Raw genomic sequence first — 120,631 nt, 5'->3', positions numbered from 1 at the left:
ATTATACCTAATATGTTATGTAGGACTCTTACACCCCGCTTAATGCTGGTCGGAGGAAGTACTGTGGATTGATCGGCAGAGAGTGACTTTGTTAATGTTTGTGGATTTAAAAGGTAGCATGTGCTTACTGTAATGGCAGGGGTGGTGACAACAGTAAGTTATAGGATTCCCAGGGTTTTGTCAGGAGGCAATTACAGAATGTGTTTCAAATCAGTTTCTAATAGCCACTTAACAGCGTTCTCAACCCACTGCATATCTGTTTCAATATTAGACTACCTAACACTCAACTACTGTTGCTTTCTGTCTGCTATACATTTTTACACAGAAAAAAAGGAAATTAACACGAATTCTTCAAGACTGGCGTCCCACTGCCTTAACAATCCAATGCCAGCTAATTGCTCTGCAGCTTTCAGCCTGGGAAGACAATATATTTGATAAAACTGTTTGGCGAGTGTGTCCGGACCTCATTAACTTATTGGAATACAGACAATGGGAACTTGTTAACATTAAGCTGTAATTACAAGGCCTCCCATTTCTCTTTCTTTGTCATTTAATTAGATTTTCAAATGTTGCAACAAGTATAGGTATAAATAAATCATTATTTTTTTTTATAGCAAAATCACTAGAGAGCAATCAGTGGGCTCTGCATAATAGGAAATGTAAAAATGAAGAGTGTAGTACAGAACACAAATCATCAAGATGAATGTGGCGGAGTATATGCTGCTGATCATGGTTCTTAATATATCTGAATTATAGATTACTATAATTATCTTCTCTTGTATTGGGTTTTTTAAATATTTATTTATTTATTTGGTATTTGTAAAAACTTGTAATGCATTTAAAAAATAGGAATAATTTAATCTATTGACAGGCAGGGAACCAACTGTTCATATCTGTCTCTAAGCATGTTCATTCCGAATCCTGGAGTCCTGCCATGCTAGGCTGCTTAAGTCAGATGACCTATGTGGTTGTTCTGTAAACTTGTGGACATATATCTACTGGAGTGATGCCTTGACTCAGACAGGACTGCTGCATGGGCAAAGCCTTTCTTAAAAACAAAAAGCAACAATCACACAGCCTGTGCAGCGTATCATTGTCTGTATCATCCCATTTAATGATTACCAGCTCCCTGATCATGTTTCTTTCAGATACAAGGTTGTTTATAACAATACTGTCAAGGAGAGATCAGTGCATCCATTTCAAAACATGTTATACTCTTCTTTCTGATTTAACCTATAGTCTGGCTGTGTGTTTAGGGTCATTATCAGGTTGAATAACAATCCCGTAGTCAACAAGTTGCCCTCCTGGGAGTATTGCCTTCTGTATTAAATATGTCTCCTTTCTGTGGATTGAAAACGTGATGTTTCCAATCTGTGCCACACAGCATCGGTTTGAGAGCTATAAGCTTTGTTGACTTGCTTAGCACTCAATTTTCCAGTATGGAAAAAACAAAAACAAAAAAAACCTTTCTTGCCATTTTCTTTGCAGAATCCCGTTCCTTGTAAAGGGTAATTTGTGGATTAATGATCATTACTTTGGATTTGCCTTAATCGCCTCCGCTACTTTTGCAAGGTATTCCGGTTTAGTTGTCAAATACATTTTCATACCTCTCTTGAATCAAGTAGTTTAGCTTCCAAAATCAACATGACTCAGGGGGGAGTGGAATCTCTCTCATCGCCATGAGAGTTATAATGTTAATCTTTTCATAATCTTTACAGACGTTATGTTTTTGCATAAACTAATTGTTTCTATATTATTTTACATTCCTGAAAGGTTTTCAGCTAATCATTTTGACTGCCAATTCCTTGTTCCATCCTTCAGCATCGTGCTGTGTGAAGGATAGGCAAGTGTTGAGAATTTGGGTCAACATTATGTCACAGTAAGCCATGGACTGGACTGTTGACATACATAACATGCATTTATAAGACTTGTCTAAATTAAGCAGATTATTTCTGCTATATAGTCTGTTTTGACTAAATCAGTTCTCTTTGTGATTAGCTTTTTAATTTTATTGTATTAATTACGATTATAATTATTTTTAATAGAGAACTATTGGTGTATTTTGATGAGTCTATAATGTAAGTTAGTTGTGCATGTGCCTTTGCTTTTGAATTCCTATTTGAAGCAATATTGGGATCTGTAAAACCGTTTTATTTAAATTGCAATCTCATAATTTATTAAGCAATATGTCACCTCTAGCTGCTCTTTATTATTTTTAACCAGCATGTAAATCCCTGCGTATTTAGCATCTGAATGAATGTCCATGATAATCCTACTTTTCAACTGCTCAGTATTGCTGACATTCTGTTTACTACAGAAATACTGAGCCATCTGCCACTGAATCATTTTTTGTCCATCCTGCTTCCCAAACTAATTCATTTTCTGTCTTTCTGTTCTCACATTTGCATACAAGACAGTGAGCCATTGTTGTCATCCTAGTAGTAGTAGTAATATAATTAATAATAATTATTATTATTGGATTGCAGATAATACAATTATGGATATATTATCTGCAATCCAATTATTTCCTTAATGTTTTGATGTAAAGGTTTCTATTGGGTTAGAGTCTTCAAATCAACCTACTACTATAATTAAAAAGTAATAGTGTACATGTAAAACCTAAATTCCAGTAAACCTACATTAGCTGCTGTAAATCCGTTTCTATGTCCGCCACCTTATTAGATTCTTAGTTTTTCAGACCCCCCCCACCCCCGCCATTCGCCAGCCTCTTGTTTGTCTGCTTGTTTTTGATTTGTGTTTATTACCAGCAGACGACCGTGAGGCAACTGCTGCCTTGTTTGCTGTTTATTTTTTGGGCTTGTGTTATGTTTTCAGGCAATCGGTACAAATATGAAGAATGTTAGTGGTACTTGTGTACATTATGAAGCTGTTAAGGGTCAGGAGTAAAAAAAAATGTATATATATATATATATATATATATATATATATATATATAAAAAAATATATATATATATTCCTACTTCAAGAAAATGTGAGGAAAGAAATACTGACAAATCTCCAAACACAACAAAGCATATGAAACCCCAAACAAAAAGAAAATGAAAAGAAAAGAATGTGTTTGGGCCTAAGGCAACTGAAGAACTCAGAAGTGAAGTTATCTGTATCATTTAGCACAGTACAGATCTTGAAGTCAGATGGAGGAATTCAGTTTACCTGGGGATATAATTAGATATGTCTTAAATCTTGTAGGCAGTGACATGTTATACCCTAATAACCCTAATCTGATTACCCATAATTCACTGGCAATGCAGCATGTTGTCTCGATATATATATCATACCTTTATATTGTGTAATGCTTCTTATTGAGAGGTCTGGTGGATAATAACATTAGTATGGCTTCTCAGAATGTCATTTGCAGTTTTACAGTCTTATTTCAGCAGAGCGTTTGCTTAATTATCAAAGACGAGTCACTTTTCTGTTTTTTTACATGCATGTAATTTTGGCCTTTGGCACTAAAGAGTTTGATACAGGGTTTAACCACATGTGACGTTGTGCACACTACTGTACTGGCTGCTTCAGGTCTTTTGAGAGCATAGGTATTGTACTTGACAGAGCTTACGCATGGCAGGTCAGCAGAGGATATGCAGGGAACAAGCTGTGAAGAGCAGCATCAGTAGATCCTTCAACACTTAATTTCCTTAAATCCCACTCATTCCAGATTATTTAGGTTTCTAATACCCCCTCCATAGGAGCGTAAGCCGATTAAGCCAAGGCTAAAACTGGAATTAGTTCATTTGCTGTTTTCATTCGGTTTAATCTCCTCAACCCATTTTCAATCATCACATTTTGATATTTCACCTCCACTCAAAGGTTGCCACACAATGTCTCATGTATCACACACATTGTCCTTCCAGGAAATGCAAACCTTGTTTCATCTGGTTTTAGAAGTTTACTTACTGTGCTGATTTCTGTCACAACCGCCAGAGCTTCGCAAAAGCTAAATTTGATGATCTAGGCCAGATTACGTGCTGGAAAAGTGAATTGAAATTGTCAGTGCATATCTTATCTCTGTAGGAAAAGTTTACAAAGGCTAACCACAGTCTCAGTCCATGTGCTCTTTCACTGGAATAGTTTTTAAAAGATTTTATAATGATGAGTTGAAAATCCAGTGCACTCGTGCAGAGAGCTGCATCGGAGTGCACCAGGGCTGCATCCTTGAGACTGCAATCTGTGTGAGGTTACTTACAGTTCCTCTAGATAAGTACACAAGCCACTATAGATGATCCCATCACTGGAGCAGAGGTTGGTTCTATAGCAGCTGTGAAAAACATCAGAAAGACATACCCTTGCACAATGCTTGTTATGAAAATGATTGGCACTGACGACTTCTTCAGAAACTTGTAATTTAGGATTGGAACAATGAAAATAAACCTACTGATGCTTTATCTAATTGTGTGGGATTGTGGAGTTGTACACTCACCTAAAGGATTATTAGGAACACCATACTAATACTGTGTTTGACCCCCTTTCACCTTCAGAACTGCCTTAATTCTACGTGGCATTGATTCAACAAGGTGCTGAAAGCATTCTTTAGAAATGTTGGCCCATATTGATAGGATAGCATCTTGCAGTTGATGGAGATTTGTGGGATGCACATCCAGGGCACGAAGCTCCCGTTCCACCACATCCCAAAGATGCTCTATTGGGTTGAGATCTGGTGACTGTGGGGGCCAGTTTAGTACAGTGAACTCATTGTCATGTTCAAGAAACCAATTTGAAATGATTCGACCTTTGTGACATGGTGCATTATCCTGCTGGAAGTAGCCATCAGAGGATGGGTACATGGTGGTCATAAAGGGATGGACATGGTCAGAAACAATGCTCAGGTAGGCCGTGGCATTTAAATGATGCCCAATTGGCACTAAGGGGCCTAAAGTGTGCCAAGAAAACATCCCCCACACCATTACACCACCACCACCAGCCTGCACAGTGGTAACAAGGCATGATGGATCCATGTTCTCATTCTGTTTACGCCAAATTCTGACTCTACCATCTGAATGTCTCAACAGAAATCGAGACTCATCAGACCAGGCTACATTTTTCCAGTCTTCAACTGTCCAATTTTGGTGAGCTTGTGCAAATTGTAGCCTCTTTTTCCTATTTGTAGTGGAGATGAGTGGTACCCGGTGGGGTCTTCTGCTGTTGTAGCCCATCCGCCTCAAGGTTGTACGTGTTGTGGCTTCACAAATGCTTTGCTGCATACCTCGGTTGTAACGAGTGGTTATTTCAGTCAAAGTTGCTCTTCTATCAGCTTGAATCAGTCGGCCCATTCTCCTCTGACCTCTAGCATCAACAAGGCATTTTCGCCCACAGGACTGCCGCATACTGGATGTTTTTCCCTTTTCACACCATTCTTTGTAAACCCTAGAAATGGTTGTGCGTGAAAATCCCAGTAACTGAGCAGATTGTGAAATACTCAGACCGGCCCGTCTGGCACCAACAACCATGCCACGCTCAAAATTGCTTAAATCACCTTTCTTTCCCATTCAGACATTCAGTTTGGAGTTCAGGAGATTGTCTTGACCAGGACCACACCCCTAAATGCATTGAAGCAACTGCCATGTGATTGGTTGGTTAGATAATTGCATTAATGAGAAATTGAACAGGTGTTCCTAATAATCCTTTAGGTGAGTGTATAACTGCCCATTGTAGAACCTCACTGCTTCCGCTCTAAGGATTGTGGGATGTAATCACATCTCATCACTCACTCATTTCCTTCCTGCAAAATGAAATAATCCAACTCTTCCAAGCGCAAGCATTTTAAGTCAATAGAAGGATAGATTTATTAATTTTGATCTCATTTGCAAATGCAAGGGGCTACAAAGCACCACCTCATGAATGTATCACCGTGATTCCTCCCCAATAACTTATGAGAAAAGACATATCAGTTATGGGAACAATAATATCTTAAGACGACACCAGCCTTGCAACTGGAATTAAAGAAAGCCTGCCATCTGCCAAAGATGAAATCCAAGGAAGTCTGCATCTGTTCTGTTTGTGAGTTTGCATATTAAAGCAAGGTCGTGGGGAAGAGGTTTTGGTGAAATAAACAATCAACTTACGCCCTTCACTTGACATGACTAGTGGCTGGGTTATGGATGCTTATTTAAAAGGTGTAACCATTAGCACTTCCTTAGATATCACAAATAATAAGTTATACAAGAACTGTTCAAAGTATTTGCCTGATGATTTAAGTTTCATAATGTATCCCAGTAGTTGGAAAAGGAGTGTGTATGCAGTGCTAAATATGTGCTACCTTCATTTAGACTTCTCGTTGTAATGACAAGGCAATTTGGTCTCTGCAAAACCAACAAGTCTGCTAGGGGAGTGTAATTTGCACTTGTATCCGTACATAATTTATTGGAAGCCTATTAGTTACTCAGATAACTAGAGGGGAGTCAGAAAATATGTTCAAAAAAATGGAGGCCAGATCAAACGGTTCTGTTTGTTTTAAGTCTTGGCAACAATACACCCGCTGCAGGGTATTACTGTTACTGAGGTCTGATTTAGAACACAGTTCAATTAAAGGTCAATTAGTCTTAATTATAAAGAGCTCTGCTGGAACAAATTCCAGGACATTGATTTGGAAATGCTGCTCTATTTTCTCGATATGTACCAGAATAGCAGGAGCGTCCCGTGCACACAAATTGAGAGGTTTATTTAGTACGGATGTTAACAAGTGTCTACTTTTGCGATTCCCCTCCATCCTCACATTGTTTTGATCCATGCAGGCTGATACTGTCATCTGGAAAACTCGGGATGTGAGAGCCAGAGGATGGCATTCGTCTCATTTAATAAGCAGTACTTCTTATACTGTCTATTAATTGCAGTTTAATACTGGGGAAAAGGAGTACCAAGAATTTTAAAAGGCGGATAATGACAGCCATTCAGAAGCATATAACAAGCTGCTGCTTTTCTGGCAAAGGGCTTCTTGAATGACGAACTAGATGTGAGTAATGCATAGATGCTCCCATACCATGTTGCAATAAATCCCCCCCACCCCCCTTCATTGAGAGTCACATCTCTCTACTTACGCATTACATAAAGTAGGACTGACAGTATGTATCATAACCTCAAATAATGACCTGTGATGACACAACATGAATAGTGCCAGCCGCTCTCTCGTGCTGGTCAATCGTTAAAGTGTGTCATCCGTCTTTATTGGGAGTGAGATAAACCTTGTTCATCATTTCCCATTGACTGTTGCTCCTGTTCTTTAGTCCATAAGTACTGTGTGTGACTTAGATTGTTCCCCAGATTGAGCGCTGATAATCAACCTCGATCTCACACCAAGACTGTCAATAACAGGTTGTGTTACATGAACAGGCGGAAATCATCCTGGCAACGAAAGCCGCCAGGTCCCTTTGAAGCTGTGCGATGAGACCTCTGATTGTGTACGTCACTCAATCACAAAAGTAGCCCCCGAGTCAATATGGGGCCCTCTGTCAAGCTGTTCCCTGAGTTTTTAATTACCCTCAGTTTGGCTTGATGTTGGTGGGGTGCGGGGACGAGCACTCGACGAGAAAGGTCAGTAGCAACCCGGTGAATGTGTTAGAGAAGACTAATTAATATGAACAATTAGAGTCTGGGTCCCTACATTATTTATTTGAAAGAGAGGAAAAGAAAATCAATGGAAATGTAATGTGGAACTTAATTACCTAAAGAGCAACATCATCCGTTCCTAGGCCTGCCTAATTCACTGCTTTTATATAAAAGAGTGGATCTTTTCCCCCGTGATGATTTTATCACTTTTTGCTGAACAGTAATGGTTTAATAAGTAGCACTGATGTTTGAGACCTAGGTAAATAACAGTTTTAAACACTTTCATTTTACAGAGATCCACAAAGTTTGATTGAGTTTATTTCTAAAATATAAAGCACAGCACCTGATGAGAGAATGCAGGGAGCTGTTGACAAAATTGTAGCCTTAGCACTCACAGAGGATCATGGTTCAGCCTTTCCAATCAATAGACATCTTTCAAAAGTCTACATGCATTTGAAGAGGCGATAACAGCTAAAAGTTAACCAATTCTAGAACTTTGAGCTTCAAACACAAATCATAAATCTTTAAATTAAAAGGTGACAAAAAGGATAAATGTATAGATGTGAACTGAACAATTTATACTCACATGACTAGGACTAGGACAATGTTGAGTAGCCAATCAGCCTAATGTCCATGTCCGTAACACTTTACAATAAGTCTCCCAGTTACAGTGTAATTACATAGTAGGTTACCATTAGAACAATAGAATGATGCTTTATTACAATGTACTTAATGTGTAATAAATAATTAATGGTATATGTAAGTATACAATTGTAATTACAGTTTTATATGTAATCACATGTGCATTTAAAAAATACTTAGTTACAAACAGTTACAAATGTAGTTACAATTGCGTACTTACATATACTGTTAATAATGCATTATTACATTGTTTTTAACTACAGATGTAAATACTATGTAAATACAAAGTAACTGAGAGACTTATTGTAAAGTGTTACCCTGTTGGTTTAATTATGGACATTAATTTCTCAAGCTTCCATTTCTTCATCACGTTTCTAATAGAAAGAAAACTGAACATGAAAATAAATCGCAGTGTTGGTAGAGGGGTTTGTGTCAGTTTTACTACAGCAGTGTGTAAATTAATATTAGCAGACAAATTATTATTGTTACTGTTTATAGTTTAGTGATTCAGTTTGTGATTTACTCGGTACATCTGGAAAGCAAATTTGAACACTATGATTTATCTTCTATAAATTAATACAATCATAACAGAAAATCTATAGCATATTGTCTGTCTTGTTCTTTTTTAGATTATCACTCGTTTACAGCCAAATTATGCAATATGCCTGACAATAATTGTGTTTAAGCTTTGATTAAACACAGTAGCATTTCCTAAAAGGCCAAAATTATTTCCTTTTTCAGCCCAAATTAAATTATACTAACTTTTTGTGAGCAGTGCATCATTAATGACTCATTAGAAAACAGTTAACCCTCTTTTTCTCAGCTGAGAGTATAGTAATCAAGTAGTGTTGACCATATCTAATATATTTTTTTATGGTTTATGATCCAGATGAAAAGTAAAAGTTACACACTTATGTATGTCAGTATAATAATGATAAATATCATTCAACTTTTAGCCATATAAAAAAACAAAATAGAAATGGGGGATAAAGAACAAAAGGACAATTTTGGAGGACAACCCTTCATACGGAGATAATGACATCATTTGTAAGTATTCCCAATTGAGGAAAAGTAATAATTTAAAATATTTTAAATCGTATCCGCTAATTGTGCCCGTCAACGTTTTTTCCATTGCGAGAATTGAAATGCAGAAGATAAACTGGCAGTGCTTGGAAGGGTCAGACAAAATTGGATCCCTGGGTGTGGATTTTCACTAAAAGTAACTTTGATTTATAAAGGTGACCTGCACTCTTCTCATTATGCCTGGGAGGAATCAGGTCACCATCACACCTTTCAGGAAAGTGGGTCACTGACACTAATGGGGCATTACAATAGCGACACTGTAAAATAAATTGTTTTGTGTTGGCATTAGCAATCAGTCATGGAATTTATACCTCCACACACAAAAGAGATGAACCCTGCTGACTTCAAATTTAGTGCTTTAGCTTTCTGTAATAGTACAGTCCATAAGAGATGTCCTGATATAGTGTCCAGGCTGACCGCAATTAACTTAATAGAAGTAAAATAGGATTTATTGCCTTGCACTGCCCTCCCCTTCTTAACGACTCTTGCAGAAATTAGAAGAACGTGTTCACCTCAGGTTTTGAATTAATCTGGTCCTAAGTCTCCTTACTGTGGTATGATACTCTTGTTTGTGATTGAATCGGTTCTCTTTTGATTTCTTCTCTCCTCTTGTTTTTTCCCCAGCAAGCATTTCAAAGTGCTTGTTTGAGTCGTCTATAGGTTTCCTGTAACTGCTGTACTCAAGATTCAATTCGTACATTAAAACAGACAGCAAACATTTGTAGAAAAACTTTCTTGTTTAGGCACAGAAGCAGTTTCAGCATTCTAGCCTTTATGTTTATCTTCTTCTATCATTCATTGCAGCAAATTGACCCAACTACAAATAAAGTGTGGACCCCTTCAAAATTGATGCCATTTATATAATCTTGCTGCTTGGTATCAGCATCTTTTTTAAGAATTCATTTTCTTTCCTGCTCTGAAGCTAAATTTGTGCCATGCTTCATCTCATAATTGTAATTTCCTGGGTGCAAATAAAAATGCTTTTTTAAAGGTAAATGTTTTGATTCAGTAGTTCCTGCACCTTGGCTAAAATAAACAGAAACAATCCTAAGTATAAATTAATGTAATGTGTGTAATTATGTCTTACTTAAATGTCTGCTTTAATACAAACATGGTATGGCTGTTTAATTTAAGTAAAAATAACTCAAACCAATATCCAACAAGATCTGAGCAGGGATTTATCCAAACAAAGATCAGTATCGTAATCAGTGTTAAAAGAAGCTTGAGCTCCTTCTGCATTTTTTGTTTGTTTGTTTGTGTTTATTTTTATGTAATTACAGAAGCTTCCCAGTGGTAGCCGAGGTAATCAGACATGATGCTGCATAGAAGTCAGGAAATTTTCTTTTGCATTAAACGCCTTTGATCTTTGTCTTAGCTTCGTCTTTATATGCCTTCCACGTCAGTGTGCAGGATACCCCTGTGACAAGATCATGGAAACACGGTGAGGAAATGAAAGATTAGGGAGAGGATAAGCCAAACGTATAAAAATAGCTCCAATCTTTGTTATTCTGAGTTAACTCAAGCCTCCTATGAATTCATGCACCAAGGGTTTGTAATATAGATAATTTCTGCATTGGATTATTATTTATTTTCATGTATCGTTTTTAAAGCTGCAATTCTACCACAAATATGAAATATGTTCATTCGCACACACACACATTTATATATCTCAGCAGCAGCCTGTATTGATCCACTGCTGGATGAAGGCCTCCCCAAGATGTTTCCACTTTCTTCAATCTATTGCTTCCCTCTTCCAGGTCATGCCTGCAAAGTTTTTTTATTTCATCTTCCCATCTTTTATGTGGTCGTCTTCTAGGTCTTTCATCATCTTTTGAGATCCATTCATTAACTTTCTTTGTCCATCTTTGATCTTATAATTAGGTTATATTTATATATATATATATTATAAAATAAAAGAAGAATGCCAAACATTAGGCACTGGAAGTTATGCATCCCCTAGAACTGAATGCATTATACTGAAAGGCAGATCTGTGGTTATAAGATAAATAATATTCAATCAATATTTACAGGAGATGTATTAAAGTGTACATATCATACGGAACACCAGTCTTTTATTTTTTATTTTAATGCTTCGATGTATTTCTATTTTATAATGAATCTGTTACTTTCAAGTCTTGGGTTTCTTCCCTTTTACGAACACTTCTGCCCCTTTAAGAGGGCTGCAGTGTAAATCAGGGTAATGCAGAGGCTACCATTGCAAGGACAGTTATTCCAGGGACAGTTTTCTGGTGTTCCTGTTTCATTTTGGGATAATTTAAAAAAAAAGTACATTCTCCGTATGCAATTTCAGCCTTAATTATTTTATCACCTCAACAGAAACAGCTGTCGTCCCTCATCTCAGTCAGAGTTTGTTGTTCTGTAAAGTGCAATTTTCTCAGGATATAAGTAGAAGCAATTGAACATACGGGTCTAAGTATTAAGCAATCACTGTTCTTAAAATGCAGTTATCTCAGTTCTTAAAAAGCACGAATGGTAAGCATTTTCAGGGCAAGCTGCTTAAAATGCAGCAAAGAAAAAGTGTTTTGTTTAAAAACTGAATTAAAAGTACGGAACATATCAATTTTATATTCATTTTTTGTGTCTATTACTGCAAATCTTTAGTCTTGGCACCAGTGACGGAACTAGAGTTTTATACATGAGGTGGCCAAGGCTACTTCAGGGGTCCATAGACCATGACAGAAAATTAGTGTGTAAACCTAACCTGGCATCTAAGGAGCATGAATGAATGCTATGATTGCTGATTAGAGGTAGAAGTGATAATTCACTTAACCCGGAGTTCTTCAATGTGGCAGATAGTGTGGTCCAACAGGGTAACTTCACTATAACTCTTTAACATACTATGAATAGTCAGTGTCTCTACCTCAGAACTGCAGCTCAATTTCTCTCTCTCTCTCTGTCTCACACACACACACACACACACACACACACACACACATCAACTACCAGCCTAAGTTACTAGTTAGATCATGGCCAGCCCTACTCTGCAGTAAGTTACTTAGCTAGCTGTAATTTCTTACACCTTTACGATAGCAAACAGGCTATCTGTAAAGTGGTAATCTTTTGAGTTCAAGTATGAAAATCTAACTGAGTTAATGGATTTCAAATTGCTAAATGTTAACTAAATGTAGCCTACTGGTTACCCCACATTAGCTAAACATGCGTATACTGTAACTTACACACTGCACTGTACACTCACCTAAAGGATTATTAGGAACATCATACTAATACTGTGTTTGACCCCCTTTCGCCTTCAGAACTGCCTTTATTCTACGTGGCATTGATTCAACAAGGTGCTGAAAGCATTCTTTAGAAATGTTGGCCCATATTGATAGGATAGCATCTTGCATTTGATGGAGATTTGTGGGATGCACATCCAGGGCACGAAGCTCCCGTTCCACCACATCCCAAAGATGCTCTATTGGGTTGAGATCTGGTGACTGTGGGGGCCAGTTTAGTACAGTGAACTCATTGTCATGTTCAAGAAACCAAATTGAAATGATTCGACCTTTGTGACATGGTGCATTATCCTGCTGGAAGTAGCCATCAGAGGATGGGTACATGGTGGTCATAAAGGGATGGACATGGTCAGAAACAGTGCTCAGGTATGCCGTGGCATTTAAACGATGCCCAATTGGCACTAAGGGGCTTAAAGTGTGCCAAGAAAACATCCCCCACACCATTACACCACCACCACCAGCCTGCACAGTGGTAACAAGGCATGATGGATCCATGTTCTCATCCTGTTTACGCCAAATTCTGACTCTACCATCTGAATGTCTCAACAGAAATCGAGACTCATCAGACCAGGCAACATTTTTCCAGTCTTCAACTGTCCAATTTTGGTGAGCTTGTGCAAATTGTAGCCTCTTTTTCCTATTTGTAGTGGAGATGAGTGGTACCCGGTGGGGTCTTCTGCTGTTGTAGCCCATCCGCCTCAAGGTTGTACGTGTTGTAGCTTCACAAATGCTTTGCTGCATACCTCGGTTGTAACGAGTGGTTATTTCAGTCAAAGTTGCTCTTCTATCAGCTTGAATCAGTCGGCCCATTCTCCTCTGACCTCTAGCATCAACAAGGCATTTTCGCCCACAGGACTGCCGCATACTGGATGTTTTTCCCTTTTCACACCATTCTTTGTAAACCCTAGAAATGGTTGTGCGTGAAAATCCCAGTAACTGAGCAGATTGTGAAATACTCAGACCGGCCCGTCTGGCACCAACAACCATGCCACGCTCAAAATTGCTTAAATCACCTTTCTTTCGTATTCAGACATTCAGTTTGGAGTTCAGGAGATTGTCTAGACCAGGACCACACCCCTAAATGCATTGAAGCAACTGCCATGTGATTGGTTGGTTAGATAATTGCATTAATGAGAAATTGAACAGGTGTTCCTAATAATCCTTTAGGTGAGTGTATATGTGTGTATTACTAACACAGATGTAAACATAATGTTAGGCTAAATTGGGAACCGATTTCTCTAATCTGATTAACTGTCTGTTAATGGAGCCAAAGGTCTAACATTAACTTACATAGCGACTCAACTTTCATAAAAGTTGTTCAGGAAACCTAAACCCGATGCTAAACCTTAAAACTTTATATTTTCGCCAATCCTGAAAAGATTCTTCTTCTGTATGCTCTTCTTGTTCTTATTCTTCTGTATGCTCTTCTTATTCTTCTGTATGCTCTTCTTGTTCTTGTTCTTCTGTATCTCACAATCAACGTTAATATTCTCTCTTCCTCGTCCTCGATTTGAAAAATGCGCTGCCGAACGTTAGAATAAATGCTTCTTTCAACAAGAGGTGAAATGAGTTGCCAATCAGCATCAAACTGCCAGTAGTGAATGAAATTTTGGGGTGGCACCCGGGGTGGCCAATCAGATGTCAGGGATGTCCAGTACCACCCCGGACACCCCTCTGGCTCCGCCAGTGCTTGGCACATAACACTTCAGTGTTCAGAGCACTGTATCTCTTTAAATATTAGGAACAGCACAGAGTCTCTCATTTATATGCACGACAACAGTTCTGGGTTGTATTTAATAACATTTAATAAATAGTTATTTATTTTATTTGACTTTGAAGTCTTGCCTACTCATGCACTGGAAACCCCTTCAATCCCAGTGAACCGTGGAATGTCTGTATAAAAGCTGGTCAGGCATATTTAAGTAAAGCAATATTTGATTTTATTTTTCCTCCGTTTGAAGATCGAATCTAAAAGCAAACAGAATCGGCTGCTTACTTAATTCCATTAGTGGAAGACGTTGTGTGTTGAATCATTGATGATCACGTTTGGTGTTGATCCAGCTTTGTAATTCTAATTTCAGTATGTTTTGCAGTAGAAAAGCTTAGTAGGTATTTCAGGGGGAAAAAAAAAGAGGAAAAGGTTATACAAAGTTCAGACATTTCTTTTTCTAAGACCAAATTGACTCGTGGAAGCACACTTTACATTGTTCAAAGCATATAATGTCTTTACGGAAGATTAGTTTACTTTAGGCGAGTGTCTTGAAGTATGCCACTGGCTAACGTTTAAGACACTGCGGTCAATTTTGATATCACCGATTGCAAGGGCTGAGGTAATGCGATAAGTTATTGTCCCATTGCCAACAGAAGTGGCCTGCCCCCGGAGACCAATATCTATCAGCTATAGCGTATGGGTGCATGGCTGATGCAGCACTGAATCATACCAACCACGGACAAGTAGCTGATTTTCCCTTTCCAGTCATGAGAGGCCATTAATGCTGGCACCAGGGCACTCCATAAATAGAACAACAATCACAATAATCATAACAATAAAAAAATAGCGCTGGCTTCACTCCTGAATCCAGAGAGGAGGAGTTCAGCGGGAGTATTTGGGATGCACAACTTAAACTCACTTTATACAGGGCGCCACTGTCCCTATTCGCCAGCCACCCAGACTGACATCCTATTAGCAACTGTACATTTGTGAAATCGTGACATATCATTTCTTCCTGAACCTTTTTCCCACTCTCTTCAGATTTGGCAGATTTGAGTCTGCTTGTTCAGTCACAGGTGAAGTACTTATTCCTAGGTTTCATCAGCTTTTTCTGTTGTATATCTATCTCTCTATCTCTCTCTCCGTTTGTCTGTCCATATAATTATAATTTTACATGTTGTTGCTTGCCATTCATCTTCTCATAGCTGGCAGATCCGACTTGCAGCTTATTCTCTGTAACAGTTGAGCCAAAAAAGTAGAGCTGCGGCTGATTAATTTCCACAGTAGGCTAGTTATTAATGTAGCAAGACAATTTGCTGCAAGCATCTTATTTTACAAAAGGGCAAAAGGGAGTGTCAAAAGATGAACAGGGACTCGAAACAACACTCGATCCTCAGCTGGGAGATGAATTTTCGGACTGTACAATGCTAGACACTGGATGCTGTTATGCTTTATCTGAAGTCTCCCTTTTAAGCTATTTGAAGGAAATATTCTTGCTGCAGCTGCAGAGCATCGACATAACATGAAAGGAAAGCCTCACATATAACCCGAGGTGCTTCTTCATAGAGCAATGGAGCAGGGCTTTGAAGGTGCTCTGGTTTATCGATTAGGGGAGCAGTCGATATCCACATGCCCAATTAAGTAGGCATTTCTTGTGGTCGATGGTCTAATTGTCATGCCTTTCATGAGTCTTTTAATTTAATTAACCTCCCTCCCACATGCTGGCCCCTTCTCAAATTTTACTGTGTCAATATCAGCATTGCTTTTGCTCATTTAATACACAGCAGAAATAAAACAACCCCAAACAAGAATCAGTTGATTGTCCCTGCAAAGGAAGGTTTAATAACACTTTCAAAATTTCACCTTCAAAGAAGCAGTGTGACTTTCCAAAGATTTATTTCAGAGTAGAGGGAGGCGCAGAGAAGATTATGTGATGAGAGATGTTGGAACTTCACTGCATGTTGGAGAAACACAATTCAAAGGCTGCTCTATGTATTTTGAAATGAGAAGTAGGATGTTACTGTAGTTACCAGGGATATGTGTACACCTCATACACATTGACATGTCTGTAAACAACTTTGTGTAGCATGGTACTGTACGCTTCAGTTTTGTATTTATTTTTATATTGTAAATACTTGAAAATACTTTTCTATTACTTGGTGCCATTTACCCCTTAGAGAATGCTGGAATTGAAATGTAATATGCTCAAATATTATCAGTGTTACAGTATACAAAATCTATAATATCTATAATAAATATGATATATTCAGGTGTGCTTCATTGGAGTAAACAAGCTGTGTCCTTTGGTCTCAAAAGCCTTGGAGTACTTTGACTTAAATGTTACAATAAACACTTACTTTATTAGCATACTTCCTGTCTCTGGGATTGTGGTATAATACCAAATGGACCAAATAAAGCTTCAAGGTCTTCTCTGGAAGGAAATGTATCTGCTATTTATTTAATAAGTAATTAAATTCTCAGGTTTCTCTGTTGCAGGTTAAAAGTGTGCTAGAGGAATGCTACCTTTTGAAACGTCGGCAGGTTTGGGGTTTATTAATGACAGCTTGCCAGGTTTCTTAATGAAGTTTTTCTTTTTTTTTGTCATGCCGTCTCATCTCATTTATCTGTCTAGCTCACCGATGCTTACCTTGAAAAAGAAAAGGTCATTCCCCCTTTCAAAGAAACGTGCCACCATGTACAATAGAAATTGCAACCTCCTTCGCCGAATGTACTACAGCTGCTTTAGATGTAAGGATAAATATCTTGTAATTATATATATATATATATATATATATATATATATATATATATATATATATATATATATATATAGTGTGTGTGTGTGTGTATAGAAAGAGAGAGAGCTTCACACATCTATATATAGATACCAAAAGGTTCAGGACAACAGATACAAAAGACAGGTGTTCATGCTGTAGTTCGTATGGTTCAGACCCCTACTTGGCCCTAATGACTGCTGCAATCCTGTTGATAGATGATGATAGGACTGCCATACCATTTCTCCTGCCGTGCACATTGCAGTGCAGGTGTATGCGACCTCTTCCTGATTGAGCGTTCCAGTTCCTCCCAGAGGTGTTCCTCAGTGATTGAGTTCAGGACAGTTCCACACTCCCAGCTGTGTGACACGGCGCGTTTCCATGCCGATAGATGTACAGACCATTACCCAGCCCAGATGCTTGGCAGTAAACTGACGGCCAAACAAAATCACTCATGGGGGGAAAAATGAAAAGGAATTTCCTTTTGTAATCTACTGAGTGCATGTTTGTGTCTGCATGTGTGTGTGTGTGTGTGTGTGTGTGTGTGTGTGTGTGTGTATATATAACCGCACATGTACACAGTCTTAGAAAGGGAGGGAACAAGAGCATTCCCATTGTGTGCATGTAAATTGGGATGTGAAGGCAGAAAAGGTTTGAATTAATATGGGTTTAGCATATGTATAATCCCCTATTATCTTCAGAAGTACACAGAGGCTGACAGAAAAGCTATTTTTTTGCCACCGATTGCTGCTGAAGTTCAAGGAAGAGACTGGCACGCTTCTCACAGCTGGTGCCCGTCTCCACTCAGCCCTTTCCAGACATTATTAATGAACTGCTCTACCACTGAGAGATACGCCAGAGACCAGGCAAACACAAGGAAAATGTCCTTTTTTTCTTCTCAAAGCAGAAATGGATAGCTACTGAAGTCTCCAATCTCAGCGCTCAGCATTGACAGTTAACCTTGGGCTTTCCTACCTTTAAAAATAGATAGACAGACAGATAGACTGATAGATTGATAGATACAGACAGACAGATAGATAGACTGATAGATTAGTGTGAAAAAGACAATGTGATATCCATTGATTTAAATTAACCAATGTGAAGAATCGATTGCAGTTCATTTTATTTAGAAACATTCCACCACATATACAATAAAAGAGCAATGAAAATCTTGGACACCCCCCTGGGAAAACGTTTAATTTAGCAAAGGAAAGGTTTTATATTGAATGAAATTATATTGCAAAGCTCCAAATTATAACTATTTTATTTTACAATATTGTGACATTAATGTTTTATGCCTTTGAACAGTAGCAGAAGCACCAGAACATGATTTATGGTAGATGCAGTTTGTGGAGGGAAAAAAAATGTCAGTGCCATGACAGAATTATGGTTTATTGTTACATATCGAAACAATGTATTACAACACAGATCAGGTCTTCATTCAGGGCTGTTATTAAAACCATACCTGACTTAAAGAGAATTTCCCTCAGTAGAATTACTTTTTTCTTCGATTTCCGATGTTTTTTCTTCTGCATTTTATTGGTTCTTCTGCATGGGAATTTTAAGCCAGCTGTTTTGAAAATACAGTATTATTATGAGCTAAGCACGGTCTGACTTATCCCATAGTTATAGCATTGTTGGCTTTATAAATCAACTTAGTGTGCTAACCGTTGTGAAGTTGTCCTTCAGTTCGAATGGAAAGTCATATCTGCATTGTAGGCATTATCGAAGATCCCACAGCTTTTCTTCAAAGGAGGGTAGATATTAATTCAATGCTCTGGACGCACTCCAATGCAAGTCAAAATCTGGAGCATGGTGAATTCCCTGAGCTGGGGAACATTTAATTAACAAATTTGTTAATTCCCCTTATTCATTGCCATACCGCTAGTGTCACAATCCCTCTTCTGTTCCTGGCGCTCGGGGATGGTGTTCTTTGCAACCTGTGACTTTAATTACTTGGCAAGACCACTTATTTTCCTGTGGAACAAAAGGTAAAAGTTACAGATGTCAAGTTTCATGATATCAGCAGTAGAGGAATTAAAAAATAATGCACAGTACTCCTCTCAATCTCTACTCAATCTCTTTGGTTTTTGATGGCACATTTCTGATTTACCGGGAAGACTTTTCTCACTTATTTATTTAGGTACTTTCTTTAATTCCTATATACCTTATTCTTTATGTCGTTCATCTTTTCTTACACAATAATCAATTATAAATACAATATGAAAGGATTCAAATATGGGTAACACTTTGTGTACATTGTGTCCCTGTGTATTTACACTGTTATTACTTGTACACTTGTACTATATACAATGTAAATAGGCATAATTACAGTGGTAGTTTCCAAGTTAATACACAGTAATTAGTGACACTAAATGTAAAGTGTTACCCTAGCGCAGTAAAAGCATTGTAACCATGCACAATAACAGTGTAAATACAGTGTAAATAGGCATAATTACACTGATAGTTACCAAGTAATTACAGTGTACATACACAGTAGTTAGGGACACTTAATGTAAAGTTAACCAAATATGAAATCTATTTGTTTTCTGAATTGTCTTTCAAACTTAACTCCCTTGCTTTTGTTTTTCAATCTTTTGGCGGTCAAAGGCAGTTGGAAGTAATAGTTTAAATCCTTGAACTTAGGTGAAAACTGATCACATGGCAGTAAAATGTGAAAACACCTACTAAACATTATTTGTTTCAGCAGTAAATTGTCAGTTACGCTGTAGTTGTGGTAGGCCAGTTCAACCTTTCACAGATACAATTTTAAAAAGAAAGCACATTCAGACATTACATTTAGATTAGCCTGTATTGTGTCGTTCTGCAGTTTCTTGAATGTTTATGAGCTATGCTGTCCAAAAAGAAGAGTTATATTCTGTCGCTTTCAGTTATTTGTTGCCAGCAGTAATTATCTGAAAATTGTCATAATATTTCTTGTCACAAGATGTAAGCTGTGACTGTGCATTTCCAGCCTAGTTTTCTATCTTTCCTACCAGGCAATAATCTCAATGAGAAAAAAAGTTAGAATTGCCAGAGCTCAGAAAATAAATAAATAAATAAAATACCACTAGGGTCAGGTTTGTCACTTATTTTCCCAGTAGCTGTACATGAAGCAATTTTTAAGGACCTGTTGAAATTATTAAAAAGTTAAAGATTAATTAAAATCTATCCTAAAATATGCAGATTATAGATATATTTAATATCCTTGCAGTACAACACTAATCATTGTTTACTATAATGATATTGCTCAGATGGGGAGGATCAGATATGGGCTATACATTAAATATTATAATTCTGATCCCTTAATCTCTTAGGTATTTGATATTAATTTGAACATAAATGGACAAAATGAATCATGCCAACACATGGAGGAATGTTACTAATCTAAAATGTAGTATGTAGATCAAATATATGTATGTATTGTAGTATACCTGCTGTAGAATTACAGGTACTTCTTAAAGTCACGGTCAGTCTATATAGCATCAGTCACTAGTTTCTGTGCCATCCATCGTATTTTTGAAAACTGACCAGTTCTTCAGTGTCTGTTTGAACAGTGGTGTCAGGGCTATCATATTCGTCCTATTCTCTCCATCTCTGTTAACCCATTGTGTGAGGTAGCTATGAACTGGGCCCCTTCGACTTTGATCAAGAGAAAGCTTTATTACAAGAGAAAGGAAGTGAGGCAGAGAAGAAAGGGAGAGGATACAACTTTGCCTCCCTCCCTTCTCTGTAGGTAATCAATAGCTTTGACATCTATCAGCTTTCAGCAAAACTAGACCTCCAGTAGGGTTGGTGTCTGTGCTTTGATGAGAGTACTTCACATTGATGATTTGAAATGGAGCTGGCATCCAGTCGGTTCTTCCTAGCGCCTGGGGCGTCTTAAGTTCAGATTTACATGTAACATATGGGGCTGAGGTTGATTAAAATGTTTTGCTGTGTGTTTGGAAGATGAAGATGTCTCTGTTCTGATTTAAAAAAAGGAAACTGGCCCGAGCTACCTGATTCTGGACCACCAGGTGAGGACTGTGAAAATATGTTCTGAGCTTGTTTCATAAAGGAACGTAAGGAAGACAAAATGACAATTCGGTTCCCTAGGCTCATTTTGTAAAATACTGGGTTGTTTTTTTGAGTTTGGAGTTGTTTAAATGGCAGGGACGTATTTTCATTAAGTCAAAAGTGCATTATTCAGGCGAAAGGTCGTTTGGTTCCTCTTTGTCTACAGCTTGATTTGTGTTAATATCCGAAAGTGAGTGGATTTCCCTAAAGCTATCTGTCATGCAAGTTAGTGTCAATAAGCAGCCTGAAGCATGAAGCCTTACATTCATCCTTGTTTGTCTCATATCTAGACATACAAAAAAGAGAACCAACTGAAACATTAGCCCTCTGTCAAGCGGAATTCACCAATTTGTAGCTGCGTTGTCATCCTGTGCCTTTTCAGTTTCTCTACGGTATAGTGTAGCAGCCTCACTGCCCGTCAGCATTTGCAATGTTGCTAAAATTGTTTGTGAAATAATAATATTTTATCTAGACTATAAGCAGCTGTGTAATTGATATTCATTTAATCCTAGTTCCAATTCCAGTAGGTTAGAGATGCACAGTTCTGTGCAATCCCTTGTGTTGCTGTATTTAAGCTTCTGCCGCTTTTCAAATTGATGTGTGTCACACAAGGACTACATCCTCATTAATCTGTTTAATCCAAATGTAATTGCTTCTTCCTTCTTTCCCTTTAACCCCCTAAAGGGTTTATTATTTGTACGGTTTGGGGTTAAAGAGGATTCTCTCTCAGCCTTTTACCACAATTAACACAATCAGAATAGAAAAATTACCAATATAGAATAAAGACACTGGCTTGTTGTGACACTAAATATAGAATCCTCTGACCTGAGTTGTGTGGGCTATTCCTGAGCAGCAATAGAAAACAATACAAAATATCACACAGATGAACACGCAGTTATTTCAATTATTAAATTACAATTATTAAAATAAGTTCAATTGCATCAACAAACCGCAGCGAGAAGCTAACATGAATTAATATTGTAGTCCGTTGTAATTTGCTGATACCAGCAGAACAAAGCAAAAAGTACACCAAGTTTAATCTCCCAATCTCCCAAATTTGTGGAAACACATTTCCTTTTTCTTTTTATATATATATATATATATATATATATATATATATATATATATATATATATATATATATATATATTCTGTTAAAGAGAAAAGGTCTCTGGAAATCAATAGTAGGCCAGTCCATGATGGATGGTGCAATGTTTACTAATTTCAACTCAAGACAAATTATTCTGCACCAAATCTTTAAACCCAGAGAAGATAGTTTAAAGGCAAGACTGGAGCCAAGATGCAAGTATTACTATCTAGTGAGTTCTTTATTCTTTTTGTAATCATTTTCCATTACCTTTAATTTTCTGTGTCTATCCATTTCTCCAAAGTGCAACAGAATTCTAATGCACTTTCCCTGTTAGTTATAAAAAAATTCTATATCTATATTTGATATCTATATTTTAAATAATCAGGTAGTTATTTTCAAAAGCAAAATTCAAGGGTCGTTTTAGAGCTCTGAAACTGTCATTTTTCCACATCGAATTTCAGAGTCATTATCATGTGTATAGAACTTTGGGTATATGAAAAGCTTTCGCTTGAAAAAACTGAGCTATTTCTTTGGCTACACATTGTACTTTGTCCTGTCCCAGGTAATGTATATTTACAACAAAAATAAACTTCCCTGTAATTTGTGTCTGCTTTATCAATATTGCGATGCGAAGATAAGAAAACCCATTCCACCAAGAATAAATGTAGGCCTATAATATTACTGCACCAGACTAAAGGCAGAAATAAATCAATTCAATAACGAAGATCACTCTGGGGGTGAAACATCTTGCTTTGCTAATTGTTCTGGTGAGGGTTAATTAAAAAGTTCAAGCACACTTGCATGTATGCAAAACAATCAGTCACATTATAACAGCCTGACTTTGGAGAATTCACTATTGGGCAAATGTTAAGAAATTATCATTAGATTTCACTGATGTATCCTTTACTTGTAAATAAAGCATTAACCCATAGCAGATTATTAAATTGAATTAACAGGTAAATGTGATGATTACTTTAGACATTTTTTAATGATTGTATTCCAAACCATGTTTCTGTCCCCACCCCATGTCTGTAAATGTTTTTCTTTGCTGTTTGTGTCTTTAAATTGACTATAAACGAAGTATTAGCATTTTGAACATTTGTTGTGAAGAGTGATTCTATTTTTTTTATTCTGATTAAATAAAACAATTTCCTAAAAGAATAAGAACTTGAAATATACACAAATAGATACAGATACTGTCTGTACCGTAGGGCACAATTCTGTTGGCAGTTCAAACACCATCTGGCTCTGGAGTGACATCTTGGTATCTAGCAGTACGGTTGATGGGATGATGTTGGGATTCAAATTGGCATAAACACGAAAAGTTTTGGCTGCATGTATGTTTGATCTTTGACATGACGAGGAAACACACCCCACCTGGGATTTGCAGCGCAGTGCAAAATAGCAGCCTAAAACACATGAAGGTTAAAGTGCAGTTAAATTACTACAATTATATGAGGAGGGAACCAAATGCTGAATGAGGTGGGAATTTCAAGTTAAATCACTTAAATTAAATTAAATGTCTGGTTGCTGACCAGTAACCTTGGGAAATGACTGACTCTCGCTTTTTATTAGGACAAGGTTAAGGCTAAATATAATACAGTACTATTTGCCATCCCTGATATTCAATATTGATGCAAAGTATTTGTGTGTTATTTTTGCCTGGGATGTACAGAAGCAAACACATTTTAGGTAGCAAAAAAACAACTGCTTTGGCTGAAGAATGATGGATTCCTAGCACACAGGCTGTCACAGGGCTAGGTCTCTCTGGTGAACATGGGATGTCTCCAGCTTTCTGGCCCTTAATGCTCAAATGAGCTCATTAGAAGTTAATTAATCACTTCTATTGATCTGTTGTCACTTTGCTCTGCTGGGCTCAGTCAATTCAAGAGGTCAGGTTATACAGGGTTGGCTCTGTTATAAGATATTTCTTCCCTCTGGCTTCCTCGCTTGCCAGCGGTCTGTCCAATGGCGCCATGCTGCGCGTGAACCTAATTCATAGACTTAGAGAGTGACTAATCCAATGCCTGTTCCTGCACGAGTCCACACGTCATGGTCTGCACAAAAAAACCTGTCGGGTATCGTGTGACCACATACATCTGCCACTGTGCTCATTTGTTAATAGAAGCTGCAGCTAGATCAGCATCTGCACAACAACACCAAATGTTTGCTCCACCGAACCCAGGTTTGTGCCTAATGAATAGCTTTACACACTGCTTAGTATACGTCACACACCCTGCCTTCAAATGAAGAATTTGGAAAGAAAGTCATTTTTCTAATGAAGGATGTATTTCTTTCGAGAGACTATATTATGTCTGGCTGCTCACAGCTAATTGATCCATGAAGTTAATTTAAGACAGTTCTGCCACGCTATCTGGGTCCTGCATTGAATCTGTCTCCACTCATTTCGGAAAGATTTACTCTAGCACGGGCCTATTTGTAATTTAAGTGATGGGGCGGCAGAGGTTGGCTTTGTCGACCCCTGCAGGTTTTGATCAAGTTTAACCAAATCTCTCTGGAGTCCTCTTTGTTCTAGGCTGAGGAAATAACTGAACAATTCATAGGATGTGGTCAGGAAATCTGAAGAGCTGATAAAACACATTCAAATACCATAACTTACTGTGAGGCGCTCTGCTTTGAAATGATACTATTCATATTAACTTTAAATTTGACTTTAAATTTGATAGTGTGATGCTATCATTCAAAATAATACACTTTCAAAAGCAGGGATAACTATTTTGTTAATAGGTATCGGATATGTGTTGCAAGCTCATGATCATTTCAAGCGTTTTTAATGATAAAAAGTGTATATCTGCCCAAAAACATCACGCCAACAAGAAAAGGGCTTAACGTTCAAGAATTCTCAAAGCCCTTGGAAGAGTTATGGTGTGTTTTGAGTAGTGTGAGAGTAATCCAATACTTACTTGGTAGACGCGTGATTTTGATTCATGAACAATTCAATTATGTAATTATCAACGGAAGGATTGACAGATGTTCTCAAAGTCCCTGAATCGGTTCTTGAGTATTTAATGTACAATTTGTTACACTGGCGAACAATGTGTAACTTTTTCAGAATGCTGTTAAATGAATATGAAATAATATAATTTAAAAGTTAAAAGTTTCTCTAAAACTTTGTAGTAGAGAGAAGATTTCTAATGAGGTGCTTATGGTTTTCATAAGATAATGCAAAGAGCCCTAACGATTGCTTTTCAGTTCTTCTTTTTTAGGCCCAAGTGACTAGATTTTTGTAATCCTTCCCCTGGCTTTTTTTTTTTACCTGACTAAGCTGTTTAAACTGTGGTATGTATTAAAGAGCGTTTTTTAAAACCATAGTGCAGAATATCTCTTTCTGTCTTCGATGATTATCCACTAATCATACATTTTAAGTTGTTGTATTCTACAGGGAGTCCAGAAAGTTTGGATATTTTCATCTTGGAGAAAATTGTCAGTTTTAATACTTTAATGTGCGCTCTTAGATATTTATGCTGAGTCGGGCTCAGTTACCCTTAATGATTTGTCATCTCTTTGCTGATGGCAGATGATTTAAGCTTTGGTTAAACCCTTTGTACTCCACTTAATGAAGCCTTTCCCGTATACTTTGGAAAATAAAGTTGTTTCACAAGGAGATTAATGCGTTGGGCGTGAATAAACGTCCTCCGAGTCTAGCAGTCTGAATAGAAGTTATCACTCAGACCAGAAACACAAAACAACACAAGTACCATTTTTACAGTTCGTTCGTCTTTAGCCTTGGAGAAAGCAACATTAATATGCAGGAGGCTGTCTTATGCAACAGCACCATAAACCTACAGCTTTAGTCTGCATGTACAAGTAGCAATAACTGCATGCCATACTTTTCTGTCTTTTTCATAATGGATGTTACATATCTGAACGTTTCACCGTGATATCTTTACTTTTATGAGGGGTGCTACCCGAAGTGCCACTTATATTAAATAGATTCGTATCATACTTTAGATGTACTAAGACAAGCGAGTGAAATGGTCTGACGTCAGTAAAGTTTGGAATATTATTCAAGATAACGATGTACGGATGAAACTGGTGACTGGAATAAAAGTGTGTGATTGTGTACATGTAGGTGTGTATGATTCTCCAGTGATGCTTATAATGGTAGATGGCATACTATGCCGACACTGAGAAGGTCATTCATGCTTTTATTTCCTCTCGATTGGATTACTGTAACTCTCTCTTTACCTGCTTGAGACAGCAGCTATACTTTTAACAAAATCAGGCAAATTATGTCACATAACCCCAATCTTGGCCTCGCTGCACTGGTGGCCAATTACTTATCGTATCAATTTAAATATTTTATGAATTACTTCCAAAGAAAGACATGGATTGGCCGTGGATTATATTTTAGAACTTTTAAGACCTTACTCTCCAAATAGAGATATAAGATCTGCAAGTAAAGATCTCTTGACTGTTCCAGAGTCGAAACTTGGATCTAAAACAGAGTTTGTGTTTTCAGTTAAGGCCCCTAGACCCTGGAACAGTCTTCCAGATGAGATTAAGGTTGCTAAATCAGTGTCCTCTTTTAAAATCCTTTTGAAAACTTACTACTATATTATATATTATATTTTTTTAAACTTCATAATTTTACTGCCTTCTGAAGGTCTTAAATTTAGTTTTATTTGTGTTATGTTTTATGTATTCTTATGTATTCTATATCTGTTTTATCCTGTTAAGAACTTTTTGAATGAAGCATGCTATATAAATAAAGCAGTATTACTCGTTATGGTGAATTCCTGCTCTGTGGTAGTGCTTCTTATCGAATGCTCACATGGTGGTGAATAATCAGAAATGACAAAGAAAATACACTTTTTTGTCCCTTTTTTTAATTTAAAAGGCATTACAATAGAAATTCCAAACTGGCATACCAGTCTCATATTAATCAAGGGAGATCTTGTCTCAGATGTGCTATCGGGAGTACGCTGTGAACACTCACTTCTATAACAGCATGCAGACTAATTGTTGCACAGTTTAAGTGTTAGTCTTCATTTCACTCTACAGGTAGAATTGCTGCAATGCACAAGCATTTTAATTAGACTTTTCAAACCCCAGAAAGCTTCTTTAATGGACCAAGGCCCATATGCAGGTTATCAAGTCGTTCACAGAGGCTTCTGAAATGTCGTACCCAGTGTTTTTACAGGACCACAGGGCTGACTCTAATGGATCTTGAAGCAGATCGCCTATTCATTTGTCCAGGGTGAATAAACCCACTATCTGTTCTGATAATATAATTCTGAATTCAATTAGCTGAAGAACTGCAGCTTGGGGACTGATTATCTTTCACACCACAAATGCATAGCCCAGGTCTAATCATCTTATGAGTCACGTTTAGCCCATCTTCCTTATAATATGGTTGGAAGACTTATATGAACCACATGGCAAGGTGAAATATATGAAACAGTATTAAACAGTAACAGCTATAAGTATGGTAAAGTCATGGGAGGAGAATGTAAAATTACTAGGTGATTTGTAAGGAATATGTAAATATAGGGTGGTGAGTTTTTATGAAGGATTATCCTTTAGCAATTAAAGTTCTTTCTAGGACTGGAAAGGTCAGTTATATTCAATTCTGTCTTAAATCGACATAATTTGTTGCTGTGAAGACCACTGTTGTGCACCTGGCTTCACTTGTCTTTGAAGAGTTGGTCTTTTGAATTATTACTTGTAGTGTAGAGTGGGGACCGATTTCAGATTTGGGAGTTCATCTTTAATTCAGTGAAGACAAAAAAAAAGGTTATTTATTCATGAATGTTCTCTGGGAAAATACAGAACATTGAAATTGGACTTCTTGCTAGGACCTTGTCTATGTCTACCTTAGTAGTCAAACTAATCTGAACAACAGTAGCAGTTAAGAAACGTTTACAGTGAATTTTGACAGTTGTATAATCCTTAACCAAAGACATGGAATGAATCCTTCCAAAATATATATTATCAGTTGGTGTCATAGTCAGTGTACGCAGATATCATTTCGAATTAAGGTCTGTTGACAATTAACTGTGGTAATTATTTTATCTGTGACAATAGAGTAGCTGAATATAAGCTGCCCTGGGAATGTCTTATGAATGCCAATGAGCAGAAAAGGAAGTTCGACTTCAAATTGACTTAATACATTGAAGTCCAAAAGCAGTGTTTTATTTTTATCTTGGTAACAAGGATTATAAATATCCCTTCCCCTGTGCCCAAATTAAAAGACTTGCTATGCTGGTCGCATTTAAATATTAATTTCTCAGTATGGATGGATCAGTCAGTCACAAAATGCCCATGTTCTTAAATCGGGAAGACAAATAGAATACAAATTTGATACTGATCAGATTTTTATTTTTTTTGACACAGCAGTGGAATTATGTGTTACAAGTGCTTTGCATAAATCTGCATATCGGCATCTCTGTGTGTATTCATGTTATGACCATTGCTGGCATCCAACAAAACTCAAAATCAGCACACAACGTCACATACTGTGGTCTGAAATCGGCAAAACATTGCACGGAGAGGGGGAGTGAGGAAGAATCTGATCAAATACACAACTAATGTCATGTTTTCTCCTGGGCCCGGCCATTCGACCTCCCTGAGGCTGCAGAAACCAGTCTTGCAAAAACTTTTCAAGTCAGAGCTCAATCCAGTTAGAAAGGACCTGCCAACTTCACCTTGCTCTGGGAGCGCTCAAATCCTCCGACTGACCTCCGAGTATTAGATCTTGGAGACTATGGGTGATAGTTCTAGAGGGAATGTGATTTTGTGGTCCTTAAAACCAATTTAGAAGGATGAGGCCTGCCAGAAAGAGGTAGCTGTAGGATTAAAAATGTAGGCTTGAACATCCTTTAGTCCGGTGAGACCCTGAGCCTTAGTTCACTCACACAGTGGGATCAATTATTTAGATGAATGCTACCTTTGCTTTTGGGGGAGCCTGGGGAAAACAGAAGATTGTTCTGAAGCTACTACCACTGTAGTGTTCGTTGTTTAAAGTTAGAAACAGGCTTCGTTTAGTCTCTTATACATTGTTATGTTTCTATTATCTCTGCAGGAGTCACTGCTGAAGATGATGATGCTGACTTTTCTTGTTCTTTAATATATTCTAATTGATTTAATTACCTAAAGATTCGTTTTAAGTAATAGCTAAGAAAAGATTGCAACTCTCTTGGGGTGGAGTGTAACACATGTAACTCCTTTTTCACTACTGTGCTTGCATTGATTCAGCTTGGAGTAGTACTTTTATTTGATTTGTTTAAGGCTTCCCACACTGTGCACTTTAGTCTGGTTTTATTTACCAGTCATACATTTGTCAGTCGGTTTTGTAGTTGTAGTTGGTATTTAGTTCATTTTACCATTGCTGCATTTACCATTTACCAAAAACTAAGGAATGCCTTATATTCCTGTATAAGAAAAATGGTCTTATTATTAATAAAAGCTCATTTGACAGGCCTCAATATGAGCATCACTTTACTTATTATTTTAGATAGGCAGTTTTGATTAAATTGGAGTGAATTGCGATCTTTATTAAACTGGAGGGATCGCTTTTTCTGACAAAAACATGAATTTAATACTTCCTGCAATGAGATCATGCCAGGTTTTTCTTCGTTCAGAAACCAAACTTGACGTTTGCCACTTGTGAGAGGCTTCTCCTGCTGTGCAAGGCTTTTCTAAATGGCAGCCCCGGGCGTGGTGTTCTCCCATCGGACTTGATAGATGAAACAGTCTGTGCTAAGGAAGGGGAGGGGTGGGGGTGATAGTTTTTCCTATAGTTTGCCATTTCGTGTTTTCTCAACTTTTTCTTCTTTCCTGATTCTGTTTGCTGTGGGTTAGATAAGAAGTGTAAATTTACCCAGGATTCTATTGCATAGTGAAAAAAACATTTTGTTTTGTTTGGCTTTCCTTTTGAAACTTCAGTCAAGTCTGTGGGGATTTGGAGGCTGAGATGTGTTGAGGTTCCCAGTGTAAAAGTCAGCTTGCTGGTAGATTTCTTTCTCTTTCTTTTTCTTTCTTTTTTTCATTCTTTTGTTCTTTCCCTCAAAATCAGCAAACTGGAGCCTTGGCCTATAGACATGGTGCCCAGTAGAATGTTTATCATTCAGAATCAGGGTTTCATACTTAAACTCTCTTCACTTCTTAAAGCCATGACCTATGCTTTAATTGTAATTGGTAATCATTTACATTAGGCCTATGAAAGGGTAGATAACCTAATTAATGTCTGGCCAGAGTATTATATCATTCATTAGTGTATTGGTCATTAGGGTTTTAATCGTGTTATGGAATTAAAATTGAACACCGCCCAATTGAAGGCATGTTCTCTGGCGAAAAAGGATTATCTTAAACATATTAGTCCAGGAGCAGATTCCTACCAGCTTTTAAGACCATTAGTGAGATCAGAGGTAAGATCTTCACACTCTAGGTGCCATACAACTGCAGCTATGTGTTTGTGGTACTATATTAGGACAGGATCACTTTCAAGTCTTAATGGCCCACAATGCATTGCGCTACTGAACTACTTTTCCTCTGACCTTCTGTGTTTTGTTTAAACATGAGCCGACTATGACATACAGGTCCACCTTTGTATTTTATAGCTTTTATAGCGACTGTTTTCACATCCAGGACCACAGTATGTTCAATCACCCTTTCTGGACTATATTCCTTTTCCTTGTTAAAACAAACAAAAGCTCTTAGGTTGAGGTATATAGTTTATAATATTTTGTTTCCCATTTTCCAGAGGATAGACATTTTATTTATTTTTCATTTCTAATTGTTATGGAAATAGAACAGTAGCTCAATCTATGACTGTAAGGAAACCGAATCCTAATTTTAATATAGAAATATTTCACATACAGTGTATACTGATGTAATTATAATGCTTAACACTTGTATTCCCAAGATGCAGAGCACTAAATTCACAGTAGTTAGTGTGGGCTAATTTGTTTAGTGTCGAGCTACAGCATAGCAGTACATGCTGATTAATCTGGAAGAAAATAGTAGACATTTTGTAATAAACTTTGTAGCTGAAGACTGTAACTAAAGCATGTTATTTATTAATGTTACATTTATATTTATATCCAACTGATGCTCCAGGCTGGCACAACTATGGCATACATCTTTAAAGACTTTAATGTATTCATACCAGCACACTTGACACCAAAGTGCAAAGGAATCATAGTTCTAATCCTCCACCCAGTTCTGACACACCACGATGCTCGCACTTTATTTTCCTAAGCCCTATATCCACCCTACATCTCTGCCAGATAGAACTCATAACTTCAAATTACTCTCTGAGAAAATTAGCAATCAGGAGAGGGTCTGGAGTTTTATATCTCACATATAAAACATGACTGAAGCTGCTCAAAAACCCTAGGACCTCTGTTTTAATAGCCAAGCTGGGATTAGTCTGACAGCCCTGGAAAGTCACCGCGATATGCAGCTGTAAAATGCCATGCCTCCTATTGGATTCTCTGCCAACAGCTACAGCCTTGTCTAAGGTATCCGATCCACCTGATAAATTAAAGGGCTGACTGCAGAAGCCCTTTTGCACAAGGGCTAAATTACTGCCATTGATTGTGCAGCTGTGACACTCAGACAAAGGCTGAGATCCGTCATCTTGTTTAAAGGGGATTATTGGGTTGTTTGTAGCTTGAAATATTTTCTATCCTTCTAACTAACTTACCATGTTAACTCTTTTTCACCTAAATTGAATCCGACCTCAGAAGAAACATTTCATTAATATTCCAGGTAATAAATCAAAGGGGACAGGGATGTATTTTTGTTGTTGGTGGTGGTGGTTTTAGTTTTATTCTATCCACCTTGATAAGGATGCCAGCCAATCAACATGTCATGTGACGTTTAATTTTCTCCCCATTATCCGTCACCTGTATAAAATATAAAAGCTACTGAAATTACAAAACTGTAAGTACATACAACAAGATAGGCCTTTAGAGGTGTTTTTATTTTTCATTTTTTTTATAATAACAGGATTTTTTTTTATTCAAACACAGCAAATGTTCTTTTAATAAAACAATAATCTGAATTATGGTTCTTCCTTTGATTATTGTATTGTGTTTACAAATGATGACCACCCAATAACCTCCTTCCTCCAAATAAATACATAAATAAATGATAAGCAACAGACGATCTAAACTACTTCAACTGTAATATATACACATTTAACAACAACTACTGCTGCCGATTTTCAGACTATAGATCATCACGTAATTAAATATGATGTATTTTTGTTGTCATAGCTGATGAATAAAGAATGCCAATATCATTCTCGGATCCTCTTCAGCTGGTGCAAGAGACACATTTACAATAATGGATGTTAATGGCAAATCCAGTCTAAATCCTGATCAGCTTTGCTATGCACACTCAATTCCCAATGTGCTTTGTTCTTCACTTATAAAACATATACATTAAAAAGAAAAGCCTGCCACAAATCACAAACATATTATACTGGAGTGTGTGTGACTGTTCCATCTAATTATACTGAATGGAGGTTAATCTCTGCTTTTTGTACATGCAGCTGGCACCGTCTCACCTACCAGCGAATGCGTTCTGGAAGTGCCAAAATAGAGGATTTCCCTTCTACCTCATTTAAACCTCTTGTTCCATAAAATTGACAGGACATGAAATCTGCTTGCCGTAGTTTCTTGAATTATGATGAGAACCATTTTCACTGGCATTGCCTTTGACAGAATTCAGCTTTTGTGTGTGTGGTTTTTTAACTTGGCGAACTAAGGGATAGAAAAATCATCTATTTCTGTGTCATTTTCTTTCTTTTTTTTTTTTTTTTTTGGCGGTTGCATAACATTTACTGACGCTACCAGAGAAAAAATTGAGAAAGATTTTTCAGGTGCCTTTGTGTGTTACTTGATATATTGTCACACAAGAAATATTTTATAGGGGATAAAACACACCTAATTACAACTTATTATAACAGCAGTAACCATATAACATGAGACTTTAACAGTGGCGTATTGGAATAGAAACTAGCTCTAGAATGACTTCTTTCAATTTTCTTTGTGCTCAGAAGTGTTATTTGACCTCTTGCAGGACTCGGGGAAGGTGCGATTGTTTTGCTCCCATTCCAAATGAAATTTATAACAAGTGTATCAATAACATCAGAGCCTGCACTGCTTTGCTACAGATTTAATTTGTCGACAAGCAGGCGGGCACTGCAGTCCTCCTGTCTCCTCTGGGCAAATGAAAAATAGACACAGGGCATGACAAGTAAATATTGCTTTTTAAGTGAATAGAAATGCAAAAAAATAAAAGAGAAGAAAAAAAAGGAGGCTGTAGTAAGACCAGGAACAACTTTTCTTCGTTTTGGCTAAATTGGGTGCTCTATCATAACGAAAGCCTCACTGATTGTGGGTATAAGAGCAGCAGAACAAATATATACGTTGATACATTTTCAAATTGATGCCCTAGCTACTGTTTTAAAGCACACACTGCATTAAATATATATGTGATCATACAGAGAGAGGTTTTCTTTTCCCAGTCTTTAATGAATTCAAGATGAAAGTACTTTATAGCAAATTTGTGTTTATTCCTTGACAACAGTGTCAATTTAATCTTGATTGTCTGCTCTCTGTTATTGTTATGCCTCCTTGAAACTCCATTCTTTTGTAGTAATATGCTTTAGTCACGATTGTCCGTGTTTTCCAATATCTCCTTATTATCTTCAAATATCCAGTCCATCTTTCATATTAGAACTGTTATCATCATGATAGAGTGGCAATGGTTTAAAAATGTATGAAGTAATTAGAAATAAACTATTGGAATTATTGCTAAACTAACCATTTCCTTCCTGTCTGTATGAGATTTACAAAAAATAGTATACTATAGGTAATTTTCTAAAATAGCACCCACTACCACTTCTAAAAACCACTTGTAGACCTTACCCTCTAATTCTAACGGCAATCTATCTCTAAGCTCAAGGGTATATACGTTGAGGGCACAAGCGCAATTTAAAGGTTACATCTATACTCTTTTAGTATTTCCCAGGATATTTGTATCCAGGGCATTGTCCAGTTTTGTGGGAATGATAACTGTTGTAAGTGTTATATAGGTAATCCTACCGAGGCGAACATTCACACAGATACAGAGAAAGGGTTATGAGTGGTGTGAACGAGAGAACGGATGACTTCATTTCCAGAGGCCTGTTTACTGATAGTGAAGGGCTTGTTGATAACTCCAATTTCACACACACAACAGCTTCTTCTTATCCAGGGACCATATGTGCCACAGATTAAGGAACTGGGCTGAGATTAAAAGTCTTTACAGTTTTATCCCGCAGAGTTCTAATGAAGGAAGCAATGGAGCTTAGGTCTGTCAGCGGTGTAGGGCTCTGTTTCAACCGTCAGATATCAAATCTAAAAAGATGAATGCATTTGAATTAAGAAAAAGTGCTTCAGTGTACAATTCCATTATTTCCAAATCGCCGCCTTTGGGCCGAGAAGGAAATCAACCAACTGCTTTGATCACTACGGATCACCATGAAAGAAACAAACTATGATTTCATTTGAAATTGGAAACTAATATCTTAATATTGTTCTATGGTCTCACTAAAGCAACTAGTACATTGATTTGATGGTATTTATTTTGTGCTTTATTTCGCAAGCACTAATGATATAGGAATGTTTATTTTTTTATGTATTTTGTGCTCCACAGATAATCCTCACAAATTGGAAGTGATATGTAGGCTTCACTGACTATAACTTCCTGAATGAATATGTAGCTTTGTTTATCCCTTTAACCATGCACTGATTTCACATTGCCAACAGAAAGCTTCATTGGCATGAACTATATTAGTGTTTTGATAACCCTCAGATAACCCTTAATTAAAAATGAAATTACTAATATTCTAATACTCCATTAGCCAAGGAAAAAGGTGAACATGAAAACAACTTTATAATATTATTTCATAGCAGTAGAGAGAAATATTTAGCAAGGTTATTATGATGAATTTTTCAGATGTAATCAGCTGGGGATTTTAGCATTACCTTGGTATTGCCTAGCCAACTAGGTTTTGCAATATGTTTAAATAATATAATAAACACCAGTTTAAAGAAACAATTTCCTGTAAATCTGCATAAGACACTCACACAACAATCCAGTAATAATAAAGTTCAATCGGTAGCTCTTTTAATGGCTGCTATGTGGATAGCGTTTTAAGGTTTACCAAGAGCTCTGAAAGGATAGGAGTTGCTCTTGGTCAGAACAGATTTCTTCCCATGCTAGTTGAGTCTACTTAAAGTAACTATAGTCTCATCCAAATGTGAAATTCAGCATTCTGTACCCATCACTGCAGCACAAATGTAATGTCACTAACTCCAGGCATCAGTCTAACCTCCCCAAAAGTGCATCTGTGAGCCAAATACTGTATATAATTTTTCTTTGCTCAGCTGCCGTGTTGCTAATGTTTTTCTTGTATTTATTCCAGCGATCCCATGAAGGAAAACTTAATCCATTCCTAATCTAAATAGATTCAGCACATCGTTTAACTTCCCTTTCACTCGACTTTTTTTCCAATTAATATTCACTGCCTTTGCATTCAGCTTGGGGAGCCGTTGCCAAACCTACCGGTGTACTGCTTTTAATGCACGGAAAGTCTGAAATTAAAATTGCTTCCGAAATCTAATGCACAACTTCAAAAGCCCATACTGTTGTTGTTTTTTTTTTTTTGTGGGAGGGGTAGGGCACTGAAGTCACAACCTGGTATGGATTTTAGTGTCCAGTAGATATAAGAAGAGTGACAAAGCTGTGAATTCAGAGTGACAAACCATGAGAAGTACTTACAATAATGGCAGATAAATGATACACTGGGATGCAGAAAGGGCAACAGAAGCATCTCTCACAAGCTAGCCGGCCCTTTCATCTTCATCGAAAACCCCCAAAAAACAGAAGCAAGGACTTGGTGAACCTCATGTAATGCCATTGCGGTCACACGTGCAGATTGAAATGAAATATCCAGGGATCTAGGTTAATTAAAACTGTCTAAGGTGAATTCCACTGGATGGGGATGTGAAACGCCAAGCCATATGTTATGGGAATAATAAACCCCTCAGCTCTTGTCACAGACCAGGGGGTTATAGTCCTGGTCTAATTTTCCCGGGACGCCGCTCTGTCCATCTGGAGTCTATTTGTAAGTGTAGATGTTAATGTACGCTGTGTTATTACAGTCTTGTCTGAAACCTAATTTCGAAGAGCGTGTAACGTTGACCATTTCCAAAATGGAGCAATCATCATTTTCTGGCATTTACGGATGATGAAAGGCATTTGAAAGATATTTTCATTTGTTAGCAACAGTTTTAGTAACACTTGGGATAAGTAGTAGGTTGTCTGAGAAACAGTAGGCTGCCAACTCCTAGACGTATGATGCATGGTAGGATAATTTCTTATCTCCTTGTGCTTTGAAGGAGAAGACCTTTGTAAAACTGAGCTGTTTCCTTAAAATAATTAAACAGTAGGTAAATGATTAATAGTATTTTTGGGAATGCACTTTTCTCATGAAAATGTGGCAATGTTTCAGCATATTAATATGAACTCTGTCCTTGTACTAAAATCCCACTTAAAATGTACTCAACCGGCCCATTGTTTTCATCCTCTGAATGCTTCTTCAGAATAGGATGTGTTTGCTGTTCGCTTGCATTTCTTTACAAAGGATTTTTGTGTTCCCAGTGTTTGTTTGTTTGTCTCAGGGATTTTCACAGCCATCTCACCAGGGTGTTATCAAGCATATACTTTAAAGGGCAATGCATTGCAGGTGTGCCTCTACATGGGATAAGAAAACCAATAACCCAAAGTGGATATTTGCAAGTGCACTTTTTTTGTCAGAAACTTTTCTCCTATCCGTAAAAGTACAGATGCCTTTCTTTTTTTTTTTTTTTACTTTCAATTTCTTCCTGCAGAGTTACAGATTTAATGTATTGTTTATATCTTCATAAATGTTTAATGACAAAACCTTTATATTTGTATTTCCCCAAACTGGTGGTTCTCTCTTGGGTTTCAACAAAAGCAGATTGAGTTGGAACATAATTTTACTTTGCACAGTAGATTGAAAGATTGCTTTTCCTTCTGACATGAATTTCAACCTGGGACTATAGCTTTCATGTATTCAATTAGCTACGTCCTACTGTGCTTTCTTTTGGAAGTTAATGTGAAGTGATTTTGAAGTGATCATAATGTGGAAATTATTTAGGTCTTGCTTTATGATCTACATAAGCAGCATAATTAACATCAGCTTTTCACAAGTAAGTGAAATAAAATGATCTTATTTGGACAGAATATTATACTATTGATGAGGTTGCCATCCCCAGTGCCCTTTGGTCTGTGGAAATGGGGGATTAATCTCAAGATCCCTGCTGGGATCAAACAAGCAGAAGAGTAATATGGATTTATCCTGATATTTTCTTCTTGGATGTTGTATAGATGGGTGTTTGAGTTCTTGACCTTGTGCTGGTTATTATCCTTGACATCATATTGGTTTTATTTAGGATTCAGGTTAGACTTCAAGTTTAGGGTAAGGATCCGTGGGCTACCTAACTTCTTTTTAATGAATAACAGGAATATTTGCAGGAACTATACCAGGACCAGGTTACTGTTGCCTTGATCCCTAAGACCGAGTACATAAAATAGAATGACAACAGCGTTCACTGTACAATTTGCTCCAGGTGTTGTAAACATTTAATCAAGTTTATTTTATGTAGATGTCTTATTTACATGTCATTTTTCATCAGAGAACATCTCCATCCATAATTTAAAATGACTATGATAATGAATCTAAAATTAGAATGAGAGTAGAAGGGGGAAACTTAAGAAACTATACATGCACCATCCTATCCAACTAAAGTGACTGGTATAGATTAGACATCTTTTTTATTAAATATAACAATCAACCCCCCATAGATTTAGTCCAGGGTCCACTGTAACTGGCCTACATAAGTTGTGTTGTGTTTTCAAGCTTGTTAAACACAATTAAACAAGTTATTAATAACAAACGTACATCCTGTGAAACTGGCACCACTAGCATTGAAGAGTCCTGAAATGTTGTCAGTAAATTAAATACTGCTAATTCTCTGCATGAGATGACATTTACACACGAGATAAGTGGTATAACGATGTTTGGAATCGCTGCTCTGTTTCTCATGTGATTTATAATTGGAATCATACAATGGCATTTGATCTGAAACATTATTTATCTTGCAAGTCTAAATAGTTTTTATCTCTGCGTTTATTGCTGATTCGAAAGTTTATAACCCATTTGAACACAACTTAAAGTACACTTTTTAATGTAACATTAAATACATTCTACATTTTCAATTAATACAATAATAATTTTTATTTCATATTTGTTGCCTTGAGTCCCTTCAAATTACAATGTGGGTCTTTGATGGATAAATATAGACACAATTAAAACAAGAGCCTCCAGTGATGATGTACAAATTAGGCTGTCACTTCGGATTTTAATGAACAGGCAACACTTAAAACCATCTGCTAGCTTGCTTCTCATTTAGAATTAAAACAAAGAAGTCTGCATCTCTAGCTGCAATCACAGTTGTCACTTAATAATGAGCAAAATCAATATAATAATAATAATAATAATAATAATAATAATAATAATAATAATAATCACAGAATGTCTAATCTCCAGATATGTTTTTTTTCCCCCTTTTAATCCAAGTATAGCATGAGAATTTAGTTTAAGAGTAATATGCTTGAGTAATAGTATTGTAGCATGTCCAATTCTGTGCTACTGGATTCACCGGGTTGCATTAAAACAAGAAACAAACTGAGGAGAGTGAACTAAACTAAAGCAACAGCTTAATCAAAGAATGAATTCAATACATGTGTGTTCTTGCCAACCACACTTGAACCAGTTCTATTGCATGGTGATTATCATGATTAAAGTCACAACACGGAACAGGTTAGGAGTAGTAATGGAGTGCAATGGCATGTCAGAAGGGACACTTTATCATCGATCATATATGTTAACAAAGCAACTTGCTAGGTATCATGTTGAATCGCTGATCGAAGTTTGGTTTGTGTTGCACAAGACCTATTGGAGCAGCTAGTGGTTATGGGATGGAAGAAGAAGAGAGATCTTGGAATAGAACAAGACTCAGCATGTTCTCGCACACAGACAAATGAAAAAGAACAGATATGTGCAATCTACATTTAAGACAGGGATTTGCATACACATATGAATCGAATATCAGCTTGAAATTCAACCTGAGGAAAGAAAAAGTAATCATGTAAGTTAAATCATACCATTCTTTCCCCAAGATTAAAAAGTAGATTCAGCATTTCTTTTCATGACTAAAATAGATGTTGTACACATAAAATATAAAAATACCCAAGGCAAGGAGGGAGATAGTAAAGGGTGTATTATAATGCATTATTTTAATTGTATTTTATACCTACAAAAATAAGAACATGTACAAATTACTGTAGGTGTAAGGTTCATTAATTGTTATCTTTGTATGAACTAAAATGTTAGATGTTAAGTTATTAAAAAATGTAATTAAAACAAAATGTAGTATAGATGAAGATAGAAATGTACGGCAAGCCGCGTTATCATTTAGAGATCTTCAAATCTTTAAATATTTACGTCTATCTTTAAATATTTAATGATATCTGTAAATGTATGTAAGATATCTCTAAATTAATTTCAGATATCGTTAAATGTTTTGGAGATATCTTCAAATGCACTTTAAAATTAGATATCCGCAATTAATTTAGATAAATCATTTGAAGATATCTTGAAATACATTTCGAGTGTGGCTTTAGACCAGGCCGCAGTCCTATTGATATGACCTTTACATTGAGACAGGTCCAGGAGAAGTGCATTGAACAACGGATGGGTCTGTATGCAGTATTCATCGACCTCACAAAGACATCTGATAGGGTCAAAAGGGTAACTCTTTGGGTCGTCCTTGGGAAATTTGTCTACCCAAGGAAAATAATCAACATCATTAGACTCAATGACGGTATGACTGGTGTGGTCTTTTCAAGTAGTGGTAACTAAGCTTCGTTCGACATCAAAAATGGTGTAAAGTAAGACTGCATTCATGCCGCTATCCTTTTACTCTTTACGTGTGTTTAGAACCTTGCATTTAATAACCTCAAGGAAGGCATATACCTGAAGCTCAGGCTGGATGGATCTCTCTTTGAGCTACGTTGCCTGAAAGCAAAAACCAAGAAAGTGAATAGACTCATTACGGGGGCACTATTTGCTGATGATGGCTCATTCTGAGCCTGACCTACAACAGATCACCAGAAAGTTTGCTGAGACTGCACACCTTCTTAGTCTTATCATTAGCATCACTAAAACTGAGGTGCTATACCAGCCAGCACCATGCTACAGAACAAAAACTCCCTCCATCAAGATTGGTGTATCTGGTGTTCATCACTTCAAATACCTAGGAAGTACTATCTCATCAAATGGCTCCCTCGACCAGGAAATATCTGTGAGGATCAGAAGCTTAGTCAATCAATGGGCTGTTTACACTGTTGTGTTCTGAACCACAGGAACATGAAGCTAACTACCAAGCTCACTGTCACTCTATTGTTTTACCAAGTCTCCTGTATGAAGAGACTTCTTACAATACAAAGAAACAAAACAAAGACTGCATCAAGGCACAAATACTGTGGCATCCCTTAGAAAGAATATAAGAACATATAAGAAAGTTTACAATCGAGACGAGGCCATTTGCTCCATTGTGCTCATTTGGTGTGCATTAATAACTAAGTGATCCAAGGATCCTATCCAGTCTATTTTTGAATGTTCCCAAGTTGTCAGCTTCAACCACATCGCTGGGGAGTTTGTTCAGATTGTGACGCCTCTCTGTGTGAATGTCTCCTGTTTTCTGTCTTGAATGCCTTGAAGCCCAATTTCCATTTGTGTCCCCGGGTGCGTGTGACCCTGCTGATCTGGAAAAGCTCCTCTGGTTTGATGTGGTCGATGCCCTTCATGATTTTGAAGACTTGGATCAAGTCCCCACGTAGTCTCCTCTGTTCCAGGGTGAAAAGGTTCAGGTCCCTCAGTCTCTCAGTAGGACATTCCCTTCAGACCTGGAATAAGTCTGGTTGCTCTCCTCTGAACTGCCTCTAGAGCAGCGATATCTTTCTTGAAGTGTGGAGCCCAGAACTGTCCACAGTATCCAGATGAGCTCTAACTAGTGCATTGTACAGTCTGAACATTACTGCCCTTGTGCTCAATTCTACACTTTTCACAATATACCCTAACATTGTGTTTGACTTTGCATTGCCTTGTTGCTCTATTGTTTGGATTGAGAAAGTGATGAGTCATATAAACTCCTAGGTCTTTCTCATGCTTTACTTAACCTAGTTCTGTTCCTCCCATAGTGTAATTATAGTGGACATTTTAATTACCTGCATGTAATACCTTGCACTTGTCCACATTTAATTTCATCTGCCAGGTGTCGGCCCACGAAATGTAGCTTTAATAAATATTCTTAGGGATATGGATGATGGGTGAAATAGTTTAATAGGTTATTTTATAGTTATACCTTTAGTATTTAGTATTTCCTATTTCTTCCTACTCAAATTAGGTTCTGAGTTGCAGAATGTCTATACAAATTTTAAATAATATTTCCATCCCTGATTCAAGCTAGAATGATTGTATTGTTCTTAAATTATTTAACTTACAACCTTTTAATATTCATTTATAACAGTTGGGAAATGGCACTTGTTAAATGGACCTTGTTGGTCATTTTCAAGTACAAAAACTCATTATACAGAAATATCTGTACTTCGTTACAAACCTGTCAAATACCTCTGGGCTGGTCTTATTTATTAAAATATCCATTTATGCAAGCATTGATTGCCTTAGGGCATTCACATATATGCTGATAAGGTACTGAGTGTAAGTCAGAAACTATTTTATTAAACCTGATTCTATAGCTCATGATTTGTATGCAGTCTCATTTCATAGGCAACCCTAGATTTAAGAAACAAGATTCAAGGGAATTTGCTCAACTGGGCAACACAATATTTTTCAGTGTTTAACAGAGAACCAGTGCATGCTATAACAGTAAAATGAAACAACAACGTATTGGCTTAAAGATATGTATTACTTTTGGGAAATAAATCCTAAAAGTGGTGCTCATGACCAAAATGAACTAATCCAGTTCAAACATGCATATCTTGCTTTGTAAAGATATGTATGTTTAAGAGAAAGAAAGAAGATGGGTCGCTTCAGGTAGCTTCGTGTTGAACAGTTACTATTATACTGTCAGTCTTTGCAAAAGGCCTTGAGATGTTGCTCTCTGTGAAAAGGCGCTCTATTAAAAACGCGGGACAAGACCCAAGGTAGGAAATGAGTCAGTGATACACCACAGCTGGCGTTACAAACCAATTATTTGGATTACAGTGCAATCACCATGCACTATGATCGCTTCTATTGCAAGAGCATTTATAAAAATATGGGATAGATACAAATCCCATTTCTTTTGGAGAGGGTCAATTATATACTCTGGGATGGTGAATTCGCCTGTGGTGGAGTATTCTGTCAGAAAAAGTTACCTAGCTGGTTTATTTTAAAGTCTCCATCCAGCATTTGCAAATCTGTCTACAAACACTGCATTTTGCTCCTTTTCTGTGGAATTAAACTAAATTAAAAACACGGCGGGATTCCACAGTACTGCTGTACCTTCCTGCCAAAAACCAGTACTTTTTCCCTGCTGAAATCTCATTGGGCCACCCAATTAGTACTAATTAACCTCCAAGCTTATTTTCTTGCACACAAACTGTTAAATGACAAATATATCTTTAATTAACAATCTGATTTCCAATGAAGTGTGGGAAGGGGTTCTGAAGGATGTATAATTGTATGTACAGGACGAACAGCAACAATATCTGGTTGTAATTGGTTTCAAATCAGGATCTGTGCTCATCAGAGATGGGTGAAAGGTCCGACTAAAGTCAAATATTATAGGATATGCTCAATAATTATAATAATCATATTCATAAATGTAAAAACCTCGATGCCAAGGTCCAAAGTATACATTAATCAAAATAATTCACAAAAAAGTTATTTATTTTGTGATACCACCTGTTGTAGGGTGTTATATAATTTTCTGTGCCTGAAACCGTTACATTTTAAATGTTTCACAGATTTGAACTCACCTTTATAAACACAGCCAGGTCATCTCCACAGAGTCAGGTAAGAAATTCACAAATGCCATTACTGCACTATGTACGTTGTGACTGCTATTCTCAAATTATTTTTCTTTTACAAAACCTGTCAAAGCTTCCTCTTATCCTGTGGATGTTGAAATTTCTTAACTTGGAGGAAACAAAATAAAGGAGTTATAGCTGGCTTTCAAGACGCCTGGCCTGAGAGAGACCAATTTCTGCTTAATACCCCTTGCAGCAAACATGTATTGGATGTGAGTCGCAATGCAATTGTGCTGGTCCAAGGAGTGTTTGTGATACCATTGAAAGAAGGTGGTCGATATAATTACAGCTACTGGAAGCACTAAGTGGGAGCCAATCTAATTGATGGTGGGGAATGCAATGATTGGAGGAATTCTATACATTTCTGACAAGAAGTATTGCTGACTCCAAAGCTAACATAGGAAATAAGTACATCACTGAACAGGAATTTAAACTGGCACCTATCAAACCACTCATAAGGATTATTTGCCCCTTATAAGAATTGGTTTGATACTAAGGATCTAACTACACTATTGAAGGTGACTCTGATGGCTAATAAAAACCCTTAATATTCTCTTTAATCTACCTGCTTTTCATCAGAGCTTGAGCCAAGGCCCTTTATAAATTAAAACAACTGAAGGAGACAGTTTTACAGACCCAGATTACTTCTTCTCTATGATTAACCAATGTTTTGGGTAGGGTAGTCTGAGATTAGTGCCAATCCAGGTCTGTGAAACTATGTCTGTAGTTATAGTCAGCTTCAAATGTTTTCCTCCATAGTTAAACCAAAGAGGAAAGAAGGAAAAATCACAGAACAAAGGCATCTGAACTCAGTGTTAACAAGAAATCTGCCTTTTAATAGACACCGCTGTGTAAGATATATGTTGATGGTGTAATGATGGTTCATTAGGGCTTGAAAGCTTTAAAGGCATGTAGACAGGAAAGAAATAAACACACAACACCGAACCTGAATAACCACACAGTGTCAAGCTAATAAAATGTGGTGTTATTAAAAAACAATATCATTGAGGGTCAGTGGGGGGTATAGGTTGACAAAAAGGGGAGTCAAATAATTAGCACTTGGATACTCGAAGGTTTGTTTTGACATGAAAAAATAAAGCAGCATTCTGTTGCTGTGCTGCTGTTATTGGTAGGCAAATAAAATGAATTATTGAAACAAATATAGGATTCACACAGCCTTGAACAAGAGATGAAGGTCATACGTGTGTCCGTGTGAGCTGCCTAGATGATGGGATGGCAAAAAGCACAAGAAATATCTTAAGATTAATAACATAAGATTTTGGTTTGTTTGTCATACTCTTTGGTTAATAACTCATAAAACTGCGTATGAGTATTATATCAGTTGACTTCACATATAATTATTAGATAGACTTTTCATACTGTACACATCTGTTACACATTTGGCTTCAAAATATTTTAAAGCAGCCAAAACAGACATGATACTTAAATGAGTCAGGGATAAGATGCACTTTGTGTGTACTTTCAAATAATAATTAATTCATAAATATATAAATAAATACAAATTATACAACCCAGCCGTGAGCTACCACAGGGCAGTTTGAAACTACAAACTGGTTCATCGTTTCTGGCGGTTTCTCTACATGCCAGTTGCTGGTGCTTAATTAGCCACTAAGGGTGAATGTGAATTCTAGCAACCACAACACGGTTGCATTTGAATGAGTGTATCATGTTATAATTTACCTTAAGCTTCCGGCGGGGTTGTTGTGTGTTTATTTATTGAATGACATACTTGGGAATTTCAGATGAAAATATATATTTTTTAAAGTTCATACCACTGCATGTCTAATCGTTTGATTATGTAAAAAGATAGAAGAAACAGAATAGACGTAAATATTGTGGATAATTTGATTAATAAACCCTAAGTTATGATTAATAGTAGTGTCTTTGGATCCTTTCTTTCCGACATGAGCCGGTATTGCTTTGTCTTTGTGTAGCTTACAAGCAACTGCTGACCAGAGGTTAAATTGCACTAACCCCTGTCTGCAGAGATCTCCTTATGTGGAGCTGTGCACAGTTTTGCAGTCTACGCTAATGTAAATGTCATTAATCATGTTTCTAACTGAACATCTGTTTAAGCCCTGCAACGCTGTGCAGCTTACAAAAACAGACCACATCTCAGATGTTCACAGATCCTTCTCCGCTAGTCAGAAATGACAATCGGTACAACCTGATGAAATACAACTTGGTGCATTTATTGCTAAAAGTATTATTATAATTATATACATAAAAACATGATCTGTCTGGTCATGTGACTAGCACTGTCTGTATTTATTTTCAATGTAATATGTAAGCACAGGGCTATTATATTTTTCCAAAACCTGTGCTTAAACTGCTCCTTGATGTGAAAATTATTATTTTTATATCCTTCATGGCATAATTATAACTTTCCTCTAATGTCAAGATTGTATGGGTCATATCAGTGGGAGGCCATCACATGTATTTCCACTTGCTACACCTGCAAACCTCAGTCCAACCCTGCAAGTGTCAGATGCGCCACCACACCACTTAAATATCCATTCACACGAGCCAAGCCCGACATTAGTTCTTTCTGAAATTTCTGTGCACATTACTCATGGGAGAGTGACTGTCAGCAGCCTGCGTTTCCCCAGTAATCAAAAAACAAAACGAAAACCAAACAGATCCTCGCCACTCCAAAATACACTGTCTTAAGAGCCTGTGTTACTGAATTTTATTTATAATTATTAATTTGCCATTTATTATTGTTATTAAAGAATATTTGTACAATTTCTCTTTTATTTTTAATAGATTTTTTTTGTGATAAGTGACTTAATACTCATTAATCTCTGACCTCTCCTTTCAAATTTTAAACCGTTGTGAGGTGTTGTGATCTAATCTCTGCTGCCCATTTTTTTGGGTAACAATTTTTAAGTTTTCCTTCCGTTCCTTTTACAGAAAGCAGTCTGTTTTCTCTTTGGTTCGACTAAAACCTTTCTAACCTAGTGAATGAACTACAAATCACTGAGTAAAGAAAGCCTTGCTCTAATTAGAAATAGGAGTTCAGTGATCGGCTAATGTCCATACAATGTGATAATGCAGAGACAAATTAAGTATTGATCTCACAAACAAATAGCTTCAGAGACATTTCCCTCTAATGAATTGTCAGACTAATTCTGTTAGAGATTCGAAAATGTATGCATCCTGGCCAACACCACTTCCCAACATTTTGCTCCTGTGCCTATTAAAACACGATTTAAAACACGGCAACACTTGCTAATGACATTCTTTGATGGCAGTCTTTTAAGTTTAGTGAATGCACCACAGCTATCGATGCCGTTGTATGTCAAAAGACATGCAAATAGGGTGATAACAAATGACCCTGGTCAATTGGGACCTTTGTGTTTGTGTGGAGGGGGGCGGGGGCAGCATGCTAATCAGGTTAATGGCAGCGTGGATATGGAACTGTGTCATTAGGGTGTTATATCACTGCCAAAATCATCTGCCACACGGCATGTTGTCGTCCCACACCCTCCGGAAAAAACAAACACAAAAAACAACTGTTTAACTCGATAGTCGTGAAACAAGGCCAGTCAGACATATTGCCTTTATAGATTAGGCGGTATACACTTGCCAAGTAATCAGATATAGTTAGTGATGCACCAGTATAACATAAATTGGGTGCCCCTCTGATCCGATCTGAACAAAACACAGGGCCTTTTTACAGCCCATCCAGTTCACAATCTGAAGAGGAATGGTTAATTCATGGTTAATTCATTGCCGTTTGCAGCCTACTGCCTAAGGCTCTTTTTTTATCTATTAGACATGCATTCATATAACCTCTTTTCCAAGCAGGTAATAGTAAAATGACAGACTGTGGGGATCTTGTCAGCCACCAGGGTTATTGATTCAGAAACTGTTTGACTTGTTATATATCTGGAGCATCCTTCAGCACGGGAGTGGCTTACGTGAGTGTGGCCTGCCGAGTGAAGTCATTAGGGCTTGGCGTCCTCACCCATATTTTACAGAGACGGCTGCTTCCTGGGACTTTTTTGATATCATGCAACGTTTAATAGAATTTTGAATAAAGAAAGTATTAATATTCCCCGTGCTCAGGCAGCTTAAAAGGTCCAATCTCTATTGGTGCCAGTTAGTAGATCAATCAGAACCCGTCCTGTTTGGGCACGAGTTTCTTTTCTTCGGTCTGCCGCTCCAGTCCAGTACGTGAGGTACTAAATACTTGTCAGCTGACAACGGTGAAAGATGTCTCACTACTCCCACATCTCCATGAAGTGACTCGTGTGTCAAATTAACAGCTTGTATCTGGTTCAGACAGCTGCATCAGGTGTACTTTTAGGTGTCAATTAGTGAAAACATTAAATGTAGTGTAAGAACCAATTTAGATGATTCTAATTGTGGAATGGAAGTTACCTTTTTAGTTGGAGAAGTTATGTTTTATCAGTGACATAACAGTATGGAATTAGGATATATATTTTATGTGGGTTTGTTGAATGGAGAACTCAGGAAGAAACGGCACACTCCCCAAGAGAAAAGTATTTGACCAATGCATACTATGATACAGAAACTGCAAGCAACACTGAGAAGCATGGAAAGATGTATGCATGGAATGAGAGTCAGAAAAACGAATAAATGGATCTAAGAACAAACAACAGTGTGTGACGTCATAAAAAAATGTTAAATTGTGGCCAAGAAGAACAGACCAAAGACGGACAAAAGAGGCAATTGCATGGATCCCAAGAGATGAGAACAGACCCAGAAGATGGGAAGATGCTGGCATGACCTAGATAAGAGATGCTGGAAACAAGTGGAAATATCTTGGGGAAGCCTTCATCCAGCAGTAGATTGATAAAGGCTGATGATGATATAATATGTATTTTTATATATATACACCGATCAGCCATAACATTATGACCACTGACAGGTGAAGTGAATAACACTGATAATCTTGTTATCATGGCACCTGTCAGTGGGTGGGATATATTAGGCAGCAAGTGAACATTTTGTCCTCAAATTTGATGTGTTAGAAGCAGGAAAAATGGGCAAGCGTAAGGATCTGAGCGACTTTGACAAGGGTCAAATTGTGATGGCGAGACGACTGGGTCAGAGCATCTCCAAAACTGCAGCTCTTGTGGGGTGTTCCCGGTCTGCAGTGGTCAGTACCTATCAAAAGTGGTCCAAGGAAGGAAAAGCGGTGAACCGGCGACAGGGTCATGGGCGGCCAAGGCTCATTGATGCACGTGGGGAGCGAAGGCTGGCCCGTGTGGTCCGATCCAACAGACGAGCTACTGTAGCTCAAATTGCTGAAAAAGTGAATGCTGGTTCTGATAGAAAGGTGTCAGAACACACAGTGCATCGCAGTTTGTTGCGTATGGGGCTGCGTAGCCGCAGACCAGTCAGGTTGCCCATGCTGACCCCTGTCCACTGCCGAAAGCGCCTACAATGGGCACGTGAGCATCAGAACTGGACCACGGAGTAATGGAAGAAGGTGGCCTGGTCTGATGAATCACGAGTTCAAGGTGTTGACTTGGCCTCCAAATTCCCCAGATCTCAATCCAATCGAGCATCTGTGGGATGTGCTGGACAAACAAGTGCGATCCATGGAGGCCCCACCTCACAACAGGACTTAAAGGATCTGCTGCTAACATCTTGGTGCCAGATACCACAGCACACCTTCAGAGGTCTAGTGGAGTCCATGCCTCGACGGGTCAGGGCTGTTTTGGCGGCAAAAGTGGGACACAATATTAGGCAGGTGGTCATAATGTTATGGCTGATCGGTGTATATCGGTCCATTCTCTCTATTTTGTGACGATTTTATTTTATGCAGCTCTACCCAGCATATCGGTGGAATCCTCTGTGTGTTGGAACGGCTGCTTCACACCTGACCCAAGCTGTCCCTGACCTTCCTGATAACTTTTCTGCACATATATATGTTATTTTCATAGAAAAGGTTTGCCGATGAAAACCGAAAGATTATTGCTGGTTCCCTGGCTTCCTGATTATAGCTATTGAGGATGAAGTACAGCTATGAACACAGGGAAGGGAAGCAGGCAAACACTGCACCAGAGCCAGTGTGTGGGGGGGAGCTCAACGCAGCATCTGCAGTCTCTCGAAGATAAAAGAAGGGCATGTTCCCTTGTGCCTTCAGTCTGTCACTCTGTATGAGTACTAAATTCATCATGACAATAAAAAGGGAGAGAGGAAGACAAAGTCCTTCGCAGCTTGCTGACTGTTTTGCTTTTTAGATAACTGAAACAAGTCTGAGCCACAAGAGCTTCAGAGATGCACGTGTGACGGCAGCTACTAGAGTGGGCTTGTTTTTTCTCCACCCACCCACAATTCGGTTATAATCAGGTGGGTCTTTAAGACACTCCTCAAGTGCTCCAGGATGGATTTGAAAATGTTAATCCTCGATATTGCCACACACTGGGATTAACTAATAATTTACAATTCCTGAAATTCAAGGACAAATGTTATTATCTTGGACTAAACTATAAGGGCCGTGTTTGTCTGCTATTGGTACAGTGAGTTCGGAGGAGAGGGCATTGTTTCGGTTATAACATGATAACACTTCGCAGTATCTATTCTTGGTGAGAGAAATCGTGTTTGACACAAAAATAGTGACACAAATAACAGTGACACCCGGAGTGGTTAGGTGGTGTGTCTCAAGGTCTTTTTTTTTTTTCCTGCCTGAAAAATGTGTGTTGATGTGAACTAATAGATTCAAGAAAAAGTTCATGACAATGTAAGTTAATGAATGCTTTATAAGGCGTGCAGGCAATTCCATTCTGATGACAGTGAGAAGTAAACAGTAGCGGACAGGCGGTCTTCAAAACCCAGAAATCCCTGTGAGAGCGTGTGTGCACAGATAAACTTTGTGTATGTGTGTCTAAATATATATAAAGTTAAAGGATGAGTGCCTTTGTTATGCTTTCAAGGGTAAGAGCATGCATTGAGAAATGTTACTTATTTTTCCGTAGAGCAGCCTCAAACAGACAAACAAACAAACAAAAAGAGGAATATTCTTACAGTGATAACTTTCAAGGTCTCCAGCAATGTCCCAAAATGAAATGAGTGGTCAAGCGTGGACAAGGTCATATCTGAAGTACCGTCCTGTGAAGCTGAGCTCTTGTTGCTCCACATATGGCAAAAAGTATGTGACGCCAAGAGACTGAAATACTCATGTAGCATCTGTTATAGTAAACAGTTATTTATTTCATTGCAATTTCATTGTCATATACACTCACCTAAAGGATTATTAGGAACACCTGTTCAATTTCTCATTAATGCAATTATCTAACCAACCAATCACATGGCAGTTGCTTCAATGCATTTAGGGGTGTGGTCCTGGTCAAGACAATCTCCTGAACTCCAAACTGAATGTCTGAATGGGAAAGAAAGGTGATTTAAGCAATTTTGAGCGTGGCATGGTTGTTGGTGCCAGACGGGCCGGTCTGAGTATTTCACAATCTGCTCAGTTACTGGGATTTTCACGGACAACCATTTCTAGGGTTTACAAAGAATGGTGTGAAAAGGGAAAAACATCCAGTATGCGGCAGTCCTGTGGGGGCGAAAATGCCTTGTTGATGCTAGAGGTCAGAGGAGAATGGGCCGACTGATTCAAGCTGATAGAAGAGCAAGTTTGACTGAAATAACCACTCATTACAACCGAGGTATGCAGCAAAGCATTTGTGAAGCCACAACACGTACAACCTTGAGGCGGATGGGCTACAACAGCAGAAGACCCCACCGGGTACCACTCATCTCCACTACAAATAGGAAAAAGAGGCTACAATTTGCACAAGCTCACCAAAATTGGACAGTTGAAGACTGGAAAAATGTTGCCTGGTCTGATGAGTCTCGATTTCTGTTGAGACATTCAGATGGTATAGTCAGAATTTGGCGTAAACAGAATGAGAACATGGATCCATCATGCCTTGTTACCACTGTGCAGGCTGGTGGTGGTGGTGTAATGGTGTGGGGGATGTTTTCTTGGCACACTTTAGGCCCCTTAGTGCCAATTGGGCATCGTTTAAATGCCACGGCCTACCTGAGCATTGTTTCTGACCATGTCCATCCCTTTATGACCACCATGTACCCATCCTCTGATGGCTACTTCAGCAGGATAATGCACCGTGTCACAAAGGTCGAATCATTTCAAATTGGTTTCTTGAACATGACAATGAGTTCACTGTACTAAACTGACCCCCACAGTCACCAGATCTCAACCCAATAGAGCATCTTTGGGATGTGGTGGAACGGGAGCTTCGTGCCCTGGATGTGCATCCCACAAATCTCCATCAACTGCAAGATGCTATCCTATCAATATGGGCCAACATTTGTAAAGAATGCTTTCAGCACCTTGTTGAATCAATGCCACGTAGAATTAAGGCAGTTCTGAAGGCGAAAGGGGGTCAAACACAGTATTAGTATGGTGTTCCTAATAATCCTTTAGGTGAGTGTATTTCCATGTATAATGTTATAGACTGATGAATTATAGCATAACAACAGGCTAATGAATCTGCAGGCAGGCCTGCCAATAGAGGGACACCAGCATCTGGGTGTATTAACTGTTCATGCATGGCTGTTGTGAACCGCTTTCTCAGTATAGAATAAAATCAGATTGTTTTTATTATTATTTCTATATATTTCTATAGTTTCAATACTTATTAATTATCATCTCCTTCACTAAAATTGAAATAAGAGCTTGAAATCGGTTAATAGTGGGTGCTGTTTTACACTGTGAGATACTTGTGATGAAAGTAAGGAGGGAATTGCTGCAGTGTTCAGTAGTCTCCCCGTTAATTCTGTAGGTTTGAATGAAAAAACGTTAGTGCCACCTAGTGGTAAGACACCAAAACCGAATTAACCTCCCAGACCTGGGGTGAAATAATGTTCTCACCTCCGTATTTACACAAGAAGAAGTGCGTGGGTTTCAGCAGCTGAATCATCATGTACAACACAGAGGTGTGTGGTCAGAAAACTGACAGTGGATTGACAGACCTGCCTGGTGGTCCGGAATCAATAAGAGAGGGGGGAAACAATCAAGGGAATGGCTTTCATAATTGTATTGATGAAACAGGATTTGGGAGTCACAGAGATGTGTGTCACTGCCTTGTCAAGGAATCTAGCCTGAAGCCCTGTGTTCCAGTGCAGTGTGTATCCAACATCGATATCACACTGAAGCAGATTGTATTTGTCATTATTATATTGTCATTTTATTGTATTCATTTTATTGCTATTCGTCCACATCTCAAATGTTGTTTTAAATGGCGCTGGCTTGTGTTTTGTTATCTGGATATCCCTTTGAAAGTCAGATCTTTCACTCTTGCTTAGTTAAAGGTTGAAGTTGAAGGCTTTTTTTCTTTAACCATCAAATCAAGAATCAAACAAAGGCTGATTTTTAATCTGATCTTCCTTAGAGGGTTGTGTGAATTAATGCAATGCAGCTAATAACGTAATGGGGTGCAAAGTTAGGAGGGTACATAACATGTAATAGGGTACAAATTTGGCAAGGCAATAACAAGTACAAGTCCTTTTAAGTTCAGATCATTTTCTTATACTCCTTCCTGTCATTCAGACAAAGAACATTGTGTTTTTGCTTCATTGTCGGTGGCTTTTTATCTATTGACTATTTTTATAGCTTTCTCCATCTGTGCCTTTGAAAAGTTACAATTTTTTTTTTCTTCTCCAAATAAAACATCATAATAGTTCAGGGTTTCTGCTTTAACTGCAGAAAGAAAAGAAATCAAACAAACAAACAAATAAAACATATGGCAGCGTTTCATTTTTGCAGGATATAACCCAATCCAATCCATTCAGTAAATCTTTCAGTTATATAAATAGTTCCCCATATTCATACAGCAGAGAAGTGTGGGAGGGTAGCTTTTGAAGTCACAAATTGACTCATTCACTTTTGTTTAATATTTAGCTTTAAGTAGGGTACACATCCAGGTTAGAATTCAAGGGTATACAATAATACAAGAATAAAATAATGTAAAATGTCCCTGAGAAGTAAAATATTGATTAAACCAATACAACCTGAGCTATTTAAATTTGTTTCTGCCCTAAAATAGCACCAGTATTGTCAGGTAGGTTAAAAGCATAGGAAAGCCTGCAAAACATCCCAGTTTCCATTAAGACCACACACTTTGGTTTATTGTTTTCTGTCTCTGGGAGAATTAACAACAATATTTCGAACAATACAAAATGTAATATCGGTTGCACTGGATTTGCAATGCTAACCAAAGCATATTTTCTAAAACAAAGAGAATTAATGTTTCTGCTTCTTCTATTAATGTATTTGTTCATATACAAATCCTGATTACATTTGTACAGTACACTAATGGAGGATAATGGGGGAAAAAAGCCAATTTCTCCAATGCCATGCTGCTTAGTTGTTCTCAATATAAACGTCATTAACTCCTATATCTTCAGTGCACACTACAGTTTCTGTTATACTGTTGCTCCTGTTCATTCAGCCCATAGTTCCTTGCTCTGTCCTGTGAAATATGCCCCTCTCCGCTTTAATGACACCTTTGCGGATTCCTTTTGGTAAAGCATGGAAATGGCAGTCCACTCTCTCTTCCCTGTGTACCCTCAGCTTTCAGGGTGCGGAGATGATTATGCCTTTTCTAGATGGCCCAGTTAATCATTTACTAACTGAAGGGGGGCAGGGGGCATCCGGGGAGTGTGAAGGTATAACATCAACAACCTGCAGGAAAGTAAGAACTATTTTATGGAAGAAAAAGAACATCTCCACTATCCTAATAATAATGAAAGCGTTTACTGTACTGCAAAAGCCGCTCTGTCATGATCATGTAAAAAAAGAGATCTGCTTACACCATTATTTATTGTAAGAACAGGAAGTGGCCCATTTACTGTTCTCCCTTGGAAACATTATCATCGGCTGTCATTGTGTTTTCTCTGACTGTCGTTTCTTTCCATTTCTTTCTCTTTATGCTTTTAACAGGACACAGGGCCCAGTGAAGTGGTCAGATAAAAGATAAATGCAACTTGTTGATGCACAATACACAGAGAATGAAGACTAAGCTGTGTGTGTGTTTGGGGGGGTAGAGGTACAGTCAAAGTAGAAATCTTTACAAATATATTTCTCCAGGTTGATTTCCTGAGCATTTTAAAACTCTCATCAGCTCCCCACCCCCCCCACCCCAAAACGCAGACACACACAATGCAGTTGACATCGGAAAAGGAAATACAATTAATTATTAATAATTCAGAGGGATGCATACAGTTTGTTCCTTATTAGAGCGCCTCTGTCACAATCCTTCAAGCTAATGACTGTTTTGCTGCCTCGTACAGTCCAATTGAATATGTATGGTATTGCTAGGAAACCCTGCATTGTTACAGTAGGCATGTCATAGATTGTCACAGTGTTGGAGCCATTAGAAGAGAAATGTTTAATGGGAAAAAATGCAACTTGACACTTTTGTAGAGAAAAAAAAATACAATTTAAGCATTTTTTGTGACTGAACATTTGAGAATATCACTCTCTGCGGTGCGATGAGCATCCCTAATGCCCCTCTGCCATCTGTTGTTTTTTTTTACTTAATTCGCAAATGTGTTTATTTATTAAAAGTTGTTTGATGTTTGCGTTTGGTAGCCTCGTGACATGGAGACAGGACATTTTCCGCTAACTTATGGCGGGGAAGGACATGTTTAAAACATATATGGATACAAGATAGCAGATGCCGTATTTTAGGCCTTTTAAAATGTAATTTATTATAGCTTTTACATTCCCACTTTTGCGATAATGAAGTGACACAAGTAAAGATCCTTAGTTCCACTGCTTGAAGAATCTAGCTCAACATTCAAAGATTTATTAAAGCTGTCTGTATTTTTTATTACATTAGAAAAATTAAGCATTGATTTATGACTCATCGTTTTCTTCTGTGCTGCTGCTGAATTAAACATCAAAACATTCTCAATGTCATAAGTAGGGGCCTCAGTTATGAATTCATAAGCTTCTTAAGGAAAGTTGAAATCTTTCCATTGACAATAGTGGTATTATTACTATGGTTTTCTACATGCTAAATTGTGTGGGAAAGACATTTCAAACATTCAAATCTTTATTAGTTTTACGTCTTTGCAACGTAAACCATTTAAAATGATTCAGACATTTTGACACTGTCAGAAATGCATCATTTAGGATGTCAGCATTCACCCAAAAGTAGTATGGTTTGGGAATGTGTACAGTTAATATCTTACAGCAGTGGTTTTCAAACCAGTCCTGCAGTACCCCCTGCTCTGCTGGTTTTTGTTCCAACCAAGGTCTTAATTGCTTAATTGAATCTTTAATTGAACTAACAAAGCAATATACAGTTAAATTAAGTAATTAAGACCTCGGTTGGAACAAAAACCAGCAGGACAGGGGGTACTCCAGGACCAATTTCAAAACCAGTCTTATAGGCTAATGGAAACGTACCACTATATCAATAACAGTTTTCCTAGAGAAAAGCATTCCAAATTACAGGTAGATGTAGTGAACACATTCTTGAAAATGTTCCTCGCTCTAGTGATGTCCAAGGAGTTACTTTTTTATTTTTTAATGAATATTGTAAAGCTGGCAAAATTCATACCGTATGAAAAAGCGACCTTTCGCAATATGTGGGCTGTCAACAAAACCCCCCAGCAATCTGATTTGCACGCAGTTCTGGTCTCTCCATTTAACTGGACTTATTTCCTACCTCCAGCAGCTGACACTTATATATACACACACTTATACTTCTGAAATTAAAGGCGAGCTCTAGTGGAATTGAAAGTGTTGTCGGCTTCCGTTTAAATCTAATCTCCAAGCGTTGGGTAGCATAACAAGTGTGAACAGGTTATACAAAAAAGCTCTCCTACCACCATGTCCAGAAGGGATTTCCCCCTTAACATATGTGCCATCAGATTGTTACATAATCCACTTAAACTACTACCTAGACATGTGATGACACCATGATTGGTTTCTCTCAATCATTCATTTTTTTCCCCCAAAAAAGAATATTCAGGAGTGAGTGGCTTTGAACTATATCTCGTTTGTACCTTCATTTGCATTAGTTGAAATGAAACGTTCTCGTTAGTGGTATCAAGACGCGTGATCTCTCAGTTCCTCCTGTTTGCAGTACAGACTGCAGATCACTGCACCGCCAGCCATGTTTAATCCCTTAAGGGGAAAATGTGATGTTTTCAATTTATTTTAATCCGGGAGAGAATTGACAAGACTAGAAACAACAAAGTGCACTGTTTAATGGTTTGATAAGATGATTGTTTGAAACTGATATCCAAAAGCAGAACCCAACTCTCTTCCTCAGGCAATGATTATCAAAAGTTTGCTTGGATGAAAGTATTAAAACTTTGCACAAATTCCGAGACATAAAAAATGTTGTTACAGATTTAGTTCATTGTTGTGTTGAATTTATGTAGTACATATCCACAGGTTTATTTCTGTTAAAATTGTTAGTCAATACATTCGCACATACATTCAAGACTCCAAAAATAAGCTAGAGGAAGCACAGACACAGAAAACGATTCACACATCACAGAAGTACGAGAATATCCTCACATGACCCAGCAGGATTACTGAAATGGGATCAATATCCTTTCACACACCTTTGAGGCAAGAAATGGGTAATTCCAGTTCAAATCTACACAGGGTGAGGAACATTATTGCCAAAGCAGACCGGGGTTCACTATTATCGTTTTTTCAACACTGAACAAATTTTACCTCCTTTCATAGAGGTCTGGGTCACCATGACCAAGTGTAACTCATTCAGAAGTTAACTGATGTCTTTTATAGATGGCATATCTTCAAAACGGTTTACCTTTTGCGTCTCCGGAAGTTTCTCTACCAATATGTTGTTAAATAAACCATCACTCACATCTTGAATTAAGGAGGAAATGCTTGAGAGTGCATTCAGTTACAAATAAAAGTACACCTACACAGACCTGCAGTGATCATAAATAACTGCCGAAACCTCCACCTTATAGATTAATTTCAAAAATACATTCTTGATCTTCCAAGAAAATCACTTTCTATATATCCACCAAAGAAAATGGCCTTGCAATAAAAGCGTCAAGTGTAAATCTGGACATTAGGCCAACTTCTTAGTCCATGAGAGTCATTTTCCTAACCACTGCGATTTCTCCATCCCCACACTGTGCCAAACGTTTAATTACACTCTGAAAGCGGGCCATTTGAGTTGTAAATGTTCTTCACTCAAACATTTAGATAACAGCTGCAAACAAAAGTCCATCCATATCATAACGGGGGGGAAAAACACTACAACAAAAAATGCAATTTAGTAAACTGGCATGGGGATGCGCTGCCAGGAATTGAATGCCAGTGGACTGTGATAGTGGCTTAAGAGAAATCTATTAAACATTACATCAAGTAACGTGTAATTAAATCATTTGTAACCTGGTGTTATGGTCTGATGGCAACAGTTTACATTTTTATGTTGATTAATGGCTGCAAATCGCAATTAATTCCCGTTCATTTTAAAGTACAAATGACTCTTGCTTTTCTGGCCTTTACCAGACAAGCTGTTTGAGGGCACCAACCTTGATTTTCTATGAAGTGTTCATTTGTGGTTGTTGTTTATTTGTCATATAGGATCTTTTTCTCTTAAATTCATTCCTGCGAGAATGTACGTGTTAATGTTCAATGTTAGATAAAAACAAATAAAAGTATAGGACCCCATTTAAAGGTATTAAAAAAGGATGCTATATTGTAGGGACTTGATATGCTACAGAAGTGTTAGTTCTTGTTTTCCTTTAAACCAAGTAACACAAATACCAATATACAGTTGTGATCAATTTAATGGTCGTTGGGAATACCATTAATGTGTGATAGAAATAGGACACAAAACACTGCATATCTAATGAAGTTAGTGCATCTTCTCAGTTTTGTTTATACTTGATCTACTGACCATGGCTAAGGATAAATTGCTCCATGTATTTCATAGAAATAGTTTTAATATCTGAGCAAAACAAGGCAAAAAAGCACACACAAAAGAAAATGGTACATGTTTTACCACACAAATATCACATCACATGCTTTAGAAACAGGAATTTTATGTTTTTCTTCCATCCAGGATTCAATGATAATTAGATTTTTGTGTGTCTGTTAATTTAAATTTAAAACAAATAGTATTTTATTAAGGATATTATTCAATAATTAAAATCCATTTCCAATGTGAGTTTGGTTAGAAGAGGGGGGGGAATAAAAACGTGACACGATTGTGCAGTCCAGTGTTGTGTAACAAACGGAGCTGTGCAGAAACGCCACTGCAGGGCTTTCACAGCTCGGGACGACCGGCGTCAGTCTTTTCTCGGGCCGTGCGCTCAGTATGCCGGCCTGTACATGATCTCTCCGCTCAGCAGTCTGCGCCGCAGCTCGTTCCACAGCAGGACTCGTTCCCTCTGGGAGCCCTGCATGATGCCCCGGTTCTCCTGAGCCCGTCTGGACAGGTACGGGATCACCTCGTTCACCGGGCCGTAGGGCACATACTTGTACACTGGATAACCGGCTTGGCCTGTTAGAGGGGAGCAAGGGAGACAATTTCACTTCTCCTGCAGCTTTCCCCCACACCGTCTTTTCAAAGCAATTGAATGAAAACATAACATAACCCCTTTCCTCGCAGGCCCTGAGCAGAGCAGAAGTACAAGCTGTGTTTTGAAGGTTAACTTTCATCTCCTTCATTTTTAAAGAACACCCTTCAACCCAGAGGGATACTAAAGCTGATGTCACCATTTACACAGGAAAGTATAGTTTAGGCATTTTAAGAAGAGCAGAACCGAAAAGCTCAATCTACTGGGGTCGGCTGCTATGTATTTTTGCACTCGGGTCAAATAGACACAGGTGCTCATTTATTTGGATCAAAACAGCGGTCGCGTGGTCGTAACTGCATTTGCACAAAGTATTATCATGCCACAGCAGCAGAGATAATGACTGTAAAGCTGTGAACACATCTCCCACGGGTTTCATACTTCTGATAACACGGTGCTCGGAGCAATACAGAGCAGCACGCATCCAAGGGGCGGCATCTGCTTGTTTAAACTTCACATGAACTTGTCAGATTGTTGCTGCAGATCTAGAACGTTCCCTCGAATAGGCGTTTACATTTTAAAGACGGCAAAACGCACTCTCTCCCCACTTCAGTCCCCCTCAAGTGTCCTCGGAGCGGTTCAGCACAGAGGAACAAAACGTATCGGCTAGAAAAAGAAAGCTTGGCTGTGTAACCGAGAGGCGCAGTGTGGGCAGCAGGAGGATGAGGTTTCTTTGAGGTCCTTACCGAGGGGAAAACTGATCTGATCGCACATCCCCAGCAGCTGGCCAAAATAAACCTTGTTTTCTGACGGGTGGATCCCCAGTTGGTTCATTCTGTTAAAAAATTCAACACAAATTGCCAGTGGATAAAAGAACGTGTCAATCGGATAGGAGGACAAAAAATAAAAACAATGAGTGGAACAAACACTAATATATTCTAATTAATGACAGCCCCCCCCACAACACCTTTAAAATATGAAACCAGAGCGACTGACGCTTCATTGATCATTTTTAATCTGCTATATCTTAAAGACTAGATGCAAGAGAGTTCAGGGTAAATTAATAACATTAGAAAGTGTCTTTTTATTAATATTAGACAAACTCCCCTAATTTCAGAAATTAAAATAATGCTAGAGATTAAAGGCAGGAGAACAAATGAATGAATCCAATTTGCTTTTTTAAATCACGTTCCCTGTTTGAGTCTGTACTTTGTGCTTCTATCGATATCATGACACACGTCTCTCTCTGAACTATGATCTCAGCAGGAAACTTCAATTAAACTACTGTAAAATAATGAGTTTCCCCTTCAGGTTCCTCTGAATTAAAAGAGAATATTGTGTCTTTACCTGTGTAGTGTAAACTTGACTGTCTTCTCGTTATGCGACGCCACCATCACATTGGCCCTTCGGTTGTGTTTAATCTCCTCCAAGACATAGTCCAAACACCTAACGGCATTAAAGAGAGGATTCTTGATCACGCAAACCTGATGCATTAAAAATACAAACCCACAAAGACCCAAACAGCTAAACAAATGTCCAATCATGAACCCTCCTTACTTGTGATACATCTCATTGGTCGCCTCATACGTGGGGTTGACCGGGTCCTCGTAGCCTATCTCTTCTGCTCTGGTCCTCTCTTGCTGCATATAGGCCCCGCGAACCAGCTTGGCACCGAAGTACCAGTCCTCCCGGCGAGAGAGCTCCACGTCCACCGAGACGTTGTCGTAGGCTTCCTGCAGGGGGCAGAGCCAAGTAAGGGCACGGTAGCTTTAGCATGTCTAAGCACACGCATCGAATTGTTCTAGATCAACGAATGCCAGTTTAGTCTGGAGTCTGTCGCTATATGACCCGAACTGCCCTGAAAGAGGATTTCTGCTGGGAGGAAATCATATCAGCATTTCAGGCCCTGCTGTACAGCTGGATTTGCATACATTTACATATATTCCTTCCCACGGCTCACCTTGAGATAACACTGGTAGGTGTTGAAGATGATGGGCTTCTCTTTGTTAAATATCCGCTGCATCTCCAGAGTCAGTCTGCTGATGGCCGGCTGGAAGTAGGTCTGTTCCGCATCCACCATCAACCGGACGCCGTGCTTCATTGCATGCTGCGCCACATGAAACATCGTGGGAAGTTAGATCAGTCCGTGCATCCGCGTGCCGGTTCGGCATCACGACAGCTCCGCCACTACCTCCCGTCCTGGGGGTCTCGGACAAAAGTACGCCCAAGCATCACACTGACAGGAGTCTGGACACCACAGTGTGTCCTCTGGAAAAGCAGGAACGTTGTGCAGTTCCCACGAAACCGTCTAACCGGTTTAATCTCCCTTCCCTGGTGACAGTATGGCTTTGCAAATACAAGTGCAGGGCATGAAAATATACAACCCAAGAACATTTAATCCCTTTATTTGCCTGGCTCACCCTGGCTATAGACATTTGCTAATAAATAATAATAATAAATGACAGTAAGGCAAAGAATACCTGTTAGTCTCAGACATATCAATCATGGTGTTGCTGTGCCTTTATTACCCAGAATCCTCTCTCACCTTGGCCAGGGTGTCCATCCTCTGCAGCATCCTCTTCATCTGTCTCTCCTCCTCCTCCGTGAACTTGTTTAACAGTGGCTCCAGCTGCCCCGTCTGAGGTGTGAGAAACCAGATTTGAGCTCAGACTGCTCTCCGCCCTCCGCTTTGGCATGAGATTTAAAATAAACATAAGCCATAATATAATGCAATTGATTTAGGATGGATTCTAAATGAGCACCTATTTGTTTCAGAGGAGAAAGCAATCCAAAGCCTGGCCACGGAGACGTTATTTCATACCTTGTAAAAGCGTGAGTGACATTTTTCACAATTTCAACTTTATATTTATAGCCGGTACAATATTCATTAACATTCCCTTAATAAATCACTGACATCACCTCAAGGTTTGGAACCACAAGCAAATTGGAGATCTTTGTCCGGTCATCAATCAGGTTGTTCCAGTCCAACAGGTCTACCGTGCTGCAGGGGATATAACGAGACAGTTGCTGAGGGGAGGGCGTTATCTGCAGTTTAGTCTTGCCCAGACACCCATATTCTACCGCTTCTGAAGTGTAGCGATGAAATTATATTTTGTATCATGCAAGGGCAATGCTAGATGTATTCAGGACTTAATGATCTGATAAGGAAAGCAGTGAGTTGGGAAAAGAACAGTTCAGACCGTGAGATTAAAGGCATGCAGTCACTATGAGTGATTTAAAAAAGATTTATTTTATTGTTTACAGATAAAATGCTTTATCAGTTTGAATAAACACTTTACCCAGATAATCCCAGGTTTTCTCCAGTAAACCAGTTCTGAGTGTCATCTTTAGCTACAACGCCCAGCTTCGTTAGAGTTTCCTATTAGGAATGAGAAGAACTTTGGTACAATAATTGTTTAACTTGATATCCAGAATAAAGGCTCAATTTTAACAGTTCCCTTACGTGTCCACAAGCTCACAGATCCATCTCATTATTTGGGTATGAGTCAAGCATGCAAAGTGAATGCGTTTCTTTTCTTTGAAGCCCAGGCTTTTATAATATGTATATATGTGTATATATATATATCATTTTATTTCAAACGGAAAGTCACTTTGGTTTCCTCTAGAAAGAGCCATTTTATGTTAAGAAAAATCCTTTGGCACATGCCATATGTCCAGATATTAAGATAAGAATTACTCGTAGTATAAAATGAATTGGGGAGGGAGGGATCTGTTAATAGTATAGAGTTCAGTATATTTTGGTTTTACAGTCAAATCACCAGTCAGATGTACATCACATGCATATAAACACAGAAAAACTAAGAAACATCTGCAAATATCCACCTATACAAACAATAGTTTTTGCCCGTCTTTGGGTGGAGTCATTTTTAGAAGCCAAATTCATTTCTTGCTGGGTGGCTTCCATTGAAAAACACATTCCTTCAGCAGTGTAAGTCTTAAAAACAAGCCTTGAAATGTGTAGTGATGAGCCCTCGTTGACTTCAACAATGATACCACTAAACCGCAATTAGCAACTATTAAACTGCAAAAGCAAAATAATACCTGCAGCTGCTTCAGCTCCAATTTGACATCTAAAGCTGCCAGGCCAGCTTTGCCTTGTTCTGCCGCCAGGAGATGGAAGAAGCGCTTCCACTTCACCAACACTTCAGAAAACTGAAGCTGCAACAAAAACAAAAAACAGAATTAAAAAATGGTCATCCTACCGTATATAGTTTGAATTAACACAGTCTAGCCATTAATGCTAGGTCATGCCCTGTGGTCAAAGCCTTTTTGCCACCTCAGACCTTATTACTTAGTCTCTCGCACTACTCACCAAGAACTGTGGCCTTCCTAGGGCTGTCATCTTGATAGCAGAGAAGCCATCGTCAGAACTTCCACCTGAGTGAATAAAGCCATACAGAGCATGCTTCAGAAATAAACAAAACAAGCAAGACCAAGAATACAGCACAATGCAATTATAGCTTCATAGTTCCAAGGGCATTCATGACCTTAGAAAATACCAGAAAGACCATATATTAGGCTGAATGAAGAGACTGCACGACCCTCACCTGAGGCTTGGATGCACTTCAGAAAGGTCTCCATGTGGTGGTCACATTTGGCCTCGTCGGCATAGAAATAGGTGCGGGCGCTGATGACCCCACCGCGACGGTCGCCGAACTGACGATGTGCTTTGTATTTCTTCTCTCGGTGGTCCACACCTGCAAGTCAAATCGGAGAACCTTTAGGACTCTGAAGCGTGGGCCTGGGGCAGCGTCTTTCAGTAACGCAGACCCCAACCCAGCCAAGGAGCAGCTGCCATTTAGCATCGATAGAATCTGAAACTGGCCGAACGGAGCACGGAAATAATGTACAATCTCAGTCCCTCACTGTCCCCGACTTGCTTTACCCCGACTCAAAGTAATAATATGCTCCTGATATCTGATTGAAAGTTAAGAGGTGCTCAGTTGGGGTTCCGATCAGATTAAACTACAGGAAGCTGCTCCTTGGCCAGAATGAAAAAAGTTAAAACCACCAGTGAATTCAGCGTGCCGGTAACACCTCTGTAAACTTGTAAATATCCACATTTACAAATTACATACTTAAAATTGGAGGGCCAACATAAGTAATATAAATATACATTTCCTTCATTTACAATGACCTATATCTATTATTGCTATTAAACACCATTATTTGTCTTTACAGTGAGGGAAAAAAGTATTTGATCCCCTGCTGATTTTGTATGTTTGCCCACTGACAAACAAATGATCAGTCTATAATTTTAATGGTAGGTGTATTTTAACAGTGAGAGACAGAATAACAACAAAAAAATCCAGAAAAACACATTTCAAAAAAGTTATACATTGATTTGCATGTTAATGAGGGAAATAAGTATTTGACCCCTTCGACTTAGTACTTGGTGGCAAAACCCTTGTTGGCAATCACAGAGGTCAGACGTTTCTTGTAGTTGGCCACCAGGTTTGCACACATCTCAGGAGGGATTTTGTCCAACTCCTCTTTGCAGATCCTCTCCAAGTCATTAAGGTTTTGAGGCTGGCGTTTGGCAACTCGAACCTTCAGCTCCCTCCACAGATTTTCTATGGGATTAAGGTCTGGAGACTGGCTAGGCCACTCCAGGACCTTAATGTGCTTCTTCTTGAGCCACTCCTTTGTTGCCTTGGCTGTGTGTTTTGGGTCATTGTCATGCTGGAATACCCATCCACGACCCATTTTCAATGCCCTGGCTGAGGGAAGGAGGTTCTCACCTAAGATTTGATGGTACATGGCCCCGTCCATCGTCCCTTTGATGCGGTGCAGTTGTCCTGTCCCCTTAGCAGAGAAACACCCCCAAAGCATAATGTTTCCACCTCCATGTTTGACGGTGGGGATGGTGTTCTTGGGGTCATTCCTCCTCCTCCAAACACGGCGAGTTGAGTTGATGCCAAAGAGCTTGATTTTGGTCTCATCTGACCACAACACTTTCACCCAGTTCTCCTCTGAATCATTCAGATGTTCATTGGCAAACTTCAGACGGGCCTGTACATGTGCTTTCTTGAGCAGGGGGACCTTGCGGGCGCTGCAGGATTTCAGTCCTTCACGGCGTAGTGTGTTACCAATTGTTTTCTTGGTGACTATGGTCCCAGCTGCCTTGAGATCATTAACATGATCCTCCCGTGTAGTTCTGGGCTGATTCCTTACCGTTCTCATGATCATTGATCTCACTCCACGAGGTGAGATCTTGCATGGAGCCCCAGACCGAGGGAGACTGACACTTATTTTGTGTTTCTTCCATTTGCGAATAATCGCACCAACTGTTGTCACCTTCTCACCAAGCTGCTTGGCGATGGTCTTGTAGCCCATTCCAGCCTTGTGTAGGTCTACAATCTTGTCCCTGACATCCTTGGACAGCTCTTTGGTCTTGGCCATGGTGGAGAGTTTGGAATCTGATTGATTGATTGATTGCTTCTGTAGACTAGAAGCTCTCCCTTTAAGAGAGTGCTCTTAATCTCAGCTCGTTACCTGTATAAAAGACACCTGGGAGCCAGAAATCTTGCTGATTGATAGGGGATCAAATACTTATTTCCCTCATTAACATGCAAATCAATGTATAACTTTTTTGAAATGCGTCTTTCTGGATTTTTTTGCTGTTATTCTGTCTCTCACTGTTAAAATACACCTACCATTAAAATTATAGACTGATCATTTCTTTGTCAGTGGGCAAACGTACAAAATCAGCAGGGGATCAAATACTTTATTCCCTCACTGTACATACATTGGAGAAGAAAGAGAGAACCTGTAAATACAAGTATTTGTAAATCCATAAAAACAGTCACCCCACCAAGTCTTCACACCTGCAGGAAAACCGACCGGTTTAATTTGGCACTGATTTCCAGAATGGTTCCATGTTTCTGAAGATGTAAAAATACAAAATAAGCGGAGAATCTTTTGTTGCAGGTTACTTATATACACCAGATTAGTTGGAAACATGAGAATGAATTTGATAATAGACTGTAAATTGGACATACAGTATATATGGAAACCAGTGCCATTATTAAATACAGAAAAATGCAAAGAAAGATAAAAAGCAGAGCATATCCAGAACCAACAGGCACTGTGAGTTTAATACCAGCAATCCAAGCAGAAACCTTTTCAGAGCCTTATGAGTTATACAATCAATTCAAACATTACTGTTCATAAAATGATTAGCATTACAGTTGTGCGTCTGGCTTCTGTCAAACGCTGTCACCTCCCCTGCAACACAGAAAAACAAGTTAAGACCTGATTAAGAGCACATGCACAATCACACATGCATTCCAACATGGCACAGAAACGGTACATACCATGACTTTCTTTTTCAGCTTCAGACACACATGCCCTAAACGGAAAATGGAAGATCAGTCAGTCGATAAATAAATCTGTCAAACGGAGTAATACAATATAATTTAATGTTAAGGAACTACTTCAAAAAGTCAATTTAAGAACTACCAAGTACAGTCAATAGTGGTATCAATCAAATGTGATCGGGTTTCCATAATGGAGCAAGTTATAGTGGTATGAATGAGTGTGGGAAAACGCTTTAGAAATCGCACTGTGTAAAATGTGTAGCACCAAAAATAAAAAATAAACCTGTCATGCATTAAAACTTCTGTGCATTACTTCAGGGTCAGCAAATCTTAAAATAAACATCTCAGTCAGAACGGTTTGATGAAAAAGCTTTAAACATCTGACTCTCAGCAATTGAAACTGCCCTCAACACCTGCCAGTGATGTGACTTTGCTCAAAGGCCAGCCAAACATTAGACGACCTGCTATGCAGAGTCACGCTCTTTTCGGATTTAGATTTCAAAGGCTCCCCACCCCCACAAAAATCATCAGCTTATCAGTTTAGATGTTCACAGTTCAGCGGAGAAACTATTCTCAAAAATGGCACCTTAAAAAAAAACATGCAGCGTCCACAAGCACTCATGGCTCTGGGAAATCAGCACAAATCCGGCAATACGTATCCCAGCTGAGAATGTGCTGATATGGTTCATTGAATAACATCGGGGAGGCAAACCAGAACAAACTGGAGAGGTCTGGCCACATGAGCAATCCCACCCGGGAAGGAATTTAAAACCATGCAGAGATGGCACTGCAACAGAAACGCCACTGTTAAGGGTCAGACCGAACCTACAGTGAACTCTAAATCATTTCTGTGCATCGGGAGACTTAAACACACCTTGGAGAAAAATGCATCCTGTACGAGCTGCCATCTTCCCTCGGAGAGATACTGTAGCGAAGTATCAAAGAGGGGTCGGCACATTCCTTTTGCTTCTCATCTTCTATTCTCATGATTGTGTGCAGGTTTTTTTCCCCAGAATGCATCATTAAAACAATAACTTATATAAATAGTGTGTGAATGCATATTTCTCCAAAGAGGACTTTTTTTCGATGTGTATCAAAGCAGCCGTTTGTGCCCTTTCCCAGACTGAGTCACACCAGACAAATGTACCTTACTGAACAAGCACAATCACTGCTGCCACAGAGATAAGGGGGCACACTGCACACTGCACAATCTTGCACACTGTTTATCTTTCTCAATATGACCGTTGGTTATGAAATCTCAAACCAATAAATGGATTTGCTACATCCCATACAGCTACGCACAGAGCTGTGGATATTCATACACTGTGGAATATGGACTCGTTATCCATTTACTGTGTAAACTTGAATCGCGTCTTTCCATCTCACACTTGTCACTCTGTAACCGCACAGTGTCAATGATTTCAAGAGCCTGGAACAATACGGCTCCAGATTGTGTAACATCTCAATCTCAAAACCGCAACTTTCCAGCCGAGATCATTACAGATATTTGGTTTCCTCACCTTGAACCCCTGAATCTTTTAGATTAGCTGTGACCAGTGCTATCAGAGTCGATACACGTTACAAAGCAAGGTTGTGTTATGGAATAAAACGGGTACGACAACTAAAATGGCACATGCAAAGATCCAAGGATGCCTGTCAGTGGCTGCTCTGAGATGAATGTTTCTTGTTTCACAAACACTTTCATTTTCCTCTGAGAGTTTCAGTTACAAACTCTCTGAAAAGATAAACTCAGTCTATTGTTCCATTGTTCTAAAATATGGGCAGAAACCTCTCTTTTTCTTTCCAATTCCTTTCATTCCTTTCAGGATCCCAAACAACTGAAGAGCCAATGAACATTTCAACCCAGAACACATTGTAAAGCTGTTTGTGCATTTGTTTTTTTAAACCAGTTCTTCGTCAGGGTTTTATTCGAGGACAGGCTGGTTAGTTGAAAGAACGGTAATCCTGCATGGCTTTTCTTTGCCTGCCCCAACATGTGAATCATTTAGGTGGAGAAAAACAAGCAAGGGCAATTTATTATATAATTGCACTTTGAGAGCAAGTGAAGATTCAGTCAGAATCTTAAACAGAGGCTCTTCAGAGGAAACCGTACACTTCAGCCTGGACACCATTTATCGTTGCTGGGGTCTGCATTCAGTCACCTCATTGTGTTTGCACGCCCTGTAACTCTACCGCTTAGCAAACTTTTCCAAAACACGTTGCATAACACAGTGTCTTTCCTCATGACTAGCTATTTCAATCCGTCTCCCCCCAAGCTACCGATGACCCGGCTTACTGCAAAGAAACTGTATACAGCAGACACCTTCACAGAGAGCCAATCACACACAAGAGGGCCTGGCCAGATCGACCAATAGGAGCCGGACAGAGTTATTTGCCCATGTGAGCAGCTTGTAAATGGATGCTTGCTTTCCAGCTGTTACGCAGTTGAACACAGATCTGCATTGTGATATGGGGAAACACGAACACAGAATTGAATCCAGAGCGTGTGGAACTCAGCCATACCCTGAAATTCACTTTTGACAAACAGACATGATGTACAAAATACACACAATGTTTTGGTTATCGGTAGCCCCTCGTTTTGTTTTCTCCTCCTTTAAAACAAGCTGATATCAAGTCTAACATGTTGTAAGCTAGACAGATTTCTGTATGCAAGTACTGCCTGTTCTTGGGGCATTGTGTTTAAAAGCTACAACCTTCCCTTATAGTTCATACATTGTAGACTTTCAAATTTGAAGAGGGCTATGCAGTGCATGTATGTATAGGGTTGGTGACTAAGATACCTGAGCACCAGTAATAACTAATGTTGCCAATGCCAATTTAGTGTGCAATCTCAAATCTTACTCCATCTCCTTTTTCTCAGCCTCCTCCTGGGTCAGGTCTTCCTCCACACTGTAGTCCAGGACTGAGCCCACCCCAAACGCCCGGTTCCTCCGGATGAGAGGCTTGATGCTCTCTTGGTCTTCTCCGGCCACAAACTGACCGTAAAACGTCATCTTCATCAGCTGCTCGAAAATCTTCTTCCCCAGGAACTTCTTGCTCAGAGTCATCAGCTACAACACAGCAGAGACATTTGCTACAGATGTAGTGCCAGGGAAGGTGTATAATTTAAGACTGGGATTTGGGATGCACTAGAAAAGTCCATTCATCATATATACTTCTCTAGAAGCTCTTGGGTATCTTAAAGTGGTTCAGTGCCTGCTTCTGGGCAATTTTCCACTAGTGCTGTAGCTGCGGCATTTAAATTCACTTTACGGCTTAGTGGTCCCCGGAATAAAGGGTTTTATTTCACTGACAAGTGTTAAATCCAACACACCCCGTTTCTGGCTTTGAGAGAAGAGTGACGTGAATCTTGTTTTCATGGGAAAGCTCAATTCTCCATGTCCGACTCATTCACCCCCCTCTCTCTCCCTCTCCCTCTCCCACACACACAATGTCAAAGTGTACAGCCAAGTTTAACAAATAATGCACAGGAAAGTACATCATGGTTGTTAAACTTGGCTGTTTTGTTTCATCTGCTGCCGTGCCAGCCTACCCATGGTCACTTGATAATACGGGTTTGTTATAAGACGACAAACTGTAGCCTAACTTCGAACAGTGGCAGAAGGGTCTGAGAAAACTGAACAAAGAACAAAACAACATGCCAAACGCACACAATAAACCATATCTGCATCTTACAAGATCTATCGCAGGAGGTTTACAACTGAGCAGGCGTCAAACTATCCTGAAAGGTAGTTCCCAAATAAATAAAATAAAATGCAATTGAATTATGTGGTTAAATCACTCTGATTTGGTTGTATAACCTTACAGAATTAGCATACAGTACATACACTGCAATAAACTTTAGTAGACCTACACTTGAATACACTTCTATTTGCATTTGCATAAGTGTCCTTCTTTGAAAGAGTGTTTCATACTCTTCTTTTAACCCTTTCATTGCATACAGGGAAAGTCACGTCATTCCGTTTGTCTAACACGTGTAGAAAGTGATGCTAGATCTATACACTATTAGACACTAAAATAAAGAGAAAAGCTTTCCAAGCTGTGCATCCTTCCGTGAGGGTTCATTCAGATCAAGCTGCTACACGTACCTCCTTGTTCTTGTCAACCAGGAAGTCGTAAGTGCACAGTTTGAACACCAGCAAGCTCCTCAGCAGCTCCAGGCTGTCTTTGCTCTTATACGCCTCCTTGGTGTTTTCAAACTCGATGGAGACCTTGCTCTTGGGCCGGGGCGGGCCGCGGTGCTGCACCTGACGGATGTGCTCCCCCGCCGGCGCCTCCGTCTTCCTCGCCACGCCACGGGTGGGGTCGCTGCCATCCTCGCCGTCCGGGCTCGGCTGGCTCTGGGTGGAGGGGACTGTGGACCGGAGTCTCGCCGAGATCGCTGCCCTGGTGGCGCAGAGGTCTGACCCGGTCCTGGCAAAGGCTGGCACAAGTTTGGTGGAAGACATGGCGCTAGAGCGGCCCGGGACTCGGGTGGATAGTTGCGGCTGATGCTCAATCACTAAGTGCGCCTCAGGTGCGCGTCATCAAGTACTTTGACAGGAGGACACGCCCCCAATACGATACACCACAGACACGCCTTGTGGGAAATGCGTTCCCCTGATTGGCCCACAGCTGTCATGACGTGTGAATAAATGTAAATATTAATGAGGGACGGCAGGATCGCTGCTGGCGTGTGCGCTGCTTGGCTAGACACGTGTGTATTATGTGTATGTTTCACAATCACATTTAAACATAATTAAAGAGCATTTCATATTCAGATATTTCATATGCACGGTGTATTAACTGTTGATGGTGTAAAGAATACAACGTTAGGGTGAATATTACACACATACAATTAATGTGCTTTAAATACACTTAATAAGACTTGATTAATAACCTGTTTTGAGTATTGTTACTATTATTTAAAATGCGCAAATACACGAAATGACGGAGCTAGCACTATCAGTTCCTATTGATATCTTCCTGTAATTATTATACTGCCTGTAATAATAGATTATTGTTATGTAGTCTTTTTTGGTGTGGCTGACTTTAAGAAACTTGTCTACTTAGTATTGAAGTATACAACAATTTTAAAAGAAGCTTCTGTGTCTCAGCATTTCTCAGCATACAGGTACTTTACTAGTCTGACCCAACTATTGATGTTTATTTATGTATTAGTTTCTTTGTTTCATTTACTAACAAATGGATATGTATGCCATTACACAGCAGTAGACTGCTTTAACACTGTATCACCACCAAGGGGAGACCTTGTTACAGTGTTTGTGTCTTTTATATGCACAAGTATTCTGATAGTCCTTCCTTCTTATTATCAGTAAAGTAACGGAATGGGACATTTAGTTCCCTTATATATCCTCTAGATACGCATGAGTGTCTTTATTGCCTCCGTTTATCCAATATCTGCCATACAATATTATGATCCATTAGAAAACTTCTGAATGGGAAATATATGTTTTCTTAATTGCTCAGAAATGCTCATATAATGTATTGCTAACTCGGTGGTTTTGATATGTTTATGTTTTTTGTGGTGATTGTGTTAGAATACAATTCGAATTCATGCAGATGTGTTTGTGACGCATATTTGGAAAGTAACATCACAGATCTGAGACCTAGCTCAGGCAGGGGACGTGTGAACAGATAGTAAGAGAGTACTGAGGATGGCATTAAGGATTGCGTGCATCCTCCACAGGAAACTATTTAAGCAATCCCCGTGTCCTTGATTGGGGAACTGTACTCTTGGACTGCTCTTTGATAGCCAGGCTTCTGTGAGGCAACTGGAGCAAGGAGCTGTGGAGGCAGACGGTCTAATTCCCCAAAGCCTGGGCCAAGGAATAGGGTAACAAATCAGGAATTTCCTTCTGCCACTCCTGCAAGAGCAAGCAAAAAAAAAAAAAAAACTATGAAGCTGCCTAACTTCAAAACTCCCATTTCCGCCCATAAAAAAAGGCAGATTTGTGTCGCTCGCCTAGCTTGGGATGCGGTTAAAAACTTTCTTTTTTCTGTTCCTTTTTCTTCTCTTTTCCTTTTCTGCTTTTAAAAGCCACTGCATGCCAGAAGGGAAGGGTGGCTGCAAGTCCCCTGTCCACCTCGCAAGAATACATGTCACTTGAGGCTCCTGGACCATCTTGAAAACATTTGCAGGAGATTGGAAATGGGGTGGCATTTGTGTTAATGCATTTTCTGCATGCGGTAAATCATGGGGAATTTCACATAGAGCCCTGGACATTGGTTTCACACCGTCTGCAGCAGCCAGCCAGAGGGATTTGTCAAGTTTGGGATTTGTGACGGCTCTGTCTGTCTGTCTCCGGGTTTGGGCTGCTGACGCTCCTCTGCTTCTTCAACCGCAGGGAGACGTGGATGGTGTCTGCTCCTGCTGGTCCGGGAAACCTGGATTACTTTCGCCGTCGGGTCACTTTAATCCTACCTTTCACACACAGGAGAAAAGCAGAAATACAGACACAGCAGCGCAAACACAGAGATTATACTTAAAGTAAGTGAAACTCCCCCGTTTCGGAAAGGGAGGCATGCCCGAGCAAAGGAGTGTGTGGAAGGATGCTGTCTCTTGGAAAATGGAAATGAAGAACATCGGGGTAGTTGCCGTGGTTCTGGTTTTATTCTTTTGTGGGAGTTTCGGCCAAGAACTTAACCCAAAAGGCCGGAATGTGTGCAAAGGATCGCGGTGAGTAACTTTTAATTTCTAATCTGCCTCTTTTGCACTTTACAATGCTTCCCTGTCGCTCTGTAATACTGGGAATGTGCTACAATCCCTGTCCAATTAACCAACATGTATAAATATTTTTCTATTCACAAAACTATTGCAATTGTAAAATGTGAAAGTGATTCTAGTGCTAGCAGAATAGCATATTTCACTGGGTTGGAGTGTGTAACAGAGCCTTGCACTTTTTCTTTTCAAATTATAAACTAGAAAAAAAAAACAATATTTATGTTAATTCTTCATTGTGTTTGTGATGGAGTTAAATATAACGGTCAACCCATTTGGTCCAGGCATCCAGATGCGCACAACTGGAATTGTCCAGACTGACGTTTCCAACGCCTTCCACACGGGGGAGCTTTAATCGACATTTATACGCAGTACAGCAATTAAAGACAAATGGAGCCATTCTTACAAAAGTAACAATTCATGCGTTATATTAAATATACTTTATATTTTGTACATTTACATTGTTATCAATGGTAGAGGTGGTAGCTTATGCAATCCAACATAGTTTTTACAATGTGTTGTTGACTTTACATACTGAATTATAACCAGTTTTGTGGCTGTTGTACAATGAAGTTTTTGCATTTTGCAAAAACTATACAATTTTACGGTACTCAAATGCAACAATATTTCCCAAGCTTGACCAGGCTGAACTTTGTGTTGTTTTGGGGGTAATGGATTCAGTAGATCATGCAGAAAACAATCACACTTACTCTTCAAACCTTTTTACAAACAGTAATATAAATGTATCACTCTTTTCTTACTAAGAGATAGCTGCTATATGCTATTAATATTAGTAGTATATCAACGCATCTTTAAAATTGAAAAAAGAAAAGTGAAATACTGGTTGTCTTAGGGTAAGAGGGTGATGAATGATGATTTCAACTTGTGTGACCTATTTTGTTATTTTTAACCAAGCATGTTAAAAAATATGTAGTGACTTATAGTCTATTCACAGTTGTTGGGTTTCCCAGGATTTGAAGTGATTTTTTGTTCCCACTTAAGTAGTGTCCAGTAAATAATGCTCATTAGAAGTACATGGTTTAGTTTTTTGCTGTTTTGATTTGATTTGTTTTTTTGGGAGGGAGGGTTGGCACAGCTGCACTCCAGAAGTTTCGAAATTACAGCAGACTCTTTGCTTACTCATGATCTTAAGATGGTGCTGTCATAATTCAAAATAGTTTAGGTATGTTGCGGTTACTTTAATAAGGGTACATTCCTTTTCCATCTCTCATTTTGGGGTTTTGTGTGTCAAATAATATTTAGTAAGTCTCATGGGAAAAATAATATAACCTGGAGTTCAGTGTTTTGGAATCAGAATCCAATAATCAGTCAAGTGCAGTGCCTAGATATTTGTGCACTGAAGCATATAATGCGGTGGTTAAGATGGCGACAAGACACTGGCAAGGTGTGATAAATTAGATGCATGTGACAGAGAATTTGTAAATTAGTAATGGCCGACTGCTTGGACTGGCAGAGACCACGACACCAGTCTAGACCTCTCAGTCTGAAATATCACACATGGCACTAGTTTAATGGAGAGCCAACATCAAACGGATGTTGACTGGCATTATTTTACCATTTTGTTTCCCAATAAACACATTAGGGGATGCTTTGATCCAGTCATGTATGGTGTGTTGACTTCAATACACACCCACATATTGAAATATCTACATGTATGTAGTGAAGCTGGAGGGGAATGCAGTCTGAGTCAAACCTGGGCCTCAGGCACTGTAGGCAAACTCATAAATGTGTTGCCAAAAAACCCAGACTGCCTGGCAATAAAAGCATGCGGCTTCTCTGGAATTATACCAGAGAGGTGGGCTTTTCCATTTGGACCTCAAGATAGGAAGGTCAGTGAATACATAACTGTGCTTATAAACTTCTGCTACTAGGTATGTTCTCTGACTGGGGGAAGACGTAGTGAGGTGTTTTGACCTGTAGTAACCCTCGAGTGTGAGTCCTGCCAAAGTCTCTGGCAGACGGAGGCTACTTAAAAGAAGCCACAGTCTGTGCTCAGCATCGCAGTCTTCATCCTGATTAACGCTAATGAAATACTGGCCTGGAACAGAAGTTACAGACACACGAGTGCAACACGCCAGGACGAAAGTGAGCAGCTGATCGAATGCACTTTCAATTTGTTTTGAAAAGTGCCGATTTGAATGTGTACAAATCAGATTGTGTCCTACTTACAAATCATATGTTTCTCACTTAACACATGGCAATATGAGATATTATACAGACTAGACCTGTTAAAAGTAGTTTGAGTTGTTTGTTGAGTTTCACAATATCAGGCTGAGCAACGCTTTTCACTAGATAAGATATATGACAATCACAGAACTGCATTGATAGTGCAATTCTCAATGACAACCCAAGACTATTAAGAACGAGCCAATCAAATGTTTGCTAATGCTAAAATATTTATAATGCATACATATTTTGTCTGTACATTACAATATTATTATTTGTATGTTTGTTCCACAGAAATATGGATTAATTGACTTAATAACAATAATTTTGTATTAAAAATAAATAAATATAGGTCTTATGTTTTCCTGCCAGTGTTCTAGTGATGATGTACATTGCATTTATATTGAACACTGACTGAAGGATAGCATTTATTCGTTTTTTTTATTGGGATTATGTTTATATATATATATATATATATATATATACAATTTGCCAAAAAGGGTGTGCTGGGAAAAGTTGCCCGTAGCTGGATGATTCTATTGGTTTGTGTGCTGATAATACCAGAAAACAGGGTTTAATCCCTGGCTGCTCCCTTGGCAATGGGTTGGCATCCCATCCCATTTCCTCAGCTATAAAACCACAGAGTTGCTTGGGTGGATGCCTGCAGTGCCTGTAGTCCTGTTAGACTCGAGAGCTGACCATAAAATTGTCAATATTTCATGGACCACGTTTTCAAAGGAAGGCACATGTGCTGACAGTGCTAAATGGAAGTACTTCATCAGCAGATGTTTGGTCAAAAGTGCGTAGTGCTCGGGGTCAGAGGTCACCTCCGTAGTCGACGCTTTTCAATGATGCTTATGATGTATTATATGCTTTATTTATTGGTTGGTTCTATCCCTATAAAAGTTATATACGTAAGTGTGTCCTGAGGCAGAATAAATGCCAATTGCCAAGTCAGTGGTGAGAATATCTAAAAGTTGTTTTTGTCAGCAGCTTTTAAGATGAATCCCTTTTTACTTCCTGAGCAACAATATCATGTAATGTAATATTGTATATGGTAATATAATAATATCATATACAATTTCCAGTTCTTGCAGTTTTTATCTAAAACACCATCATTATAGTAACATAGGCTACACTACAAACAGCGACATACTGGTTAAAGCATATAATCATGTAAGTACTGATGTATTTTTGAAACGACTATTGTTTTCAGAAGTCAAAATGGAAACTGCAACAGTGTATCCCATGAGAACTGACATTCAGAAAATGGGAACCTCATGCAATGCTACATTTACTGTTTCTCAATTTAATCTCTGAAGTCAAACTTCCCTTCCATGTAATTATTCAAAGCAGAACCTCCATATGGAATAACGGAGACTGAGAAAGCAGATAAACGTTTTTGTTGTTGTTGCTTAAATTTTTTTACTTGAATTGCTTTCAACCACAGTATATCACATCCCATCTATTGCCGTGAAATTCCATGGGAGGGAAAAAAAAAGCAGCGGGAATGACACGGCTTCCAAAATACATATTTAGATTGTTTTTTTGTTCAGTAGTAAGGGTAAGTGTTCTTGGCAGTATACAGTGTGCTGTATTGTGTTTAAGCACATTTGCACAGAAGCAAAGGTTATACGAAAATCAAAATAAGCTTGACAAGTCTTTTAGGGGAAATATGTGGGAGTCCAGTCTACTGGGAATATAAGCCTGGAGCGTGCCTCATTTTTAGACAGAAACACATATATAATTAAACTAGTTTGGAGTGTTAGAACTGCATTTTTAGTTTACAAAAGTATGCGTCCTTCGTGAACTGCTCTTCATGGAGCCCACAGACTATTTTATATAAGCTGTATTGACATATTGGCAGCTTGTATTGTCGATAATATCCCTGTTTTTGTTTTCACACCAGCACTGGTTTCTGCAGTGCCTAAACCCATGTTTCAGGACTGCATGGCCTCTGGCTCCCGTGCCATGTGTGTAGACTCTCTCTGACGTGTATGGCAAATAACTTGTGACACTTAAGAGGCCCCTGTTCAGTTGCACTTCCTTAAAAGTGTTCAATGTCTGAGGAAAGAAACTACCCAGACAAAACCCCCTTCATAGATTAAACTGCCATATATATATATATATATATATATATATATATAGCTTGAGAAGAATATATAATTTATTTTAATTCTGAAGTGATTCCCTTTACTGTTTTCTGTTCAGTCTAATTTTAATTCAAGCAAAATTGTGTGTTAATCTGACATAATTTTTCAAATACTTATTTAATAATTTAGCAGGCACATCAACCAACTTTATTCAGACAGCCTTTGGAATATTATATATGAGGTTGCATAAGTGGGACATATACGAAATGAGAAAATAACTACATAAGACTGCAGACTTGAATATGTCAGTTATATATATGCACTACAATAATAAGTCTTACTAAAAACCTTCCCTTTTTAGTTCCCCGGCTTACGTGTGCTGCACTGGATGGAAGCAAGAGGGAGAGGAGTGTTTAACACGTATGTATGGGATTCAAATATCCTCAAACATATCACCAAATCACCATCAATATTTGTTAACATTTCATTTAAAAGAACACAAAGGTAACGAATACTTAGTGCATTGTATTAGTTATTGTTCTTTACTGTGAAGGTCAGTCATTTCTGGTTCTTCAACAACTTCCTGTTTCTTGAAACCCCCCAGAATACGGTTCTTGGTTTTTTCTAGATGTTAATGTGAGATTAAAGACGTAAAATCAAGTATGACAGCAGACATGCCATGTGAAGGATTGTTTCTCTTCCCAGCTGTGTGTGAGGGGAATTTCACCTGCAACGAGAACGAAGTTTGTGTGCGGCCCAATGAATGCCGCTGTCGCCATGGATACTTTGGAGCCAGCTGTGAGACCAGTAAGCACATCTGTATTATTGTCTTGGCCTTATGTTCTCAAGCTCTCCTCAGATCATACTGGCAGCTAGCCAGAACGCAATATTTAGAAGAAGCAATAAAAGAACATGTATCTTTTGCAGGATTCCAGGTTTGCTGAGTAAATGTGGAGTGGTGTCTTATTGTATGATCATAGGCACGAGTAAGGACAAATCATCTCGAATCTGTGGCCTATAGAGTGGACTCAGGGGTCTATTTTATTTCCCTTAGAATGTCCAGCCCAGTTCTGGGGTCCCGAGTGCAAGAGGAAGTGCACCTGCCACCCCAACGGCCAGTGCGATGACGTGAGTGGCAAATGCACCTGCAACCCCAACCGCTGGGGGCCCAACTGCGAGAAGGCCTGCCTGTGTCAAAAGGGCAAGTGCAACCAGGAGACGGGCAAGTGCACCTGCAACACGGGCTTCTGGGGGGCCAACTGCGCCAACACCTGCTACTGCAACGTCATTTCGGTGTGCGAGCAGAGCACGGGCCAGTGCATCTGCAACCCGGGCTGGTACGGCCGCAACTGCGGCGCCCAGTGCAGCTGCAACAACTCCCCCTGCGAGCAGTTCTCCGGGCGCTGCCAGTGTCGGGACCGGCTGTGGGGCCCGCGCTGCGAGAGGTACTGCCAGTGCGTGCATGGCAAGTGCAACCCGACTGACGGCTCCTGTACCTGCACCCCCGGGTACAGGGGCAAGTTCTGCCGAGAGCCCTGTCCCGCCGGATTTTACGGTCAAAACTGTCGAAGCAGGTTTGTACCTTACAGTGATCTAGATGATGAGGCAACTGCCATTCCTATACTTGTCTTTGCACCTACCCACATCTCATTATTTATGTGTGTCATTAGTTTAATAAAGTTAAATGAAATATTCCATTGCGCTATTGGGGTCTAATTTGTTGTTAAAATCCAGTTGTGTTGCAAAGGAACCCCATTTTCAAGGGAAAATAATTGTTACAAGTAATTCATTATAAAATTAATTTTGTGTACCCTCTGTTCATTGTTTCTCATAAATTTATTTTTCCCTGCACAAATTAAATTAAATAAGAAAGCTCATTATGCTGAATGCATCATAGGATAACAAGCACCACAGAACACAGAATAGTTCAAAAGTAATCTGATTTATTTTGTTCACTTCAAAAAGAAGACCAGATCTCATATGGTTGCCATGAATTTATGTCATTCTTATTTTCATGTTCAAAACTCATTGCTAACCACGGAATAAAAGATTGCATTACCTTTCAGGTGTGGGCACTGTAAAGGCATGCAGCCGTGCAAGGTGACCGAGGGGCGCTGTGTGACCTGTGAACCTGGCTGGAATGGCACCAAGTGCGACCAGATGTGCGCCCCTGGCTTCTTTGGGGAGAACTGTAAGGAAGTGTGCCCGCCCTGTAAAGACAACCATTTCTGCAACCGGATAGATGGAAAGTGTTCGCACTGCAACCCCGGCTGGATCGGAGATCGGTAACTGGTTTGATTTTCACTTGGAAATTGTGATAAAAAAGTAATTACAAACTAAGGACTATAAACCTGGAGATACAAACTTGAAAACTTAATTTTTAATAGGCGCATACAGTGGCTGTAAGAATTGTGTTTTCTCAATTACTTTTCAACTTCTTTTCATTTTTTCTTTTCTGTTTGTGACAGTTACTAAAAGGTACTTCCATTCTTTATTTTTTCTCAGGTGTGAGACGAAATGTCATAATGGAACATATGGAGAGAACTGTGAAAATTATTGCAGTGATTGCTTTAATGGAAAATGCCATTTTGCCACTGGGGAATGTCTTTGTGATCCTGGCTTTTATGGTACCTTGTAAGTGCTGATACTTTATTATAGAATTTTCTGCAAAAGATCTTTGAACATTTTAACAGATAAGCTTCATTATGTGTTGCTTGAAAGACCCATCTCGCTTTGCCAACCAAACTTCGACACTCGGGACCTGATTAGGTTTTAATAGAGGCATCTCTTCCTACAAAACTCTCTTCCTACCATGAGATTAAGAGATAATATACTTTAAGTGTTTTTTAGTGTGTATGCAAAGAAAATAACTCAGTTGTTATTATTTTATTCTGTATAATCTGTATCTTAAGGCTAAATATCTGACATCCTCCATGACATCTGTTTACATTTACTGTCTTCTTCCTGGTCAGACACTAGCGATCATTTCTCCCTGTCTTTATTTCATTTTTATTACATCAAGATTGGGGCTTGATATAATCTCCAGGGTGGAGACACTGCTTTCAGGCAGTTTAGCTAGTGATGACTTAGAGTCTGATTACCAAAACACACAACACCTCTAGAGTCCGTCTGCACTTCTTATTTATGTCAAGCCGACAAAAACATGCACACACACAAAAGTCAATTATCATCTTGTGTATAAGCAGCAGCGCTCCGTTAGAAATGTAAGGAATCTGGAATGGAAACAGAGTAAGAAGTTTGTTGTCTCACACTAAATGCCTGTTCTCTCTCTCTCTCTCTCATAGCTGTAATATGAGCTGCCCAGTTGGTCAGTATGGTGTTAACTGTGCACAGTCCTGCTCTTGCCATGACCTGAACTGCAATCCAGTCTCTGGTGCCTGCTTCTTGCGTAAGAAACTCAAATAATATTTTTTCTTCCATCTCAGTGTTTGGAAAATGTACCATAAACAGCCCAGTTTCTTAATTTAACCTGGGGGTCCAAAGCTTTTGAAACTCAAATAATATTTTTTCTTCCATCTCAGTGTTTGGAAAATGTACCATAAACAGCCCAGTTTCTTAATTTAACCTGGGGGTCCAAAGCTTTTGGGCTTTACAGTTTAGTACCACATGTAAAGGTGCTAAAATGTGTCCCATATTGGATGGGATTGTAATGGAAACCAAGTCAGATTGAAGACCGACTGGAGTTTAGATTCTGTTCTTTGTCTCTTGTGGGTTGACATTTTGCAACAGCTTTTAGTACTTTCTCATGGGAGGAGACGCGATGATTGTTCAAATACTCAGTTAGTATCTAAACACATGGCCAAGGTTTAAATATAAGCATAAAGGGCTTTCTTTGTCTATAGTCAGCATGAACACATATATCTGTGGCGGTCATTTCTGATATTGCAGTGTGAGTTAACACTGCACCCTTGATTGTATTTCCAGAAGGAGATGTTAGGTCTTTTTTTATGGCTGTGTTTGTTGGCAGAGTTCCCTCTCAGCCAGTGAGTGAGGGCAGAGAGAGAAGGCTGTCCTCAGTGCTGCTGAAAGGAAAAAGGGATTTATTGGGAAGTAAGGTTACCAGAGGTCATGTGGGTGGACATGCAGGGAAATCCAGGAGAGCAATGATGATGTCACAGTGACAAGGCTTAACAAGCTCTTCCTTTATTCAGCTGTGAATACAGATGATGAACCTTAACCCCAGACAACACTTAATTTTTTCTCTGGCTTGTTCTATGGACAGTAGCAGAACTTAGTAGCAGCCAAGTAACCCCCCCCCCCCCCCCCCCCCCAAATAAAAGCACTTAACTAGGGTTTTCTTCCATTTATCTGGGGGTTTGGCTCCACTAAGATAAATTAACAATAAAGCTAAATATGTAATAATAACTTTTTCCTCAAGAGTAAGCAAGGTGCTTTCAACGGTCGTGTGTTTATTCACAGTTAATGAATATTTATATATCTGTGTGTAGAAAAAGTCTCACTGGCCGACACACTGCAATATTAGCTTCATGTGTTAAATAAATGTTAAAATAAAGCCCACATAAATTGCAGCTTAACTCCTGTGATATTTCTCACCAGCACTGCTAGCACTAGTCAACAGACTTTGAAACGAGATTATTTATAGGTGTGGGAAGGGTTGTAACCTAATCTCACACTCAACAGCACAGCAGAGCATTTTGTTATGGAGGTAAAGAGAGTGGGGAATTAGTAGTCTGGCCATTTACTAATTAGTGAGTACTTGGAAAATGTATTTTAGAAGTCTAATGAAACCATGATTACTGAATGCTATTCAAAAAGGCCATAGAACTCCATCTGGGAAGATTCTGACATTGTGATAGCAGATGGTTATTTAAAGAAGAGCTACATGCCCTACTCCAATATTGTAGTGATGGGTGAAATAAAAAAAATCACTATGCAGAGATTATAAATTATACACTCACACACATATGACACTCTCTGTGCTTTCGTTTTTAGAAACCAACCAGCGAATGGGTGTGATTGCTGCCGGAGCCCTGGTCACCTTCCTTCTCATCCTGCTGCTCTCTCTGCTGTTCTGCTGCTGCATCTGCCGGAAGAAAGACAACAACAAGTACGTTGAAAGACCAGACTGAGAAAGACATCGAGGTTAAAGTGCCTGGGTCTCATTACTGTACACGCCAGTGAATTCATAGTATACTCCACGACTGACTCACGAAGGAGAGTCCTGGTCGGCCAAATATGTTCAAGTTCTGCAGCTTCTTAGATTATAATCATTGCCAGCTAATTACAGTACCTCGCCTGGTATTATAACATTTTGTCTCCTGTAACGTTTCTCCTCCAGCCCAGATCGTGAGAACTCGGTAAACAGTAAGAAAGCCAAAAGACGCCTGTGCGGAAGATTCAGCAGAATCAGTACGAAGCTTCCCAGGATACCACTAAGGCGCCAAAAACTGCCAAAAGTTGTTGGTAAGTTCAGACTTACTTGTTCAATGATATGCAGATGGAATTACCAGAGATATCACGTGACATGTGTCAAAGCAAGCCAGATAAGCAGTTTATGTAAGTTGTATATTCTGTGCCTGGCATTTGCACAGATTTGCATATTTTTTTAATGACTCGACTTTGTAATAGGATGTCGTCCTTGCGGAGCTTAGCTTTGTCTGCTCCTTTAAGATACTTTTGACTTCATCTTTGATCCTTACTCTGTGAATTGGCAAACAAATAGTGTACTGTTTATGTAGTTCATTTTTAAGTAATTTATTATACTTCCTCAAATTCTTTACATTTTCAGCGGGTTACACTTCCAAAAATATAATCATATCCCTGACATTTTTAAGTTACCGAAAAATTATTAGTCATCCTTTGTTGAAATGTTCTCCTTTTCTTGATAAACAAAGCTATCAAAAACACCCCTTTGAATACCAGATAGTTAAAGACTGACTCTTTGCATATGTATTTGACAGCTTCTTTTAGACACAGATGACATATTAGCCAGGGAAAAACAAGATAAGATCAGTGATCATAAGAAGGTACTTAGTCATGGTTGTGCTTTTTTGTTTTAGTGGTTTATGTGTGTATGCTTAGAAGAATTTGTGCCGTGGCTTCTGTGGGATGTGTACGGTCGGCGTTTTGCAGCTCAGATGTAATAAATTCAAGCACTGCCTGACTGCTATCAAACATAGCTGCATAAGTACAATATCTACCATATGGCATATCTGCATTCATACATGGTACCTTTATATGACCATTGCTCATTGCTCAGTAATCTTCACCTGGCTTAAGAGATTGACTGACTTATGTGTATGGGAGATCCACAAACCCCTCTGAATACAGAATACGGTTTGCAAGGAACTGGGTCCCCGTATATGGAGAACCACATGGACGCCAAATGTTCACAGACCTCCGCTGTTGCTCTTCTTTGGTGTGCTGATAAGATAAGATTAACAGTTAGTAGAGTATAGCTTCCATTGTGAATATCATTTGGTTGACACTAACAAAATCCTTTGCTTGCGGAGTCATTTTTTTCTGTAAAAATGGTTGAAAAAGACTGTTTTTATTGCCAAATGGGCATGCTACTTCATTTGAATGGAATGTTCTGGTCGCAAGCCTTATTATTCTTGGCACTCTGATGTGCCATGTGTTCGTATTATTACAACCTTAAACAGGGCCTTTTTTCTTTCCTTTTTCACTCTCTTTTTTTCGGTTAAAAAAACGGACTCTTGAACTCTGAGCTATATTATTAAAAAGGCTGGGGGTATGGGGGGTTTAGTGGTGAGTGATCATTTATCAAAGGCAGCTCTGTTTTGTCAGAGTGCTAAGCTCCTGTTTGGAAGGCTCATGGTAATAGTATTGGTATAGATCTCAGTATTCTCAGTCACTTTCGCCCAAAATAGAGAAAAAGCAGGGCTTAGCTAATGTAGGATTTATGCATCCTGGAGAGTTGTCGGAGAGTCCTCAAATGCAAGTGCGCATCCTGTGTGGCCCAATGGCTTTGGAAATGTGCTTATTTATATTTAGATGCTTCTTAAATTCAAGACTGTAAACATTTGAGATTCGAAATTCGTGCGTGACATTTTTTCCTTCTCAATAGGCGTGTTAACACTGCCATTTCTGATCTGGATCAAATGCAGCGGTACATGTGCACTAGCATGGAAGTCCAAACTTAATTATATGTATATATTAAATTAATCCTTTACAACACAGAGCTATATTAAAATCTGTAATTTAACTCATTACAAATTATTCTAACAAGTAAAACCAATGCACTTTTTTCACAACTGAAGCATTTTAAATGTACTTACAATTATAAATTGTATGCTAACATAAAATAACATGCCATTTGGTGTTCATTTTAACTCTATTTTATTTATAATATGGGCAGCAGGGAAGTGTTCTCTTATTTGCTCCACTGATGTGAAGGGTGTTTTTCTGCCGCCAAATTTTAAAATTTCCTTTAAAATTTAAACTTTAAAACTTGATCCGGTTGAGCAGTCACACTGCCAGGATCAAATGCTACTGATGCATTTAATCCTGATCCATACCATCTCCCTGAGAGGTGCGTTTGATCCAATCACTGAGAGTTTACACTGCTATTTCTTGAGCAGGATCAAATGCTACTGATGCATCAAAGATGAATGTTGGTGTGCAGAAATGATGACAATAATGGTTGGTGTTATTATTATAATTATCATTATTATCATCTTCATCATACTGGAACATCAATAATTTTGTCGTGTCCAATACAAAATAAATATTAAATTCAGATCAAGTTCATGTTACCACACTACAGTCTGTGACCTTGTTTTTAAGTGTCCATTTGCTGTCCAACAGTTGACAGTCTACAGGCGCACACATGTTTTTGTAGACTCAGAGCTCAGAGAGCACATGCCCTGTCCTTTTGAGGGGAGATTTACAGAACAGTGACCTGGTTAAGGCTCGACAGTTGGGAAGCATGTGTTTTTAACAGTCGCCAGAATCTCTTACCTCATTTTCTACTTCCAGGGCCTAATCAGCCATTTAAAAACAGATTGTACCAACATAACAACAACAACAAGAGCAACACTGTTTTCAACAGCCTGTTATCTCACCTAATCTGACCAATTCCATTTCTGAATGAACCTTTTCAAATAATTAAGCATATAAAATAATTGTGTGTGCTCTGTTTGTAGACAATCATTTTACAATCTTTTCATGACTGATTTGGATAGAATATTGTTAAAAATAAACTTATAGTATATATATACTTAAATAGGTTTGAATGAATGATCGTGTATAAAACTGAAGGAAGTGAGTTACTGACTAGATCATATAAAACTCAAAAGCAGGATTGCAATTACAGATTACAAATGATATGACTGTGAAAGCTCAGTGCAGTTTCCCTGTATTTGTATTAACATTTCTGCCCTGCTCTATCTAAAACAAACTTTAAAATCAACTAAATATACAGTAGTGTTCATATACAGTATATGTGTACAGCACTGTGGGGTTAAAGAGCTCTACAACATTAAAACCGCTCGTATTTTCCTTCACTGAAAAGAAAACCAGATGGAGAACGTTTTAGGGGGGGAATACAAGAGCAAAGAAAGTGAGACAGTCAGGGTAAGTCATTAGTTAATATAATTTCACTGCAGGCTTTTAGGTTAACATGAAGTCGGACCCCCCTCCCCCTCGGTAGTGAGAAGAGCTGAACGTCCCTGTTTTTTCGTCTTTTTTCCTCGCCTCGAGCTCTGCTTTCCTCGTTGCCCGCCCGCAGAACTGAACTCGCTGTTGTTTGAAACTCTACCCTCACACACAGATCCCAAATCCCGAGCATTCCACAGGGGGGCCGCCGGGCCCTACTCAGGAAGTGGCCAAATTTATCCCAGCCTCCGTCAGGCCTGTGATTTATCTGCAGCGAGGTCACTGGCAGCAGATGTTTGAGACAAAGGGAGGAGGTTGGAGGAAATGCTGTACTCCTGGGAGCTTCTTTTCTTTTTTTTTTCTTTTTTCATCGCACCATCCCTCCTCTTCTGAAAAGTCAAGAGGTTCAGTCTTTATTTTTTTGACGTTCATCTGCTGCCATTCTCACAATAGCTGTCCTGCCCTGCATCAAGTTCACAGTCTCGCATTGTCATCTCCTTCCTGTACTTAAATATTAAATATGAGGACGTCTTATGTTTTCTTTCACCCCCTCTCTCTGTCCCCCTTCCTTGCCGCAGTGCTCGTCCAGAAAAACGCTGCCTAATGTGGACACCTGCTGTCACAGGCCGGGACTTAGCAGCTGTGCGTGGCTCCACAGCTGGGGCCTGTCAGGACGTTGCCTTTATCTCACAATGCTGTCTTTACCCGGCATTAATGGGGCCCCTTTTCAATTCCTTCTGCTAAACTATGCGGCAGTATTTATATAACACTGGTCGTGTGCCATCATAACCATAACAAATTACACTGTGGAACGTTCCTATTCTTCTCTCTGTCTCTGTGAAGAAGAGACCCTGTGCAAGTTTAGAAGGAAACCGCTCACCTTAAAGCCCAATTTAAAGGTGTAGTGATTGTAACACCACAACAAAACATTGCAACAAAACAGAATGCTTATATTGAAATTCTTACAATTCAGGAGAAATGAAGACACACTACAAACAACAAGTAGTGCGTCATTTTCACATAAGTACTCTACAGTGTGTTAGAATAACACTTAAGATCTCCTAATTGATTTGTTTTGTATATTTGAGTTATATTCTCATGTGAGTTTATTACTGAGAACCTCTTTGCGACTGTCCTGTCACGCCCTGAGGAAAAACCCTAGAAAGCTCTTCCCCCAAAGTTTTTGAAAGCAAAACAAGGCCATTATTTGTCATGGCCAAGTAAACAATCTTTCTGTGGTTAGAGGGGAGATCCTTCCTGCTCAGGCTGCGGATAGACTATAAATGAACTGCAGCCATCCCCCAGCTGTCGTCGTTGGTCAGCATGAAACAGCCACATCAAGAGTCTCCAGCCGGAACAAAAGAGCAGGGGAAAATCAGACAGAAACAGTGCCATTATTTTGTTTGTTTCTTCCTTGAAAGTCTTTAAATAGAAGTTAAACCAATCCATGTCCCATTTCCTGTGCAATGAATCGAGCCACGGGTTGCAGAAGAGGAAGTTCGCTGAATGCCACAGGAGTTTTGGTTGAAGCTGGCTTTTAAACTTGTTCTCCAGTTTGACTTTTGACATGTCCTTCTCCCCAGTGTTTATGGTCTGCTCATGATATTTAGTGTGTTTGTTTTTGTTTGAATTTTAGTGGCCCATCATGACCCTGAGAACACATTCAACTGCAGCTTCATTGAGCCTCCTTCTGTGGTGGAGCAGCCATCTCCCTCCTGGTCCTCTCAGGGCTCTTTCTCCTCCTTTGAGACCAGTGACGATGGGCCTGTCTATTGTGTGCCCCATGAAGGTGAGTGATCAAACGGGGCCGGAGCAAAGATACAGCACAGTACTGTAGACCCACTGACCACAGCGTCAAGGCACTCCCTTCAACATTTCTGCTGAAATGGATTGTTTATCAGTCTATCTCTGTTTTTGGGGGGGTTACGAGAGTTGTCCAGACATTACAGTCGTGAATTGTTATGAAAGCAGCTAAAAACGTAAATAAAAAGCAGCGGGCAAAAATCCAGAACTACTTCAAAAGGTACGATGAATGTTATATGTTTTCTTTTCAGATTGCCTTTGGCCCATCGGTGTAACGATTAGCTGCATAAAAACAAACAGGAAATGGTTTAAATGGCCACTTCAGCCTGTGGCACACTTCCAAAACATGACTCATCTTTTTAAACATAAAGTAAAGAAAGCAAAATTGTGAAACAGGAAGGGCTGGATGAAAGATCTGACATGGGTCCAACATGCAGTTGACAATAGATGGATCTTTTCAGATTGCTCTTACAGGAATGTGCTGAGATATATCTCAGATCATATCGACTGAGGACTATATTACTGTTTTGTTCCAACATACAGTTGGGGTAAATTATAATAAACTCACAATTACAAACTTGTTGACTTTTGTATACAAGTTGAAAGAATGAACTCAGGTTTATCTTAATTCAGTACATATGTACACATCACTGCAGCATTATTGTGATCTATATCTCTGTATTTTTATCTTCATTCAGAATCTGTGTCAGAAAACAAAGACAAAGGAAGCCCAAATGTAGTAGAGAAGCTGGCACCACCGATCAGTGAGGAGGAGGCTGGAGAATACACTTCTCTGAAGGATGCTGGTTCGGTCAAGCAGAGCCTAGGTGACAGCAGTGAAACACCTCTGTTGAAATCTTCTGACAGTGAAGGATCTACCAGCGGCTCTGAATCCACCATTGGGGCTCTCTATGCCAGAATCGCCAGGTTATCCAAACAGTCCAAAGACGAGGACGACAGTGGGAGCAATGAAATCAAGGGCAATGGCAAACCTCCTTCTCCAGAGAGGGCCAAGCCTCGTCCACCAGACCCTTCCACCAAGCCTAAAGTGTCCTGGATCCACGGAACCTCTGGATCTAACCAGACTCCTGAGAAAAACCTGGGATCGGGGACCAACAAGGAGAAGAACAAGAGCTCGAGCGAGATCTTGGGGAGAACTGACGAGAAGCCCAACGGCAGAGTTAAGGAGAAAGCCAACAGACACAGGGAGCAGAGCTCTCCTGAAACAAAAGGTACAGACAGGACGAATTCACCAAGCAAACACAGGTCCCACAAAGCCAGGCCTGGCCAGGAGCAAATGGAACACATCAACGGTGCCGTTCAGAATGCGCTAAAGAAGATCGGGAACTACCACAGTGACAAGAAAGGCGACCCTAAAGAGGTGCCAAAAAGCCCCAGCAAGTCACGCTGTGAAGTCATCCACCCTCACATGAATTCGGAAGCTGCCACATTGCTGGCAGCCCAGTTGAAGGAGAAGACTCAGAGCATAAAGAGTGAGAGCGTCGCCAAGCAGAACGGCCTGTCGACCCCGCAGGCGCACCGAGAGAAGCCCACCCCTCCGCAGAAGGCCAAACGCACAGCTGCTGGGGCCAACCAAAATTCCCAAAAGCCTCTGCTGCCAACTTCTAACAACTTACAAAAAATGGTGGCCCCGGTTTCAAAAACACTGTCTCCCGAGCCAAAAAGCCCTGAGAAACAGGACTCCAATACCTTCAGACAGGACACAGGGGACCCCACTCCAAAGAAGACACCCATCAAAAAGCCCCCGAGAAAGAAAGGTAAGGAAGGAACTCTGGACTCCGAATCTAAGTCTCTTCCGAAGACGGCGATAATGCCGCCTCAGATAGTGAAATAGATTTTTTTTTTTTACTACAAAGGGCTGTAAAACTGTCAAAGACCAAAGACAACTTTTAGGACAACTTTCCAAAGAAAAAACCGAAAGAAAAGTCAATACAACTCAGCCATTATGATTTAATACATCGGAAGTCAATATATTCTACTTTTAAATTATACAGCATGGACTAAATGATATACAGAGCACTTCCTGTAGAACAAAGGATGAAATGTTGGCCTGCTATTTCCATGGACGTTGAAGTGGTGAAATACTGTGAAGGACTGTGGACCATTCAGTATCACCTGGACTTTTGTTATTGTTGTTTATGGTTATTTTTAAACTTACAGAGTTGTTAGTATTTTATATTATCACAAGCAATATAAGATTTTGAAATCTTCTCTGAGGGCAATAAGAGAAAGCAGTGTTGGACATTTGTTTTAAATCATTTTATAGCCAAATACTGTACAAGTACAGTATTAACATGAATAATCTATGCAAATAAAGTGACCAAGATTTAGATTCTCAAAGGTATGGATAATGTAAGTTATATAATGTTAGTTAAATTTTTATGAAAAAAAAAAATGGTTCCAGGTTTCACTTGTATTCATGACTTCTAAGAAAACTAGCAAGTTACTATTTTGAAAAGTTAACAAAATATATTATTAATGTACAAGAATGCAATCCTCCACAATTCCCCCCCCAAAAAAAATATCCTTATACCAGTTAGTAAACAGTCCCCCTCTTCAATGTTACAGCACACAAGGTTACAGACATCTGTGGACTATCTAGAGACTGCATAAAAGAAATACCTTTCTTATGAGTCTTAAACTATACAAGTCTAGTTTGTAGCCTGTACATATTATCACAACACACCAATGTTCTCGTTGTTTGAGTTTTGGGGATTTGGAATACTTTAAAGATTCACATTTTATTGGTATCACAGTATTTATTATTAATTTAACTTTTGCATTCCTCCAGAGGTAAGACACAGAAAACAAAATCACACGATGTTCAGTATTACAAGATTAAAAGCAGAATGTGTGTTTATTGCAAAGCTACAACTGACAACTGCCTTTCAAGTGGTCTATCAAAAAAACAATGCCAGTGTGAAATGTATGTGTGTCCCAGCTTTCTTAGCGGTGTGCTGGACATCATTCAGATACATATATTTCTCGCTTACGGATAGCTGTACTTACCTGTTGCATGGTAACCTAAAGCTAGTGCAATGAAATGCTCTACGTTTTCAAACTGTTAGTGTATATTGTTTTTCCTGGAAGTCTCTTTTCTTATGCTTAGACACAGGGTGAGTAGAGTTGCTACTGTTTCCGACTGTAGGCTATAACATTATATGCACAGTGTTTACTGAAGCATATGTTAAAAACAAATGTGTGTCTGTGACCCTTCCCTATGTAGAACAATATCAAAGTTCCCCACCTGATTTCATTCAGTCACATTTGATTGACTGATTTTCTTGATAATTAGAATAATGTGGTTCTCGATTAGACAGACATAACAATATGCTGGTTTCCATTGAAGAACAGAGAGATTACTCTTTCTTCCGAAGCTCTTTAGTACCTGGTGTATTAAAGTGAAAGCCAATCAGAAATCCCTTTCTTCTAGTTCTCAGGCTAATCTACCAAACAAACTGACTTTGGTTAGGATGGAAACATTTAGTGGTTTTTCCAGACTGAGGGGCCACTCATTTTAAGAACAGTAATATCCATTTGAATAAGATGGTTCTTTCCATAGACTGGATGTTGTCAAAATATTAAATACAATGTATTTTAATTATGTTTGAAAGACTGGTTAGACCATAAGTGTGTCAGCATGGTACCTGTGATGAGTGTTAATTAAGAGGTATGTGCGCTAAAGTTTCTTGACTTTCAATTTCTTTGAATGCTAGATGAATCCAGATGTTTTCCTGTTGATTGTGGGGAGGTGTTTCGTATTGTTTTGTTTTGTTCTGTTTGTATGGTACAGCTGGTTTCTAAATTACAAGCTTTCATATTTTTTTACTTGTAAAAATGTAATATGTGTTATGGTATAATTGTACTTTTGCATAAGCAGTGCTTATTATTATGAACCATTTGCTACTTCATGTTATTTTATTGTTGTCAATGAACTGGCTTTCATATTGTATTTGATAACTTGCATTTTTTACTTGTACATTTCAGGCTCAAAGACAGTAACAGATGACTTGCTTTATTATTGTTTATTGCAATGACATTTCACTGGGAATTTCTTACTCTTGCATACATTTTTTTCTCTTGCAATTCATATTTTAATGAATAACAGAATTTACACAAAACAACAGCTACTACATGGGAAAGAGATCTTGTCTGTAAAAATTGTTATTTTTCTGTTTTCCCAATGAGTCTTTTCTTGGCTTCTTTCACACTCCAATATACCACTGAAATCATTCATTAATTACAGATATGATCAACTAAGCAACATAGTTACTAAACACTTTTAAAATTAGCAGCTGTCTGGCTTACCTTCAGCAAGTAGGAAAAAATCTTTTTCTAGTCTGACTGGCCCACGCCTTGTTTTGAAACAGGGCACGCTACAGCAGGGCGTCAAAATGGTTGTTGTCATTGTTGTTGTTGTTGTTATATGTTTTGATTTGTTTTCAATGTGATGTTCTTGTGTGTTTGTTTTGTTTCAATTAATTAAATAAAATTGTGTATTCATTGTATTTCTCATTACTCAGCACTGTAACTGCTCCGACAACAGTATTGTGGAAGCTTTCAGAACTGTTCTTGTTTTCACACATGAGGATTTCATTTATTTTGATCAGTTTCATTTGTAGGGGTTGGTTTTGTTGACAGAACATAAGAACATAAGAACATGAGAACATGAGAAAGTTTACAAACGAGAGGAGGCCATGCGACCCATCGTGCGCGTTTGGTGTCCATTAATAACTAAGTGATCCAAGCATCCTATCCAGTCTATTTTTCAATGTTCCCAAATTTTCAGCTTCAACCACATCGCTGGGGAGTTTGTTCAGATTGTGACAACTCTCTGTGTGAAGAAGTGTCTCCTGTTTTCTGTCTTGAATGCCTTGAAGCTCAATTTCCATTTGTGTCCCTGCTGTGTGTGTGTGTGTGTCCCTGCTGATCTGGAAAAGCTCCTCTGGTTTGATGGTTGATGCCCTTCATGATTTTGAAGACTTGGATCAAGTCCCCACGTAGTCTCCTCTGTTCCAGGGTGAAAAGGTTCAGTTCCTCAGTCTCTCAGTAGGACATTCCCTTCAGACCTGGAATAAGTCTGGTTGCTCTCCTCTGAACTGCCTCTAGAGCAGCGATATCTTTCTTGAAGTGTGGAGCCCAGAACTGTCCACAGTATCCAGATGAGCTCTAACTAGTGCATTGTACAGTCTGAACATCACTGCCCTTGTTCTCAATTCTACACTTTTGACAATATACCCTAACATTGTGTTTGCCTTTTTTATTGCTTCCCCACATTGTTTGGATGGAGAAAGTGAGGAGTCCACGTAGACTCATAGGTCTTTCTCATGCGTTACTTCATCTAGTTCTATTCCTCCCATAGTGTAACTATAGTGGACATTTTTGTTACCTGCATGTAATACCTTGCACTTGTCCACATTGAATTTCATCTGCCAGGTGTCTATCCACAACTTTGAATAGTCTGTGCTGCCGAGATTGTATCTGCTGAGCCAACAATTTTAGTATCCTCTGCAAATCTGAAAAAGTTTGCTAACTATCCCAGAGTCCAGATCATTAATATAGATTAGAAAAAGCAAAGGCCCTAATACTGATCCCTGTGGAACTCCACTAACAACCTCACTCAAGTTAGAAGCGACTCCTCTAATCAACACCTTCTGTTTCCTATACATCAACCAGTTCATAATCCATCTACTTACATTACCCTGAATGCCTACAGCTTCCAATTTGAGGATCAGTCTTTGTTGTGGAACCTTATCAAAAGCTTTCTGAAAATCTAAGTATATCATATCATATGGTTACACATGATCTACAGCTGCAGTTGCATGTTCAAAACACTGTAATAAATTAGTAAGACATGATCTGCCTCGTCTAAACCCATGTTGACTATCTCCAAGAATATGGTTTTCATTAAGATGCTCCTCTATTTTCTGTCTAAAATTTTTTTCAAACATTTTACAAGTGATGCAGGTGAGACTGATTGGTCTGTAATTTCCTGGCTCAGTTTTGTCCCCTTTCTTGTGGAATGGTATGACTTTTGCCGTCATCCAATCAGTTGTACTGTCGGAAATATACCATCTGGTGATTTGTTTGTTTTTAAGTCTGCTAGTCCCTTTAGTACCTCCTCCTCATTTATCCCGATCTCTCTTAGGGTTTGACTGGACTGATTGTTGACCTGTGGCATGTTATCTGTTTTTTCTTTTGTAAAAACCTCTGTGAAATAGTCGTTTAGAACATTTGCCACATCTTGTGTGTTTTCCAAGATACTTCCATTTGTGCCCTTTATCTGTTTCACTTCCTCCTTTATTGTACTCTTGCTGTTGTAGTATTGAAAAAAAACTATTTGCATTTGTTTTAGCTCCAAGAGCTATGTTTATTTATCTTTCCCTCTTTGCTTTCCTGATCCCTTTCTTAAGATCTCTTTGCAGTTCAACATATTCTTTGTATTTTGGTTAGTCTCCATCCCTTTTGAATGTGCTCTACAACAATTTCTTTCACTTGATATTTGTATTTCAACTTGTATTGATCCCCATCATTTTCTGTAAGCCATGTTTCTGTCACTCCTACAACATCATAGTCACACACCAGCACTGTGGCTTCTAGGTCTAACATCTTGTTCCTTATACTCCTGGCATTGAGGTACAAACATTTCAGGAATTTCCTACCAGCAATTTCCCTTAGTTTTCTTTCCTTAGTGGAACATCTCCCATTGTCAGAGCTCCCTGCCCCACTGGTCCCTAGTTGAAAAGATTCTCAATTACTCTACACACACACTCTCCCAATGCATTAGCCCCCCTTCTGTTTAGATGTAGACCGTCCGGTTTGTACAGGTCCCATCTATCCCAAAAGAAAGACCAATGCTCCATAAATCTAAAACCCTCTTCCCTACACCAAGATTTCAGCCACGTGTTAAACTTTCTAATCTCTGCCTGTCTCCCGTGGAGGTTCTGCTCTTTAGTTACTTTACTAACTCTTTAAATTTGTCTTGCAGAACCTCTGGTCTTCCTTTTCCTATGTCATTGGTTCCAATGTGGACCATGACCAGTGGATTCCCCCTGGCTTTGGCCAGTAGCCCATCTACTAGTTAGAAGATCATCTACCCCTTTTTTGGGGAAACAAAACAAACTCCTTTCTGATTTTTTTTTTTTGCTGTTTTACAGCTTCCAGCCTGCTCTTGGCTGCTCCTTTGGAAACAAGACTATCCATTCAACCTGGGCTTGCCACGGACAAATCGGACCAGCGAAGAAACTGAAGCCAGGGACCCACTGCTGGGTCGCACTTCAGGACAAGAGGCCTATTCATGGCCTAACAGTCAGAGCTCTGTGTGATAGGCCCCGAAGTTAATGTATCATGTGCTGAATATTTGTACTCTTGGGGGGAAAAAGGGGGCATGGCAGTAAAAGAAATAGAAAATGCGGATCATGTGGTTTCTAATTGAATCCAGACCTTGGAGCATTGCACTGCTGACATGACGCTCCAATTACTGTTTTTACATAGACTAAACAACCCCAAATGTCCTCTGAAGCTTCGTGCTCAGTCAAATCCCAGACATGACACGAAGGTCAATGTAACAGACCTTATTGTAACCTTAAAAAGGTGCTGAACAATAATGCTTAATATTGGATTCATCTTCCACCAGCATTAGGTGTTTTTTCCTCTTCCCTGATAAAAAATAAGTGTGTTATGTAGGCAGTTACATATGGAAGAGGAAACGACACATGTGTTGTTCGCCATGTTGGCTAAAGCTCGAACATTGTCGTCCAAAAGTGTATGGATAATGCCGTGGTCAAATATATGTTATACTTCTGATTTCAGTCAGTTTTACTACTGTAACAGTGGGGTCTATGTTGTGGGACATAGCCATTCCACGGTATTTGAACAATCACATTGTAATTGTGTTGGGACGGTACACATTTTTCCATTCTGTAAATGATTTATCTTCACTCAGGACAGTCATGAAAAACCTCTATGACTGCAAACTATATCCCTGATGCTGAACGTTTAGGTAAGTATTTTATCAGACTTTCCATATAGCTAATATTGAGCTGTACAATAAAGCATAGTATTCACCACATTTAATCAACTATATATTTGAAATGACACATGGTTCCTTTATACAGAAAATGTACATTAGCAATACAATTTCTTAAGTGTTCTGTTTTTATAGTAAACCATTTATAAACCATTATTGCACATCAGGGGAGGTATGTTTCAGCAAATAAAACCATCTTTATTTAATCATGTATTATACATATTACAACGGCATTAACATTTTGTAAAGTAAATTAATTTGTATCTGTTTTTATTGTACGATTCATTTGTTTTATATCGTATGTGTTTGATTGCAACTTTAGAATACTTGCATTGCTTTAAAATCCCCCATGTCCGAATCAATTGCCTTGAAAACAAATTAAATTACAAACTAAATTTAGGTTTTTATTCTCGTGGGGCTGGACCTGAACACTGCACCGGATAACCAGAGTTGGCCTGTGGGGACGATATCAGATCAACAGCGAATATCAAAACGACGGTCAATTAAAAGTAGGTTTTCCGCTGTCGGTTGGCATGGAATTAAACGAATGTCGAATGAAAGAGAGAAACAAAGAAACTATACATGACAACTTCATTTCATCCAGATATGGCGGTATAATGTTTGTGGAAAGAAAAATGAAAAAAAAAAAAAAAAGGAACTAAAATTACTTGTTGACTGCCAAGCTAAACATATCCTGGAGCATGGCCTATAATCAAGTGCCAGGTCTAAGAAACAACTAGGCCTTAAGTCTAGGCCTGTAAACCAGCCAGCAACGCAGGCCCAGAAGCCTAATGAGATCTCTGAGTTGCTATGGAAACAGGCAGAGAATGTCTCCACATCTGGTAGCGATTTCAGCTCTGAAAAAAAGGAAGAAAGAAATTTATGAGTGGAGAAAAAAAAAGTCAAATATTTTCTGCAAAGCAAAGCAGAATGGATGCCAGAGTCATTTAACGCTTAAAAAAGGGGCTGAAAAATATAAACTATCTAAAAGCTTATTATTATGAAGAGAAAATCAATATCTGGTCAAGCTTTTCCTTAACGTGTGTAAGAATCCAATCACAGCGCTTATAAAACTCGAGTCGGATGACATCTCATAGGAACTGCAGGGCCTTAAAAAGGAAATACGAGAGGCCCCAAAGCTGAAGGAGAAAAAGAATGAGAAGGAGTTGACAGCGGTACAATGTAGCTTAGACCACTTATCCTTAATGAAATGCACAGTGTAACATTTCTAACAAAAACACAAAACAATAGATAAAACAATACAATTTCTCCTGCTGTAAACACTTAATGAAGATCACAACATCTCCTAGACACCTATGATGTGGTGAACTTGTAGTACGTCAATATGTAAAGAATTGTCTAAAGCTGATTTTAGAGGTTTTTTTAGAGGTTATTGTATGGATGAAGTTAAAATTTAAACTCAAAAGCTGCCCAGAAATCCTACCCTGGCAGGAAGGAACAACATGCTTTATTTTGTCTGTTGGAAAAACAAGATACTGCATGCAAACAACATTACATTCATGGGATTTTTACCTACCAAAACCCCCCAAACGAGCATAAGGGATTGAAAGTTGTAACATCAAATGAGATTAACATTATTTTCTGTTTGTTTTTACCTTTCATGCAATGAGAAATAGTCCTCGAGGATTAGTTTTGACTATGGCAATTGCTAGATTAACCCAGGAACCGTCTGCTATGAAAGGTCAAGCTGTAGCACAATTTGTAGGTGAGCCCACCAAGATCACTTTTCATTTGAATCGAAAAGCATAACAGAGATCAAACCAGCTGTTAGGAACCCCTGGGCTTCATTTGTGACCTAGAATGAAAAGAGAATGCCATTCCTAGTATAAAAAATGTGGCAATTCAATGGACCTGAGGGATTCTGGGTCTTTAGCATTTCCTCTCCTTAGCAAGGCAAATCTGATTCCCATTAATGATCAAGGAATGATAAATTGAGTTAACGTAACAGATGATCCAAAATGACCTTCTGTTCATTTGGTCCATTTGTATTTGTATAATTAGCATGAAGCACCTGAATCAATTTGAGAGCCACACGGATTACGAATCTATCACCTTTGTCAAACTATTTCATTAGGCAGTTGTTTTGATTTTTAAAGAATGTGACTTTTTAACATATGGTCTGGATAAGTGTTCATATATATATATATATATATATATATATATATATATATATATATATATTCTGAATTTTGATGAATTCTGAAGGTAGATCAGATATGTGGAGAGATCAGGGTTTGAGCCAAATTTAAAGGTTACAAATGGTCAAACCACATAACATGCTTCACCTGTATCTAATATAGATTCCTCATTTGGTACTTTACTGGCTACAGATAGCTTTGATATCTCTAAGCCATGATCACTAAATGTTATTTGATCATTAATGTATTTCCCAATTACATTTCCATGTAATTCACGTTAGGTACTTGTATTTCTATCGTGGAACACACTGTTGTTTATTTATAAGACATTTCCTCACTCATCACATGTTAACAATTAGTTAATATATCATTGTTTAAAAACAAAATAAAATAATGCAGGGTACTTGTGCTTTTAATTTATGGGTTAATTCAATTACTGTTTCTTGATTTATGTATGTGTTTTTGTTTAGAAATTGTGTCAGTCAAGATCTATGCTTGCGGTTTTCCCCCATGACATCCCCTCAATAGCCGGTGTAAAGGTTTGGGTTCAACGTTAAGCAATTATCATTGAAATGTTGTTTGATTCAGAAGTACTCCCATACCGAAGGAAATCTGAAACAAAATGAAGTGATCCAGAAAATAATTTCCATAACTGCAACGCGCCATAACAACAAAAATGTGAAGCACAAAATGAGATAAATCTTGAAAACCTTGCCTTGTCAGAAACAATAACGGATCTCTTTTTCTTTCTTGGCATTCCATCTCTGCCTTTGCCCAGAACTCTGATGCACATCGAGGCCATTTCCTGACTAACATTTTTAATTGCAAGCTGTGACTCTGAGAGCACTCCACCCAAACTGTTATACATATGTCTTGCTATTGTGTCCTCAACTTATCACATCAACTATTAAAAGCTGCTGTTGCTTTCTCAGCGTAACTACTAGACAGTCAAATTCGTACAAAACAAAATAAAAAATGTACATCTTAGTTACATGTTCAAATTGTTTTTAATGTTATGTTCATGAGCTCTTCTTCTATATTATTTCTTTCTTTCTTTTTTTCTTAGATTACATTCTGTTCTACAAAACCCATTGCGAAATAATATGCATTGGTTTCACTTGTTAGAATAATTTGTAATGAGATAAAACGATGGATGATACTAAAATAGGTGGCTCAGCAGATACAATCTCGGCAGCACAGGCTATTCAGAGGGACTTAGATAATATTCAGTTGTGGGCATGAGAAAGACCTATGAGTCTACGTGGACTCCTCACTTTCTCCAACTAATCAATGTGGGGAAGCAATAAAAATGGCAAACCAAATGTTAGGGTATATTGTCAAAAGTGTAGAATTGAGAACAAGGGCAGTGATGTTCAGACTGTACAATGCACTAGTTAGAGCTCATCTGGATACTGTGGACAGTTCTGGGCTCCACACTTCAAGAAAGATATCGCTGCTCTAGAGGCAGTTCAGAGGAGAGCAACCAGACTTATTCCAGGTCTGAAGGGAATGTCCTACTGAGAGACTGAGGGAACTGAACCTTTTCACCCTGGAACAGAGAAGACTACGTGGGGACTTGATTCAAGTCTTCAAAATCATGAAAGGCATCGACCACATCAAACCAGAGGAGCTTTTCCAGATCAGCAGGGACACACGCACCCAGGGACACAAATGGAAATTGGGCTTCAAGGCATTCAAGACATAAAACAGGAGACACTTCTTCACACAGAGAGTCGTCACAATCTGAACAAACTCCCCAGCGATGTGGGTGAAGCTGAAAATTTGGGAACATTAAAAATAGACTGGATAGGATGCTTGGATCACTTAGTTACTAATGGACACCAAACAAGCACGATGGGTCGAATGGCCTCCTCTCGTTTGCAAACTTTCTCATGTTCTCATGTTGTTATGACAGTGTTCTAAAGGACTAATTTAATATATACATATAATTAAGTTTGGACTTACCTGGTACTGCGCATGTAAAGACCCCTGTGATGGCTTTCCGATGCACTTGAACCGAATCAGAAATGTAAAAGCACCCATTGCTTCTAGAGTTTCGATTTCCTAAGCATATTAGCACAAATTAGAACAATGTTAACTGAAGAAAAAATATGTACAACTTTGGTCTTAATTAGAATGACTAGTGTTTCCTCTGTCAGCACAATTCAGCAAGAATTTAGTCAAGAGAATCTCTGTTTTAATCAAGAATAGGTCAGGATTCTCTGCAGAGGAAACCTTGGTACAAGGATTCATGTTTTGTTTTTTACATACTTACAAAGCAGATTGTAGCTTTATTTGAGTCTGAGATTTCAAAAACACACTGGAAATACAGATAGAAGTGGTTGAGATATCATTCTGGACTAAATGCAATTGAAGTATGTGGTGTCTGGGTTTTAAAATGTGTTGTTCAAAGGGAGGACTGTAGAGTGTGTTGTGACATCTATCATTATACAAAGCATAAAGCAAATCCTGGATTTAGAACAATAGGAGAAACACGTAAGTGGAGATAATTTGAGATTTGGAAAACATTCCTCTGACACTCCTATTGGTGTCTGTCGTAGCAATGACTGAGCTATGAAGAAAGGACGTTTCTTCCTACACGCGGCCACAGAGTCAGAGACACATGACAGCCAAGACCTTGCCTCCCGAAAAGGATGGCAGCAAGCTTTTGTGTGCGATACAAAAACAGAGACAGATTGAAGCCATTACAGGAGATGTGCAATCCTGTTTTAAATTAGCTTTGGCAAGATTAGAGAGAAGAGCTTGAGTGGCAATCCCGTGGTGTATATTGCAGCCACAAAGAACCCTGATGTGGTCGACTCCTGGACATTGATAGATTTTGGGGATTTGAAATGCGCATCCGCTGTGATGTAACTGCGGTGACATTTTGTTCAATACAGGATCTGTAAACACTGGAATTAAAGGCAAAGCGATACTCTGCACAAAGTTCGCCTGTAAGTGATGTCTGATCCCTTCATTTTTCATTTTAGGTTAACTATCATAATGCACCCAGCTCAAACAGAACAGCTGAGGTGTTTGATGATAACCTCAGTGGGAGAAATGAAGTCTTCATCCAACATATTCTCCAATTAGACATGCCTGCCACAGGGAGTCAGACATGGGGTTGCCTGTGTCTCATTTTGAGATTTCCTGCCTGTAAACCTTTTGGTGTTTGGCCTGCTCAGTTTTAAAGGGTCACATTGTGTTTTGTCACTTAGAGAAACCTCCCCCACTATAATGAAACAAAGCTCTATTCAGCATCAATGGTGAACAAGACTTTGGGTTAAAATATATTCTATATTCATAAACTCTGACCTTTGGTGAATAGGCAGACTAATTATAAAAACAGTTCATTTGCCGTGTTTTGAAAGGGAAGTAGACTGCGTTATAACTACAGCAAGGCACACAATGTGGTTTGCATTCGAACTGTCACACAATAGTGGCATTTCAATGGCAGACCAATTTGTTCATAAAGCATCAGAATCAAATGTATGTGTAATACATTAATAGGAGCCAAATCTTGAACAGAAAACACTACAGTCTTGTATACAAAAATAGTATTTGACGGGGGCAAGCTGTTTTTCTCAGATAACATGGTTTGACTTAAACTTCTGTGTTTGTTCGGTTCACAGGATAAATGTTTCTTAAACTGGAGAATTCTGGACCCCTGATTCATCAAGTTTGGCAAGAAACTCTGTGGGAAGCTATGAGGTATGGGAGTAGAACAATTCACCTCAAAATAACTGAATTTAGGACCATTGGAGATTGTGAGCTTTGTTTCTAACCAGTTGCACAATGAAGAAATGGTGTTGCATAATGGGAAGTCCGCTGAATGCAGAATACCTGGAGTTAGAAAATAGTTATTCCCCCAACTGTCAGCATTTCATATCAATCTTCAAAGTCTGTGTTTACATTATCATAAATGCCCGTAAGGGGAAGGCATGCTCCACTTTAATTTAGATCTTAACCATGAGGAGAAAATAAAACTGAACCCTATGCAGAAACAATGAGTGCTATTCTGCATGTCAAACAACATCTGATTGCTATGTTAGAAACAATAAAAAGTTAAAGAAATTAAAAATTCTTCTCTTTATCCTTCTGCATCATCATTTTTAACTTTGTATTTTAGATAATTGTGTTAACTGCATCTACATAATATACAGGACAATGTTGAATTTCATTGATTCATATATTGCATTCCAGGCTGATGTTTTGTATTATTAGTAGTATTTTATATTCTTGCAGTTAATTGTGTTTTGCAGCTTTATGTCTTTTCACTGCAGAGCATCCAAGTGCTGGAGGGATAGAATATATGCTGTATATATAGAAAGCACTGATCTAGTAATTAATTTCCCTTGGCCTATACACAAACCATTTCCCGATACTTCATGAGGTTTTGGTGCTTGACTGGAATTCTTCATTCATTCTAGGGATTAATTGTATATCTTATTTATCTTTATTATGGGACCAGGGGATAAAAGGGTTGGAAAAAAATAAAACCAAACTTCCCCCAGGACAGATAAGAAAATATATATAAAAAAAAACATAAAGCATAGTTTTAAATCATTTGTGGAATCTTTTATCGCCTCCTGTTAACGTCCCAAAGTTAAGAACGCTTTCTCCAACTATGTCTTTATTGTCATGCCAGTCAACTAAATGACTTCCTCCACAGAGACACCAGTCTGTTTGCACTGCAAGTTACGAGTACTAATAAATGTTTTTCGAAATATTACATTCCCTCTTTCCCCCTCCCCCAAACAATAAATAGCCCTCTCTAAAAGCTCTACCTTTGTATTATATATATATATATATACATGTATTTTTAATGTATATTATGTTCTGTCAATCATAACTATAAAGTTAGTGACTCATGGACAAAAGTATGAGTTTTAACAGAATCTGAAGTTTCTAACTACAGCTTGGTGACACACACTGTAATTCAGGACCCCCCATTTGTAACTTAAAAACACAGCTTAATGCGGCTGTTTAAGAAAAGTGCCTGCTCAGCAAAGTGATGGCTTATTTTAAAATAAATACTCCCTTACTTATGGTAGTTGGTGGTTTCTGTTGGCAGGGTTAACTATAACATAGCCTACATTGTTCAGCCTCTTTACATCTTGCCAAATATTTCGTTTTTATTCTTTTTTTATTGTTATTGGGCTCTGAAAACACAAGGGGGAAAACATTTTGAAGCTCGCTACTGCATAAGAGGACTAACTTTCCTTTTCCTCTGTTTTCTTTTTGTCCTCAGTGTCTTTTATTTCATGATGGTTTAAAACTTTATATTACAAAACTGACCTTTACAGAAATTGTGCATCATTGGAAAACCAAGGTCGTCTATTGCACACGTTGTGAATTGGGATTAATACAGATTAGGAGGAACAAATAGTTCTATAACAAGGAGAGCAGCTGCTGAATTGAGCTGGTCCTCATCTGCTTTGAAAGTGTTGTCTCTTTGTTAATAATGTCGCTTTTGAATTGCGGTGTCAGCCTGTACCACACATGGCTTTAGCATGAAGTTTATTTTTGACATCTGATCTGCACATGTAATATAATCCACTTTAATCACGATTTACACCTATTAAATTGAAGAAGGGTTTTTCCTTGCTCAGAAAGCTGCTTGTGGTCAAAACCATCTAAAACTGAGTATATTCAGAGTGCCATTATACTGTTGTTTTCTGTTCTCAAAAGGAAATGAAAACCACTAATCCAAACAAATGTGTGATTTATATGTGTATATTTGTTTGTTTTTGCTGTTAAAACAATAGCCTGCTAACAGCACATAGGACCTAATCAGACACATTGTGGGATAACTCTCTCGTGTTGTGTTAGTTGTTCTGAAAATGGATTTTGTAACAAAGACAGGTTTTTTTCCAGATTGGTCAACAACCATGGATAATTATAATCTGAGAAGAAAGAACCATATAGATTAACACACAAAACACAAAGTAAGGACTGTAACAAGTAAAACATTAAATTACAGGAACATGCATGTGATTTGAACAATTTTACAATCATACATTACACTTGTTTATCAATTGTGTGGAAGAACAAATACATTCACATGAGAATCCAAATTATTTGTTTGCTGAAAAGCCCCCCACCCCCCCACACCAGTTATTCCACTACATTTTTCCCCCCAATATGCTACTACCAGATTTAATTAAAAACAACAACCAAGAAAGGTTTAATGAGGTCTCAATTAGCCTGTATGATTATTTCCAGACAGCAGAGATCAAAAGAACCACCTTGGTTTGTAGAGCGGCAGAATTAGTGAAGGGAAGTTTAGTAAGCGGTAACGAGCTTTTACTGCCGAGTCTGAAAAACAAGATAGGGACCAGGAGATCCGGCCCAAAACCACTTCAGGATTTCATTAAAGTTTCAGACATCATAGACATCATCATGGAAAATCTAGAACGGTATTGCAATCCACTACAATGACTGCTTAATAATTCATTGCCATTCCAATAAAATAAATAGAATATCTCAAGTTCCAGATTGTACTTCTTTAAATACATCTGTGGTCACTTTAACACCAGATTTAGTCAAATAATTATTACCCAGTATACTGTCTGTTTCAAGAAGACAAAATTAACTTCATGGGAGTTTAAAAAAAGTTAGAGGAAGAATTGAGCAGCTGTGGCACACTGGAGCAGTACAGACAAAACCTCGGTTCTGTAGAAAGGTAAAAACTGTGTATTTTCCCATATACATTAAATATTATGGGAATAACCTGGTTGAAATCCCATCTGGAGTTAAAACGTTTTTTTTTTCCACTCGTTTTGAGATGCAGGGAACAGAGTTCTGTTACACATTAACTCCACAGGGACCAGTTACTGTGACCAAATGACCTGCCTTCTACCACGGCTCCAACTTTCCACATTTTCACCAGCTGTGGAATGCGACTGTTATTGCTTTCTCTGCCGTCTGACCGAAGCCATGCTAACAAATGTTAACAGGCTCTTTTTCTGATCTGCTCCCTCGACTCTCTCCCCCGTGAGGGATGTAGTCCAAACTGTTCGGGAGAAAATATTTCATCTGCAGGCCTGGCTGTGATGACGAAACTCCGGGAGGAAGCGAAACGGGCCGGCCGTGGTGGTATTTCACTGCACTTTCAGCACCGGCTTTCCCAAACCGTGTCAGAATAGGTGCACAAATACAACAACAGCATATTTCTCACTCTGTATATGGCTCCATTTCACTTTTTGTAATATCTATAATGACATTAGGCCCTGATTAGGCCATCACACTGCTACATGCAAAGTGCTGAAATGTACTTGCTCAGCTGAAATTACAATCTAAGTTCTCAGAGACTGATTCTTATTTCAATCTGTATGTTGCCACTTTTTTTTGCAGGTTGTTAATTGTAACACCCTCTACTGTCTGTTACCGACTACACCACGCTCTTGCAACGCACAGGACAGGGAACCCTTGAAACTAAAATACTTAAAAGTCCTTTCAGGTAAATGGAACACAAATGTGGTGTACAGTTATAAATACTTACAGAGCAGGATTTGATTGATGGCCAAAGGAAAATGCATGTATAAAATGATCAAAACAGGCAAGGTCTTATCCTCTTTCCTGCAACTTGTTTATAAGCAAACAGATTCATTAGACTGGACATCAGGAATGCACAGGGAACTGCATACTTCACGTTCAGATCCAGTCCACATGGGTGGATTCAACTAGAAGTGAGAACGAAGCAACACACCATGTAACCAAAAATAAAAATAACGTGTCTGTAAATTGTGCTCCAGATGCATGCAATGTGTAACAACCCACCCCCCCGGAAATATCCTGGTCGTTCAAAGTAAAATATCCTGTCCGAACTAGTTTTTGACTCAGCACCTATATAACAACCCACTGTGTGATGTCACGGGTGCAGAGTTGACAGGGAAAAGATGGTTTCTGTGACAGCCCTATCTGGAACGGTTTATTTTAGTGGGTTAGACAATTGTCTGTGGCTGGAATTGGAAGTACATTCTACACTTACTTGAGCCAAGAAAAAGAAACGCTGGGACTTGTTTGCCTTCTGGAGGGGAAACATGAGAACTACACTTTCTTACGGATATTCTATTCACATCCACTTTCTTTTAATTAAGATCATTTAGGTGTATAAGTATGAGATCTTGTAGGCTGACTCCAGAAAAGCAATACAGGAGAGTAGAATCTCATTTCAATACCAATTTGAACAGAAACTTTATTATCGTATTGCTAATGCTCTGAAGGTGTTGATGGGGCTGTTTTTTTCCCAACCGAATAGAGGTCAGATTAAATCAAAACTGTGTTCAAGCTGCCGATTTCAAATCACGTCCCTTGATGGAGGCGTCCTCTTTGCTGAAGCCTAGCCTCTTGCCTATACGATGGAGAGTTGATGTAAAGTACTGGGTTTGGATTTTTCAGTTAGCAGAAAAGTCGAGGTTTTCATTGAATCTGAGACTTACTGTATTGCAGTTTATTCTTATCTAATATGCATTCACATACCAGACCTTCTGTGTTGTTGGCAAGTCTTCTGAAATGGGTATTGTATGGTATAAAAGAAAATCAAAATACACTTAAAGAGATCTTAAATTTTCACCCACAACTAATCTAAACCTTTAACATTTAAATTGGATTTTTTGTGCAGCCACATTTCAAGGCTGAAGTTTTTTTTCTTTTGCGACTAAACATTACCCATTCCCCCTTGGCTGTCCGAACCAGTGTATTGGGAAAACTGATAAGACCACACCTGCTGTCAAGGACGAGAAGTGGTCTTATTCAAGTTCTCCTGGAATAAACTTTTAAAAGTCTGCTAGGGGTTAACATATTGAAACCTATAATTGAAAATAAACCGAGAAAAGTATCTTTTTCCTTTTGATTGATATATGATTCCTTTGTGTTTGGTTCTGGACAATATGCGTTGTGTGGATATTATCATTCTAAGGAGAAATAATTAATGAAAGCCCCCGGCACCAATACACACCCTACACACGCTCAGATATGGTTTAGTCCACACCTGACTTCAGATGTAGCCTTTTGAATATTTCTGTGTATGTCTGTGCTCTATTTTAGCCGCTCTGTTTGGATGAAGATGTGGGCCTTTCTGCTGTGTGCTCTGGTCTTATCTGCTACAGGAATCCATGCAGATAATAGTTCAGAAACGAATGTTAAAGAAAAGCTGGACATTGCCTGGGGAAAACTGATTGTAAGTGTGATGATTTATATATTTTATTGACCTTCTATTTATACTCGAACAGCTACACAGTATACTTTTGTTTTTTATTTGTCATTCATTCACTCTGTAGAAAGACATTAATGAATGTTTTCCCTCCGCTTCATTTTGTTCTGTCAGGCTCCCAGCGTAGTTGGATGATCAATCAAGAAAATGCCTGAGCTTCGAGAGTTTCTGATGGAGCGGTGGGCACTATAGTATCCTTTGGCACAATGTTCCCGTTCAAAATAATAAAAGTTGCCGTTTACTCTTTCACAAATGTTTTTGTGGCCTATATACTTCACTTTTTAATAAAAAATGTATAATGATTCACTTTTTCAAATACAGACTTTGCCTTAACTTATTTGCTAAAGCCATAACCTAGAATATGACTCCCAGGATGCTGCAGAACCACAACTTCTTCTCTACAATGACGAAGGAGAAATTGTGAAGGTAAGAAGTCTGCTCTCCTGAGGTTCATCAATGTACTTAGACCATAAATGTTACCTTCTGCAAGATTATACTCACAGGTCTTGTTTAAAAACTATTTAATCATGTTTCCATTCATATTCCAGTGGTATTTACTTACCTGTGTGTGTGACTCATAAAACAAATAGCAGAGGAATGAGATGATTAATTATTGTATCATAATGAAGAGCAGCAATCCAATTTGCCCATTTGGAACCACAGATATGCATTGATAAAATAATGGGAGTGTATTGGCAGAGGTGAGGGGTGGACAGAGACTTGACGTTTAGTTTGACTTGAAGTGCAAAAGACAAGAATAATCCATGTAAGTGGAATTGTTCTAGACTGTGGCAGTGAAGGACATGAAAGCAGACGAGATCAGCGCTCTCCTGGACTCGCTGGGCTTCTATAAAAGGCTGCAGAAAGGGGAAGAGGTTCCCGAGGAATTCCAGCACTTCCCTCTGCAGGCTCCCAGAGACGAGCTTTGAGGACGTCTAGTGGTCAGCTCTGACACTGCTGCAGGAAGTGAGAATGATGTCTGTGACTGAAAGGCAAACCATGCCTGGTTTCAGACGGAGGACAAGAGTACTTCACGCAGTACAAAGCAGCTGAAACCATTCAATGTCTAAAGGAGAATTATGATGATAATTAAACATATTAACAATAATAATGTAGTGTGGTTTGTGTTTATTTCTGCATTTCTGCATCCTGAAAGTAAACAATTTTAACCTGTTTTTGCAGTTATATATGGTTTGTTTCACCCTTGGGATCAGAGAATCAAAAGCAGACAAGGATTTCTTTGCTTTTATTTAGTTAATGTTACATGCCTCCTGAATTAGAGAAGGTTTGCAAGTTTTTAAATGCTTTGTAATAATGCATTTCTGCAGTAAATTAATTAGGCCATGAGACACAAAGTATATTTTCACCTTTGCAATAATATACATCTTTACATTTTACTTTGCTTACAAAGGTATTGATTTACATACCTGTTTTAAAGTCCAAATTGAGTCTTCTCCAAGGTTTATTTATTTATTTTTGCTGTGCATCACTTTGGCAATTGATAGACCCCCTCCCTGCCTATGCAAATCATCTCTAATGTCCCGTCAGACTGCCTCCTTGTACCTAATCCGATTTGCAGTGCGTTCTCCATTTGCTAATCCACTCGCTGTAGCAGCAGATGGAGAGCACTCTAGTCTGGAAGATCAGAAAGGAGGGCTGTGAACTGTTTGTCATGCTGCCATGCCTGTATTTTACACCCCCATTCCTCAGAACCTGCGTCTGGGCCTAGCTCATGCCAGCGGGTCTCTATTCACGCACAACAGAACTCGGGACAGTAAAGATGGACAGAGATACACAGCAGGTAATCCACTCAACTCAATACACATTTTGTGTTTACTGGGATCCCAGACGTAAACTTCCTTTGTGGCATTTCTCGTCACCTTGCTCAAAGTAGAATAATGTTTCTCTTTCATTTTCTTGAGAAATCCATGTTTATTGTCTAACATGTTACTCCTACCTTGATAATAGCAAGATAGACAACCTGTTTCATTATTTGAAAGTGAGTGACAAATGTCTGTAACAGGCACAGATAGTTCTTGTTCTGTCAAAATGTGCTGTATTGTCCATATTTCTTTTTCAGAACATGAGATAGTGTCCCACCTACCTCTGCAGATGCTGCTGTATTTCAATGTCTTTTTTTTCCCTTTCTGGTGGGTTTCTGAAGTATGTATGCTGGAATTAAAGGTAATTGAAATCTGAGCAAATACAAATCTGTTCCTGAATACATTTTGCTTGGACTAAAGTATTTGGTTTTCATCTCACTTTTATGTTTTTAGTTCTCTCTCTTGCCTGGCTACTACCAGTGTCTGTTGGTGACAGGGGTCATCCTCCTCACAGTGCTCGAGTGTTCGCGTCTCTATCTTGGCTACGTAGGAAACCTGAAGGAGAGGGTGAGTAACTGGAATCCCAATTGGTGGGATAACCTTAGAACGATCCCCCTACACTTCATTTTAGAGAAGAAAAACATTAAAATGTTTAACTGAAAACAGATTTCAGAGGAGGAACACATTCCTACATACATATAATGGCTTTATTAGAACAAAACAATATTTAAGACATTTGCCACTTCTGAAACTATTTCATTTAAGTCTTTCCACTGACTTTTTCCACCCACCATTTTTCGTTCCACTGTTTTATCAGGTGCCAGAGCTGGCCGGCTTTTGGCTCCTTACCTTCCTGTTCCAGCTCCCCATCGTGCTTTTCTTCCTGATGGACGAAGGGATCATCATCCTTCCGCTGGAGCGAGCCATCCACATCATCTACCTCCTCTTCATCCTCTCGGAGATCTTGGCTGCCTTCCTGGGACTCAAAGTCATGACTCGGAAACTGACCCTGCAATTTTACCTCCGACAGTTCAAAGGCAAGGAAAGCAACCCACAGCTGGATATCAACCAAATTCTAAATGTCCCTTACGGAAGAAGCATAACGCCAATCACCTTGACAAATAACAATCCCATCTAATTCACACTAGAGCTCTGATGTGTGGTGTATTGGAAAGCCTCTTCGAAGTGTACAATGTGGTTGAACTGCAATATTTCTGCAATTCAAAGCCATTATGACAAATTCATACAAGAGCTAAAACCACAAATCTCAAGTTGCTATTTTTTAAATGCCCAAAAAGCATGCAAATACATACTAATGATTTATATTAGACTTGATACCCCCTTTATCATTAAAAAAAGGCATCAGTTGTTCTTTGGTTCTTTGTAAAAGGGGTCTAAGATACATACTAAACATATATAATTATATATATATATTATGCATATCAATAAGAAGGGTCTCTTCAGCCATTACATTCGTTTTATATTTTGAATCATGTTGCATCTGGTTTACAGTAGAACAAGGTATTGTCTGGATTTTGTATTTGTATTTCCCCACCTCCCACACACACAATTAAACCATAATCAAACGTGTTTTTGCAATATTGTGAAATGGGGAACACAGGATCAGGGCTAAACAATACATTTAAGAATTGTAGGAGTTTGAAGAGTATTTATTACTAATTAAATGTCAATACATTAAACGATAAATCACAGGTGGATGATGGCCAGAGTGGTGTCCGCTGTTGGTCGTGGCGGCTGGAGGGAATTGAGTTGAGTGTCTATTGCCGGGCATGGCGACCCGGGGGTTGGGGGTCCGAGGTCTCCTACTGGGGGTCTCCACCAGTGCTGGGGAATGGCATCAGGACCGATCGCAGTCCCGCACAGAGGCACGTCATTCTTCCTTCTCGTAGTTGTGCTTAATGTGTTTCCACAGTTTCTACAAAAAAATAAGATTTATATTCACCATGAAGAGAAATGTAGAGCATATGTATTTTCAGTGAACGGACAGTAACCACGGGTATCAGTCAAGGGTTGGGAAATGGCTTTATCATCACGCAGGTATGGTTTTATTCCTATTTTACATCACATCTCTGCATGATCTTTGGAAACGTGTGTAGAAGAAGTGTCAACAACTAGTTACACAGCCCAGCCGGAGGCCAAACAACAGGACGTGTAGCTAAAAAATAAAGTAGGCGAACGTGTTGTTACCAATTATACTATAGTATTGCTACTATCAGTAATATTAATAATATATTGCAGCTGATGTATTTCCATGTCTCTACACCACCTAGACACCTAGCACACCGTATAAACTGTCCTTCCCCTGGAGGTCAGGCCCACAGCCCTTAGTCACTTGAACCGACCCCGGGGTTTCTGTCACACTCACCCCGCGATTGAGCTGCTCGAAGAGGGCATCTCCGCCCTGGTCGAAGGCCCGCTCGAACACCACGGCCGCCACCACGATGGTCAGGGTGAAGGTGGAGGTCCTCTTGAAGAGCAAGTTGTAGATCTGCCGACCGAGCGCCATGTTGAAAGCGGTAGTAGCCCCAGAGCGGAAACGGAAATGGTGAAAGGATTCTGGGACGTGTAGTTTTATTCCCAACCACAACTACGGCTGCGCATCCTGCTCATGTCTGCGGGCTGTCTGACGTCACACGCACCTCTCCGCAAAACGCCTGCCACGAACCCTGCAGTAATGGATGGACTATTTTTTGTATACATTTTAAATTATTTTGGAATTGCCAATCACTGGTCAAGTGCTTTCACTGCACAGATCCGGCTAACTTTGAGCCTCTCGACCAATAGAAGACAAAAGAGGGGGACATGCCATTATAAACAGTGGCTATTTATTTCTGCGAAGGGAACAGTGAAAAAGTAAACATTTACAATAAAATAACCAAAAACAGATCAGTCAGGTGTAGAGAGGGACACAACCATCAATGGATGCATTTAACAACAGTCTTAAAACCAAAATAAACATGTGGACAAACTTCTCAGTATCAAACACAGAAAGACTAGGTCAAACACCGGCACCGTCACATAAACAAGGGGCTATTTTAACACTCTTACAAAGACAATCCACCCCACCATGATATAGATTCTGATACACAGTGATAACCACATGCCTACAACCCTGAAGCCCGGTCTCTCTCTATGGGGTTTATGCTGGTGATCTGGTGTCCACTGATGAAGCGCTCCGTGTGGGAGACCTGCTGTGGCTCTACTGGTGTTTCATTGGGATCACCGTCTCTGATAACAGTCTCATGTACCTTGGCATAGCATCATGGACGTGTGCGATTGATATGCCGTATTTGCAGTGGCATGAAAGCACAGCTGATGGCCTTCAAAGTCGCTGTCATTATTCTGGAAGTAACCTGGTTCTCACAGTACTGCCAGAGGGGGTGGCTTACAAAACGTGGCCCGAGTTCTTCCATTCGAACGCGCCTATTCGCACGCTGTTCCCATGCAATGATCATTGCTGGTGCTGACCTCTCCGTGACCTTTAATCAATTATTGCAGCCTCTTGATCTCGAGTCACACATAATCTGAACGTCTCCAAGGTATCTTTCCACACTTTCTGCAGATTTTCCCTTTCCCGGGTGCAAACGAGACGAAAGGGAGGATCTCTCTTCAGCTCCTTCTTTCACATCACCTGCAGGAGAAAGTCGGCGAGATGATCAGAGAACTTAATTTGTACGAGGTACTTCCTCTAGATTGCTCCTTTAGAAACTGGACTGTATAAATGGTGCCACGAATTTGCAAGCAATAATACTGTGATATCTTGTAAAAATGGTAAGTCTCCAAAGATATGGAATGAGAACCACTACCGGTTTTGCCGGTAGTACACCTATCCCCGCTTGTTCACCCTATATCACCAAGCCCAATTAACCAATCACAAAACATAACGGAAGCACGATAGGGACTCAATTTAGCAGGGACCCTCCCACAATCACATGCACAGTCTCCTGGCACTCCTGTTGCATACGGCGTATTCCTACACCGTTATGCAAGAGGAACTAGTCCCTAACAGGCCTAATCACGTACGGTTTGCCCTATAACACCGCACGTAGTACCAGGCCAGGGCGTAGCCCCTGACACGCTACACTATGAATAATACATTTTAGTGTTGCATTTACACAGGGCTGATTAAGCTCGCCTGCTCGCACCTGGCACGGTTTTTGAAAGCAGGGCGAGTGGCAAATATAAATCACCTGGCGCTTTAATGGAATATAGTGCAACATATTAAGATCGAATCAAATCAAGATCGAATGGAGACAAGATACGTTCTACATAATTGAGTCTCATTCTAACCTCAAACATTCTACTCTGTTCTACGGAATCCAGTCTCTTTTGTAGTGTTAAGCGTTCCTTGTCATATGTTGGTAAACATTACAATATGAGGCAAAACAGCTATGCAGCAAAAGAAAAAAAAAGAATATGTTTTGTTTAAGCGCATTTCAACGGCGTCCAGCTAAAAACAAATCCTCTTTTTGTGTGAAATAATAAGAGATAAAAAGTCAAATAAAATACAAAATGATACTTACGCATTTACAGATCTGCAACCAGCATTTACTGTTCGGAGTGTCGTCTGACGTTCAACAGAAAGGCGCCAAAAAGCCTGCAACCAATCCAGCCCCTCCAAAACAAAAATCAGTAACACACCAATCAGAAACCGAGAATTTCAAGGCTGGCCAATGAGATCGCTAATGTATGGACAGCCTTCGGTTGTCCTGTAAGGGAATAAAAAACGCCCAAAGTCCTGGCCATAGGTATATATACTATGCAAATACTATGCAAATATAATATATATGTGGTCCTGTCAGGGACAATTCGTGGTACCTTTGTTGTATCTGCAGTTCGCAACAGTGCGTAGGAAAGGCGGAAGTAGAAATAAAATACATTTCCCAGAATCCTCATTTTCAAAAGAGGAAGTTTGAAAAAGTTTCTCAACCGGATATAGTACTGTGTAAACATGCCGGTGGCGTGCACTTTATTTCACAATTAAAATACTGTATCGTAATTTTACATTACAAGAAAATATTACAGGTAAGTCAGTAGCATTCCGTATACGTTTCTACTTTGTTTGTGAAACATTAAAGAAAACAACAGGCTATATCTAACGTCATAGTAGCAGAAGGTAATGAAAGTATTAAGGGTTGTGAAACGAATGAACTTCATTATCACCCACAAATAATTTATTTAGCTAACTAGCTATAGTTGACCTTAATTTCATTTGGCTCTATTATTATAAATTATTAAATTAATGCTTTACGTACTCACTTAATAACACATTTGCATGTCTGTCCTAATTAGCAAGTACATTTATGTAGCCTATTTAATACATATTTAAATGTATAGCAAAGCTGTACTGTAAGTCAACGTAAAACTCAAACTGATCCAAGGCATCGTGTACGTTTTAGAGCAACCATCCACCGATTTGAATAAACAAATAAGGAATGCATGTTTTGTTTTGTTGCTCAGTTCCTCAGTGTTACAGTGTCACATGTGTCTGCTTGTTTTGCAGCACATCTGGGACAGGAGGGGCCATGGGGAAGCGGTATTACTGTGATTACTGTGACCGCTCCTTCCAGGACAACATGCACAACAGGAAGAAGCATCTAAACGGGGTTCAGCACCAAAGATGCAAGAAGGCCTGGTTCGACAACTTCAGAGGCAAGATCACAGTTTTGATTTGCTCTGTCCAACACCTTTGCTAATTTACACATTATATATTTTTCCACTAGGAATCAAATATGAGAAGTACCTGAAAACACTGTTTAGAAGCTATAACACTAACCATCATCCACTAACACACACATTCAGAATGGAGTGCAAATGTAGCTTTGGTTAATGTAAGGTATACATTTCATTATAATTCAATTGCAGTAGTTTATTTAATCGTATTGTGCCCCTAATGTATTTAAAAGACTTACGGATGAGAAATAAATATCACACAATGTTATTTCACAGATGCAGCTGCGATCCTGGCCGATGAACGGACGAAAAAGCCTTGTAGGAAGTTTCTCCAGACAGGTATTCATTTCTAGTACATAAAAAAAAAACTTGTGTAAACCTATGCAGATTCATTTGAAAAAATAAGTAGTTTTTCTTGTGCACGCAAGAAATAGCTTACTTAGTATTTTTTAATTTGACTTATAACAATATAAAATTACTACATATAAATTTACTATAAAATTACTACATACTACATTACTACATTACTTGCATATTACTATAAATTACTATTATTTACTGCTCATTTCTGCAGATTTACTAATTTTGGAAATCGGCATTGCTTAAACCAGTAATTGGATTACTTGAATTTCTAGTCGTCTATTAATTACAATTACTTGCAGAGTGCATTGTTGTTGTAACTTCATTTGTTATATTAAACTATAACAAGTATTTGTTTTGTTTACTTTAACATAAGTAATAGATTTACTTACACTTTAAATTACTAGCAATTGCGATCAAATATTGTACATTGCTAAGAATTGTTTGTAGAATGGACAAGTTTTTTGACTAGTTTTGAGATTTGTTTTTATTAATTTAAGAACAAGTATTATTATAATTTGAGTGTGTGTGTTTCTTTCAGGCCAGTGTGTTTTTGGCTCGAACTGCAGATTCTCTCATATGTCAGAGCAGGACTTGGCTGATTTAAAACGGCACATTGAAGGTAGGTCAGCTTGACTTCCACATGGCGGAGCTAAAACACTGTCAGAGTTTTTTAGTCCCTTTCACACTCGCATATCAGCAAAAAGCAGGCAGTGTTTTCTTTGCTATTGCACCGCCATTCACACTGTCTTTGAATGCTGGCAAAATGCTGGGCGGCCCCCTTTCACACAGAAGACAGAATGCCTGAAAGAGCTCTGTAGCCTTGGGATTGACATTCAGTAGAAGCCTGTGGATTCGGGAGAGGAGACACGGTCCAATTCTGGACATTTGTAAAAGTTCGATAATTTCCCCGTTTTGACAGTTTCTGTCCATTGTGTTTACTGGGCTCTTTGTTAGGTTTCTACTCAGGACCAAGGATCTTGAAAACAACAAATAGTCAGAAGGGAAATGCAGACGATGTCACTCTGTTCTGATTGGTTACGCCAGTTAGCTAACATCCTGAAAATGCCTGGGAAGTCTGATTAAGAGTTTATATTTGTTCTTTGTACTTAAAAGAGGTGCATGAGATTAGAATTCACAGGGCTTCAGATATTAAAATAAACTCTTCCCTCATAGATCATTGAAGCCGAGTCGGTTTTAGAAAGGGTTCAAGCAGACAACGGTAAACTGGTACAGGGTATGTAGTCCAGAAATGCACTTCAGGTCAAGCTTAATTAATAGTGGTTCACTGTGGCCCAATGCGTGTCAGATGCCTGCTATTGATGTTCAGTCAGATGTCGGTAAATATGAGTTGTCATTGACATACATCACTTTGCCCTGGACTGGTACTCCATACATGCCAAATCATTCCATTCTTCTCAGAAACCATTCATTATTTTCTCTCTATCACCCAGGTGAGAGAAGGCTTAAAGAGGACCGTGGACTAGGCAGAGTGCCTTCAGAGCGGGGCATCGAGGACTGGCTGGCACGGAGAGAGAAGAGGAAAGCAGAACCTGGCTGCGAAAGGTAAAGCAAACGGAGCATGTTGTGTGGGTTTGTTGTTAGCCCTGTGCGTAAGTGTGGAGTAGACCATTGTTTCCCAACCATTTCAAGTCTAAGGTGCAGTTACTTAATGTATCTTTTTTGGGGGCACACCAATCCACCTGTTATTTGGACTTAAAATGGGGAAGTTAACCCACTTCTCTCATAAAAAGTGTTATGGAGAAATGTCTCTGCTCTCTGCACTGCCATGCAAAATCAGAGAGTAAAGATTCTCCACATGTTTTAGACGTTAGGCACTTTTTTTTGTCCCATATCTCTGTTAATGAATGATTTTGATGTTTATGAATATTTTCGTAATAACATGTAATGGAAATCCCAAATTGGAAAATGTGTTCAAGCTACGGTATGTTTTAATTTGAGATCTAGATGAATATAGCAGTGGTCTTTCAGATTACATTTTAAGTTTTTTATTGAGGTTATTTTGAGTAATTTAGCTATGTTTTGCATCTATGTGAGGTTTTTAATGTTGGTGTTGGCCAGGGTTTGGGATCCAGACTGTGGTTATGGCCTAAAATGGCACAACTAACCTACTGATGTATTACAATGGTGTATTGTGTCAAGTCTCTCCATTCGGCATTGAAATACAGTATCCAGTGTCTGATTCTGATTGTTATGTAGGTGTTAGATTAATTAATTTATCCCTGTATGAAGTGATAATTCTTATTTTTAAGGTATGTAAGCTATTGATGTAATTCAATGAGTCATGCCTACTTAACTTTAAAATATTTTGAGGACACACAAGTGTTAGTTCTTTTTCTATGACGAACTTATTTAATTTAAATACAATTCCGTGACACATCCATTCATACTTAATGGCCCACCTGTTGTGAGACGCAGGAGTTATCCGTACTTGATGCTTAAGAGAAAATTAAATAGTGATGTTTAACATCTTAATGCCGTGTTTTCCAAGCTTCCCTTCTAAGTCTTTGTGAAAGTTTGCCTATCAAGAAATAACACTTTATAACACTAGACAACAGCAGGATAAGGAAAAAAAAAAAAAACACACTATGCATCTCTCTCTTTCCAGCACTCTTGAGGAAGAAGGGGCTGAAGGTTCACTGGAGAGCGACTTGCCTCCTCATTTTCTTTCCATACCAGATCTCCCAGCCTCCCTTCTGCCTCCACCTCTTGGGGTTTGGATGAACACACCACGCACGGAGTGGGGATAAGAAAGCAAGGTTGTGCAAGGGCATAGACTGACTTTTTTGTTTTGTTTGTTGCCCTGGATTTATCTCATTCTTACTGCTGCAGAGTAGAAGCCACAGTGGAAACAGCAAAACAAAAAAAGGAAATCCCATGGAACCACTTTCCGGTCATTCCACGGAGGTGCACTATGCTTTTCTACCTCAGTGGTTCAGAAACGTCTAGTCTGCTGCCCGTTTCACCCGTGAAGAAGCACCCAATGAATGTGCCCATGAGGTTCGACCACTTGACAATTGACGCAGAAGATGGTAGTGTTTTGCTGCCCATAGGACAATTTAGAAAGTCGCTTTTCCAATCCATTCCTTGTTGAACCAGTTGAGTGGATTTGGTTACACAAATTAGTTCTGCAAATAATGAACCAAAATAAATGAATGTAAGTCACGAGTGGTCCTTGCTTTTGGTATTGCACATCATGAAGGGGGCTGCTTTGTACAGTTGGTATTGTGACAGTTCATGTGTACTGCCTCCTGTCTCTAATCACAGCATGTGTGACACGGGCTGAGCCATGACAGTTAATGGAAATGAATGTTGCTTTGTCTAAAGGTCAACATGAAATACATTTCCAAGGAAAGACTGAACTCTGTAATTGACTATGCTTCTCATGCTTCTTCCTTTAATCGCAATTTTAGAAACGATTATGCTTTTTTTTTTTTTTCGTCATAAACTGCAGAGCTGAAACAAACTCTTCCCGGTTTCAATAGATTTTCTGATCTCGATATGGTTCACTTGTGCATTCTGTTTTGTTTGTTATCCCTATAATCTATTTTAGAATAAAAATATAAACGGGTTCTTTTTCTCTAGTATCTTTTATGAAATCTTAACATATAAAATGAACAGAATATGGATTTAGTTTCTGTGCTTTGATTTCCTACCTTTCCTGAAGTAGTTATTAACTAAACTATTAACTAAATAACTAACCTCACAGCTTTAAAGACCTTCGCAATGTGCTGCCTTTCTTGAATGCCTTTTAATAAGCCCGAGCTTCATTGCTGGAGAAGACGAATAAACGGCGTAGAAATTCACTCTCTTGAGATTCTCGCACATAATGAACTGCTTCAGAAACTTAGCTTCAGAAAATTGCCTTTCATTTCTGAAGTGCGGTTGATAATAGTTTTCGAGGAGCAGGGGATCTATTGCCCCCTATCTTACGAAACATATTGTTCTGCTGGTGCTATTGACTTCCTTTGAAATATGCCCACATTTCAGAGCTTCAGTTATCAAAGCATTTTTTTTTTCTTCCTCGACTGGTTAACAGCTGTAACAGTCTACCAACTTCATTACACTGGCCCTGGCTTTGAAGTCGTCGAGAAATGTGACCGTGATTCTTTTGTTATAATGTGTATGTTTGTGTGTGTCTGTAGTGTGTATGTGTCTTTTAAATTTAGAGTTTCATCCAACATTCTGCTCATTTTGATGATCATTTTACTTTTATTTAAAGGTAAAAAAAATATCTTAATAAACATTTCAATCCTGTCCTCTCGGGAATAACATCTTGTCTCTAAAAGTTGCAGGAACTGCAGCAACATGGGAATGTGCAGTGAAAATGAGTTGGCACCAGAATTATTGTATTCTCTTTTGGGAGAGACGTAGCAATCTCGCTTCCAAATTTTGTGAGACGTGACATGTGTGAAACAATGCTTTTCGAGGTAATGGGAATATGATTTATGATAACACTTAAGGGATGTAATCATTAGGTGGTGCTGTCTAAGGAGCACATTTGGTAGCCGGTATAAATTACATTACGGATCTTCTCTCCTCTGTTTTAAATTCTTTAAAATCATGCTTTTACTGCGGGAATAAATACTTAGTACGCTTTGCATAATGAGGCACAGTGGGTTATGTTTTATGACAGGTCCAGGTTTGTTTAAATCCTGCTTTTCAGAATGCTATAATGGCACAGTGTCCTAATTATGTTGCTTAATTTGCTAGCAGTGAAACGCAGCTCAAAACAAAAGTGAAAATTCAAAATATGACAAATTAGGTCTGGGTCTATATAATTGTATATAAGCCTGGGAAAGAATAACCAGCTTATAATAATTAGAGCAACATCTTTTTCAGTAAGAATTACATTGTTTTCAACTGTTCCCACCCATTCTACTGAAACTACATGCTTCAGTTTTATTAAATTGGATGTTGTGAAGTATAACATTAAATTAAATGGATATAGTGTGATTGATGCTAGGCCCACATAGTTAGTCCATATTGGAATGTCAACAAAAGTTACACTTTTTAAAATGTAATCCAATGCAATGAAATGCAATGAGTATTTTATTTCGTTTTTACCGGACTCAGTCCATATCATACTTGGCTATTTTTTGGCAACCATGTGACCCATCAACTGCGACTGCCGTTTTGCCACCTTCGTCAGCGCCCAAAATAGATTTTTGTTTGCTGCAAATCAGCTGGAGAAGTTTTTCAATTTGTTTCTGATTGCCTCTGTTAGGGAGACATCAAAATAATTTACTTCTCTCAGGTTTGTACATTTTCCTTTTTACACTGATGAATATTACAGCGGAGCAGGCTTTATTAAATCTGCAGGCTTAGGGACAAAAACATACACTGTATATCAGAGCAAAACCAAAGCAAATGACTTGTCTAAAAGCTTTAGTGTCTGGGTGCATCTAGGCGTGGGGCCCTATTATCTTTGTAGAGCAAATCTGAATGGGTGGACAAAGGTTGCTAATGTAGTGGACTAAAATGGGATTTAGCTCGCCATGTACCACCAACACATGACTGAGTACTGTAAGTGGTACGAGAGTTTTTTTTAGAGGGTCTTATTTTATGGTTTTGTGAACATCCGTAGATACTAGTGTTATGTAACTACTCGATTTATG

General features: G+C 38.8%; 6 protein-coding genes and 1 long non-coding RNA gene across 11 annotated transcripts; 4 read left to right on the top strand and 3 right to left on the bottom strand.

Moving 5' to 3' along the window:
• Nucleotides 1-58,335: 58,335 nt before the first annotated feature.
• Nucleotides 58,336-70,804, bottom strand: prodhb (proline dehydrogenase (oxidase) 1b). Of its 5 annotated transcripts, none has more exons than XM_066689111.1 (16): nucleotides 70,376-70,804; nucleotides 69,129-69,337; nucleotides 66,264-66,298; nucleotides 66,112-66,174; nucleotides 65,757-65,831; nucleotides 63,495-63,644; nucleotides 63,260-63,324; nucleotides 62,989-63,105; nucleotides 62,226-62,305; nucleotides 61,846-61,927; nucleotides 61,472-61,564; nucleotides 60,887-61,033; nucleotides 60,484-60,659; nucleotides 60,274-60,372; nucleotides 59,673-59,761; nucleotides 58,336-58,913 (listed from the first exon to the last, which is right to left on the bottom strand). In XM_066689111.1, exons 1-16 carry the CDS (start codon nucleotides 70,733-70,735, stop codon nucleotides 58,723-58,725), a joined length of 2,031 nt encoding a protein of 676 aa, XP_066545208.1. In that variant the 5' UTR covers nucleotides 70,736-70,804; the 3' UTR covers nucleotides 58,336-58,722. The 5 variants fall into 5 exon arrangements, with proteins under 5 accessions (XP_066545208.1, XP_066545209.1, XP_066545210.1 ...); XM_066689112.1 differs by having other exon boundaries at nucleotides 65,775-65,831; XM_066689113.1 differs by lacking the exon at nucleotides 65,757-65,831.
• A 909-nt stretch (nucleotides 70,805-71,713) lies between these two features.
• scarf2 (scavenger receptor class F, member 2) lies at nucleotides 71,714-92,218 on the top strand. Its single transcript, XM_066689188.1, has 11 exons — nucleotides 71,714-72,966; nucleotides 77,650-77,708; nucleotides 77,994-78,095; nucleotides 78,343-78,862; nucleotides 79,355-79,573; nucleotides 79,794-79,922; nucleotides 80,594-80,697; nucleotides 82,263-82,377; nucleotides 82,609-82,733; nucleotides 87,523-87,675; nucleotides 88,388-92,218. The coding sequence occupies exons 1-11, from the start codon at nucleotides 72,812-72,814 to the stop codon at nucleotides 89,542-89,544; spliced, it is 2,838 nt and encodes a 945-aa protein (XP_066545285.1). The 5' UTR covers nucleotides 71,714-72,811; the 3' UTR covers nucleotides 89,545-92,218.
• A 14,659-nt stretch (nucleotides 92,219-106,877) lies between these two features.
• selenoe (selenoprotein e) lies at nucleotides 106,878-108,215 on the top strand. The gene is made up of 4 exons (XM_066689586.1): nucleotides 106,878-107,082; nucleotides 107,230-107,306; nucleotides 107,463-107,541; nucleotides 107,901-108,215. Exons 1-4 carry the CDS (start codon nucleotides 106,930-106,932, stop codon nucleotides 108,042-108,044), a joined length of 453 nt encoding a protein of 150 aa, XP_066545683.1. The 5' UTR covers nucleotides 106,878-106,929; the 3' UTR covers nucleotides 108,045-108,215.
• A 521-nt stretch (nucleotides 108,216-108,736) lies between these two features.
• LOC136712799 (transmembrane protein 17A) lies at nucleotides 108,737-110,519 on the top strand. The gene is made up of 4 exons (XM_066689584.1): nucleotides 108,737-108,916; nucleotides 109,196-109,299; nucleotides 109,392-109,505; nucleotides 109,756-110,519. Exons 1-4 carry the CDS (start codon nucleotides 108,796-108,798, stop codon nucleotides 110,074-110,076), a joined length of 660 nt encoding a protein of 219 aa, XP_066545681.1. The 5' UTR covers nucleotides 108,737-108,795; the 3' UTR covers nucleotides 110,077-110,519.
• A 74-nt stretch (nucleotides 110,520-110,593) lies between these two features.
• Nucleotides 110,594-111,502, bottom strand: uqcr10 (ubiquinol-cytochrome c reductase, complex III subunit X). The gene is made up of 2 exons (XM_066689585.1): nucleotides 111,325-111,502; nucleotides 110,594-110,874 (listed from the first exon to the last, which is right to left on the bottom strand). Exons 1-2 carry the CDS (start codon nucleotides 111,463-111,465, stop codon nucleotides 110,830-110,832), a joined length of 186 nt encoding a protein of 61 aa, XP_066545682.1. The 5' UTR covers nucleotides 111,466-111,502; the 3' UTR covers nucleotides 110,594-110,829.
• A 263-nt stretch (nucleotides 111,503-111,765) lies between these two features.
• On the bottom strand, nucleotides 111,766-113,793 carry LOC136713137 (uncharacterized). The gene is made up of 2 exons (XR_010804910.1): nucleotides 113,483-113,793; nucleotides 111,766-112,590 (listed from the first exon to the last, which is right to left on the bottom strand). It is a non-coding gene; the product is annotated as an uncharacterized LOC136713137 (long non-coding RNA).
• A 78-nt stretch (nucleotides 113,794-113,871) lies between these two features.
• Nucleotides 113,872-118,585, top strand: zmat5 (zinc finger, matrin-type 5). The gene is made up of 6 exons (XM_066690120.1): nucleotides 113,872-113,984; nucleotides 114,463-114,611; nucleotides 114,909-114,971; nucleotides 115,534-115,614; nucleotides 116,447-116,558; nucleotides 117,622-118,585. The coding sequence occupies exons 2-6, from the start codon at nucleotides 114,485-114,487 to the stop codon at nucleotides 117,761-117,763; spliced, it is 525 nt and encodes a 174-aa protein (XP_066546217.1). The 5' UTR covers nucleotides 113,872-113,984; nucleotides 114,463-114,484; the 3' UTR covers nucleotides 117,764-118,585.
• Nucleotides 118,586-120,631: the final 2,046 nt, after the last annotated feature.

Source organism: Amia ocellicauda, chromosome 17, assembly GCF_036373705.1.
Source record: "Amia ocellicauda isolate fAmiCal2 chromosome 17, fAmiCal2.hap1, whole genome shotgun sequence".
Classification (NCBI taxonomy): domain Eukaryota; kingdom Metazoa; phylum Chordata; class Actinopteri; order Amiiformes; family Amiidae; genus Amia; species Amia ocellicauda.
This window is presented reverse-complemented; position numbering and strand designations above follow the sequence as displayed.

Bases quoted from the DNA above. Each gene is read 5' to 3' on its own strand.
- prodhb (XM_066689111.1), bottom strand. From the start codon at position 70,735: ATGTCTTCCACCAAACTTGTGCCAGCCTTTGCCAGGACCGGGTCAGAC. The intron at 63,325-63,494 runs GTGAGGGTCGTG...TTATTCACTCAG, and splicing joins GAAGTGCATCCAAGCCTCAG to GTGGAAGTTCTGACGATGGC. The intron at 59,762-60,273 runs GTAAAGACACAA...ATTTTTTAACAG, and splicing joins GTCAAGTTTACACTACACAG to AATGAACCAACTGGGGATCC.
- scarf2 (XM_066689188.1), top strand. From the start codon at position 72,812: ATGCCCGAGCAAAGGAGTGTGTGGAAGGATGCTGTCTCTTGGAAAATG. The intron at 78,863-79,354 runs GTTTGTACCTTA...ATTACCTTTCAG, and splicing joins GGTCAAAACTGTCGAAGCAG to GTGTGGGCACTGTAAAGGCA. The intron at 87,676-88,387 runs GTGAGTGATCAA...ATCTTCATTCAG, and splicing joins CTATTGTGTGCCCCATGAAG to AATCTGTGTCAGAAAACAAA.
- LOC136712799 (XM_066689584.1), top strand. From the start codon at position 108,796: ATGCCTGTATTTTACACCCCCATTCCTCAGAACCTGCGTCTGGGCCTA. The intron at 109,300-109,391 runs GTAATTGAAATC...TTATGTTTTTAG, and splicing joins TATGTATGCTGGAATTAAAG to TTCTCTCTCTTGCCTGGCTA. The intron at 109,506-109,755 runs GTGAGTAACTGG...CTGTTTTATCAG, and splicing joins TAGGAAACCTGAAGGAGAGG to GTGCCAGAGCTGGCCGGCTT.
- uqcr10 (XM_066689585.1), bottom strand. From the start codon at position 111,465: ATGGCGCTCGGTCGGCAGATCTACAACTTGCTCTTCAAGAGGACCTCC. The intron at 110,875-111,324 runs GTGAGTGTGACA...ATTTTTTTGTAG, and splicing joins TCGAGCAGCTCAATCGCGGG to AAACTGTGGAAACACATTAA.
- zmat5 (XM_066690120.1), top strand. From the start codon at position 114,485: ATGGGGAAGCGGTATTACTGTGATTACTGTGACCGCTCCTTCCAGGAC. The intron at 114,612-114,908 runs GCAAGATCACAG...GTTATTTCACAG, and splicing joins CTGGTTCGACAACTTCAGAG to ATGCAGCTGCGATCCTGGCC. The intron at 116,559-117,621 runs GTAAAGCAAACG...CTCTCTTTCCAG, and splicing joins GCAGAACCTGGCTGCGAAAG to CACTCTTGAGGAAGAAGGGG.